This window comes from Vulpes vulpes, chromosome 14, assembly GCF_048418805.1.
Source record: "Vulpes vulpes isolate BD-2025 chromosome 14, VulVul3, whole genome shotgun sequence".
Classification (NCBI taxonomy): Eukaryota; Metazoa; Chordata; class Mammalia; order Carnivora; family Canidae; genus Vulpes; species Vulpes vulpes.
The window spans coordinates 116,118,178-116,262,356 of record NC_132793.1 but is presented as its reverse complement, the minus strand read 5'-3'; the positions used below and the strand labels follow the sequence as shown (position 1 = coordinate 116,262,356).

The 144,179-nt window shown below is 38.4% G+C and overlaps 1 long non-coding RNA gene across 1 annotated transcript; it reads left to right on the top strand.

Annotated features, from left to right (window-relative positions):
- Nucleotides 1-51,944: 51,944 nt before the first annotated feature.
- On the top strand, nucleotides 51,945-120,886 carry LOC140595313 (uncharacterized). The gene is made up of 3 exons (XR_011996807.1): nucleotides 51,945-52,079; nucleotides 52,605-52,784; nucleotides 119,488-120,886. It is a non-coding gene; the product is annotated as an uncharacterized lncRNA (long non-coding RNA).
- Nucleotides 120,887-144,179: the final 23,293 nt, after the last annotated feature.

The window sequence follows — 144,179 nt, the reverse complement described above, 5'->3', positions numbered from 1 at the left end:
AAAATATCACTCTAACTAGCTTGTCCATTGAGGAAGTGTATCATTTTGGAGAAGAAACCTAGATTTTTGGGAGACTTTAGGCTTGTAAGGCCACGAATCTATCATAATTCTTTAGGTTTTCTTCTTCTTATGTCAGCTTGGTCCTCAGGTTTGCTGTCTTCATGGATGTAAGATAGCGGCCATTTATGTTCTTCTCCAAGAAAAAGAGAAATCTTTCTGTATGTGTCTTAAAATTACCATAACAAAGTACTACAGACTAGGTGGCTTAAAACAATAACAACAACAACAACAACAACAACATCAACAACAACAACCAGAATTTATTTTCTCAGAATTCTGGAAGCTAGAAGTGTCAAATAAAGATGTCAGCAGAGTCATGCTCCTTCAAAATCCAAAGCCATGACTTGTGTTCCCAGTCCTGTTATGGTCTTTACCCTGTTCTATGGTGCCTAGGGATGCAGTAAAAGGGATTTTGAGCTTTCAGTGATCATGGAAGTCATTTTATACTTTTTATTATGGACCAATTTTACATCAATTATCTTTGGAAACTAAGAAATTCAAGTGTGGATGATGTCTACCTTTTCCTTTATTTGGGATAATCAGGGTGCAGAAGATGCTAAGAGTTCTGAAGGGTATGAGATTTTACAATTTTTGCACACTAGCAAGCTGGCCTGCCACAGTTTCATGGTAACATATGGAAAAAACAGAACTCATGGGTCAAAGCAAAAGATGGTGCATTGCTCACAGCAACAGCTGTAGTTAGAGTAATGTTTGTGCCCTGGCTTCCTGGGGCCCTGTCCCCAAGCAGTGATGCAATGAATAGAAGGCACTGCCTGCTTATGCAGTAGGCTGTGTTCAAGAAAGGAAACTCTGAGACTGGGAAACCCATTTTATGTAAGGAGGCTGCTAGAAAATAATCCTTGCCATGGAAAAGACATTGTCTTTATTACCCGGGCCTGTGCACAAATCTGTCCCAGATGGAGACACTATGTCTCTTCCAAGATTTTTTATACAAATGCCTTAGAAAGAATAGTCTGGAACAAAAATGCTGTTTCTGCTTTTGCTCAAAAGATGTTCAGAAATGGGAAACACCCAAAGACAACTGTCACTCGACAGGTTAGGTCTTTCTTCACCATGATATCTCTATCATAGGAATGTTTAATTTTAGAAGTCTAATAATCCAAAGGCATCTTTAGGTCCTCCAGACCTATATCATGCAGCCAATAGGTAGTGATGACCAAATTGTGCTTAGTGACCAGAGGAGTTTTCCTAGGGCCCTTGAGACATAGCTATTCGAATTAAAAATCAACACTTTTCTTCTTTTTATTTTTTCTATAAATGTGTTTATCAAGACACTGCAGCATGAATTTAAAGGATGGTGCCCTCAACACATTGTCTTCAGAGAGCCACAGAGTGACTCCAAAGAATTTATTGTTTTTTGTCTTGGCACATAATTGATGTCTACTGGATGAATGAATGAATGAGTGAGTGAGTGACTGAATGATGGCTAGATCTCAACTAAACCTAATTCAGTTTTGTTTCAGTTTGAGCTGTTTTGAGCCACCCCGAAATTTTATATGTTATACCACTTGTGTGGCGATTTGCTTTACAACACCTGAGTATAAACAATGTCATGTATACACCTACATGCAAATTGACTTTAGTCTATATTTAGCAGCAGTTAAATTGCTTTAAAAGCACTGGATCAGGAATGAACAGCCCAAAGCAGCAATTCACAAGTGCTTCAGATATCATTATCAAAATTTATATGAGGATCCATTAATTAGCATAAGACATGTTAGAAATCATTTTTCATTGGTGAAATGAGTAGCATTCAACATATAAGACTGACTAGAAAGGCATCAGAAGTGGAGCACTTTTGCAAATGTGAGGGATAAAAATCTGGCAAACTGCACCTTCATGGCCAGTCATCTTCAGAACATCTACGTGGAGAGCTACATGGGCCATTATGCATTTTGCAGGCCTTTATTGCTTGATCTGACCAGAGAGATGGTGAGACAGTTTAATCCTCTTTCAAATCACTAGTTAATTAATCTTGGAGCACTTTTTGTTTTTTGTTTTGTTTTGTTTTGTTTTCAAAGTGACTGTCAATGACCTTTGGAAGACTTTGGCCTGAAGTTGGTTTCTATTGTAACATGCCACACTGTTGTCAGGCTGTTAGGAATGGATGTATTACTCCTGCCTCTTTCCAACTACCAGTATTTAACAAATTAAAAAAAAATAGCAGTATTTACATTAAAAAAAAAAAACAGATCACTAAATGGACAGTTTGAAACAACACATCAGTTGGACATCTCTCTCAGCCATGAACCTTGCACTAGTCAGTCTTTTTTATGGAGCCTGCTCAGATTTACAGGCTCAAGGAATATTCGATTATGACAGTCCTCACAGACGTGTTTCTATGATATTTTCACATACGCGTCCTGTCTAGTAACAAGCAATTTAGTGAAGTTCTCTATTTGTATCTCAAGTTCCTACCTCTGGGTTATGGATATTTTTCTCTCTCTGACAGTTGTGAATTCACTAATTTATGACTTCTCTAAATATTTTTAATGTACTAAATAAAATAAAAACTTGTCAGAAAATGGATGGGCTAAGTGTTGAGTTTATAGTAATAAATAAGATATATTTGAGGCACTCAGGTACACACAAAGAGAAAGAAAAACAGAGGTAGAGATATTTATTTATTTATTATTTATTTATTTATTTATTTATTTATTTATTTATAGAAATGAACTGAGAGGGAAACCGTAATTGCTCAGCAGTTGGGTATCTTTATCTGTAAGAGATAGTTTCTGCCATTTTTTTTTCTAGTCAGGAAAGACTAATTTTCTGTTTCGAGGGAGTGGACTTCCTTTCCCCCACCCTCATCCTGAAATTTGTCTTGAAATTTGTTTGACAAGATGAAGATGACTCCTTAAGCCTCAACTGCCAGCCTATAATTTTAAATACATGTTTCTTTTAAAGATTCCAAATAATTCCCCAGTTTAAAACTTTAAGCTCAGTAGACTTATTTTTGAGAGGCATTTAGAGCACAGGTTTCAAAGTAGAGTCAGAGACCAGTTTGTCCACACCCTCACAGGACTCATACTTTCGTCAGCAAAGCCACACCACCTACATGTTACTGAGGCCCTGCAAATTACTTTGAAAACTGCAACGCTTCTTTTGTTCTCTCTAAAACCGTCATGTGCTTCTTGGAGACCTAATCTCTTTCATTTGTTCTGCTGAGCAGAGAAAGGAAGCAAACCTTTGGAGGTGGCTGGGATGAGGGGATTCCACTGAGGAATATGTATGCAGGAATCAGTTTCATTCAAGAGTCCCCTGAAATATGTTGGCAAATTGAACACCAATAAAAAAATAAATTTAAAAACCAAGTCCCCTGAAATATAAAAGGTTAAATAAGCAACTGGTATTTTCTGAAACAGATGCCAAATATACATATTTCACCCAGCTTCTGCTTTTGTGAAGTGATGAGGTTTTGTGCATTATTTCGTTCCACCAAAGTTTATTGAGCATTCAGAGGCCAGATCTTTCATTTTCTAGATTCAAGAACCATGTAACTTTGCATGAGAGGTAGACTTGAAGTGGTCATGCTTCTTCTGCTTTAAGGTGGGAGTTTGAAGGAATATTTACTACTTTCACCTCTTTCAAAATTGACTATCAACAAAACAAAAATTGAAAACTCTGACCTCAATAAAAGGAAATGAACACCACTCCAAACTAAATCTTGGGAAGAATATGTGCCCAATATGGAAACTTCTGGAAACAATATGGAGACATATTGCCAACTATATTAACCTCCTTAGGCTTTGGGGAGAGTGCTACTTTCTTTCAAAAAAAAAAAAAAAAGTGTCACATACTGAATGGCCCTTCCAATGCCCCTTTGATTAGATTAATGAGATCTGGAAATATTATAAAGACCAAGGGAGAAATGGGGACTATTGCAATTGAAACCCAATCTCATTGCAGAGATCTACAAGGAGGGATGCTTTCGAGAGAGAAGAACATACACACACACACACACACACACACATACACAGGTACCCTAATTTATTATTTTTTAATACCTCCAGGGGTGGACAACTATGGCCTATCAGGTTGACCCACATAGTTACATAGAACCCTTAAGCTAAGAACGGTTAAGTATTTTATTTATTTATTTATTTATTTATTTATTTATTTATTTATTTATAATCAGAATGTTGCCATAGCCTGAATATTTGTGACTTCCCCTCCCCCATTCATATGTGGAATCCTAATCCTCAATGTGGTGTTGTTAGGAAGGTGCTTAGGTCATGAGGGTGGAGTCCTCATGAGTGAGATGACCACTCTTAAGAAAGAGACCCCACAGAGCTCCCTAGCTCCATCTGCCTTATACAAGATACAAGAAATCTGGGACTTGGAAGCCAGCCCTCACCTGACCATGCTGGTACCCTGACCTCGGCTTCCAGCCTCCAGAACAATGAGAAATAAATTTCTGTTGTTTGTAAGTTACTCAGTTGATGATATTTTGTTATAGTACTCCAAACAGACTAAGACAAATATGAAATAGAAACCATATGTATCTCACAAAGCCTAAAATATTTGCTATCTCTACCTTTACAAAATAAGTTTCTAACTCCTAATATATTAGGGCACACTGACAGAGGTAAGTTTGAGTGAAATAGGAGGGTAAGGAGCAATAATCCTAGATCCCAACACAGAACTTCTAATTAGGGGATTTTTATTTGAAGAATGAACACAACTAGAAACATCCAGTAGGTTTAAGGAAATGCACAAATGAAATGGAAAAATAACAGTGTCAAATATTAGTATCAACTTAATAGAGAACTTAAGCAAAGATTGATGCATATTTATAATAATTAATATTATATAGTATGATTTTACATTTACTAATTCGTATAAGTCTCACAACCCTATGAAGTAGATAGCAATATAATCCTTATTTGACAGATATGAGAAACTGAGGTATAGGAGGTTAAGTGGTTTCTCAAGGCCGCATGTTGAGTAAATATCCTGGCTGTAGAACCTATTCTCTGAGTCACTACCTGATACTGGTTAAAACAACAAATATCCATCTATAGAACCTTAAAAAAAATTAAAGATGAAAATCTAGACTTGAAAAGGTTCTGTGCATCCCAGAGACAGAGTGAGATACAGAATGATCACGTAACCTACATGGTCACATCATCTGTCTGCTCTTAAACTCCTCAATAATTTAAAGCTAAAGGCTAATAGACTAGGTACACAAAATAAAGGAAAGAAATTTCAGCTCTGTAATTTTTTTTTGCTACTCTGTAATTTTTTTAAGTACAAAAGCAACAGACAATTTTAATCATAACAAACTGAGGGGCTATAGCACTTGTTATTCTTCTTTGAAAAATACTTGAAGACAAATCTGGTCAAGCAAGAAACATATGATCATGAAGAACTCTCAAAAGAAGACCACGTGGTCAGATGACTGATGGTGAAATCAAATTTACCTGCCCCTAAAACTTGACTTAAAGTGAGAATGGAACACATAAGTATGTGAATAGTTCAGACCTCAACAGGGTAAAAATAATATAATTAATAGAATTCAGGAGATTTTCTTGTCCTAAGAGGTAAGAGAAATTTGAAGTAAAGCAAAAAAATACCATATTAGTTTTCTAGGGCTTCCATAACCAAACAGAAATGTATTTTCTCATAGTTCTGGAGGCTGGATGTTCAATATGAAGGTGGTAGCAGGTTTGATTACTTCTGAGGCCTCTCCCCTTGGCCTGCAGATGGCTACTTCCTCACTGCGTGTTCACATGACCTTTCCTCTGGGCCTGCATATTCCTGGAATCTCTTTGTGGGTTGAAGTACCTGTTTCCTGTAAGGATATCAGTCATTTTGGATTAGGGTCCACTCTAAAGCTCTCATTTTAACGTAATCACCTCTTTAAAGGCCTATCTCCAAATACAGTCATGCTCTGAGGTGCTGTGGGTTAGGGGTTTCAGTGTCTGAATTTTGTAGTGACACAATTCAGCCCATAACAAATACTTCAATCTCTTAACTTTTATATATATATTTAAAAAAAAACTGTAAATGCTTATCACACAAAAATTTATGGAATTTAACATTCATTCAGTTTCATTGATTTCTTTATATTCTACTAAATATAGGCAAAGTTAAAGTAAGCTTTTTTTTTTAAGATTTTATTTATTTATTCATGAGAGACACAGAGAGAGAGAGAGAGAGATTGAGGCAGAGACACAGACACAGGCAGAGGGAGAAGCAGGCTCCATGCAGGGAGACCGATGTGGGACTCGATCCCGGGGTTCCAGGATCACGCGCTGGGCTGAAGGCAGGTGCTTAACCACTGAGCCCCCCAGAGATTTCCTAAAATAAACTTTTTATTAGAATATGATTAGGTCATAAATGTGCTTTTTTTTTTTTTTTTTTTTTTTTTTTTTTAGAGAGAGAGAGAGACTGAGAGGGCTGATGCAGGGCTCCACCTTATGACCTTGAGATCATGACCTGAGCCAAAATCAAGAATCAGAGGCTAACCTGATTGAGCCACCCAGGTGCCCCATAAATGTGCATTTTAAATAAAATCATCTCTATTTATCCTTGTTTCTATAAATATGCATAGAGGTATGGCTAAAATGATATTAACTAATTGTTGATAGAGATCATTTTTGAGATTATTATATTTGTGTTATTTGGGATGAGGTTTTGGGTTTCATCATTCTATATTTGCTTGTATTTTTTTATTCTAAGGAATGAAACATTATAACAAAAGCAATGAGGGCAGCACTGAGGGCAGCCCGGGTGGCTCAGTGGTTTAGCACCACCTTCGGCCCAGGGCCTGATCTGGAGTCCTGGGATTGAGTCCCACGTCGGGCTCCTTGTGTGGAGCCTGCTTCTCTCTCTGCCTGTGCCTGTGCCTCTGCCTCTTTTTCTGTGTGTCTCATGAATAAATAAAATCTTTTTTTTAAAAAAAGGCAATGAGATTATTTAGGTATAATTACAACATTCTAAGAGATATATTTGGAACATTAAGTGTTGAGAGAGCAAAATAAATCACAATTTTCCTTGGAAAGTTAGGAAGGGCTTCATTGAAGAAATTAGATTTTAAGGGCTGAGTAGGAATTGTCCACATAGAAAAGGAAGGAGAGAATCTTTGGCTAAAGTATGTCATTTCCCAGGCCAAAAATCTTGAAAAGTCATGTTTTTAAGGATATGGATGATGTGTTAGGTATATTCAGGAAGATGCTAGGGGATGCCTTTAGAAAGTTTACATGTGCCGTTTTATGAAGTTTGGGTTTCAGTTGATCAAAATGAGGACCCTAAAGGAAGGTTTTATAGGATAATAGTTTTAGTGTTAATGAGGAACCAAATAGCAAATATTTTAGGTTTTCCTGCTGTCTCTGTCCTAACTACTTATGAAAGCATGAAAGCATCCATAGACATTGCCTCAATGAGGGGATGCGCATGGCCCTGTTGCAGTTAAATTTCCAACAAAACTTTATTTACAAAATGCTAGAGCAGATGCTCTTTGTCTTGGGACCCTAGTTTGTCCTGTACTGGTGGAAAGAAAAGAAGTGCCCTGGTTAGAGCTGCATTTTAAGTTGTTCATTTTGGAAACTTGCGAGGAGGAGGAATTTGAGGGGACACTAGATGTTCTAAAGCTGGAAACTAGCAGGAGCATGTATGCATCGCCATTCAAGGTCTAAGCCTGGCGCATTACCATTTTAAACATGTACTTGTCTGCTCTCACCGACTCTGAAGCCTTCCAGGTCAGGGACTATTTCACATTCATTATGGCTAACCTGGTGTGCTCTTACTTGTTCTTAAAAGATGCTCATGAATATGTATACATTTAATGAATAAATAAATGAATACATTCATTACTGATTGGATAAGAGGTGTAAAGAAGCAAGATTTTTTTCTAGCCTGCTATTCTCTGCACTTCAGTTTTTTCTCATACCACCCTCATCCTGTTATCATTTCAAAGTACTCCTGTATTTACATATTTTCATTTAAATTATTCTCTTTTGAACAATTCTAGACTATTTATTTAAAGGAAATTTTAAGATACTACAATACCTTAGGAAACCAGCTTCACTTGCTGTATTTGGGAAATAAAACATGTATATAGATATAAAGGCAACTCATATCCACCTAAATTAATCTTTTGTATTGTCATTTCAACAATATTGATCTAGTAAGATACCCTTGCTTTATAGATTAAAAATGTTGATCCAAAGGAATCACATGGCTTACGCAAGGGCACAGAGCAGAGGAGCAATAGATTTGGACCTAGAAACCAGCTTTCTTGACTCTGATCATTGTACTTCTGAATTAATCAGGCTTCAGGGCAAGAAATAGAAATCACTCCAAGCAAAAAGGGATTTCGTGAGCAGAAATAGGTGGTTCCCGATTTGCTGGGTTATAGACTAAGTTTGCAGGAATTCCTCATTTTCTGTTGCAGATGTGGCTGTAGAGGTCTCTCATTGCTGCTATAACAAAGCACCACAAATTCTGTGCCATCAAACAATATGAACTTCCTACCTTTCAGTTATGGATGCCAGAGGCTCAACAGAGGTTTCACTGGACTAAAATCAAGGAGTGGTCAGGGCTGCATCCTTTCTGGAGATTAGAAGGGGGAATCTGTTTGCTTGCTTTTTCAAGCTTCTAGAAGCAGTTCACATCCCTTGCCTCATAGCTGTAAATGACTCTGACCTCTGCTTCCATCGCCACTGTCACAACTCCGTCTCTGACCCTGACTGTCCCTTTTCCCAGCTTTCACTTACAAGAACCCTTGTGTTTACATTGGGCCCATCCAGGTTATCCTGGATATCTCCTCATCTCAGAATGCTTCACTTTATCACATCTGCAAAATCCTTTGCTACATAAAGTAACATATTCACAAGTTCTAGGGCTTTCAATGTGGACCTCTTAGAATGGGAGCATTGTTCTGCTTGCTACAATGATTCATCAAGTTAGATTGTCCTCTTAAAATGAATTGAAAATGTTCCTTCCAAACATTAGTGTTTTTTCTTTCATGAATGCTTAATGAATTTGCGAGTGATGACCTCTGGGTATGGATTTTGCATTTCAATTTGGTTAACATATATAAAAGCATTTAGATTTTTTTAAATTTCTTTTTATAGTCATTTTAGGGGTTTGGGTACTTGAAGAAATAGATCTATTTCACTTAAGTTGTTGAATGTATAGATTTAAAGTTGGTCATAGTATTCTCTTATTATATGTTGGTATCTGTAAAATCTCCCCTATGATGTCTATGCTTTCATTCCTGCTATTGAGATTTGAGGGTTTTGTTCCTCTCTCCCTTTCCCCCCACCCCCCGGAGCAGTTTAACTATATGTTTAATGGTTTTATTGAACTTTGCAAAAAAACAGGTTTTGCTTTTGCTGGTTTTCTCAATTTGTTTCATCTCATATCTGAGTCATTTACTTCATTCTACATGCTTTAGTTTTACTTTACTCTTATTTTTCAACTTTGGCAGATGGAAAGTAAGATAATGGAGTGTAATTTTTTTCCCACCTGATACATTCATCTGAAGCTTAACCTCTCTTCTGGGTGCTATTGTCGCTGCCTCTCAGACATTTTATGTTGTGCATTTACTGTGACTCGATGCAATTAATTAAGTAATTTAGCAATTAATTGATTAACTTTTAAAGATATCTAACTATATCCAAGCACTGTTCTAAATGCGGAATACATCAATGAGCAAAGCAGAAAAAATAGTTTCTCTGATGGTACTTGCATCTAGTAAGTTAATTCAGAGAATTGATAACAAACAAACACCCAAAGCAAAACAAAACACAAAAGTACAAGATGGTAATTTAGAAGGTACCATGGGAAATAGTAGAGGGGTATAAGGGGAATTTAAGAGTTTCAGGGGCTAGGGTGGGGCTACAGATATTTATCAGGGGCTAGGGTGGGGCTACAGATATTTATCATCTATCTATCTATCTACCTATCTACCTATTATCTATCTATCTATCATCTATCTATCTTCATCATCATCATCATCTATTTATTTAATGAGAGAGAGCAGGGAAGGGCAGATGGAGAGGGAGAAAAAGAATTTTAAGCAGGCTCCAAGCTCAGCATGGAGCTCTGCTACCTTGAGATCATAACGTGAACTGAAATCAAGACTCAGAGTCAGATGCTTGATTGGGGGAGTCACCCAGACACCCCCACAGATTGTCCTTTTAGAACAGACATCAAAACTAGCTTAATTGGGGATGCCTGGGTGGCTTATCGATTGAGCATCTGCCTTTGGCTCAGGGCATGATCCTGGGGTCCTGGGATTGAGTCTCAACAGTGGGCTCCCTGAAGGGAGCCTGCTTCTCCCTCTGCCTGTGTCTCTGCCTCTCTCTGTGTGTCTCTCATGAATAAATAAATAAAATATTTATTTAAAAAAAAAAACAGGCTTAATTGGGAAAGTAACATTAAGCAACACTTGCAGGACATGAGGGAGTCAGCCTCACAGATGTCTTGGAAGGGGTTCCTAGGCAGAGGGAAAAATAAGCCTAAATTTCCTCAGGCAGGAGTGTTCCTCCTGCGTGAGAAGCAATGAAAGGAGTCTGGTAAGGCTGGGGTCAGATTACCACCTCCTCATTCCTCCTGTCTTAGCTCAGCTTAAACAAACTCCATTTCCCTGAACTCTCTGGTTGAGATCAAATTTCCTGGTTACACATTACTGTAGATTCTTTTATTCTCCCTTCACAGTACTGATTCCCCATTCCTAACTATATATTTGTATAATTATTTGATTAAATTCTTTATAATCGCCAGAATGTGTACACCATAAGAACAAACATTCTGTTGTTATACCATATATTCCTCAATACAAGAGTTTGGACTTCGTATAGACTCAATAAACATTTGTTTTCTGATTAATTTAATGGATGAATGGTTACAGGTGTTGACGGGTACATGTTTCAATAGATGAATCCCTCCTACAATGAATGGAGTTTTACATTTATGAACTCCATATCTACAAAATATTTTCTGGACCCTGACACCTTATGTATTGGAGTAAAAAAGAAATGAGATATTTTGATGACCAGCAATACAGCCTGATATGGTTCACCTGAATTTCAAGAGACATAAATAGATTCTAGGAAGAAAAAAAATCAGTGGTAGTATTTTTTTTCTTTTAAAATATATCCTTCAAAATAAATGTAAGAAAATAAATTAAATACATTAAGAGAGTAATTCTTATGCTATGTGACAATCTGCTTGAACCAAAGTTGGGCCAGATCTAAGAAATCTAAAAGGTCACATGAGGTCCCCTGATGCATGTGCACAAAGCCTCAGCATTACATCTGTCACTGATTACGGTATATTCCATCTAGGTAAGGGTCTCAGGTCTAAGTTCTGCATCTTAGCTTATTTATTTTATTTTATTTTTTTATTTATTTATGATAGTCACACAACGAGAGAGAGAGAGAGAGAGAGAGAGAGAGAGAGAGGCAGAGGGAGAGGCAGGCTCCATGCACCGGGAGCCCGACGTGGGATTCGATCCCGGGTCTCCAGGATCGCGCCCTGGGCCAAAGGCAGGCGCCAAACCGCTGCGCCACTCAGGGATCCCCATCTTAGCTTATATATTTTAACTTTGCATTTATATTATTCAATGCTGACTGCAGATCACATGTTAATACTAAAAAAATGTGTCCCTTCATAATTGTTCTAAAAGACAATTTCAATCAAAAGTATACCTGGTTTTGCATGAAATGCTTTTTTGTGTTCTATGAATGGAGTGTGATTTTAAAAGTCTGCCTGGAATCAAATGCCATTGGAAAATGCCAGTCATGTTTATGTTTTAGTTGAGGAAACTGAGGGCCAAAGAAGTTAACTCATTCTTTCATCTCTTATAACACCCTTTTCAGTAATTTCACACGTTGTCTTCTGAGCATTTGTATCGCAAATTCTCATTTAACAGATCTGTTCTGGGGTGCCTAGGTGTCTCAGTTTTTAGCCACCCAACTCTTGGTTTCAGCTTTAGTCATGATCTCCGGGTTGTGGGATGGAGCCCATTGTAGGGCTCCTCAGCTGCGCTCAGCAGGGAGACTGATTCAGATTCTCTTCCTCTGCCCCTCCCCCACGCATGCACTGCCTCATGTGCTCTCTCTCTAGCATAAAAAATAAATATTTAGAAAAAATAGAAGCTCTATCCCTTTCCTGTTCATCCCAGCATGGCAGTTTGTGGGCAAAGGAGTACCTTTGTCTTGTAAAGCATAGAACTGAGTCCTTAGGACTTTGCCAGGTAGATGTGTTCCAAACAGAGTCAAAACCAAGGCACTGTTTCTACTAAAACACATAGTTTTCTATCCCTCTGTTTTTATCATTTGAGCTTTAGCTTTTTGGAAACTTCTTTTCAGTATTTTTCTCATAGATCATAGTATGCTATGGATATCCTTGTCTATGTTTAGACATTTCTTAAAATTTATATTGTACATTCATGTAATATATATTATATAGTTATATATGTATACATATATCACTTAAATATGTATTAAACACATACACCTATATGCAATCAAAAGCTTTGAAATTACATGCTATTCAGTCATGACTATTTTGATAAGACAAATTTCTAGAAAAGGAAATGTTAAGTCCAGAGAGAAAAATAAAAAGAAAACAAAATGAGTCTTTGATATTATCTCCACAGTTATTAGAATACCTATTTCTCTGAACCTTTGTGAATATTGGATTGTATCATTCTTTTTCAAAAATCAATATAGTTTGCTAAGAAAAAAAAAATCTCACTTCTGTATTCTTTTGATTCACAAGGAAATTGTGCTCCCTCTGGGTCCATTGCCTTTCTTTGCTGTGCTCATGTCCTTTACCCATTTGGCTGTGGGGGGTTGAGGAGGGGAGATGTTTATCTATTTTAGTGAATTTTGATAATTCTTTATATTTCATCTTTATATTTTAAGGACCTCAATATTTTTATGCCATAAAGCTTTCAAATTTGTCTCCCATATTGGACATGCAGCATTGCAAAAGGAAATATGATCATAGAATGCTGCATGATGATTGGCAACAGATGGATTTTTGCCAGTAAGAGGAAGGAGCAATACTAAATAAAAATTAAATCACCGTAAGTGAAAGCAACAACAACAACAGAAACAAATTCCAAAACTCTGTTTACAGTTAAATAATGGTCTAGTTTGGCAATAGCATATTGGAAAGTCACCATGTTGCATTTGAAAATATGTTTTGACATTTGCTATGTCATTTTGGAAAAATCAGTTCCCTGTCCTAAGCGTCTATTTCTTCAATACTGTATAGAAGGTTTGGACTGAGCTATTCTTTTTTTTTTTTTCTTAAAGATTTATTTTTTTTATTTGAGAGAGAGAGAGCATGCACAAGCAGGGGGAGGGGCATGTGCAAGCAGGGAGAGGGAGAAGCAGACTCCCTGCCAAATGCAGAGCCTGACTAATGGTTCAATCCCAGGACCCTGAGATCATAACCTGAGCTTAAACCAAGAGTTGGAGGCTCAACTGACTGAGCCACCTAGGTGCCCCAAAACTGAGTTATTCTTAATGTCCCTCTCCGCTTTGACATTTTATTCATCTTTGTGATTCAGCTTCGTGTAGAATGATCTCCCTTGGTCAATCAGCTTAGTCTTTAGTCTGTACAATGCATTCCACAAATATCCATTGAATGCTGTGCTGTGTACTGTTCTCTGTGTTGGAGCTAGACCAGTAAACAGGTCAGAAAAAATATCTTTCCCTATGGTGCTTATGGAAGGAAGAATGACAAATAACAAGCAACTTGTAACTTTGTTATCAAGAGTAGGCTAGGGGCCGGAAGGACAGGGATGCTACTAGGAACAAGTAGACAATGAGTCTCTGATGAGTAGAATACCTATTTCTCTGAACATCTGTGAATATTGGATACTCTTCACTTCTGGCTGTCTTGAAAACCTAATAGTGGAGTCTGTTTGTAGTGGAAGTAGAGATTCTATATACGTTTTAGATGTTTTTTACTAGAATTACCTGTGGACTATCCAGTGACACTTCCTATATCGATCACATCTGTTAGGTCGAGCTCATTCTTAACTACTCTGTAAAGCATTTCCTTGATTATTCTTAGTTGCAAATCAATTATCTCCCACTTCATGTTCTGTCTTCCCTACGTGTAGGTCTCTTGGTTTGGTGGGAAGCAGTGGGCCATATATAAGAGAAATTTGACATGCCTGTGTCTACAATGGTGCTGAACTTCCTTAAGGTCTCCTATCCATGACAATATGCTGGTTGTCCACTCTCATTATCTTCTTCCTGTTTGCAGAGCCAGCCAAATCCTTCCACCTTCTTTGCTCTTAGGTGTGGCCATAAGGCCTTCACTCTAATAGAATGTAGGGGAAGCATCGTGGGCTGTATCCAGGCTGAGTTCATGAAAACTTTCCATGGATGCCCTTTAATGATCTTTGACAGTTTAGGCAAGCTTCCTGTTGGAGGTTGCAGAACTGACATCATCTTGGGTTCCTGAATCACTGTATGAAGTAAACTTGTATCCCAACTCTTCCACCCATAAACCCATCTGTGATCTAGAACTACCCTTGATTAATGTTATTCTGTGGACTTATTGCATTTTGTACATACTACATAGTTTAGTTGGTTACCTTAACTAAGATCACCCTGCGATAGCAAATAGTATGCCCTGTAGAAGGGGACACTCAATGATAATTTCATTTGAGGACTCAAAATTGGGAAGATCACATGGAGAATTAGAATTAGAATTCCATATATATTTTCCAGCTCCATGATCCTCATTCTCTTTGCACCAAAAATTTTCTGCTGAGAAGCCTACCAAAGATTGAGATAATTAAATACCAGTGCAGAAGATAAATTTGAAAAAAATCCACTTCCTAGTAGGCAAGTTGTATTATTTTTCAACTTCCCGATCATTTCTAATGTCAACTTTTATTACTTGTTCTCGGTGTTAATGTCCATCAGCATAGTTACTCAGATTTCTTCAACAATTTCTCATATTTACTCTCTTAGCTAAAGTGTGAGATTTCACCCAAATCTGTTCCTGATTCTGTCTTCACCTATTTTATCCTTTAACATCGTGATATCTTATCTGTGCAGTCTATCAACACCATCTCTGCCAACCTCTAGATATCAGCTAAAGAGAAATCATATGCGGTGACGTGAAATGCAGTCTAGACTTCTACAAAGCACAGTGTAAATAACTAGGAAAACTATCTTCATCCAATATATTTCACTATGAAAATAGATCTGCACTAAAATTATGTAAAATTGAGTGTTGGGAGCTGAAAGAAGCAATTGAGGTTATAAAATTTCTTCTTTCTGCTTTTTTTTTTTTTTTTCTTATTCAGCAAGGGAACCTGAGATCCAAAAGACCTTGATGACTTATCTAAGATCTCACAGTAATGATTAAGGAGGAAATCATGTTGGTGCCTGTTATAGAATGAATCAGATCCAGTAGATTTCTATTCTAGAAAAGACTTTGGCAATGGGGTTGCCAGTGGTTTCATACGAGGGACAGGGTGTATAAATATTTGTCAAATAGATACATTAACTATATTATCTCTAATCCTTATAACATTTCCACTAGGGAGGAATTATTATTTTCATAAAAATGAAGAAACTGAGGGTAGATACTAATTAATGTTAAGAAACTTGTAGAACATAGACATTTAACAAATGGCTTAGCTGGGACTCAACTCTAGCTCTTTCTGGACTCCAAAGCTTCTGCTTTTCTCTCTGACATTATGTCAGAAGCAGTTCTATAAAGACTCATATTCCAGATATCAGGAAAGAATGAGATTTGACAGTCTTTACAATAGTCTTAAAATACTGAACTTTTTCTTCATTCTAAATTAATTATCTGATTTATTCAACTAGTTGATCCTATGGTAAAGAACACTCCTTTTGAAAAAATGTATTTGTTTATTTGTTTAATTATCTGATATACAGAGAGAGGGAGCAGGAGCAGAGGGAGGGACAGAGGGAAAGGAAGAGAAAGAATCCATTAGCAGACTCCCCACCTAGCCTGGAGCCTGATGATCATGACCTGAGCAGAAACCAAGAGTTGGCCACTTAACAGACTGAGTCGCCCATGCACCCCAGTAGAATACCCTTTCACATCAAGATACGCATGGGCTAAATGAGGAGAAAGACACATAATAGTATCTACAATATTAAATGCTCAGCTCATGCTAACTCCAGATTCTGAATTCTGTCTTTTTGAAATTAAGTGTTTTCTTCCTCTTTATGTAAGTTCATTGGGATTTTGTCAGGTTGAGATAAGATGTGTGATTATTCTTTGTAATCAAGGAGAGTATTCAAGAGGTAGTTAGTAAATTCATTTTTATTTACCCATTTGTTTATTTATTGATTTGCTTATTTTTTTTCCCTAATAAGCTATAATGTCATGTACAGCATGGTCTTCACTATCCTAAATCCTGAGTAACAGCCTGCCTATCTTCACACTTAGGAGATGCATGGCCTTGAGCAAATAATTGAGGTACTTGGGGCCTTAGTTTCTGAAGTTAGAAATTCTGGCCCTCAATTTCCTCCTAAGCAAATTGTCTACCACTTGCTGGAGTCTAACACTATTGAGTGCATGGGGTGAAATAATGGATCTAAATGTAATTCTCAAACTCTACATTGCTAAGAAAAGCTTCACATTTTAATAAGCACTTCACATATTTATTTCAAAAGAGCATAGATATATTACAGGGCAAAGTCCTGATTACATCCCATGAGTTGTAGAAAATTGTAATGACAGGCTTGTGCCTTTTTACAAAAAAGGAATGTGGAAAATGTTAGCTAGCGCGGAACTTATCTAGATTTCGTTGTTGTCATTTGGGATGGTGGAATTGTAAGACACAAGAAATTGACAGTATATAGTCAAAATGTGTGTGATAGATGTGTATCTAACCAGAAATATTTGACAAGAGTGAAGAGGAAGCTGAATGTTGGATGGCAGAAGTTAAAATACACTTAGTGTCCTACATCCTTCCTGAGAGCCCTTACATTGTCAAGCAGCATGGTTGGTGTCTTTATTCTGGAAGTTTATGCTGCAGTATCAAAGGGAAATGACACACCTTCCTTTTGAACTGGTGGAAAGATTAATAAAGGAGTCAGGTTTTCTACGTTTTCCTGAAAGTGTAAATGAAATGTCCTTGAGCTTAGGCATCAGGAAAACCTGCTGGGAGGGCAGCCTTAAGTCCCTCTTGGCTCTCTTGACTTCTTTCAAGATCCTGCTCTCAGAAGCGGAGACGTGAAATCTGGTTCAGAGAGGCCTCAGAGGGAAAGAAAGAGGGTGTCCCAGTCTCTACTCAGTGGAGGAGAGCTTGACTTCTTAAGAAATTCTACAACCCATTCCAAGGATGGTCGTGCTTGAATTTTAAATGCCTTCCTCCTCATTTCCTTCTTTACAACTTCTATCTGCTTCCTAGTTTTTATTGCTAACATTATTCATTGGCCAAATATACCAATCTCTCTGGGGCTTAAGTTCCTGACCTCTTAAGATTGAGGCTGAGTCTGTTCCTGTTGCTGTTCTTCTTGGATGTGAAACATTTACCTATACCAGGGCGTTTCTTGGCCTAGAGGAATGACCTTTCTGACTCAACTAACCTGTATTTCCAGAAAATCAACAAGTCTACCAGACTCCATAAAATGCTATTAAAATTTCAGCGCTACTAGCTCATTGTTTGCTCTGGATGGATCTGTTAGCCTACCCTGAGTTCTCTTATCTGTAAAGTTATGGGATGCAAGTAGATGCTCCCCAACAGCCCTTTGGTTTTAAGAGCAACTTGGATTTGATGCCCACGGAGAAAGTTTCTTACATTACTCCTTCATTTCTTCATTCTTTTCTAACTCTGACTTCATTTCATCTTAGTACTTGAATAGAAGCTTCTAGCTCTGCCTTAATGTGTTTCCTAAGCAATCCATCTGTCCCTTTGATTATCATTCCTTTATGTCTTTTATTTGACTTGTTCCAAGCAGGTTTATCTCCATGGACTGATTAGGTGGTAGAAGTTCTAATATCAGGATCAATTAAGAGATGCAGTTTTTCCCCTTTATTTTTTAAATGTAGAAACTGAGACCTACAGAGGGATTGTGTTTTCTTCGAAGCACTTAATTTGATGTGGACTAATAGAATTATTAATATTTCCTTAATATCCATGAGGCTGTCAGGACACTGAGGGCAGTGTCATACTTGTTTTGTAATCAATGTCTCCATGCCTAGCCCTGGAATGTTCCTAGAATGTACTAATAAATAGTACATAGTCATTAAATTGGATTGGGTACTTCAATGTGGACTTGAGTCTTAAAATAAACAATGTCTTCAAAGTTAGACCTTGGTACTGTCTCCACAAGAACTTAAATATGCAGTAATATACAAACTTATAGAATTTTGGGGAAAAAAAGTTCTTTATAGAAATTTAAAGTAATCTCATTTTCTGGCTGCTACTGCTATAGTGACCTAATGAATTATTTTCATAAAACCTGATCTTAAGATAATTGTTATGGTGATATTTTCTTCTGTAAAATGAGTCAAATATTTTTGAGGGTTTCTTTGTTTATTTTTTAATACATCAGAGACATCAAAACACTGAAGTGCCTGGAGCATCTCTCAACCTTGGAGAGACACCGTAAATGAGTAAATGAAGTGACTTGGTCTCAGTCAGAGCTGGGCTTCAGACCTGGATCTCCCGACTCCTAGCCCAGATTCTGAATGTCTCAAATTGGCATATCCTCGTCTCTGAGCATGTGCAGGTAGCTTCTTCTGCATGGCTCACTCTTCTGCCCTTTGCAACTTGGAAAACTTCCCAATCGTTCTACAGGGCTCATCTGAGATGTAACCTTCTCCGGGAATTCCACCCTGATGCATCTTTCCTTCATTCTGGTTTATATGCTTCCTGAGGGCAGGGACCTAATTTTTGTTCCTTTATCCCAAAGCCTGACATGGCGAGCAGATGCAGTGAAAGTTCTCAAGTTGCTGAATAATTTAATTTTGTATGAGCTACATAAACATAGAGCTGGCCATGAAAAATACTTGTTGAAAATGGTTTACTTAGCAAATATTTCTCTACCTGAGGGTCTCTTGTGCTTCTCCAAGACTGTGGCGAGTATATAAAATGAGAAGCTGGATTATCATTCTCATCTCCTAGAACTTGTCTTTGCCTGATTCTGGCTTTTCTCATTAGCTCTTGAGAGCTGAGATCACTCAGACCAAGTGTATGGCGATGTGACATTGTCACTACTGCTTTCCAATACTGGTGCAGTAGAAGTGAACAAGACAAACAAAGACGCTTGCATTGGTGAAGCTCATATGCTGATGCTTGGTTTAACTTGTAATCCTTTGTAAAAATGTCTATAATTTATTATTTCAGCTAACGTAGCAGATATCATTTGTGCCCTTTTCTGTTCCTGTTTTCATTTTAATAGACAATTTCCCCAGTTTTCATCAAGTAGGAGATAGTTTTCTGTTTCAGGAGAAAGTGGATCCCTCTTCAGCCTCAGGGAGTGAATCAGGATCAAATTTAGTCTGAACTTGCTGGTCTTGACTCTACGGTAAGTGATCAGTTTGGAAAAGGGAAGGTTACATAACTCTGGCCAAATGGCACAATAAGGAGAGGTCTACTGGGAGGATCTGGAGGGGGGGTGTTGTCTGATTCTTAGATGGGGCACAGGATATAGGTACTTGTTTGTCTCCTCCTAGACACTGTCATTCCACGTAACAATGGAACTGGACCAGACATGCTGGGATGATGAGCACAGGGACCTGAACTTATCAGAACAGAAAGAAAGGAAGAATCTGTGCCCTTGTTGATGACATTTTGACTGCTAACTTTATTCACACTGGGGTTCCCATGCTGACTACTTCTTGTTATGTGGTAGTATATAATTTCCCTGTTGCTTACAGTACTAATTGGCCTCAATAAGGTAGTTGGCTAGGGAAGCCTCAGTGGTTTAGCTCCACCTTCGGCCCAGGGCCTGATCCTGGAGACCAGGGATCGAGTCCCACGTCAGGCTCCCTGCATGGAGCCTCCTTCTCCCTCTGCCTGTGTCTGTGCCTTTCTGTCTCTCATAAATAAATAAATTAATAATAATAATAATAATAATAATAATAATGTAGTTGACTATAGAGCTCTTTTTGTATTGTGCCCAATATGGTATAACACATGGTTCAGGAAACTTTTTTTGGAAAGGGCCACATAGCAAATACTTTTGGCTTTGTGGATCCTATGATCCCTCTTGTATCTACTCTGTTCTGATGTTGTAGCTGGAAAGCAACCATAGATAACATGAAAACAGGTGTGACTGTGTTCCAATAAACTTTATTTATAAAACTAAGACCTGGCCTGGATATGGTTTGCAGAAAATAGTTTCCCAACCCCTGGGGGAACAGAAGCCCATGGACTTTGGGAGTTAAAATTTACCTGAAATCCATTTCTTGCTGTGTATTAATACTTAAGCATATTAATTGGATATATTTAGTAGTTTATATTATCGATCTTTCCATTAGCATGTAATATCCAAAAGGGAAGGCCTTATTTCCCTTCTAAACTGCCATATACTGGTGCTTACAAGAGTGTTGAATGAATTATGTATGATTGAGATTCTTAATTACATAACTATTCCTGTAAGGGGAGAGGGACTGCATCTTATACATCTCACCATAGCACCCAATGGGACTTTTCACACAAAAATCCTTCATGCAAGTTAGCTGACTGCATAATTAATATAGTGTTCTTTAACTTATTTCCACAAATATCAAAATCTCGACCATCTACATGCAGGTAAATTCTAGTGGTGATTATGGAATCAACTGTACTAGTATATTATATACATTTGCATGTGTATGGTCTCTCTCTATATATAATATATGACATATCTACATAAGATATAATGTATGTATCATATATACCTTGAAGGACAGGGACAATTATGTGATTTCTGTATTACATATAGTAGAAACTGTCTGAAATTTATGAAATGCCTGTTAAACTTCCATTTATTCGATCAATTCAAGTTCTATGGTAAGTGTTTTATCAATACACTTAAAGTTCAAAAGATGAATTCAAGGGAAATAGACCTAAATGAGCCCCTGCTGAAGGTCCAGGCTACTACCTGTGGATATTTTAAACCGACCATTGCTTCCTTCAGATGGATGATTGTTAGTAGCATCTTGTGGAGAGATGGAATCTCAGAGAGGTCACATAATTGACATGCAGGTCCTAGGAGGGGGATGGATATGAGACACTGGCCATTTCTCTCTAAAGCATGAGCTCTTTGCAGAAGAGGATACTTAGTAATTGTCAAACTAACTTCTCAAGACCTGGGTTTTGAGGAAGGCCACTCATAAAAACTAGTTTCTTATGCTTCTCTCCTTGTTCTCCTCACCTAGGAGATTTTTAGAATTCCTCACTTAATCCCCGATAGTCATTTCACTGTGCTTCTCTGATAGACTCTAAATGAGAGGCGGGACTGATAAACTTCCATAATGTTTTTCAATGAGTACCCAAGCCTGCCAGGAAACTCACTAAAATGGAGTGTGATTGGCAAAGAAAAAGAACTCATGGAAAACTCTTTTGTAGAGCAAAGTGAGGTCAAGGACTTTCTAAGTACTAATTCTTAGGTTACAGAACAAGTTAGAGTCCTTGTTAGTATACAAAATTCTGCGAAAAGAGTCCCACACCCAGACAGTGAGAAGAAACCAACATACACAGGTGTCCTCTCTGGTCCAGGAGCTAGAGGAAGATTCAGCTCCCATGCAGTCAGCCCCATCTTCACACCCTATGCCTTCATCAGGGCATGGGCTGTCCCTGATCCTATATGAGGCCACGCCTATGACGGGTACACTGGGCTCCATTTGCTTTTGCTGTTCAGGCACATTTTTCACACTGAAATTGTCTCCTGTCTTCCTTCAACATGATTTATCCTTGTTCACTGAATTATTAATATGCCCTATATCTCCAATCTTAAAAAGCAAAATATTCCCTAAACAATCTTTGCATCTCACAACTTCCTCCAGCCACTGCCACATTTTTCTGCTTTGTCTTATAGCAAAGGTCTTCAAGAAATTTATTTGCTGAATTAATTTTCTCACTTCCTGTTCTCTCCTTATCTCGCCACCACTGTTGTCTGAAGCCGCTTTCATAAAGGTCATTAACAATCCCCATCTTGCCAAATCCAAAGGTCAGTTCTCCAGCTCCCCATGCAGTCAGCCTCTCAGCAGCACGGGACGCACTTAACTCGTCTTTGTTTAAAATATTCTTCACTTGCCTTCAGGATCCCACAGCTTCTCCTCCTCCTTCAGTGGCCTCTTCTCTGTCTCCTTCATCCTTACCCTCTCAAGACGTTAGCCACTACAGGGCACTTTGGCCAGTCCTTTCTTCTACCTGGACCTTCTCCCTGGGGTTCTTATCTGAATCCATAGCTTTACAGACTTACTATGTGCCAGTGACTTGAACTCTTTTCCTTGGCCTGTGGGTTCAATATTTCCTCTTGACCCCAAATAAGTTTGTCAGACTTGCCATGTACAAAATAAACCTCTTGATTGTTCTATTTCAATATTTCTCCTCCTCTAATTACCCTCTCATCTTGGTAAATACCAACGTGATTCACTCAGTTTCTCTTCTTTTGCTCATGTGATGCTATTGATCTCTTTGCAAGTTTCGTTGGTTCAAACTTCAAAATATAGAGTAAAACTGACCCCCTTCCACTTCCTCTTTTGCTAATATTTAGATCCCTCCAATATGTCAAGATTATTCCAGTCACAGGGTCTTTGACATTTCTTTTCGTTCTGTAAATTCTAATTATGCTGACCTCTATCGCGCTCACCCACTTGCCTCATTCAGAGATTCTACATCCTCAGAGACTGTCTTTGACAGTCATTTCTGAAACAGATTCCCGCAATGTGGCTCCCTGTCATTCACAGTGATGATGCTCTGGTTTATTTTTCTTGATAGCATTTACTGCCATCTGCAATTAGATGGTGTATATATTAATTTATCTGGTTTCTGTTGTCCACTTCTCCCAGCAGGAGCTAAGATCTGTAAGAGCAGGGAAAAATAGGGAGCTGTTTGTCTTGACTTATTTAGTCTTTCCACTTTCACAGCCCTTTTTTTAAAGATTGATTTCATTTATTTATTTAGAAAGCCCATGAGCTAGGGGGAGGGGCAAGGAGACAGGGAGAGAGAGAATCTCAGACAGACTCCACGCTGAGTGTGGAGCCCCAGGCGATGCCAGATTCCATCTCATGACCACGAATCATGACCTGAGCTGAAACCAAGAGTCAGATGCTCAACCACTTGAGCCACCCAGGCACTTCTTCACAACCCTTAAAAAACTGTGTGCATAGCTATTTTTCCAGTGCCCAGAAATGGAGCTGGCATACAATAGTCACCCAGGAAATATTAGTTGAACTAATGAATTTCTTTGCACTGAGCCCTTATATACCACATATTGCTTTTGAACTTTCTAAGGCGTTCTTTCATTTAGTTGCCATATAATGGTAATAGTTAACCATTATTACTCTATTATTCACTTGCAGTATGCCAGGCATTGTACTAAGGACTTTAGTCAGCATTAGCTGATATGTGAGGGAGGCTATTTTCCTCCAGAAAGAAATGACACTCACCCTAGTTAGAGGGAAAGGAAAGGCATGCTGTGTTACTTCTTCCACCTGGTGGTGTTGGCACAGGAAAGCCCTTGAGAGCCACTCCTGGTCAACCTTGTATTATAGACTCTGTACAGTACCTGAAGGAGCTGAGTGACTGGCGCACCTGCTTTGCTGATGCTGGGCTGTTGGTCTGCTGCCTTGGATTGCCTGTTGCCTGCCCCAAGCCAGGTGGTCAGCTCAGATGCTCTCTTTCTATGCTACTGGGACTCTGGGGATTCTTCCCAGGATCTCTCCCCGTGAGCAGAGGCAATTCAAAAAGCTGACTGAGGCATGCATGTGGCCCATTAACAGGTAATTCGGCAGCAAATGCAAGTGGCAGCATAGGAGAAACTTTAGGCTCTTTGCTTAATGTGTACCCTAAGTAGACAGGTACCCTCACATATATGACCATAGTAATTTTATTTATTTATTTATTTATTTATTTATTTATTTATTTATTTGTTTATTTATTTATTTATTTTTTAGTAATTTTATTTAAACCTCACATCATCCCAATGAATTTCTAATTCACAGATGAAAGATATTATGACATATTCAAAGCCATGAAGTGACAGTGGTGGAAATCTATCCTCATGTGTCCTTCCTGGCCTCAATCCTCCCTCCTCCAGCATGCATGCATGTGCACACACTCCTCGTAAATTTTGTCCTAGTCATAATGACGATTTTTAAGGTTCTTAAACTCTGCATGCCCTACCCTAGATCTAGATCTTCACTCTTTCCTCAATTCCTCTCCTGGAAAACTAGCCCTCCTCTTAAAAGTTACCTTCTCTGGTACCTTCCCAGACCCTCAGAAACTCTATGCTCCCATAAAACTTTGCATTTCCTTTATAATAGTTCTATCAATATGACCTCTTTTTGTTGTAAAAAAAATCAGAAAACCAATTCCAACTAGTGTAGGAGAAAGGTTTGGAGGTTCTCACGGCTTCAGGCATTGCTGGATTCAGGGACTCAAATGATGGTGTAAGCTTTCTTGCCTCTCTTCCCTCTGCTTCCCTCTGTGTATGAGCTCTATTATCACCTAGGGTCTGTGAGGAAGGAAAGAGGGTAACTGGCATTCCTAGGTCTTTCTTGTCTCCACAACTTATAATCCTGGAGAAATCTCAATAGATTCAGAAGAAAAATAATATATACATTCATAAGCCAAACATATTCTGGTTCATTCTGTTTACATATGAGCTTGGGGGCTGGGGTTCCATCCAAACTTTATGGAATGGTAAACGTTACAGGGAAAAAATGCTGAACAATGATATATACCCACAGTAAACATTTATCTCACATTTTGTTATTTATTTTTATGTCTGTCTTCCTACCATTTTCTATGCTCATTCTATGAGGGAAAGGACTGTTGTTCTTGCTCATTCCTGTATTGCAAATGCCTAGCACACTGCCTGAGACATATTGCAAACAATAAATACTTCAAAGTGAATAAATTAAACCAACTATGACAATATACCAAATTGATTGTTCTTAATTACAAGACTCCTGTGTTGTGTTGATGTAACATAAACTGGGTCCCTGACTCTTCATGATTCAACTGCCAAACCAGTCCTCAACCTCCTGCTTGCCAGGGAAGCTACCTGATGCCTAATATTAGACCCAGTTGTTGGGAATTGCTTGCATTACCTAATGCTGATTCTAATGTGCTTCACCTGCCTGCCCAGCTGGCTTTCCTCAGCCCATTTCTGAAAGCCATAGCCATCAAGTTCATTGACCCAATATGCCTGTCTTGCTCTCTGGGTATTAGGACAGAAGACGGGGAAAAAACTGATAGAAATAATGAAACAAAATGAAACAAACAAAACCACAAACATTCTTATGTCCCTAATGTTTACAAAGCAGTTTTCTACAACCAATATCATTTAATATTTATTGTGAATATTGTGATTTTATAACCATTTGAGAGATGAAGAAAGTGAGACGTAGGCTATTCAACCCAATCCATGTCTTGGCAGGTAATTCTTCTCTTCATAATCAGTTCATTATATTCCTAGAGCAGAAAGACTTGATAAGACTTTAATGATTACAAGGAATGAATCCCCCCTCTTTTATAACAATTATCTGGTGAGGCAAATATTCTTTCTTTATTTAAGATTTTAAAAATGGAGAGATCCAAGAAGATAAGGGAGTTAGCCTAGGGACTGCTCAGACCTCAGCCTTAGCTTTGGATTATGATTTGCCATCACCCTTGACTTTCTGTGGCCCCAGGCCTGCCTCCTCTAGGTTCAGACACATCACCCTCCATTAGACAGCCCCGCAGGTCCTGGTCACTACATTCAGCATATTTCATACCCTTCTCATTCAGGGGGTGCATCCTGATGACTTGGGAGTGACCTCAGATGTAGAGGAAGCATGACTGCCACTTTCTTCAGGTATCTCAAGATGACTTAGCCAGTGGTTCATCGAAAATGAAGCATGCTGATTAGATGTGTTAGGAAGGTTTGTGCCTATGCCAGCAAGCCTCAGCTTAGCAAGGGTGTCACCACAGGTGGCCTTGAGTATCCTAGGCCTGTGACTTTTGGTCAGGTGTGGGCTTCTATCTGTCAGAGTCCTAGGGAGACCACTGGAACTTCTTCACGATGAGCAATAGAAATATACTTTTCAGGACTGGAATGTCTGGGTAGAGACTAAAGACAAGGGATTGTGTCCTCTAGAATGGACCCTGATTATAGAAACTTGGAAAGTTTAGACATCCATAGTCTTATGCCTATAGAGTGACAGATGTGTGGTTGGCACCCAGAGCTTTCTAACAACTCCAAAATCTCTGCTTTTGTCCATACACAATGCACATTAACTTGAGAGCTTTGTGGAAATGAAACCCACACATAGAATACAGTCTGTTTCCACTTATTAAATATTCCTTACATCAACTGAAAACCTTTTGTTAGTTGCCTTTACCGTGGGAAGCCATATCTGTTTGGCAGAGTGGGGGATGGGTCTGGTAAGTGCTGCCATTGTTCCTCAGAACAGCCTTAGAATATGTGTAGATATTATTCCCCGTAGTCAGAACAATGTGAGCTATTTTTCTAAGAAGGGCCTGGTTGACCCTGCAGCCACTAATTTCCTGACTCTCAAACCCAGTGGGCCCGGGCCATTCAGGCAAGCCCCAGGTGGCCCTGGGATAGAGGACGGATGCCTGCCTGCTTGGATTCATGTCCTTCCAAGCAGGCATTGTGAAAGTGCAGGCGCCAAGAATCAAGGAAGAAGAGGAAAAAGTCCTCCTTCCGTGCACAGTGTGTTTTCCATAACGTGCGGGTCATTCAGTTGGTCGGAACGTGCTTTGGGCTGGACTATGTCCTCAGAGTGGGGCTGGGTGGGGGAAGTGCACCAAAGGCTTAAGAAACTGATCTCTTTTCAGGAGAGGCGGGTGGATTATGAAAGCATATCTGTCCTGGAATTAAAAAGGCAGTTTCATATGTTTGCCTCACCATGAAAACGTTCTCTGAGCTATTAAGTCCCAATGGGAATGACAAGGAGACATGGCATTGTCTTGGACAATGGAGATAAAAATACCAAGCTTTCGGGATCATTGGATGATTAATCTGAAAAACAAAGTGGTGATCCTTGTTACTTCTACTCATGAATAGAAAACTCAAAACCCTTTGGGAAAACAAGATGAGTACCCCTGACGTTAGAAAGAACAATTAAAGATGGTGTTTAATCTGGGCTAAGCTATGTGACGTAAATGCCTGGTCCTGGAGGATGGTAGAGGTAAAAGGTGGGGCTCAGAACAGCTAAAGAAAGCTTCAGGGCAACATGAAATGTAGGAAGAAGAGAATGATTCAGATGACTATCTTTTCAGCAATTTATGCTAATTTCTTCTGCACTTATACGTAAGCCATATAATCCTCATAAAACTTGTTCAGTGAGTTTCGCTATACTTAATGTTGCCGCTACAGGTTCAGAGAGGTAAAATCAAGGTTTCATACAGTGTGAGTCATGGATCTTTCATCAGAGTCACCCAGGTTGCTGGTTAACAGATCTTAAATTCCCCCTCCAGTGCTACTGATTCAGAATCTCTTGGGATAAAACCAGCAATTTGCATCTTCGTAAGTTCTCTGTGTGATTCTCATGCATAATATAGTTGGAGAGCCACTGTGTGAGTTATTACCTGCATGTTGGGAATCACCTGAAGACCTAGAAACACACTCATGCCTGTGTGCCTGTGGCCTAACCCCAGAAATAGTGATTAAATTATCACTAGATCACTGGGGCTGGGGACTGGGATTTATATAGGCTCTCCAGGATATTCCAATATTCAGCCAGGGTTGAAACCCCCCACTTAGGGTCCACTTATATCTGTGATAGTTATTTTTCCAGCACAGGTGAGTTTGCCAGACAAAATACAGGACATGGGACACTCAGCTAAATTTGAATTTCAGATAAAAAATTGATGTCTTTTTTTTTTTTTTCTGTTTGTTGCAATTATTGCATCATATACTCAAAAATTATTTGGCAGGTCTGGCAACTCTAAGACCAGAGTTAGTGTCTCTAACAGAAAAGCCTGTTGTCTTTTAACTACATTGTGGTGTTTCTCTTTCTCAATTTTGAAGCATCGGTGAAATTCAAATAGGGCAAAAACACGTGACTAAAAACTTCATTTACAAACACCTCCCAAAAAGGTAAATTGGTATAGATATACAAATACTGCTAGAAACATTACATGACATGAGAATCCCTTCATAAGTCAAAACCTGCCACCTGTATTAGTTTTCTATTTCCTGCTGTAACAAGCGATCACAAACTTAATGGCTTCAAACAACACAAATTTATCATCTTGCAGTTATGGGTCAAGAGTTCAGCACACATCTTACTGAGCTAAAATCATGATATCTGGAGATTCTAGGGGAGAATCTGTTGCCTTGCCCTATGTAGCTTCAAGAGGGCACCCATACTCCTAGGCTCATGGCTTCTTTTTCCATTTCCCAAGACAGCAATGTGGCACCCCTCTCCGACCATTCTTCTAGAGTCTTCCTCTGATGACAACTGGGAAAAATTTTTAAGGATTGATTTGCCTCACCTGGGTAATCCAGGCTACCCTCCTTAACTCAAGAGCCTAATTTATTCACATCTTCTGAGTCTTTCTGCCATGTAGTAAGCATATTCACTAGTCCTGGGCATTAGGGCATGAATATCTTTGGGGGCTTGGGGGACATCATTCTGTCTAACACACCTCCTAGTTTGTATATTTTATGAATAGGTTAAAAATTGGTTCTCCAAAAACAATACTATCTTATGTGTTATATTCTTATAGAGCACACTATATTTTTCCTAAAAGCTGAGGCTACTTTCTATTTTTCAGCAGAATAAGGGAAAGAAAGGTATAAAGTAAAAGTTCAAAAGATTGCAATTTGTTCTATTCAACAAATACTTGTATCATCCTTACTCTGTGCCAGGTGCTGTTCTAAGCTACTTCCAAGATGTCAACTTATTTAGTCCTCATGTGACAGAATGATAAACTAAGTGCTAGTATTATCATTCCCATTTTACAGATGAGAAATGAGGTTCAGACAAGTTTATAGATTACCTAAGTATACCAATGAGAAACTGGTAGGGCTGAGTCCCAAAACATATCAGACATTCTTCTCTTCTTTGAGCTTTCTTTCATGCTCACTGCATATGGTGGTAAACTAAACAGGACCCAACGAATACTCAGCTTAGAATAACTTTTATAAATCCTACAACCTTTAATTTGAAAAATACAAACTTGAGTAAATGACTATCAGCAAAAGCATTTCTTAGAAAGTAGTAAGGGGAATGTGAAACTGAAGAAATATTGGGTCTTAATTTACTTTAAACATTTGACTCAAGTTTAGGATTTGGTTTAGGCTGTCAGACTGTCATCAGGTAGGGCTGAATGAGTCTGAGCTCCAAATAAAGCAGGGCTTCAAAAGATTCATCTATGACGCCAAACCATAGACTCAGATAGTTAGGGACCAAAGTGTGGGCTGTAAGTTCCCAGGTGATTATGACCTCATAAAAATGCTTAGTGTTGTGAAACTCTTGTTTAGTGAGGTTGATATTGTCTAGGAAGACAGGAAAGCTACTGAATGCCAATGTTAACCCAATCTTTGTTCTTCAGAAATGCTCAGGAGTTCAAATGAGAACCTCCCTTTCCCTACATTTCTCCATGCAAGTGCAGCATAAATCTCCAATGCTCTGTATGTTTCTGCTTACTGCACTATATGCATTTAGCCAAACCATCAGAAATCCCTTTTGGAACAAGTGTTCAAAGTCAAATGCATTTTTTCCAATGCCATTCTTGTTGGAAAGAAATGAATGAAAAGAAAACGAAAGCAAGAAAACAGACACCTTGGATCAATATCTCCCTGCCAATTTCTCTTCATCATCACAGAAGCACCTGGAATTCATTCAGGTGAAGAAAACCCGATGAGTAATGAGTTCTTTAATGAAAATTAAGGTATTGCTTCTCTTTCTGTTGCACTGTCTACTCTCTGTTTGATATATTCCATTATTTATCCCTCCGGATTCACTTTTCACCCTTGTCCTTTCTGGTAGGTACCCTGGGAAACTAACTTGTGTGGACTGTGGGTTCCTATCCTTTGGCTTCTTATTATATTTGGTCAATGGGATGTACCAGCAAGAAAATGGATGTAAAAGGACAGAGAGGCGAGGTATTTATTCCTGTGGTTCTCTCTCTCTCTCTACCTAGCATCAACTTGACAATGACCACGTTCCTCTTTGAACAGAGCAGTTTCTGTGGGGAATTCTCTTATAGCTTCCCCAGGGGTCCCATAACTGCTCTCTCCTCTTCCCCATAGATGTGGCCTGAAGTATCTATTTTAAGTTTATTCCTGATGCAGGAGGTGGACTATAGAAGAAAAGTGGAGAAAGAATCCCCTGACCAGATTTATAATATAATGGGAAAGAGATAGAAGGTAAGCAAAGAAAAAATATATATGGCAAATGGTAACCAATGCTATGAATGAAAGCAAAAGCACGGAAGTGAGCTAATGAGCACTGGGACAGGGAAGGGTGTGTCCATTTCAAGAGGTGTTCAAGGAAGGCATGAATGACATTTGAGTAAAGACTTGAAGGAGATAAAGAAGCAGTAATGAAAATATAGAGAAAACAATAGTCCTTTTAGAAGGAAGAGTATACATAAAACCTTAAACAAGAGCATTCTTGGTGTGTCTATAAAGCAGATTTTATTTTGAATGATGAGAACATTTTGGTGGATTTGTGCTAAGAAATTATGTGAACTCATTTGCCTCTCTAATTAATTACTTTTGCTTTTATCTACAGAGCATTCTTGGTTCATGTGCCAGAGAGAGAGAGTGAGAGAGACAGAGAGAGAGTAGTTAGGAGTTATTGCCAATAATCCAGAGACAAACCACAGTAGCTTGGGTCAAGGAGTGGAGGTGCTAAATTAAGTGGTGAAAATCTAGATTTTCAAAGAATAAGGAATTAACGAGATTTTTTTATATTAATCAGGATTCTCCAGAGAAACAGACCAATAGGATCTGTCTGTCTCTATACATCACTAGAGATTTATTTTGAGGAATTGGTTCATGTGATTACAGACCCTGAGATGTCCCATGATACGCCTTTTGCAAGATGGAAGCCAAGGAAAACCAATGATATAGTTTCAATCTGAGTTCGAAGGCCTGAAAATCAGCAGAACTGATGGTGGAAGCTCCAGTCCACGTCCAAATGCTGAAGAACCAGAAGAACAACTGATGTAAGTTCCAATCTGAGTGTAGGAGAAGACTGATGCCCCAGTTCAAAAATAGACAGAGCGTCTCTGAAGATTGAGAGAAAAGAGTTAAGAATGTCTCTGAAGTTTTTGCCCTGGCCAACTAGAAACTAAAGTCACTGCTGATTGGAATGAAGAGGTTTTAGTAGGCATAGATGGAGTGGCAAGCAGGCAATAGCAGGAAGTTTTAGATATTTTGAATTAGAAATGTCTCTTCAGCTTCCAAGTGGACATGTCAAGTAGGCATTTGGACCAAACATCTAGATTCAAAGGAGAGGTCCTGGCTAGAGATGTGCATTTGGGATTTGCCAGAGCAGGAATAGTCTATGAAGCCATGCATCTAGATGCTGTCCCCTAGGAAACAAGTCCAGATAAAGAAAGTGCAGTTTCTGAGGCCTGGCTAGATGTCTTTAGAATGAAGAGGAACAAGCCAAGTCAACTTTGAAGAGGTTGCTCAGAAGGAAACAAGAGAGGGAGGTGTCTTGGAAGTCAAATGAAGAAAGTATGACCGGGCAGAAGGAGAGCATGCATTAAATACTATTAGGTCAAGGCATACCGACTGAATTGAATTGAGCATTAACTTAGCATTGCTGAGGGCTTTGGAGAATGGAATGACAGGAGTATCTGGGAGCACTGGGGTGACCAAAACGATGGCTTGAGCTCAAGAGGAAACAAAAGGAAAGGATTTGGAGAGAGTGAATGTCAACTGAACATTGAACAAAGTCATTGAATATGGGACAAAGAAATGGGCAGATAAGTAGAGGCAAAGATAGAAACTTAAGGGAGAGTTAATGAAGAAAAAAATCATATATAATTTTATTCAGACTGATAGACAATAAAGGGGGAAATTGATGCACAAAAGAGAGAACAATTGCTGGTTACGTTCTTGGAAGACACAATGAGGAGATATTAACATTGGACGGTGGAACACCTGGCTCGTTGAACTTGGCCCCAGGAAAAGCAGAGTTGAATTATTTAGAAACTTCTCGGCAGATTAATGGAGGTCACTGATAAAACATGATTCGTATCGACTTGTGATGTACATGCAGCTATTCAGGAATATTTTTGCTGAGTAAAGGGATGTCTGCCTTAATTTGCCTGAGAGTATACAAGAATGCAGATGCATGACTCCATAGTACGAGGGAGACTCTTGAGCCAGGAGGCCTTGTTCTGGGCTGACAAGGATCATTACATTGAAAACTCTTTTTACATTTTGACTTGTAGTCTGTTTTTCCTTATTATTATTATTACCCATTGCATCAAATTCTTCCTTTGGAATCCTCGTGGTGGCACTTCTTGTGATCGCCGACACCTTTTAGGGGCTCCCAAGTCTTGTGTGCCTCAGGTTAACCACCTGAGTTTTTTTTTTTTTTAAACATCCCTTATGCGTTTCATTACTAGATGCTCCACATTTTGGCTCTTCTCCTCTGACGCTGAGTCTGCTTGTCTGAGTCTACCTGAGACTACCCTGAATCAACCTTATTTTTTGCTTTGTGACTCCTGGAGGTGACACTGGGATCCCAGTTTGATCTGATCAGCTTGCATTAAGCATAACTCTCATTGTGTTTTCCCTGGTCACCTCATTTGCATTAATGTGGCCTGATATACCATTTGTTTTCTTGGTAGTCATTTGAAGCTGAAAGCTCTTCCACTCATCTCAGAGCCATTGCCCTATGTTTAGACAATGTTACCTAAGGGTTTGGCCCATGATATCTCATCTAAGCCTCCCAATCACCCTGTGGAGAATCTAGTTAATGTCATTTCCCAGAAGAGGAGACTAAGATTTAGCAAGCCTAAGCCATAGGCCCAAATCCTGAAACTGAAAATCAACATTAACCTGATAAAACCTAGCTTCTGCCATTGTTCCGGGCTGCTCCCAAACTGAATGACTGCAGCACGACTATGGGTGGGGCAGAAGAGATACAAATTGTGGTTATAGAACAAATGAGACAAAGCTCATCCAGCTTCACAGGATTATGCTTCTTCCAGAAACCTTCAAGGTGAGGGGCTCAACACAGCTACTTGGCGGGTGTAGCATTTTCTGCAAGGATGGAAGGATGGAATGAACCAGGAAGTGGCCTCATTATAGGGAAGTGTCTGGTTAGTTAGTCACGGCCCTCCTCCTCCAGCTCAAAGACAACACCCTGGTACCGATGAGCCACCTTCCTGCCTGAGGGTGTGTGTGAGAAAGGAACTCAAGAACTGTAAGTCACTCTTCATGGGAACAGTTTTGGGATCAGATTATCTGGCGAAAGTCAGACTTTAAAGTGGCGTTTTCAGGATGGAGTTTTCTAAATTGGTGGGTAAAATAGATATTACTGTAACCAGAGTACATGTGAAAAATAAGCTAATGGTCACAGGATTTCTAAACAGAGATAATGGGAACTGCATAGGATTTAATAATGCTATCATAATAGGAGAACATTATGATATAGTCTAAACTCAGACCATTAAATGTTGAGAATTTCAAAGATAAGACTGCTATAACCAATAGACATCCTGGCAGGCACTCTATCCACACCCCATTTTTTTTAAGCTTTTATTTATTAACTTGAGAGAGAGAGAGAGAGAGAGAGAGAGAAAGCAAGAAAGAGCATGAGCAGGAAGGGAAAGGAGAAGCAGACTGCCCACTGAGCAGGGAGCCCAACACAGGGCTCAATCCCAGGACCCTGGTATCATGACCTGAGCAGAAGGCAGACACTTAGCCAACTGAGCCACCCAGGTGCAACAACCCAACCCATATTTGACCCCAACCCAGGTCTAGTGGCTCTCCTCAGTTCCTCCCATCCGTGAGCCTCACCAGGGTGACATTATACAGATCACACCATCATTCCTTGCACCAAATGGCCTTGTCAAAATTATGGTAGGGCAACGTCCTGCTCTGAGAGAAAGGTACACCTCAATACAGATCTGTAGGTTGGAGCATTTGGAGTGGGTGAAGACCAGGCAGGAATTAAGTTACTAACTAAGGAAGCCTGAAAGCAAGTCACAGGGTGCAGGTCCCCAGATAAAGGCCAGAAGTATAAAGTCACTTGGCAGTGAAGGATAATCCTGGGTTTAAATCCTGCTCAACTTAATCATAAGACAGTGGCAAATGTAGATATGCAGGCAGAGAAGGTAGGGAAGAGAATCTTCACATTTTTAGCCATGTCCCTCCTATGACCCTTTCCCACCCCACTGTCCAAACAGTAGTTGCTAAATATTCCCTAGAAAACCCCTGCATGGCACTATCTCTGCTTTGGCTCACAGCAATGCCCTTTCCCTTTCCATACTAATCAAAGTGACTTCTACTGTAAGGACCAGCACCCAAGTCACATTCACCTTGAGTCCTCAGATTCCACAGGTAGAATTAGCCTGGGCCCCATGTGTCCTCCAGACACAGTGAGCTTCCCCTTTTACTGCACTGTAGGCACTCATGTGAAACTCTGCCACCATCCTGTGGTTCAGGGAAACCTGGAGTCATAGCCAAAACCAGGTTTCTGGATGGACCTGGGATGTTACCAAGTGTACATCACCTCCTACATGAAGGACATAAGTCACTTGCTCTTGCTGTGCCTGTTTCCTTTCCTTTAAAGTAAGAGCTTGATGAGATAATGCATGTTGAGGGCTTAGGATAACACGTGGCACAAATAGAGCAGATGTGACTTGCACAAAATGTGAGTCCTTTTACCCTCATCCTATCCCCAGCTGCTTTGTGCCCTTTCATCCCCCCATAGGTCAGGCACTTCAGTACACTTTTACCAGTTCCCTTGGTGCTCTCTCTGTCTGGGAGGGTTATATGCCCTTTAGTTGAAGTGAGCACAACATGCCACCAAAAGTTTCACATCTGGAACAGACTAACTCTGCTGGTAGAACGGATTTGATATAAGTATGCACAATCCAGGCTGCATTAGTTTGCTTGGACTGTCAAAACAAAATACCCACATATTGGGTGGATCACACAACAGAAATTTATTCTCACAGTTCTAGAGGCTAGAAGTTCAAGGTTAAAGCATGGTAGGCAAGTTGGTTTCTTCAGGGGTCTCTCTCCTTGTACAGGGATGTCTTTACCCTGTCTTCCCTCTGTGTGTGTCTGCGTCCTGATTCCCTCTTCTTACAAGGACATCAGTCTGATTGGGTTGGATCCCCTATAGCTTCACTGTAACATTATTACCTGATTCATTAATCAATTAATCAGTTGATCAATGAATCAATTAATAATGACCATATCTCCAGTCACGCTCTGAGGTACATCTGCTGAGATAAAAATATGAATGGGGGAGGGGCAGTTCAGCTCATGACACACACTGTTGTGAAAACAGGCGTAGCTGGAATTTCTCACTGGAGCAGCAGTAACAAGAGACCAGCAGCAATAACTCAAAATTCTCCTCGCCTCACAAACCTTGAAGATGGGGGTGGCTCTGCATGAGACCAGAAACGCCTGAGGAGCTCACTGGCTGAGGGAGCTGTGGGAAGAAGGAAACGCAGGAAATAGGGACAGCATTCCTCCCAACGCTGTGGACTGGAAAGCAGGCAGCCAAGTCATGGGAGGTGTTCCAATCTGACCTTGAGGGTTGGGCGGCACTGAGTATGGAGGGGAGACTAGGGCTCCAGACCCAGAAGAAAACAAATTCCTGCCCTGGCTCTGCCACCAACTGAAAATTGTGTCCATTCTTTAACCTTTGTAAGACTTTTCCTCCCTTCTTTAAAATGAGCTCATGATGACACTTGCCAAACAGAATTGCTGTGAAGGTTAAATCATGTGATGCGTAGAGTATCTTTTTCAGAGTGCAGTACACATTCTAAATGCTTCACAAATGCAAATTATGATTATGATTTTTAATAATAATTTGTTATCACAATATTATTACAATTAGTACAATTATTATTTTGCAGAGTAAGAATGAGGAGCTTGCTTTTCTCCCCCATTATACCAAACCTACATTTTACCATTGTAGTTCCTACTCTGCATTTAAGGCTCTTTTAGGAAACTGACATTGCCAGGAGTGGGGATACAAGCCAATGGGTAGAGTCAGATAGCCAGGGTGGAAAGCTTTACACCAGGATATTAGCAAATGCTGCATATCAGGGCTTTCCCCTGACTCCTCCCTGTTAAACATGTATCAGCATTTCACTTAGATGGGAGATAGATCTAGGAGACCTTATCTTATTCATTCCTGATGCCACAGGGATTTTTTTGAACTTTGTAGCAAGCACCATGTTGTCTTCCCAAACTTCCTCCAGGACCTAACTGACATCTCTTTCTCTTTCTCTGATCCTTCCTGACTTCTAGGTTTTCCCTGGATTCTGATTGTCTATAAGCTGTTTGAGATCAATGGTTTCAATGGTGATGAGACAGTCTTGGACCTTTGTTCTCACTTCAAGAAACTACTTTGTCACTTGCTCTTGGCACCCCTGTAATTCAAATACTGAAGACTTAACCTTCTAGTGTGATAAGATTGAGAAGTTATGCCTTTAGGAGGTAATCAGATACAGATGAGGTCATAAAGAGGAGAGCCATGATGGCACTAGTGTCCTTATAAGAAAAGGAAAGGAGACTCTCTCTCTCTCTCTTCACCATATGAGGACACGGTGAGAAGGCATTTGCCTGCAAGCCAGGGTAAGGATCCTCACCAAAAGCTCAACTATGATAGTGCCCTGGTCTTGAACTTTCCAGCCTCCAGAACTGAAAGAAAATAAACTTTTGTTGTTTAAACCCTCCAGTCAATGATATTTTGTTATAGTAGCCCAAACTGACTTTGACAGTTGTCCTCTGCCCCAATCTATGTTGAGGGAGCCAGGAATCCTGTTGTGTTGGCCAAGGAACTTAGTCACTTAGGAGACAGTTTAATCAGGAAATGAATGCTGAAGTCCATGGAAAAATAGTTTTGTGTCATTTAGAGTGGAGATGGTCAGCAATGGACAAATTTAGGATATATTTTGAGGTAGGAATGGATAATCTTTGCTAATGGATAGGATAGGGTCTGAGAAAGGCATGTGTCAAAGATGACTTCAAACTTTAGCCTAAATGCATTTATTAAAAATGGTGTTCCACTAACTGAACCAGGGAATGTGGGGGGAGATAACTGGATTTTAGAAGGAAAAGTCTAGAGATCTGTTTGAAGCATGTTACAGAGAGATGTTTATGAGACATTAAGAAGAGATGTCACATTGGTGGTTGGATGTCTGATTATGGAATGCAGTTCCCTCTCCAAATCCTCAAGTCCTGATGAAGGCACTGAAAAATCATGGGGAGCTCTACTCTTATCCTGGATGAGTTGATTAAAAAGAAGTCTTGAGGATGTGTTTGCTTCTCAAGGGAAGAAGAAAGGAAAAAGCTTCAGAGATGTGAAAAGGCAAGCACAGATTAAGAATTGATATTGGTGAGAAAGTTATAGGATGGAGTGTTTGGTCCTGAAGTTGGATTATCCTTACCTTTTCTTAAAATCACACCATTAATCAATTCAACAAAAATTTATTGAGTGTTTATTGTGTGCCAAATCCTAAGGATATAGTTTTTAAACTTGGCTATATTTTAGAACCCTCTTTACCATTTTAAGATTCTTCTGTGACAAAAGATTGTAATCTATATACTTTTTATATTTTTATCATACAATCTAAATTCAAGTATGTTCGTTACAAAGATTCATTACTCTATAGAACATAATCATGGCTGCCCAGCCTGAAGTTGAATACCTCCAGTGTTAAAGACAATACTATTTTTAAAGGCAGTTAGAGGATTTTTATTGAGGTCAGCTCAGTGTAGCCAATTGAACAACTAGTATTTTCCAAAATTCCATGAAATATTTTATACATGCTTGTGTCCCTATCACTTGTGCTTTAATATCTGTGTTATCTGTTGTTGGAGAAAATCAGGCTTACCTAGGCCAGATACCTTGTTGTAGGAGTCAATGTCCATAAGGAATAAAAATTGGGAATAGGAAATGACCCTTTGATTCTACAGTTAGAATTGGGCTGATGGTTTTGCCATTCATGAGATTGAAGTATGGGGTAGTCAAAGAAAGAATGGAGATGGTATGCTCACATAATGACATTTCAGGCTTGAAGTCCTTCATGGTAACCAAATGGAAAGGTCTAGTTCACAATCAGATACACAATTCTCAAACTCAAGGCTGAAGATAAGGAATACCAGAAAGGAATGGGATTGCTCAGTGGGAACATGTGAAAAGGAAATGAGGGGAAGGTGCAGAATTCCAGGAATTGTTAACCCTTCAAGAGTGAGGAGAATGGAAGCATCCTATAGAAGGTGACAGAGGCATTCAATGGCTTTTCCATACCTTATTTAGTTACGATATGATTTGAAATAAGTATTATGAATCAATTTACAGATGAGACATAAGGCCTCAGAAGTCTTAAGGGATTTTTCTGGGGTCATAAAGTTAGTAAACAGTAGACCTGGTATTTACCCTTGCCCTTGACAAAATAACAATCTATGGATTTCCATTAATCAAGCTTTTTAACTCTGCAACACCAGCTCTGACTGTCAGAAAGTTGTTTCTTGTATTGATCTGAAAGCTAAATTTCTCTCACTTCTAGGAAGTTGTTTTTCTTTTGCTTCCCCATCTCCCGACAGGAGATGATTTTTCAGAATGAGAGACCTCATTCTTAATGTGGGAGTGGAGATTTCCTGAAGGGACAAAATGGCCAATAATATAAACAAGGAGTTTGGCATATACATGGCACACATGCTAACCAGCCTCTCTCTCCTTGGGTCAGCCCTGCTATTACCTGGACCTGGGTATTGCATATGGTTAATGTCAGGTGGACACCATGCCCCTTCTAACAGAGAGCATCTGTCCCAAATATAGAGAAGAATGCCACGTACTTGGAAATCAAGAATTGCAAGTTGGACAGATGTGTTCAAATTTAGATCTACCACTAGCATCTGTGTCTACTTAGGAACATTTACAAACGTCATTTAAACTTATTTTCCTCATACCCAACATGGAGAAATAAATTATAACTGAATATTTATTATATGAACAATAATGTTTATAAAGCTTTCAACACACCTTTTTACACAGAGCAGGCACTCAGGAAATGCAATCTATATATTTTTAAAGACAATCATATAAATATGAAAATCAGCAATTTTAGAGGTGGAAGGATCCATTTTCAGTTTTCCTTCCTGGAACTTAAGCTAGAAACAGTCTAATGCTATGAAAACTCTGGATAGATGCTTTTTCCAAGTCTACTAGTCGGAGCTCTAAGATGTGCTGAGGCTCTGATGTAGGTAAGTGAGGGAAAGATTAGAGGAAATGAGAATGCACATTTTCTGGAAACCATGTGCTCAAAGAAGGAAAGATGGTTTTGTTTAAGTCAAAGATGGATTCCAAGGTTAATTATATGTTGTGTCATGAAAACCAGGGCACTGCAAAACAAAACAAAACAAAACAAAACAAAACAAAACAGACCTCTCTACACAAATTTACTGAGCACTTATTATTTCAATTAGCCTCTCACAAAATGTTAAAACTAGAACATCCTATGGAGATCATCTGAACATTGCTAAGGTAACCTTAGTTGGGACAATCCTGAAAATCTGGGAGAGATAATTCTTCATCCTCCAGGAGTATTCCATACATTGTAGGGTGTATAATGTCCTTAAACTCACCCACCTAGTGTCACTGTGACAATACAAAGCCTCTCCACTTTCTCCATGCCTCCCTGGGGCTCAGGAACACTACACTCTCTGACCTACACTCTCTGACCCTTATTTTTCAGATAAGGAATGATGATTCAGAAAAAGAAAGTGGCTTGCTCAAGTTCAAACAGATATTTCCTCTTGCTCTTAATTTTTGGACTGGGAAGCTTTTCAATTTCACGGCTACCTCAAGTACCTTGCAAGTACCTTGAATCGTTAATTCCTTTGATCAAACCCACTTTCTGATACCCAGATACCCCAGTGAAGCTGGTTGATTATAAAATGTTAATGTAGGAATTGACATTGAGGTTGGAGAAATAGAAGGTTCCGGGGGGGCCATATGATTCTGTGCTGGAGACAGGACTGACCATAGTGGTGTCATTTGTAATGTGGCTGAGGCGGTGGACATTTTGATACCAAACTGATATGCAAAGGCCAAAAGGATGAAGTTGAGCTCAGGGTCCCTGATATTCAAACATATAATCATTACTTAATATTAGCAATGGTAATTATGCTAGCTGTCGTGTATTGATGCCTTACTGTACGTCAGACCCAGTACCTTTACTGGTTTGTGGACTGCAGAATACATCAAGAAGACACGAGCCTCATGGTTGAATAGAGAGAGCCAGGGATCTAGGGTCAGATACTCTGGTTGTGAACCACCAGAGAGTTTTGCTTCCCTTGGTTCTTCAAATATCTGGGAGCTGTAGTATATCACAGAGAGGGTCAGAGGTGGGAGGCATCCCAAGTGGTGCATTACCTCCCTGCAGTTTATTTGGATCCTTTCTTATCTGGGAGTTTTCTGCCTCTTCTTCTGCTTTCTCTCATTTCCACCTTCTTCTGGCTGCCTTGTTTCCACTCTTGGGTTTCTCTGGGTTTCCATGCTTGTCCATTCTGTCTTCCCACCCGGGGTTAATTAAGCCCTGGATCTGCCAATTTCAGAGTATGTGATCCTGAGAAGTCACTTAACTTCTCCAGGCCTCAGTCTCCTTGAGTGTAAAGTGAGAAATCCCTCTCATGGAGAGTGGAGGGCCACATCTGAGATGTGCACGCTTTCTGTAAACTATAACAGGTCATGCAAACATCTTCCTTTATTAATATAGTAATCCTGAATTTATAGTTAAGGATAAGGACATATCTCAGAGTGGGTAAGTTTTGTGGCTTCCTATGTGTAACTGGGAAAAATACAGTTATTTGCATTTAAATACAAGTCTAAATCCCTCCCGTCCAAAAGCGGTAATAACTACCCCAAATGAATTATACATTTTCTAATTTTAAAAGGCCGTTTTATGGAAATGAGGTTATTTGTGCTGCATGGTATGTTCTTGTTGCATCAATGCAAATGCCAAAGGGTGTGATTTATCCAGACTACACCACCAATGGGAGGAAAATTTAGGGACTTGGTTTGTATCACATTTTAAATGCTCTGTAAATACATTACCTGCAAAGCCCCTCATGAGGAGGGAGGAGAAATAACCATCATGGGCATTTCATATTTTCTCAGCTGAGCTTGGTGACAACAATTTGCTCTAGTTATCCAGTGTGGAGTGTGTGGTAAATCCGGAAGAAATGTGGTCTCATTTTCAAAGATTGAATGCAAGCTGATTTGTATGTACAGTCCAGAATAATTTTGTGAATGCGAGTCTTACTCTGTGTTTATAGTCTCTGTTCCCCAAATCTGAGTGTGTAAATCCAATTTACGTGTTCAATTACATCCATTTGAAGAGCACTATTTAATAAAAGTTGCTATGTTAGTTTTCGGAGTCAATGACAACCACCATCTTTGGCAGCCATGATAGACAGGGATGGCTGTCCTTGTTGGGATGGCCTCCATCACACACTCTATGCATATGCAGTTTGGGGAAAGAGGGTAGGTTGAGAGCAAGACTGAAGAGAAAAATCTTTCCTGAAACCTTTCTCATTATTCATTAATGAATAATGCCTTTTCAGATGTAGAATAATCCCCAGGGAAGAAGAAAAGCTTACAAAAAATACAAAATGCTAATGATGTTTTTCCCATGAAGGATAACTAGGCAGTGATTTTTTTTCTCTCTCTCTAAGAAAGGGGGAAAGGGGAGGAAAACAAAAACAGCTTTCTCTGGGAACCAAGTTAAAATATACCTTGTGTGACACTATAACAGAGTTGCTTCAATTCTTGGGGTATTACGCTTTTTATAGTAAAATTAGGAGGCTGTACTAGTGATGTTCAGAGTATCAGGACAGAACCCCTTTCTTTTTTTAATGAGATGTAAGTAGAACCCCAATGGATAAAATGAAGAGAACTAGTATTTTGCTAGTAAGATTGACCTAATAAAATTCATGTTTACTTATTTTAGTATCAGTCATTGGGAATAATAAATCCACTTTAATAAATGCAGAAACTAGAAATTTGTACCACTTTGGACAAATTTTGGTAAAAACTGGAATGAATAACATGGCTCATTACTAAGGTCAGCATGTTGCTCCTAGCCCAAGCCCAAATACACATCTTTGGACCTGTGTACTCAAGTGACTTGAAAAGAAAGAGTTGCCCAGGTCTGTGGAGCAAATACCTACACTGATGTCATGGACTGTCTCTGGAACTCAGAGAAAAATCTGTAATCAAGAGATTGTCACAGTGGCCAGCCCTTCATCTGGGAGGCACACTGGACCCTGTCCTGTGTACTTACTGAGTAGAAGAAGGAGGTTCTTCCTGAACTGGTATAGAGTGAACAAAGGGATCAAGAGGCTGCCATGCTGGCCTTGAGAAGGCAGATCCTTCCTTAGTCTGTCTTCAGATATAGGGAAAAACACGCTCACTGATATTCCAGACAATGTGGTAACCCTTCCCACTTATCTAGTGTAACCTGAAGGATATCAAATACCTGTATTTCCTCCTCTTATGCAAGAAGCTAGTATGGCAGCGGTAGATACAAAGACTATGACCACTCCTTCCAACGTCCCATGAACTAGCAAAGTGGTTGTGATCCTTCCTCATGAGTCATATCTGATTGGAGGTGACACATTATTTATCCTCCAAATAAAAAGACTTTAAGAGTGAAATGGAACACCATTATTAATACAGTTGGGGAAAGGACAAAAACCACAACTGTTTCCTCCACTACAAAAAGACACTACCTTCTACCACTGAATGCTGTAGACCTTCATTTCCTTTTATGTCTAAATGACAACTGCATCATGTGTGCTATGATCAAAGGTCTGGTCCATTTTCCTGGTCCTGAAGTTGACTATATGACCGATGCTACTTCTCCTCCTACTCTTTCTTTTCTCCTTCTCTTTATCTGTATCATTTTCTTTCTTTTTTTTTAAAAAAAAGATTTATTTATTTATTTGAGAATGAGAGAGAGAAAGAGAGAGGGAGAGAGCTCGCATGAGTGCACTTGCACAAGTTGGGGCAGTAGCAGAGAGAGAGAAGCCCAATAGAACTCCCTGCTGAGCAAGGAGACTGACTCAGGGCTCTATCTCATGACTCTGAGATCATGACATGAACCAAAATCAAGAATCTGACACTTAACTGACTGAGCCCCTCAGGTGCTCCCTGTTTTTTTTATGCCTATCCTTATTCTAATATTTTGACAATTGAGTCAGATGATAAGGAATCTCATTTAGGTATTACAACCATGATCCAGAAATCTACAATATGTTTATAAAAATACTTATGATTTGGAATTGTGTGACCAGGAAATAATTTTTCAATCCCTACAAATTTCTTTCTAGAGTCCTTTCTTTTTGGATACTACACATCACTTTGATTACCGCTTTTATAATATTAAAGCATTAATATTATAAATATTGTAATATTAACACCCAAGCATTTTATTCCTGGCAGAGCCTGTCATCCTGATGTGGTCATAAATCAAATGGTTTCACTATCAAACAAGGGCTGATGCACAGGGTGCTAGCACAGATGAAAGAAAATTGCATTGGCCTTTCCTTGTCCAGTGGTCTCTTTCTAGAGGTTTTTATGATGACTGTATTGGTCAGGGTTCTTGGTTGCAGAAACCAGAATTCACTCCAGCTTGTTTGAACAGAAAGACTGTCTATGAAAGGGCCATAGGTAGCTCACTGAATTATGAAGGAGCTTCCAAGACTGTTTCCCAGAGCTACTCTGTACATCTGGCCCACCAAGGTAATGGTTGCACTTACCAAGCCCAAGAAGCTGCTAAGTCAGGAAGTTGCTACTCTAGCAATTGACCACAAAATGATACTACCTCTCTCCTAAGGGAGAGGAGGAAATGCAGAATTCAAAAGAAAACTGTACTTTATGAAAGTGGTGGGATTTACAGTATGAGGATCCAACTGTGAGAATGGCAAAACAATCTACTTGTCAGGTGCTCCATGACAGATGTCTTATCTTCTAACTCTTCTCACATTGCAGAGCTTCTTGAGGATCCTGCCCTATTTGTCTGTATGTTTCTTTTAGACATCCTTCTAACCCCAAATAATCTCAACCTTGCACCTAGTGCAACACCCTGCCTTTGTATGGTCTAGTCATCTCTACTGAAGTCTCTCTCTCTTTTTTCTTTGATGCCCAATTCCATTTTGCAGCCCCAGATACCTTTAGATAGAGCGACTGAATGGTCATAAACCTCTCCAGAGAAACCAAATCATAGTTTCTGCCTTATACCTAATGCTGCACCATTTGCCTAGCACATTACTCTATCAGGCATACCTATTCATTACTTTGGACCCTTTGGAGATGCCAACTTCCATCCATTGATTTGTCCCTCCTGTACTGCTACCATAGACAAATGAAAGATGGCCAGATATCTAAGGCATCTTGGGTTGCTTTTGCCACCAGTTAACCTCATTAGTTCACCTTTGCCCACCTAGCAATTTCTGAAAAAATCAGGCTCCTTGAACTCTGACTCATTATGCATTTTAATTCATGACCTGCCCCAGATTCTTTTGGCTTCTAATCTCAAGTCACTTGTTACTGTTTAAAACCGGTTGGTACTTTTGGTCTGATATTTGGTACTGCCTTTCCAGCTTTAACCTTTGGCTCCTTTCTCGACCACAACTAATTTTTCACCACTTGATTGCTCTTCTTTATACTTATAGAAATTGGTCACTCTGCCCAGTCAGGCAAGTCTGTTCAGCATATCTTAGATGAATTTTTCTCAACCTCCATCCCCAAACTCAGATGTCTGCCTGGTAGATTCAACCCAGTACACTCTAGCCTGTCTGAGAAACAAGCAATGTTTCCTCCAACCACGGTTCACTCAAATGAGCATCAACACATCAATAGCATCTACTCAGTGAGCTTACCCAAACTACCCTATTCAACACTGCTTTCAGCTTCAGCACTGTTGATCATCGTTATCCTGGTCTGTGTATACATTGCCTTCTAATAAATGATATAACTTTATGCATTGTTTATTTCAATGTTTATTCTCCATTCCGCCCTGCTGGAATCTAATGCCATGAAGGCAAATCTCACTGTTGTGCTCTCAGAACATAGAATAATGCCAACACACACCAGGCAGACAATAAACGTTTGTTCTGTGATTGAATGACATATCTAGAGTTCTAGTTCACCGCCTTCTTACCAAGCCAAATGGTGGCTTCTGTTTCTTCTTTGAAGTTGGGATCTTCTCTTGAAAACCGATGAGTAAAAGACATGTGATAGGGTACCTGGGTGGCTCAGTGGTTGAGAAACTGCCTTCAGCTCAGGTCATGATCCTGGGGTCCTGGGATCACGTCCTGCATCAGGCTCTGCAGGGACCCTGCTTCTGCCTCTGCCTATGTCTCTGCCTCTCTGTGTCTCTCATGAACAAATAAATAAAATCTTTATTTTTTATTTATTTATGATAGTCACACACACACACAGAGAGAGAGAGAGAGAGAGAGAGAGAGAGAGAGAGAGAGAGAGAGAAAGAGGCAGGGACATAGGGAGAGGGAGAAGCAGGATCCATGCACCGGGAGCCCGATGTGGGATTCGATCCCGGGTCTCCAGGATCGCGCCCTGGGCCAAAGGCAGGCACTAAACCGCTGTGCCACCCAGGGATCCCAATAAATAAAATCTTTAAAAAAAGGCATGTAATAGAATTTTATGGTGAACTTCTCTTGTGTACTGGTTGGAATAATGAATCCTACAATCCTTGAAAACCTATTGGAAGGACCTTAAATTAAATTGCATATGATTGATCAGATAGGACTTGTGTAGACTTGCCTAAGAATGAGTAGAAAATTCTACTCTGTACAAATAGTATCCTTTCACTCTGAGATTTGATTGGCAATAAAATAGTTTTTCTGGTTTAGAAAATTTCAGGTTCACCTTGATAAAGTTCTATCATAAAATATCACTCTTCTTCCCTCCCTTCTTTCAAGTTCTTTATTTAGTTTAGCTAAAGATTTCTTTAAACAATTTAGTGGAACATGAGCAAAATAAAGGTCTCAACAAATGTTAGCAAGAAGGTTAGCAAGTGATTACAGGAAGCTAGGTGAATGTGTATTAACTGTTGAGAATCTCCACTTTCCCATAATAGCAGAGTGGAAAGAACACAGAATTCTGTTCACTTCTGAATGATTGGGCAAATCATTAAACTAAGTGGGATAAGTGAGATTATATACATGAAATTTCTAGTATACCATCAGGTCAGTAATGACTAGTTAAAAATGCTGGTGAATATGGCTTCTGGGTATCAGTGTCTAATTCCTGTCACTCAATTTAACCTTTATGTGTTTCTCATGAATTTGACATATCTGCTCACTCTGCTGGGATGTCTCCCTCATGTTCTACAAAATTGTATCCACATTCAATACCCTACCTTGACTTTCTTTTTTTTTTTTTTAATTTAAATTCAATTTGCCAATATATAGTATATCCTTAGTTTCAGATGTAGTTTTCAATAATTCATTAGTTGTGTGTAACAATCAGTGCTCATCTCATCACTTGCCCTCCTTAATGCCCATCACCCAGTTACCCCATCCCCCCACCCACCTCCCCTTCATAATTGCCCAGTTTGTTTCCCAGAGTTAAGAGTGTCTCATGGTTTGTCTCCCTCTCTGATTTTTTTTTTCCCATTCAGTTCCCCCTCTTTCCCTTACGGTCCTCCTCACTATTTCTTATATTCCACATATGAGTAAAACCGTATGTTAATTGTCGTTCTCCAATTAACATTTCATTCATCATAATACCCTCCAGTTCCATCAACACTGATGTAAGTGGTAGGTATTCATCCTTTCTGATGGTTGAGTAATATTCCATTGCATATATATATACCACATTGTCTTTATCCATCCATCTGCTAAAGGACATTGTGGCTCCTTCCACAAATAGGCTATTGTGGACATTGCTGCTATGAACATGGGGTGCAGGTGACCCTTCATTTCACTTCATCTGTATCTTTGGGGTAAATACCCAGTAGTACAATTGCTGGGTCATAGGGTAGCTCTATTTTTAACTTCTTGAGGAACCTTCATACTGTCATCCCCACCATCCCTTCTCTTGTGTCTTTCTGTCAACTCAAAATCTTGCTTCTTTGGGGAGATGGGCGAGTGGGACAAAGCTGGAGAATTGTGTAAATGAAAAAACAAACCCCACGGCCACCCATCCACATTTAGCAGGAGAGAATGCTGTGATCCTTTGGTAACATTTGCCCCTGGCCTGGCACAGGCAGTGGTGAAAGAGTTTAAAAGATGGCCATTCTAAATTAGGATGAAGTGAGTGTAAAGGAAAGAAGGGAGAGAAGTCACAGGAAGCTTTCATTCGAGAACTTATACTGTGAAACTTTAGGCAAACATAATGCATCTGAAGTGTTGATAGATCTACAAACCAATTTGATTATAGAGTGGCTCTGGGCTTGGGAGCAATTGATTACACACTGGGAGGAGTGAGGAATGAGCAGATTTATGGGGCTTGTAAATCTTAGATAAAGAAGAAGATATTAGCTGAAAATAGAAAGGTCCATTCTTAAATCACTGTGTGAATGGAATAAGGAGCTGAAGAGAAGCTCATCTTTTACTTAAGACAGTCTATAAAAGCTGAGGGGAAAGGGATGGGTATTGACAGAATTAATGAGCTCTCTCTCCACTGGCCCCTCAGCTCTTTGGCTCAGACAAGGAACCTCGTGTGTCCCAGGGAACTGAGGCCTGAGGAATGAGAAGAGTGTCTCTGACCTTGTCAAAATGCATTTCTGTCTGAATCAGGGCATGGCGATTTATCTTGTGAGATAATCTCTGTTCAGGGTGTGAACATTTCTTTCTTTGTGGATGTTGGTGACTACATCCTTTCAAAGACAACTCCCCAAAGATGTCATTCTCTGAACTGAGAACGAATTGTTTTCACACACAGGACTGTGAGTTCTGAGACGGTCCAGAAGAGTTTAAATAAATCCTCTTGACAGAGTCTCAGAATCTTCTGTCAATTAAAATGGTGACCTGCTCTCTTAAATCCACAAGCCTGTAAACAGGGACCGGGTTTGTTGTAATCCAACAGAAGATTAGCTATATTTTCAGTGGAAAAGTCACGTCAATTCTAGCGTGCAATAATGATAATTGTTCTCTTCTGCTTTAGACAGTAGCTTCTTGTTAATTTTTATCAGCATACCAACAGACATCTGTTGAGATATTAGCATACTGCTTCAACAAACATTGTTTTAATGTTTAAAAAAACAAAGAATGAATAAAGCCAACCCCAGTGATATTAGAGTTAGCATCCCCATTTTACAGACTAAGACCAGGCCTTGGGGTTATTTTATTTCAATTTCCAGAAACAAATATAAAATCAATGTTACTTAATTCTAATCTTATTTTGTACATTTATAGCTTAGAAGAAATGTCTCTACTTTCTGTTTTCAGGACATCGTTGGGGATTGATTTCCTTTTCTCTTTGGCAAACAGTATTCTGACGCCTGTAATGTTCTTTACTTCTCCATATTACTATGTCTTGTCTTTGTCTTTTACTCCAAGAATAACGTTGGTGGCCAACGTACAAAAGCTGTCTTGGTCTAGCCGGGAGAATACTTTCTTCTTTACCTCAGGAGGCATCAAGACCCACCCACCGGCAAACTCTCATTTCCTGTCTTTTATGTGTGATCATTTAGATATGTGCATAGTTGTCTGCTTAAGTAGTTCATAAGCAACTCTCAAATAGGAACCAGGCAATACTTATGATTATGGGTTGAATGTGTCCCCCCACCTCCACATTCCTACTTTGAAGTCCTAACCTTCATTTCCTCAGAATGTACCTTTATTTGGAAATAGGGTCATTCAAGATGTATTTAGCTAAATTACGATGAAGTCATCCTGGAGTAGGATGAGCCCCTAGTCCAAAACAATTGGTGTCCTTATAAAAAGGGGAAATGTGGACAAAGACACCTACATAAGAAGGATATCTTTTGCAAATGAAGCCAGAGGTCAAGGTGATGACTCCATAACCCAAGCAACACCACAGATTGCCAGCAAATCAGCAGAAGCTAAGAGAGAGGAATAATACAGTTTCTCCCTCACAGTCCTCAGAAAGAATCAGTCCTGCCAGCACCTTGGTTTCAGATTTCTAATCTCCAGAACTGAGACACATAAATAAAATAAATTTCTATTGTTTAAGCCATTCTGCCTGTGGCTGCAGCCCTAAGCAAACTAATACACCTGCCATCAAGGTCTTGCAAATTATATCTTGGTAGGACATTGAGATTCAGGAAAAACTGAATATTCTAATAAAATCTGTGACACAAGCCAGCTACATGTCACCTCATCTCTAGAAATCTTAATATTATCAACTTAACATTATACCAGTAACAATGTCTATTTTGTTTTCTTTGCTTTCTGTGAGAATTGAATAAGATCACACATGCAAAGGCATTTTTTAAGTGGTAAAGCACCCAGCAAGTGTTAGCTGTGAGTGTTTTTGTATACAGCCAATGAATCTCTGTTGATGATTTGAAAAAGGGAAATTAAAGGTGCCCGGTGTGAAAATATATGTAGAACTACCATTGATCATGACCCCAGGAACACTGATCCTGAGAATAACCCGTACCTAGTTAGAGCTACCTTATGAAAATACTCACAAGTGTTATGTTGAAAGGGCATAAGGTCTTATTCCTTTAGATTGCATGTTCTAGGGGCACCTGGGTGGCTCAGTCCCTTAAGCATCTGTTGATTTATAAAGGCTCAGATTATAATATCAGGGTCATGAGATGGAGCCCCATGCTGAGCATAGAGCTTGCTTTAGATTCTCTTTCTCACTCTGTGCATGCCGCCACCACCGCCACCCCAGCTCACTCTCACCCTCTCCCTCTAAAAAGCAACTTCAAAAAAATTTTTTTAAAGGTTGTATACTTTAAACATTTATAATTCAAGTGTGGTCCTCTGATCAGCAGCATCCATTAGGGCACTTGCTAGAAACAGAGTCCAGGCTCCACCCTAGACTTGCTGAATCAAAGTTTGCACTTAACAAGATCTCCAGGTGGTCTGTATGCATGTTAAACTTTGAGAACTGTTCTAAAATATATTTCCTATGTATCCCACATAGCTAGAACATAAAAAGTATCTAGCAATTAATAAACATTCTATGCAATGGAATATTGATAGAATATTGGGATGGAATATTGGTATGAAATATTGGTAGCAGATTAAACTTTACAATTTGACAGATCTGAGTTTCCAGCCACGTCCACCATTCAGTAGTGCCATGAGGTCATGGCACTGAGATGTGACCTCAAACAAGATTATTTGCCTTGTAATACCTCAGCCTCCTAGTCTGTAAAGGGGCATAATAGTATTTAACTTGTATGACTCTGGAAGACTAGAGATGATGTACATAAACCAGTATGCACACATCAAGTACTAAAAATATGCCTGGAGTTCTGTATTGCTAACAAGTCCCTGTTCTGGCATTTAATTTTTAATCACTGTTGGGACACCTGGGTGGCTCAGCTGTTGGGTGTCTGCCTTTGGCTCAGGTCATCACCCCAGGGTCCTGGGATTGAGTCCCGCATCGGGCTCCTTGCATGGAGTCTGCTTCTCCCTCTGCCTGTATCTCTGTCTCTGTCTCTCTCTGTCTCTGTCTCTCTCTCTCTCTCTGTGTCTCTCATGAGTAAATAAATAAAATCTTAAAAAACAATCACTGTAGGGAAAGAAACCAGATTTTCTTGGGGATGGGGTTTTGCGGGTGGTAGTCAGGGATCTCAAAGGATGCCAGGCGCCTTTTATTTGTCATCTGCACTGGGAAGAGGCGCTTTATGACTTGAAGAACTAGAGGGATTTGATGCTCACAGCGATGGTGCAGGTATCCTCAAGAGGGAGTCTTTGGGTTTTCCTGAACCACCAGCCTTCCTTTGGAGAAATGTAGCCATCCCAGAGATATGGCATATGTTGCACCAACACCTCCTCTGTCTCAGATGCTGTGACACTCCCGGCAAAAGGCAAGCCTTGAACAGAGTTCTCCATGGGAAATACCTCTTCTTGATGCAACCAGTTCAGGCAGTATTGAGCAGAAGCATTCCATTCCTGCTGAGACTGTTGTCACTTGATTTTATTATTTTGATCTTTTGAGCATCTTTTCAATGCCAACAAAAGTCAATACATCCTTCTGGGAGAAGCCATCAGAGCATTGGTAATGAGCTGTGCAAGAGGCTCTGTCATCGGCATAAACTCTGGGGAAATAGAGGCACTTTGTTCCTGAAACTCACATGGTGTGACCCGCTCTTTGTGTGAAATGTTAATATTTTGCTTCGTGCTTGGCTCCTGGTGCCACTGCCAACACTAAGAAAGCTTTTGGGGAGTTTGCTGTACATTTTGTGAAAACTGCATGGAACTGGGCCAGATGTCAATGTGTGAATCAGAGCACTTCTCTAGAATTCGTGACTGTTCACTTTATTCTTTAGCAACTCCATAGAAGCTAAAATATCTGTGTTTGGAGAGAATGACGTCTGCTTTCTCATCCTCAGTTAGATGATAATATCATGTAGCATGTGGATGATGATAGCAGACAGTGATTACTTTCTCTTATAACTGCAGTGAAACTCTTACCTCATGCCAATTATGTCCTCAAAGTCCAGTAGCTTCTGCAACCTTCCTGATGTAAGTAGTTTACATTTTTCAGTAAATCCAGAGACATTAGTTTGTTCTGTTCTGCTGTATTCAAGATATGGCAGTTCCTCTTATTGCTCCTTCTTTCCTTTATTTAACCTTTTTTATTTTTCAACCTTTTACTGAAATAAAGGTAATCTCTGGATTTTATGGACCATTCACATATTTATTTATATATAAATTAATGTTAAAGAGGTAATTTATATTTATTATCCACATAATATATCACATGTATTCTATAGTGTGCAATTATTATGTACAATATTTACATTTTATAATACAGATAGCCTATATAAGAATAATGAGTGGATAAAATTATATAATTATATAATTATATATATAATTGTAGATATTCTACAATATCTAAGTAATAATTACAAATACTACACATCATATGTAAATAAGATATATTTGAATGCATTTTGTACTTATATATTACGGGATTAAATATAAAAAAACCTGACACAGTGCATGGCAAATGCTTGCTTCTCTTCCTTTTCTACTCACATTTTATAGGAATATTTTAATAAAGTCTCCACATGGAGCACCGACTATTCTCACCATATTTGAGGAAATGGTCAGATACTGAAAAAGTAACTGGATGAAGGACGCAGACTGGACTAGGGGAACTGAGAATAAGAAGTTGGTGTGTCCTACAGAGAGAGATGGTCCCTGAGCAGGCCAAGAGGAAGCAGAGTGAGTTCTATTTTTTTTTTAACTGTTAGGAAGTGCTGTTCAATAACAAAGAATAATAGACAAATACAAAAACTGGAAATAGGCATGTGATAGAAGTAATGGGAAGAAATTATTATAATAAGAAGGATAATTGTAATAATGATGATCCATGCTTTTATAACGATTTTGACTCCTGAAAACCAACTTCAGATACATAAGAAAGTATACTGATGTCCGCAAATTAGTTATAAATTCATCCAAAAATAAGATGGACTGGTGAATAGAGTGGTATAGAGAGACAGAAATGCAATATAAGCAAATGTAGCAACATGCTAATCATAGACTTTCACTCTACCGCTATCTAGGTGTTTACTGCAAAGTTCTTTTAGCTTTGCTGTATGCTTGACAATTTCAAAATAAAATGTTAGAAAACAGTGACTTCACTCACTTGACCCCACACGATTACCTCTGCAATCTTGGGAGCTACTTATTGTTTTCCTCATTCCCTCCCTGAGGAAATTCAGGCTCACAGAAGTGTTGTGTGTGGTTATAGATGTGGCGAGTGCACTGGGACATGGCAGTAAGGTACAAGGGCTGAAATTCTAGCTCTGCTTTCAGCTGAGGTCCAAAGCAGTTGGATTGCTGGTGTGCAACCAATTCAGGCTTTGGAACCTGTTTATGCCCAAATCTCATCTTTCTATTTTCCGTATGATCTTGAGAAGTGTCACCTTCAGTACTTTGAGCATGTTTCTCACCTGTCAAAAGGTCCAATAATGCCTATCTCACAGGGTTACTATGAACTTATCGATAAACAAGAGGATCTATATAGACAGATAAACTGTATATTCTATTAGAACCCAGATGTGCATCTGATCCTTCCATTCTCAAGGTCAGAGTAGCCCAAGGCAAGGAAAGAAGAAATGAAAGTAAGTATGAGGAAGTAAACTAAGATGCTAATCTTAGATTTTGTATTTCCAAGGAAAATACCAATTTTTCCTTATTTGTAAGGCCATTCATTCCTTAGATACAGGAACTTTTTGATGTTTCCTGTTGGATGGAGTGACTAGGGATGACATTTTTTTACATCTTAATTTTTTTTGTCACATTTGCATTATTTCTACTCCCCTAACCTGCATGTTTAGCAACTTTACAATTAAGGGTCAACAGTAGGTATCTCTTCCTCTGTTTAAATTATTTAATCTCCATGATTTTTAGTAAAGAAATGTGAATGAAGGTCCAACCCAGAGCTGATCTCATGTTGCTTTATTAGGAAGGATTGTTTATTCCTCCCCACACTGCTCCAAGCCCCATGCCTGCAGCTAAATATGATGGAGCTTCCAGTTTTGATCAAGGCTCTTGTTTAACTTTATTAAAAGATTTTATTTATTTTAGAGAGAGCATGGTTAGCAGGAGGAGCAAGGGGGGAGGGAGAGGGAAAGAACCTCAAGTAGACTCCCGAGCCGAGCATCGAGCCCATGAGGAGGAGGGGAAATCGATCTCACAACCCTGAAACCAAGAGTTGGACACTTAACCAACTGAACCACCAAGATGCCCCTCTTGTTTAACCTTAAATTTCACTTGTGATCAATGCGAAAAGAAATCTCTCCTGAGCTTGCAGTGTGGGCTCATATTGCTCACTTAAATTATCGAAAACAAGTTAAATTGCTTTCACTGCTAAACCCAGAGCTTGGTTATATTCTCTGCACAATGTTTTCTCCTAGTCTCATCAGCCATTATCACCTCCACCTCTACTATGCATCCTTCTTTTTCCCTTCTTACCTTTGGGTCAGGAGCAAAGATTTTCAACGTGGCTGGGAACCATCTGGGAAGGGGCGCTAGGGTGGCTTAGGGTGAGCAGCTGCCTTTGGCTTAGGTCATGATCCCAGCATCCTGGGATCGAGTCCCACATCAGGCTCCCCATAGGGTGTCTGCTGCTCCTTTTGCCTATGTCTCTGCCTGTCTCTGTGTCTCTCATGAATCAAAAACATAAAATCTTAAAAAAAAAAAAAGGAACCATATGGGTAGCTAAATGAACAGATTGACATCAGGGATTCTTCATTAGGACTGCACAGTAAATTACTCTGGGGACATCTGTTAACTAGGACCACCCAACTAGATATCCCAATTGAATTTATCTGGGTGGTGGTCATGCCTCAGTAATTAGAAAAGCTTTCCAGGTGATTCTATTGAGTAGGCAAGGTGGATTACCACAGAGTTAGTGAATCAAATTTCTCAGAAGTGGGGGCAGTCAATGTAACAGCATTCCTTTCTAGCAGTTCCCACCCCCCTATATTTCATAGATCTAAAAAAATGAGATCTTGATTATTCCAAAAATGGGAAAAATGAGAGTATCTGCATGATTGTGTTATTTTAAGGATTAAGTGGTTTATTTTTTAAAAATATTTTATTTATTTATTCATGAGAGACACAGAGAGAGAGAGGCAGAGACATAGGCAGAGGGAGAAGCAGGCTCCCTGCAGGGAGCCTGATGTGGAACTCAATCCTGGGACTCCAGGATCACTCCCTGAGCCAAAGGCAGATGCTCAACCACTGAGCCATCCAGGTGTCCCAGAATTAAGTAGCTTAAAAAGCACATCCCACACACTTAACACATGCTTTAGTAATTCTTGTTATTATTACTACTGCTTATGATTTAAAACTTATTTATTGGGGTGCCTGGGTGGCTCATGGGTTGGGCATCTGACTCTTGATTTCAGCTCAGGTCATGATCTCAGGGTCATGGATCGAGCACCATGTGGGGGCCCTGAGCTTGGAAGGGAGACTGCTGGAGACTCTCTCTTTCCCTCTCTCTCTGCCCCTCCTCCACATTTGTGCACACACTCTATTTTTTTTTTTTTATTTTTTTAAGATTATTTATTTATTTATTTATTTATTTATTTATTTATTTATTTATTTATTTATTTATTTATTTATTCATGAGAGACACAAAGATAGAGAGAGGCAGAGACACAGGCAGAGGGAGAAGCAGGCTCCATGCAGGGAGCCGGACGTGGGACTCCATCCCAGGCCTCTAGGATCACGCCCTGGGCTGAAGGCGGCGCTAAAACATCTGGGAAGGGGCACTAGGGTGGCTCAGCGGTTTAGCGCTGCCTTTGGCCCAGGGCCTGATCCTGTAGACCCGGGATTGAGTCCCACGTCCGGCTCCCTGCATGGAGCCTGCTTCTCCCTCTGCCTGTGTCTCTGCCTCTCTCTCTCTCTCTCTGTGTCTCTCATGAATAAATAAATAAATAATCTTAGAAAAATAAAATAACATAAAATTATGTTGCTAGAGTAAATCAGTGTTCTTCAAATTGTAATACAGTAAAAATTTGCAATTTAATGAGATAAAGTTTGTCACCGAAAAAATAGAAAAGTCATGGACTTTCTCAACCCTTGAAAAAATGCTAATGCATGCATTTTAAAACTTGAGTTTCCTTTTCTTCTCCTAGAAAGAGAAGGGAAAAGAGTTTTGGAAAGAAGTGAACAGGTTCTAAAGTGTTTGTGTTTCTCCCCTCTGCCATCAATAACCCTGGTGAAGTCAGACAATAAAGGGACTGGTGGACCAAAAGCTTCTAGAAGATCTGCTTACAGACCTGTTGGCTGGTATAGTGTAATGCTGCAAGTCCATGGTGGCAGCATCAATGTGAGGTATTTGGGCAGTGAGCAGGTCGCAGCATCCCTGTTTCCCAGTGGTCTGCAGGAGACCTCGGTACTATCAGACCTGATGTTTCTGAGAGCAGGGAATCAGACTAATGGGACCCCAAGAATGGGGTCCTTAGGATCATGGACTTGTAAAGGTGCTCTAACGGTGGTCAGGGACAGTGCACCTCAGTGGACACTAATCCACAGAAGACATTGATGCTACCATTGCTGTCATGGATCTCCAAGCATCCAGAGGATGTGCTGTGTGCATGAGAGCTTTCCTCAACACATAGTTTCTGTGAGGATGCCGTAAGCTCCTCCCTACACTGCTAGGGCATCTTGGAAAGGAGAGATGGGGTGTGAAGCAGGAAGATAGGAAATAAGACTGAGCATTACCGACGGGGACACTTATATTATTGCTTCAGTGAAAGATTACTAGATCATCCTTGATGTAGATGGCACCCTTCCCCCAGACTAGGTGATATTTGAAAGAGGATTCTAGTGAAAGATTAATCACTTATGGGCAAAATAAAGGCCTTAACATGTTCTCTGCCAAAAGACACACACACACACACACACACACACACACACACATCTTAAGCAATTGGCATATGCTACTACTTGTCTATGTGTGATTGACAAGCAGTTATTTTAGGTTTCATGTTTGATAGTGTTCTGAGGAAAACATCTTAAATCCCAGATGTTCTGGTGCCTGGCCAAATTAAAAAAAAAAAAAGTCTCACTGAGGTCTAATCTGTGAAGCCCCCTCAAGCATCAACTGTGATTTGAGTAATTTTAGTTTAGCCTTAAATAAACTCTTCTGGTTTTCATTAGGCATTCCTATTTTTATCATTTGAAAATTGTATTGCATCTTCTATAACTTTGGCAGAGATACTAGTACTAATATTAGACTCTTCAGATTTTTTTAAATGTAGCTTTGGTTCCCAATGCAACAGGTAAAAGGGTTAAGACTCAACTCAGAGTATGTGTATTAAATACACTGGGATCCCCCATCCAGGCTGGGGAAGGGGGCCCAATAGCCATGCCCATCTATGGTTCATATCTGAAATCTTAGGTGTAATTCCACTTTTATCATTATTGTGGCTGTTTGATACTAGACAGTGGACTCTGGCTTGTGTATGTCATCTAAATTCATACATAACTTATCTATAACTCTAATTCATTGGGCTTTCCTAAGGAAAAAAAATGAAGGAAAGGATATAACATCCATAGAACACTGTGAACATTATATTCTCCACTGTCTCTTGTCCCTAGAATAACACAGACCCTCATATAATACAAATCAGGAAGGTGGATGCCCAGAGAAATGCCTGAAGAGATACTTTAATTCTTTTCTTCTGCTGCTTCCATATGTTTAGTTATTTGATTTTTTTCAAGCTGTTTAATATGACTAATTGGTCATTCTTTCATTCAGCTCTTCATTCTCCACACATTTCTTTTAGCACCTACTATGTATTAAGCATGGAGCTTGGTATTATGAATATGTGGATAAAAAGTTTATATTTGGTGGGGCGCCTGGGTGACTCAGTTGGTTAAATGTTCAACTCTTGATTTCTGCTAAGGTCATGATCTCAGGGTCATTGGATTGAGCCCTGTAGCAGGCTCAAGAGTCTGCTTAAAATCCTTTCCCTCTCTCTCTGCCCCTCCCCACTCCACACACACATATGTACGTCTCTCTCTTAAAAAAATTAAAATTAAAATTAAAAATAATGTTTATTTTCGATCTTTGGCAGAATGGAAGGAAATATTCTCAAAGCACTTGGTAAGCAAATAAATAAGCTATGCTGTGGGTAGCTCAGTCACAGAGAAGGAGCACTTAAGAAGGTCAATTAAACACAATTTAAGGAGATTCACAGAGGTTTCCCAGAGAAGGTGCTGGTGAAACTCATCTCCAAAGATGAGTATGCAAAATTAAACAAATGAAGAAGCATTTGTTTCTTGAGAAAAAAAAAAAAAAAACAAATGTTGAAAGACAAAGTGATAGATTCTGTTGATGGTATTGGAATGTAGAGGACGAGGTGGTTTGTGATAAAGAAGAGGTAGTCTGAGTTGGATTTCTAAAGACCGTTGCATTCTCTATGTTTATAGAGAACCTATAATGTACCAGGTGCTCCTCAAGAAATTCAGGATCCAGCACTGACTGTAGCAGATGAGATTTCTTTTGGAGACCCTTTTGGGATGGGAGGAAACAGAGCAAAGGGCAGGTCCGAGCTTTGAAGATACTTTGAGACCACAATTGGTTTGTCAGGAAAGTAACTAGGGCAATGCCAAGACAGTGATAGATGCTAGGAAAAGAGTATAGAGGGCAGGTGAGGACAGTTTTTCTGGAGAGGTGACATGAAACTGGGAGGGTGAAGAGGAGTCTTCCATGTGAAGAACAGAGGGAAGGGCTTGCCTAGAAGGGGGAACAGATGGTCCAAAGGCAATAATGGGGGTTAGAAAAGAACCTGGCACCTGTGAGAAATGGAAAGAAGGTGAGCAAGCCTGGAACTTGAAGGTGGAGGGAGTGGCAGGAGGTGAGGTTAGAAAGGCAGGTGGTGGCAAGGGTCTGCAGAGCCTTGTGAACTCAGCAGGACTTCAGGTTTTCGACGGGTGTGTGCTGGGAAGCTTTGGGGGTATTTTAAGCAGGTGAGTAACATGACCTCATTTTAAAAGATTTTAAAAGATCACTGTGATAGCTCCACAGAGAATGCACTGTTGGGAACAAGTGTGGGCCAGGGGAGCCCAAGTGGGAGGCTCTGCTGTGGTCCAGGTAAGAGGTGATGACAGCTTAGACAGTGTTATTTTCCTGGGCTGCTTTGTGAAAGGTGAAAAGTGGCTGTGAGGTGACACCGCTGTCTCCCTCCAGGCTACATGAAGGGTAAGATCGAGATGAGAATAAGCACATTGCTAAGAAGAGGTAAGAAACGAATCCCTAGTATCTGGATTTCTTTCCACGTGTTGACAGTTTGCAACAACGTCACTCCAATACACAGACCCAGTCAATTGAACAGTTGATACCACAATTCCAATAGATAAACCAGAATGCCAGGGACTCAGGTACATTTTGTCACATTCATTCATCTAGGGTGTAGCGAATTCAAACTGGAACCCAGTCTGGACTCCCTGCAGCACTTTTTCCACGACCTCACGGTTTCTCTAGCATGACATGACACATCACAGGCTGCTGTCTGAAAGGCCGAGTCAAGCTGTCCAAGTGTGGTTGGTAAGCTAGTTTTCTGAAAACCCCTAAACTTTAATTCCACTCAGTGATTCCTCCAAAGGCCAACAGTTAGTAGCTCTAAGGGTCTGTGACCAGAGCAGCTGAATTCATGTGTGACACATGGAGCCTGTCCACCGTAACTCTTCTTGTAGCCACAGCACAATGTAAATTTTTGTAACTAGGGAAGAGACAGAATGACCAGGGAATAATGGTACTCAATTTGGAAGAAGAAAAATGGTGAAATTCCAAAGTTCTGGCTATCTGTGTCTCTACAAATGATAATACAGACAGAAAAGCTGCTGCATTTGGCAAGATCTTATCACCAACTTATTAGGCCAGTTGGCTGACGTACTGTAAGGTAGACCGTGTTTGCACTCAGAGGTCCTAGGGCATCAAGAACTTGGGTCGGGGAGAAGGCATAGCAGCATTCCTGCTTTGGGAAGCATTGTAAAAGTGCACATAGAGTCCAAAGTAGCTATTTTCTGAGACTATTAATGATCACTGTACAATTCTCAATACTTAGAATGGCTAGATCCAGATGTGCTAGAGCTTGTGAAGGCCCAATCTTTCATGTAGACTCGTGTGTTCATTTGATGTACCTACTAACATCCTGAAAACTTAACATTTTTAAATTATTTTTGAAAACATAACATTTTGGAATGCTACATCATAATTTTATTTAAGATTTTCTTTTTTTAAAAAAAAATATTGTTTCTGTTTGCCATGGTTGTACTGAAGTAGAAAATAAATAGAAAATATGTGGGGTGCCTGGGTGGCTCAGTTGGTTAAACATCTGCCTTCAACTCAGTTCATGATCCCAGTGTCCTGGAATCGAGACCCATGTTGGGCTCCCTGCTCAGCAGGGAGTCTGTTTCTCTCTCTGCTCCTCCCCTCGCTTGTGTTCTCTCCCTCTCGCTCAAATCAATCAATCAATAAAATCTTTAAAAAAATTTAAGAAAATAAAAATAAAATAAAATAAAATATTCATTTAAGCCTCTTAAATTACTGAATGTTAGATGAAGAATTCTCACACAGAGATGAATGGCCATACTGACCTTATCCAGGTTAGCAAGATGACCTACGAGACTTTTCAAGCTTAATACAAGTAATGCACATGTACAGATAATTCCACTTTAAGGATAAAAAGAAAAAAAATGGAACACTACAACAATTATTTCATTATTCAATATATATATGCACACATATATGCTATTTTTATATAACTTTTTTTATATCTTACTCTGTCGTGACAGCACCTGCACCTGTTCTCGAATAAAGCACAATAGGTGGTGGGGGAAATATTGTTACAAAGCAAGTTGAAATACAAGTAAGGGCTTTCTTGTTCCTTAAATGACCTGCCATACACCCAAGTAATAAAGCTGAATAAATATCTCATAAACTTCTTTTTTTTTAATTTCATAAACTTCTTAAACCTAAAGAGAGTTTGACAAGTTATCAGTCAACTACCAGGACCCACTGAAGGAAAAATGGGAATTTGGTGAGGCAAGATAGCTTTGAGACCACTCTGCTCTGATACTTCTGCAGTCCTCGAGCAGAGAGACCATCCCGCTCCATGGCCTGTGTCGTGTGAGGAGTGTCCCCCTTCCCTCACCCAGTCTAACTGCCCCCTCACTTCTCCTTCCCAGAGAAAGTAAACTTCCCAAATAAAACACCCATACCACATCCTTATCTCAGTCTCTGCTTTACTGGGGACCCAAAGACACCTGAGCACCAGCAAACACATACAAGAATGTCAGTGTCAGCGTGGCTTATAACTAATCGAAACTGGAAATGAAATGAGTGTCTGTCAACAGTGGAATGCATATATAACCTGGAGTTCATTTATTTAATACAATGTTATATAGCAAATAAAAAGGAATGTTCAGACAACCAGAATCTCACGTACATTATTTTGAAAAGGCAAGATAGAGGGGGGAAAAGGGCTGAGTGGCTCAGTCATTTAAGTGTCTGACTCTTGATTTCAGCTCAGCTTATGGTCTCAGGGTCATGAGCTTGAGCCCTGCTGTAGGCTGCACACTCAGTGAGGAGTCTGCTAGACTCTCTCTCTCTCTCTCTCTCTTTCTCCATCTTCCTCTGCTCCTTCCCCCAGTACTACCTCTCTCTCTGATAAATAAATACATCTTTTAAGCAAGAAGATAAAGAAAAAAGGAATATATAGATTGCTATTTCACGTATATAAAGTAAGAAAACAGACAAAACTAAACTATTTTTAGGGATGCATATAGCAGCAAAACTCTAAAGACAATCATAAAGCAATCATCATGGACATTAGAATGATGTTCATTTCTAGAGAGAGGAAGATAATGGGGAAGAAGGGAATTTGGGGCTTGGGGATACCGGCCACAGTCTACTGGGTCATGAGTGCACGGTTATATGGGAGTTCACTTTACAATTACTGATCAAATTGCAGCATTATTTTATAATATTTTTCTACACGCTTCATATCTGACCATGTAGTGGATTAACAGTTACAAGAAGAGTGGGGAAATGAAGGCCACCGAAAAGGAGGTATTAAATACTGTTAGCTGCTTTAGGTAAGAATCATATTTGGAATTATTTTGCTCAGCTGAGCAAACATCGGTTTCATGTTTCCTACAGTGGTTTTAAATCTTTTCGACTGGAATCTGCATAAGCTTCCCTATAATCTTGGCCATGATGCTATTGGGTGGGTATAATGAGTCCCATTTAATGAATGAGGAAACTAGTCATCAAGAAGTTATCTAACTGCCCAAAGACAACGAGCTAGCAAGTGGAAGAAAAGGAGTTAGAACCTCATTTTCTGGTACTTCAAGCCTACCTGAGTGGTACTGAATCTGTGTCTGAATGTAAGGTTTTCACCGTCTGTGTAAGTTCCCACCACCTTTCCCTCCAAACCTAGAAGGCGATGTGGGATTACAAAATAAGACCTGCCTGTGAGTATCAACATGGAAAAAAAACCCTAAAAAGTCACAGCTAGCAGATAGGATGGCAACCCTCACTTCTCTGTAAACCTAGCAATTTGGGTTTTTCCTTAGGATTTACCCTGGCAGTGCCAGCTCTACAGTCATTTACTGTCTAGAACCATCTCTAGCTTCCTTTTTGCTGGAGCCTTCTAAGAATGAACAAAATCAGCTGTTTAGTCATGAAGGTTTCCAGATGGAAACTTCCACATGTGTTCGGATACATGATTTTAGGATTGGATATTTGCACCGATTCTTTACAGTTTAATGAATTTGTCTATAACATACAAACAATTTAAACTGTTTAATGAACTTTTCTATAGCTAAAAACATGTGTACAAGGGAAGGGAAAAGGAGGGGTAGCCAGAAAGCAAAAGATAAATATATTAGCTCCTTAAAAACTGAAGGTAGGGATCCCTGGGTGGCGCAGTGGTTTGGCGCCTGCCTGTGGCCCAAGGCACGATCCTGCAGACCCAGGATTGAATCCCACATCAGGCTCCCGGTGCATGGAGCCTGCTTCTCCCTCTGCCTGTGTCTCTGCCTCTTTCTCTCTCTCTGTGACTATCATAAATAAATAAAAATTAAAAAAAAAAAGAACTGAAGGTAAAAAATTTTTAAAAGATCACATGATTTATGAGAATTCTATTTGTAATTACTTTCTTCAACCCACCCCCATACACTTGAGGAATGTATTCTCTTTTTTTAAAAATATTTTATTTATTTATTCAGGAGAGACACAGAAAGAGAGGGAGAGACACAGGCAGAGGGAGAAGCAGTCTCCATGCAGGGAGCCTGATGTGGGACTCGATCCCGGGTCTCCAGGATCAGGCCCTGAGCCAAAGGCAGACGCTCAACTGCTGAACCACCCAGGTGTCCCTACTCGAGTAATTCTACCTAGAAATGTGCCCACATTGTTTGTATTTTATCCTCATAATAACTCTAAGAGCTATGCAGTGCTATTTTTGAATTCCCCGATAAGAGATTATATTGTAGAGTTTTGGGGAGCTGCCATGTTCATATAGCTTCCTTTCCTTCTTTCCTTTCTTTCTTTCTTTCTTTCTTTCTTTCTTTCTTTCTTTCTTTCTTTCCTTCTTTCTTTCTTCTTTCTTTTTTTCATTCTTTCTTTCAGAGAGAGAGAGAGAATGTGAGCAGGAGGGGCAGAAGGAGAGAGAGAATCCTAAACAGGCTCCATTTTCATTGCAGAGCCCATGGTGGGGCTTAATCTCAAGACCCTAAAACCATGACCTGAGCCAAAAAACAAGAGTCAGACACTTAACCAACTGAGCCATGTGGACACCCCCTTCCACTTTTGTTCTTTCTAGTGTTGTTCTTTTTATACCTTTCTGCCAACATCTTTCTCTTCAGTTTTCCCAATTAGGATCCTCACTGTTGAATAAAGGGGAAAGGAGAAAAAATGAGTGGGAAATATCAGAAAGGGATACAGAACATGAAAGACTCCTAACTCTGGGAAACAAACTAGGGGTGGTGGAAGGGGAAGTGGGTGGGGGTAGGGGTGACTGGGTGATGGGCACTGAGGTGGGCACTTGACGGGATGGGCATTGGGTGTTATTCTATATGTTGGCAAATTGAACACCAATAAAGAATAAATTTATAATTAAAAAAAAGAATTTACTGAAGGTAAAAAAAAAAATAAAAAAAAATTTAAAAAAAGGATCCCTACTGTTTTTCTCTTGCTAAGTCATTGCGCTTAAGAAAAGATCATTTTCCCCTGGTTTCTATAGAAATTTCCTTGTAACACCTAGGCATTGAGGCTCTGTTCAGTCATTAGCTCTTCCTGTCTCTAGCCTGATCTAACCATAGAACCTACTGCTAGTTGTCTTTAATCCACATTGGTAGGACCCCTTCCTAGTCTGTCCATGGCCTGTCAGAAGAGGAAATTCTATTTTTCTGGAAGAAATCTTGTTAGGAAGTAGACAATCTATACTTCTGTTAGTTTGAACAAAAGTACAACAATCTACTTCGGGGAGGGTGGGCAACAATTATTGGATCCCACACAGAATGTAGGAATTGTTTCACCTAGTGTTCAGCCTGTCCAGTCTGAAAGCTGGACGATTTCCATAATATTTGGCAGATAAAATATAAAATATCTGTCTATCCTTAATTATTCAGGTTCACAAGGAGGCCATAGAGATTTCTTTTCACAATGAATATAAGCAGGGGTGACATTAAAAATATGTCACCATTGGAATGGCACACATTGTGGCTCAGCTGAACAGACCCTGGGATTAGCATCAATCATGGCTATTGGACATTAGTCCTCAATATAAATACTTCGTCCAAATAGGCAGTCATAAAATGTGGAACCATTTATGTAAATGTAAAAAAAATCATGTAGCATTCCAAGAATTGACATTATTAGTTTTCCTTTCTTTTAGTCATTATCTTTATCCAGTTATAATATTACCTAAATGAAATTTCTGCCTGGCTTTTGAGATTGGAGGGTGTTCCTCTGTTGATTGATCATGTGCCTTGAGATTAGAGGTCAAAAAGTATACAAATTATTTATTCTATTGAATAAATATAATAAATTTTTACAAGTTATTTATTCTATTGATTTGCAAATCAATTTGTCTATTTTTATTTTGAAATTAATTTCATTGATTCATAGGTATCTCAATTATCAGTACTGAAAGGGCCTTATTTTTAAAAACGAAGGGTTGGGGTAGAGAAAGGAAGGGCCCAGGCTCCCAGTTAATCCACTAAATAGTGGAGTAACAAATCCCAGAAGCCTGATCTGCTGACTTGTCACAATTTGTTGCTGGTTTAACAAAGAGATCATGTCTTTTTTTTTTTTTTTTTTTCCCTTCAGCCTAGTCATTAATTTTCAAACTAATCGAGAGCATTTTCCCATCACATTTTCTAGACAATGGCAATTTAAAATGTTTGGTTTTTTTATGTTCCCTCGGTAAGAATCTTTCTGCATCAGAAATGTGCATGCTGAAAAAAAATAACATAATTAGTTATCTCTGCATTATTCAGATCTTCAACTGCTGAAAAAATCTGCTCACCAAGGGAAATAATCAAACGATTCATTAATAGAAAATAAATAATGAATATAGCATAAAGCAAATTCACATACATTAGAGAAGTATTTGGAAGAGAAATATTTTTTAAGTTCCAAATACTATTTTACATGGGTGAAGTGACAAATAGGCCTTCTAGGCAGACCCATGCCTTTTCTAAAGAGATGTTGTCTGTAGAGACTGCCCCGGAGTCTAATAAAACCAGTAGTGGCAGCAGTGAGTGTAAAGACCACCCCCATCAGTTAACAAAGACTGCCCAAATTCTAAAGTTCCTCCATTAGGGAGCTCCAACAGATATGCCCTTCAGCTCTCCCTGCCTCCAGAGTCTGAGTGAGGGACTCATACCCCTCCCTATGTGTTATTTCCAATGCTATAATGTGATGCTCTTACACTCTTCTCTGTATCCCACAATAGACTTGAATCTTTGTGACAGAGTGCCTGATACATAGTAGGTCCTCAGTAAATGTGTGTTGAATGAAGAAATAACAAAATAAATATTCAATAAATTGTTAACTTGGAGATATTTGGATCCATTTTCAAATGGACCATCCATTTAAAAGTTCCCATCCTATCTCTGCGCTGGCAACTACTGAAACAGGTGTTTTCTTTCCTGATTGTTCCTTGTAACAATAACATAAGCCTGGAGCTGCAGAATTATCATATAGATAATGCTATCAGAAGTTGCATGAGAGCAAAGCCAAAACAAACAAATAAAAAAGTTCTTTAAGAGCCTAAGTCCAAATAAAGGGAGAAGTGACTGCTCCCATTGGCGTCATTTAAGCATCTGGATTCAGCCACCACTGAGCCATAGATACCACCGGGTTTTTCAATTACGTGTGGCAAAAATTTCCTTTGAGCTTAAAGCAGTTAGAGTTGTGTTTCTGTCCTGTCACTTACAACCAAAAGAATCTTGACTCACAGAGAGAAATACCAGGGATGGGAACTTGGCCAGCAGTTGAGTATTTTTCTCCTTCCAGAGTTGAGCTTTGCCCAATACAGAAATCACTGTGAATGTGCCTGGGATAGAGAGCAACAAGGGACTCCCTGTGCCTTGGGGCTCATTGCCTAGCAAGGGATGCCTCTCTGAGTGTGACTATAATGAGACAGTGCTCCACAAACTGAAGTTATAATATTCCATTCTGGAGATTTTTTGTTTATGATCACCAATCTCATTATTATTTGCTTGTGAAACATTTACATCAATTTGATCATAAGAAATCTGTGAATGATACATCCTATTATTCATTGGACAAATGATGTTATTTCTATTGCATTAAAATAAATACATGTAAGTAGTGAAATAGAGTCTATCCATGTGTTAAAATCTTGTCACCTAAGACAGTGGTAGGCATCTTAAACTCATTGAAAGATCAGTATCAAAGATGCACAGATAAAGCTCCATAGGAGCACAAAGAGGAAGGGAGGGAGATCCATCCTGAGCACATCTGCACTTTGAAACAGTCCCTCTGGCAGAAGTGTGACAGACAATTTGCCAGAGTGAGTCTGAGCCTGTGATTCCTCTTAAGAAGCTACTAAAAATATCTCTGAGTATTGATCAGTGACTCCTCTAAAATGGTGTCAGTGGGGATGGTTCCAGAAGGGACAGGTATGAGAGATATTTCAGGGAAAGATTATGAAGATTTGGTGTCTACTTGGCATAAAATGAACACACAACAGAGTTTGGTTGACTAGGTTAATGCTTATGTATCATTAACCAAGGAAGGGAATCAGAGGAGAGAAAAGTGCAGGGATGGAGCAAAGAAGATAAAAAATTGCTTCTGGGGACAAAGATCTTGACTGACTCACAGTACAGCATGTTGGAAAGCCTTTTAGACAGTAGGAAATGTAGTTGGGATTCCTGAAAACACTATTCACAAGACAAGAACCTCAATGTCAATATGCACATTGTAAGACAGGCTTAACTATACATTCATTTTTTTTAAATACAAATTAAAATAAAGTGTCACTTTTTAATCAGCAATTTTAAAATTAGAATTCTCTAGTCGAGCCAAAATGAGAGAAAATGGGCACAACTGCAAACATCTGAGAGTAGTTTAAGTTGGTTTAACCTTTCAGCAATGCATTTTGGCAAGGCATACTCAAGGCAGCACAGATGAGAACACTTTTTGACCTACTGCATATACATCTAGGGACTTATTCCAGGGAAATTGCAACCTGTATATGCAAAAATGTATTAATAAGGATACATTTCACAATTTGCAATTATAAGTAATTTAACATTTCAAATTGATAAAAAAACAATTCTGCCAACTATGGTACATTCCTCTAATGAAATAATATTAATATTAACATAATGTTAACTGATGTGAGAAAATGTAAAAATTATTTTGCTAAATGAAAACAAAGTTCATGCTCTAGAATGTATAGAAATTATGATCTGAATTTTTCTAAAAGATAAGGTTCCGCTGAAATCTTGATAGACTTTGTCTATGGGGAATAAACAATGCCCCTGGTTTATAATCACAAGAATATGAAAATAGCAAATACATATACACGTAGTTAGGATAACAAAGTGCTCCTGGGACTACAGTGGAACTCGGCTCCATCTGATCCTACACTGGTTGAGGCCAACTCTTATTCGTGGAGATGATGTTATCAAGATGATAACATGGCAGACCAGGAAGGAGCACAAGTCCCCCCCCATTGGGGGTTGGAATTTTGCCAGTGACAAAATACTGAATTTAAATTCTAAAAAATCACTTGTTTTCACCTTGCTCTCATTCCTTAGCCTAGTTATCATCCTCATCCTAGATAAGATGTAATAATAATTATATGGTAACTATTTATAATAACTCTGTAATCAGTATATTATTAAAATAACTATAATTAATAATTGCTTGCTCTCTCATCTTTCTGATTTTAAGGTTCTGGGTAGTTTATAAAGTAATATTATGTGAAACATCTCATTTAGTTTATACAGGAATAATGCAAATAACGTTTATGCGGTCAAAATTTTTGATCAGCACTCTGAGAAGTGAATACTTCTTTCAAGACATCTGCTGATAATCGGCACAGTATCTTCCACATGGCCTTTGGCATGGTTTCTGGAGCTGTTCTTTTTATCAGCTGTGTGATCCCAAGAAAGTTCCTTCACCTCTCTGCCTCAAGTTTTTCATTTGTGCAATGGATGTCCTACTTCCCATGTTGTAGGTTTGTTGTGAGGAAAAAGAAACAGGCCTACATTGAGAGGTGGAGACCCATACTCAATGCAGGTGGATCTTATTAGGATTCTGCTGGTATTTGAGAAGTAAGCAGGTCTCCCTTTGGGAAGTCTTCTAGATCAGCCTTCAAACCCAGTACTCTGATTCTGAAACAGACTGCTCCAGCACATGGGAGCACAGGGCTGCAGGCACATCGTAGGCTCCAGCTTGACAGCTCTTGAATGAGATCTTGCTGAGTAGACACAGATTTGCTGTAGGCAGTGGAGAAGCCAGCAAGGCGACCATATGAGAAAGGCCAGCCAGCTCAGGGATTCTCCTCAGAAAAGCCTAAAGGAATTAGACATAGATACAGATATACAGATAATTATTTTGATATATTTATGCATTCGGAAATTTGGTACATGAAGGAAAAAAAACTGTTTCCCAGATGCATCATTCATCATCATACCTAACATTTATTAATTATATATAATATATAATATATATAGTAAATTGCATATAAAATGTATATAATAAAATTATATGTCTCTGTGTGTATATATATATGTATATAACAGGTCCTATTCTAAATATCATCTGTATATTAAATTATTTAATCCTTACCATTCTTGTTATGGTTCTATTGTTATTCCCATTTTACAAATGAAGCACAGAGAGGCTAAATTTCTGTTGCTTAAGGCCACAGAGCACTTTGCTTTTATTGTGTGTGCATATGAAACAAGCAAGGTGAGCATGGATTTTCTTTAAAGTATATATGTTCATGCATTTACTCAACATTTCTTAAAAGTAGCCACAGTGCACCAAACACTGTTCTAAGTGGTGTGATACAGAGAATAAAGTAAGAAAGAACACAAAGCATGGATTTTTTTTTCCCACATGGAGGTGTCTACAGGATGTGGAGGGGAAGCATGTGCATCCTGGAGCCAGCCTGTCCATGCTCATGTCATGCACCTGGTGTTTACTGACTGTGGGCTCTTCTGCAGGTAACTCAGTCTCCCTATGCCTCAACTCCCTCATCTGTCTAATGGGAATAATTGTAGCACCTACCTTTAAGAGCTGTGCTGAGTAATTAATGAGTAGACACACTTGGAGTTCTTAAACAGAGCCTATCACATGGTAAGGTTTACATTGTGTGATTTTATTTTCTGGAGGGAAAAAGAGAGAGAGAGACAATAAGTATTTGCACAAATCAGTGTAACAGTGGTTACATGCTCTGGGATAACCCAAGTGTAGCGAAATGATACCCCAGAGATTTGGGTGGCTAACTCCCACGGCTGCCCAGTAGGCCTGCAGAGGTGACCCACGCTCTGGAATAAAGAACAGGATGTGACACTCGTGGATCTCAGGAGAAAGAAGTCTAGTACTTACAGATTGAGAGGGAAGAATGCTTCTAGTGTCAAGGGCAGAAAGAGCCCCCATGGATTTGGCATGTGGGGAGATGTGAGCCAGATCCTACAGAGCTTGATACGCTGGAATTTGGATATTATTTCTAAGAGCAATGTGATCCTGTAGGGGAGGCTAAATTTGACCCCTATGCTCTTAGGGTTTTTGGCTGGGCTTGAGAATTATGTTGACATAAAACATATTAACAGGAGAGAAACATACAAATTTATATAATGTAGGTTTTGGAAGGGCATGAGAGCCCTCATAAGGACATGAAGTCTCAAAGAAGCACTTCAGGTTGACAGTTAATTGACACAACTGGACAAAAAGTAATAAACTATGAAAATGTGACAAGGCAAAGTCACTTACGTGAGGGTAGTCAGTGGGTGGAGAAGTTGTCCATGAATGTCCATGAATATTTGTACAGATTTCTCTCAGGTGCCCACACTCAGTGATAAGAATGCTACTTTGCCTCTGGTTTCAGGAAGACCTCTTCCATGGGGGATTCATCTCCTGCTTTTTGGAAGAAGTGGGAGTGTCAGAGTACCCTTTAGGTGCTCATTGTTGTTTACATGCCTTTAGCTCAAAATGAACCTGATGTCCAAGGGGCACACTTGGGGGTGACATTTTCTACCATGTTTCAATGTCATCAAAGAGTTTACATCATGAAGTGACATCATATGGTTTACCTTTAAAATAGTCTCTTGGATTGCCTTCAGAAGAGTGGCCTGCAGGCGGGCAATAGTGCTGGCAGGGAGAGTGAGCAGGGGCTACTGCTCTGGTCCAGATGTGAGTTGGTGGGGACTTTATTTACGGTGGTAAGAGTGGAGACTGAGAAGTGGATGGATTTGAGGTATATTTTGGGACTCACCTTAGCAGGACTGCTGATGACATGGGCCAGATCAGAGTACAGAGAGGGAACCAGACTATAAATTATCTATGACTCCTAGATATGTGAATGGCAATTGACCAGATGGAGGTGTCTATCACGAAATGTGGAATACTGGTTACTGAGCCCTTTCGGGGGAAACAGTCATGTGTTCTCCTCTGGGTGTCTTAAAATTGCCATGACTATTAGAAATTCAAGGGGAAGGGGGTGGCTGGCTCAATGATCTGTTCAGAAACATTGATCTGATCTCAGGGTTGTGAGTTCAAGCCTCACATTGGGTGTAGAGATTACTTAAAAATAGAATCTTAAAAAAAAAAAAAAAAGAAAGAAATCCAAGGGGAAATGATGAATAAATAAGCAGTCGATGCAAAGGCTAGAAATCCAGGAATGTGCTAGGCGAGGGGTATAGTTTGCAATTCATCATCATATAGATGGCATTTAAGGCACCGATATAGACAAAACCACTTAGAGAAGGTGTGTGGATGAGAGGCGGCAGGGCTGAACATTAAGGCTTTACATTTAAGGGACATCAAAAAATACATTCCTTGTTCCCCTCCTCAGGGGTAATGACTAGTATGAATCTGGTACAACTAGTGCAAATCTTTCAAAGTCATGTTAAAATAATTGCAATTGCAATACTTCATAAATATGGAAACTTTATGGAGAATATTATTAAGTATATCAAAGATCATATATATTAAGAAATAAAACTTTTCTTCCCAGGAAGGCATAACCCTAAGGCTCAAAGTGAGCTGTCATTCCCTATTGTGTTTGAAGCAATGTATTGAGGTTTACATTGTTTTGAATATCATTTAAGTACCATCCTGCATTTTACTTATAGTCTGTCTTTTTCACTCTTCATGTCTGTCTGTGAGATGAATTTCCATTGAGGTCTAGAGATGTAATGAATCCTTTTTTTTTTTTTGCTGTATAATATTCCCCTTTCTCTCCCACTACTTTTGCTCCATTTTCATATTAATAGATATTTGAGTTTATATCAAACAATATGGATGGGGGCATCCTATTCTGACACATTAAGCAAAGTTTATCTAGGAATAAAATTGCAGGCTCACTATATATTTGTACCTTATACTTTTACAGATAATGCTAAATCGCTCTCCAAATCAAACATACCAATTTATGCTCATACCATTTGTGTCTGGGAGTTCACACGGCTTCCCATCTCTACCAGACCTTCTAATTGTCAGACTTTTACATTGCTTGCCAATTTAGGAGGTGTAAAATGGTATCTTGTTGTGATTTTTAGCTTGCTTTTCTCACATTACTAATGAGGTTGATCATCTTTGCTCTATTTTTTTTTTTTTTTTTTTTTTTTTGGCTGATGTGTTCATTTTTTAGCAAAATAGCTCTTGATGTTTTGGGCCATTTTTCTGTTAGGTAACTTTTGTTTTTTTCACTGATTCCAGGAATTCTTTATAAAGGTCACATGTGTGGTGAATAACTGTTCGAAGTTTTTTTTTTTCTCCCTGCTACTATCTTTGTTAATGGTTTATTTTAATAAAATAAACAAAGCTTTTGTATTTTATGTAATTTATCAGTCTTTTTCTTACTGCTTCGTGTTCAGAAACATTAAATGCAGTCCTTATTTATGAGCTCTTACTGGCATAATAATAATGATATTTTCTTCCAAAAGTTAGAAGAATTTTCCTTCATAAGGGCTGGGAAGAATCCTTTTCCTCTTCTTTCTGCTCAGCTGCAAGACAAGTCACATTGACATTGAGGTTGGATTTTTTTTTTTTCTTGTCTGAGCTGTTCACTGAGAATGTGGCCCTCTAAAGTTTTGGGTTTCTGCACCCATTCTTTTTCAGCTGGTCACTTACAGCAGACAAAAAGTCTTGCCTCTGTCACCTGTGGGCATCATATTCAATAGGAGGCTCACAACTACCAGGGATTGGACAACAACTGTACAGCTATCAGCTTTACTGACAACTCATCACTCGAGATTCAGGATCCTACTCTATCCTGAACCCAGAGTGTCTGTCACCAGCTAGACTCCAAGACCTGATCTTTATTGCTCACCTGCGTGTACCCACTGACCTTTGTCCCAGATTTTCCTTAAGCTCTTGTTTCTAGTTTATTTCTTAACTTAAGCAAAGGACTCTACACACCTGACATCCCATTATGGAAAACAAAACCACCCCTCCAGCAACAACAAGTGCCCAGATGAAAGGCTCTAGTGGCCCAGACCACTGAGACCAGTTTTAGCTAAAGGCCCCACCTCATGTCTGAGCAAATAGACCATGGAGTGACTTCTAGAATGATCAGCCTCTACCTTCACTTCATGATAATACTAAAAGCTCTACAAGGAGGAGCACAAGCACACATATATAGTGTGTATAGGCATATTTCCTATGGCATATGCACAGTCTTATGTCCACCTCTACATACAATCACAAGGCATCCCTATCAAAATATCTACCCTACATAAAAGCAACCCATGACCCTTGCTAGAAGAGTCACAGCTTTGGAAGTCATTCACTGTGATCTCCTTATTTGCTACAAATAAAGTTTTCTTTGTGCAACAACCCTACCTGGTGTATCTTTAACTCACCAAGGAGAGAATTCATGTTGGTTCAGTTACAAGAAAAATTCTAGTATTTTCTGGCAATCTCAATTATTCATTTAAATAGATTAAGATATATACTTCCCCCATAAGTTTTGTTTTTTAGCAAGAAACTACACCTTTGTTTCTTTCAAAGGATCTCTAGATCATCATTTTGATAGAAACGAATGTCTCATGACTATTTTTATAATCTGTGTGGTAGAAAATACACGGTTTACTTATTTACTTGCTTACGTAACTTTTTAAAAATATTTATTTATTTATTTATTTGAGAGAGAGAAAGAGAGAGCTGGCAGCAAAGAGGGGCAGAGGGAGAGGGAGAGAATCTCAAGCAGACCTGGTGCTGAGCACAAAGCCCAACCCAGGGCTTGATCTCAGGACCCTGAGATCCTGACCTCAGTGGAAATCAAGAGTCAGAAACTCAACTAACTGAGCCACCAAGGCAGCCCCTTGCTTATATAACTTTTAAAGGATGCTTTTTCACTAAAAATATGTTTTTAGGATCTATCCATTCATGACTGTGGTTCATTACTTTAGCTGCTGAATATTCATTATATTAAATTAATCCCCAAATGTGCGGAATCTTAGTGGAAAATTTTAATGGAAAACAAGAGAGTCCTTTGAAAATACATAAAAAGACATATTAGAATAAATGAGTTTCAGTGTCTCTGCTTCTAGATTGGTCTATATACCTACGTAGAGTAAACTTACCACATTGTGAAAAAAACATTGTTTTATTGCATTGCTGGTGTTAATCATAAGCCCCTCACACTCATTAAATCATCAATCTTGTTTCCTTGTTTTGTTTCTTCATGATTCCCAATTTTCTACTCCATATTCCTATAGTCCTTGTCCTTGTTAAACTCTATCTGAGCAGAAAGTCAAAGGTGAGCCATGTGTCCTATGGTGACCTTTGACCCAACACTTCATGGGAGGATGCTCTGGATGGGGGTAGGGAGGTAGGGAAGGATTCCTACCTGAATTATTATGATCACCAAAACTAAGACAGCTATCACTTTACTGAGCACCTACAACATGTCAGATGATGTACAGAGTAATTGATACTATAAGAAAAAAGGTTCTAATTCCATGTTATTGATAAGAAAAGTGAAACTCAGTAAAGTTAGAGAGTTCATCCATACTACAAGTATAGGTTGTATGCAGTGCTTTCTGACATTTTACACAAAATTGCCCCACAATAGGAGTAAATCTATAGGACCCAGTTACTACTGAGTATTCTTTTCAAACACAAAATTTTCTCAGTCACTCTGCCTGAAATATCTTTGAGGTTTTTTTTTAAAGGACTAGGAAATTTTCCTTTACTGGCTCAGTCTTCATGGATTGTATTTTCTGTGTGTGTCAGCCAATGATGCATATCAACCACTCCCAAACTAGAGGTGTAAAACCACGTAATATTGATCTTAACGATACTGTTGGCTGGAGAGATGTTTCTTCTGGTCTGATTTCTGCTGGACTCTCTAATGCATTGGTGGTTAGCTATGTGACAAGCTGCTGTCTGGAGCTAAGATGGTCATATTTGTATTTCTGGCAGTGGTTGGCTGGCAGCAGGGATGCCTTGGTTCTCCTCCATACAGTTTCTCTTGCTCCAGCAGGATGACTTAGGTTCCTTCATATGGCAATTTCAGGATTCCAAGAACAGAAAGTGGGCAAGCCCTAAAACACAAATGCTTTTAAAGTTATTCTTGAGGCATTTTGCTTGTGCTCCAATGATCAAAGCAAGTCACATGACCGATTCAATTTCAAGGGATGGAGAAACACATGCCACTCCATCACAAAGCAAAGCAGAGCCATTCAGGCTCAGGGAGATCTTTGTGGCCAGTTTTGCAGTCTATCACAATTATGATCTGCTATTTTTGTTTTATTCATTATTTCACACATTCTGGAAATAATAAAGCTGTGGCATTGTTACACATGAAGAACATTCTTTCTGCAAAAAAAAATGGAGACTGGTTTCTTCGAAATATCTTCTGTGGGGGTGTTACAGAAGAATAAGCCCTGTGGTTTTGATTACAAAAAGAATACTCCCAGGGTTTAGTGCTGGTGGGAACTCTCTCCCTCATTACCCATAAACCATTTGTTTCCTATGTCACCTCAAATGTCCCCACCTCTTGATCCCATCCCCTGCTGCATATCAAGTTGGGATCATGGTCAGTCTGCTGGCTGTCTCACTTGATTTTGTGGTTCTACTGACTTTCACTCAACTTAGATGGGCACTGTCTTGGAACTGGAGTTAATGCCTCCAATTCTCTGATAAAACAGTTAAAATAACAGCCCCTAAAGAGGGTTTATAGATATTCTTCCATTGCATTTTTTTTTTGAGTTTTTATTTTAACTCCAGTTAACATATAGTGTTATCATAGTTTCAGGTGGACACTATAGTGATTCAGCACTTCCATACATCATGCAGTGCTCATCACTACAAGTGCACTACTTAATCTCCATCATCTATTTAACAGGGGTTGTGTTTCTTATTAAGATGTTTTCTAGATTATTCTGGATTGCGTGTGTAACTTTTTATTAACCAGAACTCCATACTGCATTGTTACAAGAAAACAAAACAATCCAGAAAACAAATAAACAAAAAAATCCATTATAAATGTTCTAAGTGCCAGGAAATTTATACATAATGTATTTCATCTTTGTTATGCCAATTACTCACAAGAAAGCCACTTCTAAGATGTTATATAATTGAATTAAACCCAGAAATAGTGGTTTTAGATTCAGCCTTACCAAATAATGGCTAAGAAACCTATCTGAGCTTCAAATATTCCATCTATAAAATAATGCTGTTGATATGCACTTCAAAATGTTACTGTAAATATAAAATTAGATCATATATGCGGGGAAACTGTGTAAAATCAGGAGTAAGACATGTATAATCCTGAGAGTCAGTGTGGTTCAGTGGAAAATGATAGAGACCTGGGTTTATAATCAGTTTAGCTGCTTTCTAATTAGAGTGGAAGAGGAGAAGGAAAGAGGAGGAAAAAAGGTATGTGTCCCTAATTTTTAACTCCAAGTTCAACTTTAGGGCACTATAGTCCTCCAGGTAGAAGGTGAATTGAGGATTAATGAGACTTTAAAAAAGTGGCTTTTTCAAAGAAATTAAATACCTAGTTTCCATTCCTTGGACTAAAGTACTTTCAAATTATCTCCAAATTAGGATAAATTCCTAATCCTGCTTTAAAGGAAATACAAAAGCGTTCATTTTTAGTCTTGTGCTGTCTGCCTTACTAACAGACCCAGGACTGTGAGCAGAGAGGGCGGCCTCACCGATGGAGCATACTCCTTTGGTTACATGGATATCAGAGGTATCACTGGATGCTAGCCTGTGAGTGCACGGATGACTCCTCACCTTATCTTTCAGATTTACCTAACAGATATTTTCTTGTTCATTAACCATTCATGAACATTTTTCAAAAGGCACATTGCATCATTCGTACACAAATAGGTGTTCAGGAACTCTGTAACTGTCAATGTTTAGCATGATCTGATGTGGAATATACTCTGGCTATTCAAGAATTCAAGAATCAAGGTTAAAACATATTTCCCAACTAAAAGAATGATTTGTGGAAGACGAAAAGTTTAGCTTTCTTCTATCAATGTCAGTGTAAGGAAATCTTTGTTTCAGGTTGAAAAATATAAAACATGCTATTTCTGGTAGTAGCTCACACACACACATAATACGTATATACATACCTGTATAATTTTATGAAGTGTAATAACTTTGGCCGGTTAATATCTTCTATTTACCTTTCATTAAAGCAAGCAACAAAGAAATCTATCCCTTATTGTCAAAGTGTCATCTCTATATTTTTTTACGAAGATTCTGGGAGCAAAGATGGTAAAACTAGGAATAGCCAGAGGGGGAAAAAAACTGCCTATACTCACTACCACTCAGTCTTCCTTTTGCCAAAAGCAGTCATGTAATAACTTCAATTAAACTTTCAATGAACTTCAACTGAGAGCCTTCCTGAAGGCCTTCTCCTATAGGAACAATGCACGGTACCATAAAACAGCTTTTCTTTTACTTTTTTCTTTTTTAAAAAAAATTTCTTTTTTTTTCTCTCTCTCTCTCTTTCTCTCTCTCTCCCTCTCTTCTCTCTCCCACTCTTTAGAGTAAAAGAGCAAATCAAGTGATTGGCATTCAGTGAGAGAGGAACCACCTTACCTGCAACAGGCAACTGGCAACTTCATTTCTCAATACAATTATTTTTGTAATTACTTTTTTTTTTGAGGGGGGGAACCTATATTCTCAGCAACAACAATTGCATTGGAAAACTCATTATAGATCCTCATTCTTTCAGTAATTTAGGCTGTGAGTTGTATTCATAAAATTATTTTCTGCCAGAAAAAAAAAGTGCTCCTAGCTTCATGCTTCATTTTCAGAGCAATAACTATAGAGAGATTGACTTCTCCTAATTTCTCCCAGAATGCAATGAATTCAGATGCTCTAAGGAATTGGACTGGATTCATTCTTATTGAAATTAGGGAACATAATCAGGAATTTTACCAGCTACCTGGTGTTGACACAAGACTCAAAAGAAGTGGCTAGAGAAAAAGAATGTCATTGATGCCTTCATTTGAGAAATGTGCAGGAAGTGCTGGGCCAAGTCTGCAGAGGGATGGGATGATCCTCCCCCGCTACCGCCCAGCAGAGTGTTCTAGCAGGACATCATGCACTTCCTCAGGCATCTCCACTGCCTCCATCTGCAAACTGCAGGTTTCTTCCTCTTGTAATCTCCTTCTTATAAATCTGTGGCACTACAGGCAAACTCAGGTCCCTGTTCCCACCCATTGCTAAGATATACTTAATCAAATCATTCAATTTTTTTGAATGAGACTTATTTCCCTGAACTGAGCCTTCTGCTTTTATGCCAGAATAAACCCTGTCTACAATGATGAGCTCCCTGGGAGAAGAATGTTTTGTCTAATGAAGTTAACTGTATGCATTAATAAATTCTGAGTGAAACAATGACTGCCTTTACATTCTAGGCTTTTTAAAAGCAATGACTTAGGATATTCTGTGTGTAAGCCAGAAAACTGATCAACTTGCTAAATCAATTTATTTAAAAAGATTTTCTTTTCTTCTGCTAGAATTGTTATTGTGTATGATGAGGAGGAAACTATTGTCTACAATTTTCCATGAATTTGATATACATCTCATTTTAAACAAATTTACTTCATTTATGGAGCAGTTTTAGGTTTCCAATGAATTGAGAGGAAGTTGTAGAGATTTCCCGTATGCCCTCTGTCTCTGCAGGTGCAGAGCCTCCCCTTTATTAATGTCTCTCACCAGAGTGATACATTCATCACCAAGGATAGATGGACAGACACATCATAATCACTTGGCATCCAACCGGGGCCCACTCTTGGTGGTGCACATTCTATGAGTTTTTTGACAAATGCCTAATGACATATATCCACCATTATGACATCATGTAGACTATTTTCACTGCCTTACAAATCCTCTGTTCTCTGCCTATTCATCTCTTCCCTTCCACTGCTGGGAACCAGTGATCTTTTACTGTCTTCATAGTTTTGTCTATTCCAAACAGTCATAGAATTGGAGCCATACAGTAGGTAGCCTTCTCAGATTGGCTTCTTTTTCTTAGTAATATGCACTTAAGGTTCCTCCTTTTCATGGCTTGAAAGTTAATTTCTTTTGATTTCTCAATAACATTCCACTATCTGGATATAGTGCATTTTATCCGTTCACCTACTGAAGGGCATCTTGGTTGCTTTCAAGTTTTGGTGATTATGAATAAAGCTTCTATAAACATCTGTGTGCAGGCTTTTGTGTGAGGTAAGTTTTCAACTCCTTTGAATATATACCAAAGAGCACAGTTGTTTGGCAGATTCCTATAAAACTAAGTACACTGTTTAGTTTTGTAGGAAGCTGCCAAAATATCTTCTAAAATGTCTGTATCATTTTCATTCTCACCAGCAGCATATGAGAGTTCTTGTTGCTCCACATCCTCGTCAGCATTTGGTGTTGTCAGTGCTCTGGATTTGGGCCATTCTAATAGAAGTATAGTAGTACACCATTATTGTTTTAATTTGTATTTCTCTGATGATAGAGAATGGAAAATATATTTTATGTGCTTATTTACTATATGTATATACACATAAACTATACTATAGATACTATACTACATATATGCACTGAACTGTATATTATATTATATATATTATACATGTGTGTGTGTATATATATATATATATAATATTTATAAGCACACACCTCAGGCATCTCCACTTAATTATTTTTTTCCTTTGATGAAGTGTCTGTTATGGTCTTTGGTACATTTTTTAAATCAGGTTGTCCAAAATCTCATTTTAATTCCCATAACAGATACAGCACATACTAAGGTCCTCATTTTATAGCCTAGGAAATTCAAGTGGAGAGAGGTTAAGAAATATCTCCTGGTGACTCAAAATCAGAATTCAAATTCCTTCCTGAGAAGGCTTGATACTCATATTCTGTGGCTTTAATCAGATTGTCTTCTAGAAGAGATACTGAGAATTGTCAGAGACAATTAACCCTAGTACCTCTGTATTGCCCCACTCATGTCAGCTCATGTCACTGCTGCTTGTTGATTATCTCATAGATTCTCTCCTTGGCCCCTTTATCCCACTATTACTGAATTAATTCTGTCTGAGGTGGGAAGTACTCATACTGCTTCTATTACTCCCTCATGGATGCAATTACTAATATTATTATCATTAGGCTGACTAGGTTCAGAGATTTATTTTCAAATTGCTGCCCTTGAAAGTTAAGTCCCTACCTTTTACCCCAACCTGGACACAAGGCTCTTGTTATTTATAGACAGATTTGTCACACTCACTGCCAACCTAAATTTCTAGGTATTACTATTTGTCTAGGTTAAGATGGTAGCTGATTTGCCACGAGTGATTGATTGACCCCCTTTCACCCTCCAATAAATATTTCCCTCAGAGACACTCAAATAACACTATTATTGAAAGTGTGTAACTGTGGATAATAGAATCTACATGCCAAATTCCAGGGGATGGTAGTTTCTTAGGACACCATTATCTGTAAAGATTCATTGAGAAGAGCATTCTTGGATCTCTGCCGATGCTCCCAGCTTTGAACCAAAGCATGATAAAGGCATGGTGATGAATCCAGCACCCCTATGGTCCCTGCCACTTGAGTTTTTCCTTGGTGGGTCTATTCTATCAGTTCAGTGTGATGCAGGGTCCTGGCCTAGAAACACCTTGAGCTTTTAGCTCTAATTCTTGATCTTAGCCCTGCGAAAAACATTTTTTCAAATATTCTATTTCCTTTGATGCATATGAGACAAGCTGCGGTGTTTTTAGAATTACACTTATCCCAAGGAAAGACAATGAGAAATAAAAGCACAGGACAATGTGAGAAGCTCACCTATAAAGACAGGTTCCCCTATAATTTCAAAGATCTTTCACATTGCCTCTTCTCCTATTTCTTATTTCCTAAGTAAAAGGTGGGTTTTTAATTGGTTTCACCCAGGAGTGGCTCCAGAGACTAGACTTTGAGTGAAAGGTTTTGTTTGGAAAGTTGGGACATGATTCCAGGAACCATAGTAGGGAAATGAAAAGGTTAGACAAGGCAGGGAAGGAAGCAAATAAAAGATATGTTCTCCATCAAATTATCCTGTGGACAAGCTCAGCTCAGCCTTGCCAGGAAACCTTGGGACACAGTGTAGAACATACCCCTAAGTCATCCTGCCCAGGGTAGAAGAGGTTGGACTTCTCATCCTTCAGTTGCCACTTGTCAATGGTGGAGACACACTGACAGGGACATACCTGTCAGTACTGCTGGCCTACAGTGGAGGTCTTTAAAAAAGCCCACAGGTAGAGAGTCCTTAATGTCTTTAGTAGGAGACTGTTGGCAGATACTGGAATGACGAGAGCCAGGAGGAGGTGGGCAGGATACCAACAAAATCTGTTATAATTGTTGTGTTACAAACTAAACTGAAACCTCAATTCTGGATGTCTTGCCACTTTTGGGAGGTAGTTTGAGAAGCAAATGGACAAAAAGCTTGACACCATAGAAGACAGACCTAAGTCTGAAACCCAGCTCTGCCAAATAAAGGACCCTATAGCCCTGGGGGAATTACTTAATGTCCTTGAGCCTTTGTGAGGGATAACAATAGCTATAACTTTATGTGATTATTCCTTCTGTCTGATGGTGAGGTTGTAAAGCATATGCTCCAGACACTGTGCCTAAGCTTTTCCAGCAGTTCCCATTTCCAATTGGAAAACCACTCTTTTCCCCCAGGTGATCAATTACAGCATAGCCTTGCGGTAATTGTTGATTTGGACATGACGTCTCATCCCATCATTTCCTAGAAAGGAAGTATTTGTAACCTTCAACACCAACAGAAAAGCCACAGAATAAAAGGACCTTATTCTGTCAGTGGCATTTGTACAACACAGATGTTATATCCTGACTCAAATTTCCCACTCTAGGGGGAGGACAGGAACCTCAATGTTTAGCATTTCATGGTGCTAAGAATGGAAGAGAATATTTCAGAAGTTCTTGAATCAGAAGACTGAATTAAGAGCAGAGTGGTGAAGGAGTGGATAGGGATGGGAGATGGTCTAAAGAAAGGTTTAGGTCAGTAAACAAGAGAAGAAAACTTGAATTTCTCATTGAGACCAATAACAGGACACAAACATTTAGAGTATGTAATGTGATGGTTGGAGGCAAATGGCTGTCAAGGAGAGCAGAAAAATGTGCCTTGGGGGAGGACCTTATTCTGTCTGGTTCGTACCTGTATGTACCAACATCTAGAATAGTACCCAGAATACAATTTAGTTCTCATAATTATTGGATGAATTTAAATCTTTGAGTCCTCTGAGGCTTTACTCTATTGAGATATTTTTGGAAGGACAAATATTGCAAAAATGTGCCAGGAATAGAGCTACTGCTTGCAAAAGCAGCAGATGTTCCCTCAGACTTTTTTTTTTTTTTTTTTTACCTCACCTACAATTGTGTTCCTAGACAATAGCAAATTGATCTTCTTATCAGTACTTAAACAAATCTGACACTTCATTAACTCTGTCCATGCACTCTGTGTTCCCATTGCTGGAGACTTTCCTTTCTTTAGATTATTTCAATCCTTTCAAGAAAAGTCTAATGTCTGACCAATAACCACTGTCCCTAAGTATTTTCATGTCTCCAGAATGCCTTTGAATTGTATGAATATATTGAATTTATTTATTTTCAGCCTCTTATCCTGAACACACACACACACACACACACACACATGCACGCGCATGCGCGCGCTCACACACACACCTGGTCTGGTCTAAAAAAGTCTTCTATTACTTCTCTGGTTGATGAGCTACTCATCCATCATTATCTTGGAGAAGATGTTTTCTTCATCAATTCCTCACAGAATTAATCTTGTCTGACTTTGCACCCTGTGGCTTTTTATGTACATCTCTGTTAGTAGCACTTATTATTTTGTTGTGTCTTTACTTTTGCTTTTTAAAAGTTATAACAAGAATTATATATATATATATATATATGTATATATATATATATATATACACACACACACACACACACACATGTACTGCAAATGTAAAATGTAATCTATAGAAGCAACATCTACCTTTAGGTCTGGAAATGAATCATGTCAAGAAAGAGCTAAATAAATGGAGAGACATTCCATGTACGTGGATAGCAACACTCAATATTGTCAAGATTTTCCAAACTTGATCTATAGATTCAACATCCCAATATAAAGATCAGTAACTTACTTTGTGGATCGATATCAACAAACTGATTCTAAAGTTTATATGGTGAGAAAAAGACCCAGAATAGCCAACCCAGTATTGAAGGAGAAAAACAAAGTGAGAAGACACACTACCCAGCTTCAAGACTTCTGTAAAACTACAGTAATCAAAACAGTGTGATATTGGCAAAAAATGGAGAGATCAATGATACAGGATAGACAGCTCAGAATAAACTCAGACAAATATAGGGAATTCTACAGAGAAAAGACTGTCTTTTGAACAAAGTTCAAAGTTGCTAGCACAACTAGACATCTACATTAAAAAAAATAAGAAGAAAAGAAAATACCTAGACACAGAGTTTATATTCTTCACAAAAAATTAGGTCATAGACCTAAATATAACAGGTGAAAATAAAATTCCCAGAAAATAATAGAAGAAAATGTAGATTATCTTTGGGTTGGAGATGATATTTTAGGTACAATACCAAAGGTATGATTAATGAAAGAAAAAAATGAGTTGGACTTCATTAAAATTAAAATATTCTATTCTGCCAATGACACTGTTAAGAGAATGAAAAGAGAAGCTAGGACTTGGGAACAAACCTTTGAAATACATATTTTGTAAAGGAGTATTATCTAAACAAAGAATCATATCCATACAAAGAGCTCCCAAAACTCAACAGTAAATAAGAACCAGACAACCCAAATAAAAATAGGTTAAAGATTTGGACATCTCACTGAAGAAGACATACAGATGACAAACAAGCATATGAAAATATATTCAACATCATATGTTCTCAGGGAATTTCTAATTAAAATAACAATGACATGCCACTACAATACCTATTAAAAAGGCTAAAATCCAAAATATTGGCAACACCAAATATTGGCAAGGAACTCTCATTCATTGTCAGTGGGAATTCAAAATAAGTTTGGCAGCTATTACAAAACTTATCATACAATAAGCATACTTTTACCAGACAATTCAGTAATTATGTTGCATGGTACTTACCCACATTAACTGAGAGCTTATGTTTGCACCAAAATCTGCGCACAAATGTTTATAGCAGCCTAAGTCATAACTGTCAAACCTGGAAGCAATCAAGATGCCCTCTAATAAGTTAGTGCACAAAGTGTGGCACATCCAGACAATGGATAATTATTCGAGATAAAAAGAAATGATTTATGGGGCCACAAACAGACGTGAAGGAATCTTACATGCTTATCGTTGAGTGAAAGAAACCAACCTGAAAAAGGCTTCATTCTTTGATTCCCACTATATGACATTCTAGAAAAGGCAAAAGCTATAATGACTAAAAAACTTAGTCTTTGCCAGGGGTTGAGAGGAGGGTTGGAAGGATAAATAGGTAGAACACAGGGAATTTTTAGGGCAGTGAAATTATTCCATATGACACTGCAATCGTAAATATATGTTAGTATGTATTTATCAAAACCCATAGAACATAAGAGTGCACTCTAATGTAAATGATGGACTTTAGTTAATAATAATATTTCCATACTGTCTCACTGAGTGTAATAAATGTACTACACTATTGCAAAATGTTAAGATAAGAAAAACAGGGTAGCAGTGGTGAAGGGTATATAAGTACTCTCTATACTTTCTGTTCATTTGTTCTGTAAATGTAAAACTGCCCAAAGAAAATAAATTCTATTAATAAAACCTACCAAATAATTCACCAAAATAAGTATATTAAACAAACAAATCAGGCATGCCTTTATGGTCTGAAGCTTGAATAAATGAGTCCTTGGAAAATTGACATTGTATATATCATATCATTTGTAAAAGTCTTACATGTTTAGGAAAGCAAAAAAGAAATTAAAATTCTTATAAAACACCACTACCCAAACATAAGTGCCATTGCATTTGGTGAATATTTAAGAAATGAGTATTATGTATTTCTTGGGCCACTGTTCCTTTATGATGTTTAATTGGATGTGATCATATCTTGTTGGAGAGTGGGTATCCTGAAATCCAGGGTGTCTTTGATTCTTCTAACATTCATTTCATAGTACCCTGTGTGTAGTCCTTGCCAAACCTGTTATTTTAGTTAATCCATTCATTAATCAGTGGGTCAGCCTTCCATGCGGACAATGAAGTCGAAAGAATGAGTCAAGTCTGATCCCAGCCACTGCCCTCTCGGTGTGGCTATGAACTGGACAGTTGACTCCTCTAAGCCTCCATCTCCTCTTCTGTAAAATGGGTAGTTATTAAAGCAGACACATCAACCTGTTCACAGCACATAGGATGACTCTCAAATTTTGTCTCCATACCATTCTCTTAGCTGAATCAAGGGCTAAATCGTGCAGCTGGACTCTTGCCAACCCAGTAAAATAGGTTTATTTTGACTCTGCATTTTAGTTTAAGCTGCTCTTTCCGACCGAACAAGCCCCAGAGTTGAAGACTTGCTATTTATAAACAACGTGACTCTTTTTTTATTTTTGCAGAGACTATTTTTAGCTTTAGCTAAATCACGAAGATTTAGTGTTTGTTAAAATAAATTCATGCAGCAGAGATTTTTAACTCCAAAGTGGGATGCAAAATCATTTCCCAAAGAATAAAATCTTGCATTTTTAATTTTTCCTTAAGTGATTAAAAAAAACATAGATAACTAGGTTATCTACTAAAATGTTAGAACTGTGAAGGACTTAAAAACTTATTTGGTCCACCTCCTCTGTTTAAGGATGTGGAAATTGAGTACCAGAGGGAAGCAATGTTCAAGGTCACATGGCTCTCTAATGTCAGAACTGAGATCTACACCACAGCGCCTTAGTTGGTTTAATCAAAAATAATAAAATAAATAAATAAATAAATACTCCAATATAACAATTCATAAGGTATCATTGATAAATCATGTGCAAATGCACAAATTCTTGGTCCCAGTGAAGGAAGATTTCTTAAAATTAAAACCTCTGAATTAGCATCGTTTTCTTAAACATATAGCTCTAAAGTAGGTATAAGTTGAAATATATATACGTATGGTGTTTCCTTGAAATTTTGTTTCCACACAGAGAAGTAAGGGTACAAGTGTTCTAGCCATGTTGGGCATTTCCTTCTGCATAGACATTCTCTGTTCTTCTAAGTGAATGCTGGACTCAGGCTTCCGCTTGTATTGTGGGAGGCATAGACCAGTCTGGATCTAGACACTGTCACAAATGCACTCTCTTATGCTTGTCTCTCTCTGTATTCATTGTTCCACATCCCTGGTCAGAGAAACTTTTTACCACAGTGTGAATGGTGAGTGCAAAGATGTAAGTTTGATGTTATGTGGAGAGAAAGCTACTCTAGTCTTAAACCAGATGAGACTGAGTGTCCACATGGTTCATCTGAGCTCACTCAAATCTACCTGTTGCTTGAGACAAAGATCCAGCTGTTAGTAAAGTGTTACCTTGCCTTTTACTTGCCTTCCTATTCTCTCCAATGGCCTGCAGGGAGCAGAGGTGGCTGATAAAAGCAGGATATTGGTATTCCTGGGTCCCCTCGACTACCTCTGGGACTACCTCAGACCCCCCTGGGACTACCTCTTCCATCATAACAGCATCTCCTACCTACATTGCATCTGTTAGATCTTTGATAAGGGGCACCTTTCATATACCACCTTCTACTTGAGCTGTGTTGTACACATTCTTTCTAATATTCAACAATACTGTAAAAAATAAAATCTGAGATTAAATAATGAAATTCTACCTCTCTAGACTGTTAAATCTTCCTAATATTAATGGATGGAAACAAAAGGTGGCATGAAAGTAGGTGATAAATTGCATTTATCATTCAACCAGTACCGCTGACAATCCTAACAACACATCTTAAAGAGGACATTACAACAGCCCCCCTTCATTTGTGATTTCACTTCCCATGATTTCACTTCCTCTTGGTCAACCATGTTCTAGAAACAGATGATCCTCCTTCTGAGATACTATTAGAAGGTCAATAGTAGCCTAATGCTACATCACAATCCCTACATCATTCACATCCCTTCATATCATATGTAGACATCTTATCATCTCACATCATAACTATAAGAGGAGTATAGTAAAATAAAGTATTTTGAGAGAAAGAGAGAGAGCACATTCATATAACCTTTATTATTATATTTTGTTGTAACTGTTCAATTTTATTATTCATTGTTGTTAATCTCTTACTGTGCTTAATTTATAAATTAAACTTTATCATAGGTATTTATATATAGGAAAAACACTACTATGTATATATAGAAAGATATAAACATTATCTCTCTCTATATATATGTATATCTGTGGAGATATAGATAGATGGATAGGTAGATAGAGTTTGATATTATCCATGGTTTCAGGTGTCCTCTGGGGTCTTAGAATATATCCCCCATAGATAAAGGGGGACAATCATACTTATTTCACAGCTGTGGAAATTGAGGTTCATGGAAATTAAATGAGATGCTCAGAGTCCAACAGTTTAGTTGTGACATAATAGAATCTAAAACTCAAGGACTGCAATTTCAGATATAACTCTTCCCATAACAGCAAGACTATATTTGGCTTGAGAAATGATTGATGTTCCCTTTGAGAAAATGCTTTTTAAAGATACACACATTTGTTCATGGGCGTGCCTGAAGTTCTGGGAATGTCCTACAAATAGAGTAATCAAGTGGGGCCACAAAGAGCCAACTCAGGGGTAACAAGGAAGTTATTAAGATTCTCCATCCTGACCTTGCCATGGCTAGAAATAAATAGCAGCTTTCCTGAGAGACCTCAGAAAAAAGTCAGAAGGAGGGGCTGTGAAGTGTCACGAATTCCAAAGCTTTCCTGACTAGATGGAAAGTTCATGAACAGGATAAATAGAGGAAGTGTGGTGGAAATCAAGGTATGTAATTTAAGAAGTTACCAGCCACTGTCAATAGGAGTGTTTTTTTTTTTTCAAAACCAGTCCCTCTAAAATCAGTAGAATCAATACTGTTTGTTCTACATTGAGTGTCATTACCATTTCTTCTATGTGTGATAAAATCTCTATTAATTAAAGGATCCAGGTAAAATGTTACTCCTGTGAAAACTGTATGTGTTCCCTAGTTACACTTTTACATATCTGTGCATGATAATGCATATTATTACATATCATCAGGATAATAATTAGCTTATTCATTTGTATTCTATCAAGAAAGCATTGCCAATTATGAATAATATGGAAAAAAAGGATTTCTTATAAGGATAAGCCATCACTAACTGGAGGAGATGAGACTCTTACCTCAGCATCTGGCAATAGATCAAAAGTCACTCATTGAAGATTTAACAAGGACAGCAGTCAGGAAAAAAGCTGGAAGTAAAATTGAGGACAGGTAGGACAAACTGGAACCCACATCTGGCACTGCTTCCCACCTCAACAATACAAGACATCCAGACAAGCTGATGTCCTTCACCACAAGGCTGCAGACACCCACTTGGTCCAAGACTTGGAGAAACCAATGGAGGGAACAAACCATAAGATCTAGGAACTAGAATCTAGGAGCATGTGCCTTCCTGGATTTCTGAGTCGCTATGGATGAGTGACATCCATGTGCACTTTGTTTTCCTTCTTGTTCTAAAGGAGCATAAGTAGATGTTACTCTGTAACTCTGTGACATTACTCTGTAATGCTCCACCATTGTGTGTTGAGTTGTTGTGGGGTCAGATAAGTTGTCTCTTTAGTTTATAAGTCTTTAGATTGGAAGTATAAAGAAACCAAGGATCTGTTCTTAAGGCACCATTCTCGAGGAGCCACCTAAAATTAAAAGATTTGGATCTGGAGGCTGAGCCCGATGCTATGATGTAATAATATTCTTGTGGGATTTTTGAAGTGAGTGAATGTATTTTAAATTCGGGTGCGAATTCCACAATAGAGGTTGGATACTAGATTGCAGAGGTTTGTTGTTGTTGTTGTTGTTGTTGTTGTTGTTGTTGTTGTTTTGTTTATTTGTTTTTAAGACGCTGACATTCATCGATGCTTTGCCCATAGACCCTCCCCCTTGCACTGGGCTCTGTGACTGCTTTTCTGATAGATTATAGGAAAATGAACACTTTGCCAGTTTTCAGGTCCAGGCTATAGGAAGTTGGCCCTTCCACTTCCTACTTCGGGGATGGATGCTATTGGAATGCAGGCACCTTGCTGTGAGGAAGCCCAGGCTACATAGCAAGGCCATGGCTGGGTACTCTAGCAGATGGACACAGCTGGACTCCTAGCCAATGGCCATCACCAACCAGCACGCATGTGAGTGAGGAAGTCTTTGGCATAACTGCTATCCTACCTATGGTCTGATTGTAACCACATGAGAAGCTAGAACCACCAAGCTCAACCTACTCATACCCCTAGAATTCTGTGAGATAATAGAATATGATTGTTATCTTAAGCCTTAAGTTTTGGAGAAATTTGTTGTATAACAGTAGATATCTAGAAAAGCAGCTAATAAGGATTGATGAATGAATGCAATAATTAATGCTGAACTCATGAATATTTTCATTATTAATCATATATTGTGGAATGTTTAGCTATTTGAAGTAATTTCCTAGGGAAGAAATTGGGTGCCCTAGGACACAGAGTTAAGCTCCCTTCCTTAATTTCCCATTGCAGCCTTCTTTTTACTGTGTCATTAACAGTACTTATGATGAAATGAAACACTGATTAAGACTTTTATCTGTCATTATAACTGTAGACATATAGATTAGTCCTCCCGTTTCAGTGTTGATAACATAATTGGATGCAGTAGGAAATAATATGAGTGAATAGCTGGAATTATAGGAATCAATATTAGGTTGATACATAAATAATTTCTATTTCTTATTCTCATTTTTTGGTTTTTGTTTTAGTTTAAATCAAGGCAAGACAATGAATGTCTATTCATTGAAAGTCCCAGGATGGAGTTCTTAAAATAGCATCCCTCCCTTAAGGACTCAGTCTTTTACCCAAGGGTCAAGAGGAACAATCATGAACGAGGCTCATAGAAGTACCATCTACAGGAAGGGGAATTGGACTCAGGAATTAGGAAATCTGTTTAGATCATGGGTTGGCTTTTTAAAATTTTTCTCTTCTATCTGTAATAAGTCAGAGAGGAAACAATTTAGGCTTTACAGCCCATTCAATGTCTATGGCAAGTATTCAGCTTCGCCGTTGTAGCGTGCAAGTAGCCATCAATGATGTTAATGAACAAGCAGGCTGTGTTAAAACTTTATGAGCAAAAGTAGGTGGCCAGCTGGCATCAGCCCATAGGTTCTCATTTGCTGACTCCTGTTCTAGATCTTTCCTTGCCACTGGTTGGTCATGGGGGTTAAATCAGCTGGCAACTCTGAGTTCTTTATTTATAAAATGAGGATCATGGCTGCAGTCTTTCTGACATTACTGGTAGGAGGAGAAGCTAATGAAATTCTTGTTTGACTCCCTCCGAAATCTCTCTTGTTCTATAGAACTGCTTGGTTGCCATTTCTGTTTTTTTCCAAGACATCAGCTTTGTTCTCTTAGCTATCTTTTATACCTTTCTGGGGAAATGCTAGTTCCTCTTTTTCACTTGGGGCTGGAGAGGAGTTGGCTGGGACCTCAGGCCCCCTTGGCTTTGGTAAGCACGCAGTCCTCTTCACTCAGCCACTCATATATTTCATATATGTCCTTCCTCCCTCCTATGATCTCAATGAGCCATCACTGCCCTTTTCGATATACTCTGTTTCCTTTTCATTATAGTACTTATCACTATCTGAAATCACCTTGTTCCCTTATCATTGTCTCTTAATTACCTGTCAGCCCCTTTATGGTATCAATTTGTTTATTTTCTGATTTGTTTAGCAGTATCTCCTCAGCATTTAGGAATGTGCTTGTCAAATATTATAAATTCAATATGCATGTGTAGAATGAATTGAATGGATGAAATGCGACCTATACGCAAAGGTAGAAGTGCTGCTGTCTGCCTCAGCTGATCACTAAAGTGTTCAGAATCTGGACCAGAAATGTTACTTTTATATCATTTAGCAAAGTAGAGACATGAATTAAAATATGTAAGACTATATGAAGACATTAAAAGTGATTGAGATGGCCTGAACTATGGAGTGGGAACCACATACTGTGCACTTAACTCCAGCATAGTTCTACACAGCCTGTTTTATATAATTATTTCTACAATTTCAATATTCACTTGTATATTCTTCCTCAGCTCACCATGGCTTGGGAATTGCATTCGCTCTGCCCTGAATAAGCAATTCTCCTTTCTTTCTTCCAGGTATGTTTATCCCTTTCCACATACCCTGGGCTTCTCTATACTTGATATTGGCACCTGCTTATTCCAGAGCCATTGATTATACTGTTTACAAAAAAATGCCCCATTCTACTTATTTAGTTATTATAGTTCACTTGACAAGAGCATGCTTTGTCAGCGGAGTATCTGTGGAGTTAGCCCACCCATGTGGTCTTTGCCAACGGCTCGATACATAGTAGTGTCAATCCCCTCTGAGCCTTTCTTGCTTTCTGTGCTTTGATTCTCTTTGGGAATGGGAATGAGGTTCAAGGGTCACTCTTTTTTTATTGGTCATGCACTTGCCAGATTGAGTTTAAGGTGAAAGCAGATTGCCTTTTGCAGAGAAACATAGATACCGTAGCACCATGTAACACTCTCAAACACTCATCCTGGTTAAAAAAGACCAGGTTTGGGATCCCTGGGTGGCGCAGCGGTTTAGCGCCTGCCTTTGGCCCAGGGCGCGATCCTGGAGACCCGGGATCGAATCCCACATCGGGCTCCCGGTGCATGGAGCCTGCTTCTCCCTCTGCCTGTGTCTCTGCCTCTCTCTCTCTCTCTCTGTGACTATCATAAATAATAATTAAAAAAAAAAAAAAAAGACCAGGTTTTTACTCAGAATCCCTCTTGGCACCAGTACAATGGAGGCACAAAAGTCCCAACATTCACTACAGGCACACTGAAGGTGATACTTTTTCCTGAAGGATACAGAAGGACAGTGACGCTGGGGAGTGTTAGGGCCATCTTTAACTGAGTTTTTTTTTTTTTTTTTTTTTAAGATTTTATTTATTTACTCATGAGAAACACAGAGAGAGGCAGAGACACAGACAGAGGGAGAAGCAGGCTCCAGGCAGAGAACCCGACATGGGACTCCATCCTGGGTCTCCAGGATCAGGCCCTGGGCTGAAGGTGGTGCTAAACCACTGGGCCACTGGGGCTACCTCTGAGCTTTTTTTTTTTTTTTTTTTTTTTTAAGCTGGATTCCTAAAGGCTGAGTAGGGGCTGCACTTCACAAAATGTGGAGAAAATCCCCTCAACGTCTTTCCCATTATGTCGATGATCTAGTACCAAGTCGAACATTTCGGGTTTTCTTATTTAATGGAGCTGAGTTGGAGAGGCAATGAGTTAAAGAGATTATACAGGAGTTCCACAGATTCTGAGAATTTAAAGAACATTGTTTTGCATATTTTCTATGCGCCTTTTTCCCTCTCCTCTGTCCCTAATTTAATCTGGCAGCACTCTGTGAAGGTGTGGTAGGAGATAAAGCGTGAGAGTTTGTTTGGGCTGGCTTGCCAAGTGATTTGAAAGCCTTCTTAAGGACTGTGAATGCTGCCTTGAAGGGTAACTGGTAGATGCTGACAGGTTTAGGCAGTAAATTACTTTGTCAAATTTACAAGTTAAAAGCTACCTCTGGCTGTAGTGTGGGGGCTGAATTGGAGTATGCTGAGACTATGAGCAAGCGGAAGATTCCAGAGCATGCTGCCACTGTCTCTAAGAACCAGAATAAGTGAAACAGGGGATAGGGATCCAGTGGAGAGGGCAAGGAGAGAGATCAGGTTCTGGGGAAACCTCTCCTTGGTAGTGGCTTTTGAGCAGGGCCTGGTGCCTCAGTAGGTCTGGCCTCCAATTAGTATGTTCCCTGGTCCTGCCTCAAACTACCCAAGCTCTAATAGCCAAAGTGGGGAGAAGGATGGAAAGAGTCAACCTGATCCAACCTAACTCTGATATCATCAAAAGGAAAATCACCTTGAGTCTTCCCATGGCCAGAAGAACCCAGTTCACACGTCTGCTGACTCTTTACCTTCAGATGACTAGTGAAACACAGTATATAAGGGAAGCGCACACTCTCACACACGTCATGTCAACCCTCAAGTCCTTGTGCATTGTAAGCTGATTATGGAACCTGTTAGTGAGACAGCTGGAGCCAAGTTTGGCTCCGGCCACTCCTGCCAATTTCTAGATTCAACTCCTCCCTCCTGGGATCCTGCATCTCCTTTTCCCTAATTATTACTGGGAGTCTGCAGCAGAATGGGACAAGGGCAAGGCAGGAACTGAGTCAGGTTTCTTAGGGAAGCTGAAATATGGATGGCATTTACAGACCCGGAATTCTGCTCAGAGATAGGGTTGGGCTGGGTAATCCAAAGTGGCAAGTGCTGAGTCACAGGATTCTGAATAATGATTGGAGGGTGCAACCCATCACAGTGGGTGAATTTAGTTACAGAGAAGGGCTTTTGAATCTCTGACTTCTAACCACCACAGTCTTGCATAATACACATATTTGATTTACCCGTTTCATTTATGCACACTGGCAAATCACGGTTGTAATCATGATGATGTTGGTAATAATGGTAATAAAAGAAGGAGGGTGGCAGAAAATGTAACAAAGAAGGGGAGATATGGAATCATAATGAACAGAGAGCAGGTGATTCTACCCCCATTTTTCCACTCTGAATATTTCCATGATTGCGGGTGACACTGGAGACAGGAATGTGCTATTGGAGTCTGAATCTTATATTAAATATTCATATTTTTCCTACCACATGTTCCGTAGAAGCAAGTCAGCAATGTCTTCTGTGCGCAAGGAAGGAAGAAGCAATCTGTCTGTACACTGGAGGGAAAGCAGGATGTGTTAGATGAATGAGAAATTCTTAGTCTTCAACTTAAGACTTTTCCAAAGGATTTTGGAGGATGATTTGGATTTAATTTTAATCTTGAGCATTGACTTCAGAACTGACTGTAATTATGACCAGATGAAGGGCCTTTTATATGTCTGCTACAAACTTGGGGTGGCCTTCATGTCTGTATTACAACAGATTGTCAAAAGCTCAACATTAGAGCAGATATTATCTTCAATTTGTAGATGAGAATGATGAAACTCAGGGAATTACCAACCAATTAGTAATCAGGCCCGTGTCTAAAATTTCATGGAGGCATTTCTCATCTCCTGTTTGGTGCTATGTTCTAGAATTCCCCTTCTTAGTTCTATAGAGTTTATCCTCAACTTGTATGGATTATGGTCAGGTTACTGTCTTCCAATGGTATGTTGTCCCTAGGAAAACCAGTCCATAAAGCCCATGCTTGCTGACTCTTCACAAAATATCTATCAAATAGTCCTCAGGCAGAAACCTAAGACTTTATTTCAGAAACCAATTCCATGAAGTCAGACTGGCAAGATTTAATAAGAAGAGCGAACACCAGGCCATCTAACTGTGATCTCATTCCAAGTCTCCGATTAGCTTACATGATCCTGGGAAATTTATCTGCCTCAGTTTCCTCCTTGGTAGATAGGAAAATAAAGTCTCTCTGGCCTGGCTTATAAATTGCTGTGATATCTAAGTGAGAATGCACCTATGATCCTGTTGTGTAGTGTGAAGTGTTATAAAGGGAAAGATCTAGACACAAGTAATGGGCAAGCCACATATGGGCTCTTCTGTTTCATCTGGCCAGAATCTTTCCCACGTTGGAGGCGGGGGTTCTTTCCCCACTTCTCTTTCTCAGAGTCTGAGGTCCCAGCATTGGGAAGAAGCCACAAGTATGACCCCACTGACACCAAGGAGAAAGGACAGAACACTCTCCTAGAACTTTCTTAATCTGACTTAAAGCCTTGCCATCCATCCTCCGTCCATCCATCCATCCAATATTTAATGAAAACCTATTTTGTGAAGAAACGGGGAGATACGGAATTGACAAACAAAGCTTCTCCCTCAAAAGATCTAGTCTAGTAGGCTCCGCACGTAAGCTACTTCAGAACAATCCAATTATGTGTGGGTGTTGGCACAGGTACTTGTGCTTCTTAAGAACAAGTTTTGATGATATAGTAAGACAAACTAACCAGACTAGCAAGACTTTTCCGAGAAGGCCACCATTCTGTGGCATGTGCAGGAAAAATAGAATTGTCCAGAGAGCACAAGGGAACTTTCTCCCAAGGGAGCAAATCCCTGCTTCTACCTTAGCAGTAGGGACCATGGCTCAGCTGCAGATAGGAATTTTCTGTGCCCTGTGACACTGAATTCTCACAGGCTGCAGAGGAAGGAGTACTATACCCTCTGCTTATAGTACGCAGAACCGAGGTGCAATCAGATAAAGTAACATTACAAGATCAATCAGCTGGTGAATGGCCAGGAATTTGCAACCGAGTCTATCTGAAGTCCAGGGCCATGTTATTTAATGACGATTCAAAGCACTCAGGTAGAGGCTCCAAAATGACTTGTTTAGAATCACAGTTAGAAAGTGGTCAAGGTGGAAATCATGGCAAATTCTCTCTGGTTCCAAACCTTGCACCCTTAATTCCTCTACTATTTTGGAAATACATGTGCAAACCCAAGGATAGTCTTTAGATACTATTCCATTCTTCTGCTAGGACTGTCATACAAAGTACCACAGACCAGAGGCTTTAATAACAAAAATATATCGTCTTGCAGTTCTGGAGACTGGGAGTCTGAGATTAAGGTGTCAGCAGGGTAGATTCCTTCAGAAATCTATATGGAAGGGGTGCCATGCCACTCCCCTAGCTTCTGGGGGCCTGCTGGCAATCTTTGGCATTCCGTGCATCATTCTAATTTTTGCCTTTGTCTTCACATGGCCTTCGCCCTGGATGTGTGTGATTCTGTGTCTAAATTTCCTTTTTGTTTCGTTTTGTTTTGTTTCTAGGATACCAGTCATATTGGATTGGGAATCCAGCTTACCCTAGTATGACTCTGTCCTAATCAATCACACTTGTAACGTCCTTATTTCCAAACATCCAAACACAGCCACCATGTTCTCAGGTACTGGGGGAGAGGACTTCAACATATGAATTTTGTGGGGGAACAATTCAACCCATAACAGTCTTTCTGCATTGTTGAGGCACGCATTGCATGTGGATGGGTTGTAGGAAATCCCTTCTGAGAGACAGACAAGGGCAAATCATGGAGCGTATTGTAACCTCACTAAGGAATTTGTTCTTTGCAGACAAGGAGCAGGCTACCAGCCCTGCGCTGTTGCTGCTGCTTCCATCAGAGCCCACATGCTGCCCTTAAGCTGCAAACAGCCTTGTTTATTCCTCCTCCATGGCTTCCAGGAGGACACAAGGAGGAGCACTTGACTGACAAGCCATTATGCATAATTGACTAAGCAAGAATCTGGCTGCTGGCGGGCTCTCACTCTGTATATAGGATCCTCACGGGGGCGCCGTTCCAGGAATCCGCCTGCCAGGCCCAGCCCTGGGCCACCTGTGTGTCTTGAATCATTCATTAGCAGGTGTCCTCATCTCAACTTACAAAACACAAGTGTCTTAAGGAGGGAAGAGCACACCATAGAGAAGTGGCACAGAGCCTCCAGTAAAGCTGCCCGTGAGGGAGGCATCCATCAAGCATAGACTTTGGGGCAAAGGGAATTAATGAGCTTCAGCTGGAGTGACACCCTGGCTCTCTGCTGCCAGGACAGCACCCCACATTACTCGCCAGCTTCTGTCTCTACAGAAGGCCTCCCTTCCACGCCGGGCTTGAGTCATTATCATTATCTTCGGAACAGACTCTCGGTTCTCTTTCACAGACGCTTACAAACTGGAGCTAATTTTACATGTTACCAACTTGGAGTTTATTTCGGGTTCCAGAAGTTTACATTTAGGTCTGTTAAAAAGCACAACCTGCAGGGTTGTGTGTGTGTGTGCGCGCGCGTGTGTGTGTGTGTGTGTGAATGTGTGTGAAACTCATCAAGCTCCTTTAATAACTCTGAATGTGAGTTATTTCAGACTATTTTCAATGGGTTGCTAATTTAGTGCCGGAATTAAAATGGGACTTTAAACCAAAGGATCTTACAGATGAATGACTGATTTCGTTTGTTTTTCACCCCGTTCCTTCTGTTGACGACTTTTTGATGGTTATTTTTGATCCTATATATTTTTGTTTTGCCAAATTTTGATCTCTAAGACTTTCTTTGCAATTATAAGAGATGGTGTTGATTGAGCATGCTATGTTCTAATTTTTGTAGCAATTCTACAGGGTAGCCCAATTTTATAGAAATTAGAAAACTGAGGTTCATAGAAGTGACTTATTTTACCAGAGGCCGTGTGGCAGGAGAATGGTAGAGCAGACGTCAGGACCCACCCTTCTTTGTTTCCAGGCTGGTGGTGCTTTCTTGGGGGCTGCACAGTTATACATACTCTGTATTAAGGCGCTTCCTGATAGAGGCTGGCAAGTGACTGTGATGTGCCAAGATGCAGAGTGGAATAAACCTTGTAATGAGTGGCACCTCCAAGGCAGCCCAGGTGGGTAAAATAGACTCCTCAGCCCCACTTGAGCAAATCAGAATTTGTTGAGGAGAGGCCTGGCAATAGGAATTTTCTGTGCATGCCCCACAGGACTGTGATGATTCGTAACACTGTGGTATACTGACATAGCAGAATGATCAATAGACTGGGTGTCAAAAAAGCCTGGATTTTGCTTGGACTTTGCCGTTTGCTGCGTGTTTTTGAGCAAACAGTTAAATCTCTCTGGGTCTTGGGTCTGCATTTATAGAATGAGGACAAAAGTCATTTATTTGTAAGGATAACATGAGATCAAATTTCTGAAAGCATTTTACAACCTGTAATAAAGTACAAATGATAGTTATTAGTATTCCTGAGAAATCACACTTAGAGTCAACTTTGGCTTATTGAATCACATCCCCCCCCCCCCCCCCCATAAGTTCTGCCATTTCAAGGAAGTGTTCCAAGAAAGAAAAACAAAATCTTGGCTTAAATAGGGAATAAAAATAATATTTAAGAATGGCTTGATTCTGGGTTCAAAAAGGATTTATTTGTCCTGATCCATAGTTTATGTGTTTGCTATTCTCCCCTACTACTTTAGCAAAGAATTCATCACATTTCAAATCAATCCACTTGCACTTTGCACATATTTTACATATCCATCAAAACAAATAGAACCAAGTCAATGACTATTTTTTTCTTATGCTGCTCTGACCACATTTAACCTTCAAACCTTAGGCCCAGTGTCTCCTGATTTCTGAGTCAATCTTAGCAAAGCCTGGAGTCATAGTAGGAGCCTTGGCTAGGGGGGGTTTGGAATTATGTGTTCTAAACCCAGAGATGTGGTTAATTGCCATGATTATGGCTCCAAATGCCCAGGGATCCATCCTAACTCTCTGAGCACATCATCCCACTCCTGTCCAAATGACCTTTCCCTGTCCCTTGGGTTTCTTAATCAAACTTGCTTTTCTTCCCTCAACTTAGTGCAATATAATTCACATATGACATTGTAATAGTTTAAGGTACACAATATAATGATTTGATATACGTATATATTATGAAGTGTTTATTATATAGAGTTTAGTTAACATCTAGCATCTCACATAATTACAAATATTTTTCTTGTGATGAGGACTTTTAAGATCTACTCTCTTAGCAACTTTCAAATATACAATATGGTGTTTTTAACTTTGTTCCCCACGCTGAACATTACATCCCAGAACGCACAGCTGGAAGTTTGTACCTTTTGACTACCTTTACCCATTTCCCCAGTACCCACACTCCATCTCTGGCAACAACCAATCTCTTTCCTGTTTCTTTTTTTTTTTTTTTAATATTTTACTTATTTATTTATTTATTTATTTATTTATTTATTTATTTTGTTGTTCTCTGTTTCTATATAAGATTGCTTCTTTTAAAAATTGGACATATAAGTGAGATCATACAGCACTTGCCTTTTTCTGTTTTGACTTATTTCACTTAGAATAGTTCCATTGAGTTCCATCTATATTGTTGAAAATCATGGGATGTCTTTTTTTGTGTGTTTTTTGTTTTGTTTCGTTTTACAGCTGAATAATATTCCATTGTATGTATGCCACATCTGCTTTTCCCATTCATCCATTGACAAACCCTTAGATTGTTTCCATATCTTGGCCACTGTAAATAATGCCACAATGAATGTGAAGGTAAAGATATTTCTTCAAGATGGTGATTTTGTTCTCTTTGGGTAAATACCCGGAAGTGGACTTGCTGGATTGTATGGTACTTGCATTTTTATTAGTTCATAATAGTTCTGATTTACCTTTTAAGTTTTGCCTGAATGAAGACTTGGCTGTGACTCAGACCTCCAATTTAGGACTCATTATCCCCCTTCTCTAGGGCTCCATGCCCCTTGGTGTAACCCCTGGCATCTCCTTAGATAAGGAACCAGCATCCAAATTAGACATGCCACTTGGAGAAGGAAAGAGCCTTGTCTCAATCACCAGGCTCTCCAGGTACATTCCCTGATGGGAACTTCTGACTCTGCACTGGACCGTCTTCCCTCACTTACTCAAGCACATGGCCTCAGAGATCTCTCCCCTTCCTGCATCATCACTTTTTTTTTTTTTTTCCTCCTCTCATCATGTCATTCAAATCAGCATGCAAGCTGCAGTAACCACCCTAAAGTAACCAGACACAATTTTGATACTGTAGGACTCCGGCTATTCTCTCACTTCATCATGTGTGATTACAATAAAACTCTTTAAAAATGTTGTCTTTACTTTCTACTCATCTCTCTCTCTCTCTTTAAGATTTTATTTATTCATTCATGAGAAACACACAAGGAGAGAGGGAGAGAGGGAGAGACACAAGCAGAGGGAGAAGCAGGCTTCACATAGGGAGCCCAATGTGGGACTCGATCTGGGATCACACCCTGGGCTGAAGGCAGCACTAAACTGCTGAGCCACCTGGGCTGCCCCCTTTCTCTTTTATCTTGAACCTACTGTTATCCCATCACATCATGAAAACACTCTTGTCAGACTCTATCAAATGACCTCTCTATTGCTAAATCTACCAGTAACATCCACTCCTTTAGCCACATGCCCTATAGCAGCCTAATGCAGTGGTCCACCTCACCTTAGACTCTTTTCTTTCCTTGGCTTTCAAGATTATACTCTTCTCTGATCTCACTCACTTCCCCTCGTCTCTCTCCTTTTTCAGATAGTCTCTAAAGATCTAGAGAGTTAGACCTGCCACCTCTGTCTCTGTCTCCCCTTAAGTCAAATTTACGGTGAAATCATTTGCATACAAACTCATACAAATTCATACAAAACTCATTCCTTCCTTGGTGCTCAGTTCTGTGAAATATGGCATATATGTATATCTGTGTAACCACTGCAATAGAAATAATAGCACATTTCCATCATCCAGAAAAGTCCCTAGTGCCATTTTATAATCGTTTCTCTTCATCTCCCCAAGCCCATAGCAGGAACTAAGAGATAGATAGAGATTTTTTTTTTTTTGTCTGTGCCTATTCCTTTTCCATGATGTCATGTAAACAGAATCATATAATCTGCAGCCTTTTAAGTCTGGCTTCTTCTATTAGCATAGTGATGTTTGAGGTACATTCATGTTGCATGTATCTATACTATTACTCAGTTATTTTAGATTGTATGGATTTACCACAGTTGTTCTTTTATCTATTCACCAGTTGCCAGATGTTTGGATTATTTCCAGTTTGAGACAATTATGAATAAATATCCTCATACAGATTGTTGTCTAAATATATATTTTCATGTATCCTAGGTATAATAACTATAAATGAGATTATCATCAGATTGTAGGGGTATGTTTAGCTTTATAAGAAAATTGCAGACTATTTTTTAGAGTTGCTGTACCATTTTTCTTTCCCATCACCTATGAATTACAATTTAACTTGCTCTATATTTTTGTCAGTACTTGGTATTACCAATTTATTTCATCTTCTAGTTGAGGTGTGGTGGCAACCTAAGGTTATAGAGATTTTCTGTTTTCTTCAAAGAGTTTTATAGTTTAACATTATATATTTATATCTCTGATCAATTTTGATTTGGTCTTGAATATGGTGTGAGGTTTGGGTAGATCATTATTTTCTTATTACTATACAGTTGCTCCATCACTATTGAAAGGATTAACAATTCCCCAACTGAGTTGCCTTATATTTGTTGAAATTAAATTGACCCTAAATAAATGGGTGTATTTCAATTTTATTGAAATAAAATTTTATGTGCATTCATTAACCCAGGGCCCAGCAAACTCTGACCTATTGCCTCTTTCTGTATAACCCATAAATTAAGAATAATTTTTACATTTTTGTATGGTAAAAAAATAAAATAATATTTCATGACACCTGAAAATCATATGAAATTCAAATTTTAGTTTCTGTTGTCTTATAGGACCATACTTGTATTCAATTTTTAAACATTATTTGTAGCTGCTTTCACACTATAATGAGTGAAGTAGTTGCATCAGAGAACCTATGACCTGCCTGCCTAAAATATTTACCCTCTAGCTCTTTAAAGAGACACTTTGCTAACTGTTGTTTTAACTGATACCACATTCTTTTGATTACTGCAGCTTCACAGAAGTCTTGAAATCAGGTAATGTGAGTTCTCCAACTTTCTTCTTTTTTTTTTTTTAATTAAAGATTTGTTTATTCATGATAGGCACAGAAAGACTCAGAGACATAGGCAGAGGGAGAAGCAGGCTCCCTGCAAGGAGCCTGAGGTAGGACTTGATCCCAGCACCCCAGGATCACTCAAGCACTGAGCTACCCAGGCAACCCTCTTCCTCTTTTTCAAAATTGTTTTGACTACTTTGCTTCCTTTTTTTTATTTAAGATTTTATTTATTTATTTGAGAGAGACAGAGACAAAGCATGACCAGTGCAGAGAAGGCAGAAGGGGAAGGAGAAGCAGGCTTCCTGTTGATCAGGGATGTGGGGCTCGATCCCAGGACACCATGATTATGATCTGAACTGAAGGCAGATGTTTAACTGACTGAGCCACCCAGGTGCCCCTTACTTGTCTTTTCTACATAAATTTTAAAATTAGTTTGTTGATTGTTTTAAATGCTCACTGGTATTTTGATTTAGATTATGTTGAATCTGTAGATCAATTTGGGTAGAACTGATATTTTAATGACATTGAGTCTTCTAACCCATGATCAAGGTATATTTCTCTGTTTTCCTAGATCTACCTTGGTTACTCTGATTAATATTTGTAGTTTTCAGCATATAACTCTTGCAAATAGTTTAATAAATTTCCACAAAATAATTTCTTAGGCTTCAATGCTCTTTAAGTGGGATAGGTTGGTGAATTTCAAATTCTATATGTTCATTCCTAGTATAGAGAAATAAAATTAATTTTTTCTATATTTATCGAATGTCTTATAATCTTGGTAAAATGGTTCAATAGCTTTTTTGGAGAGTTTTGTGTATTCAATGTAGATGATCATTTATTTGAAAAGAGTATAGGCTTTTTTATTTTCCACTTAGTATGAATTTTATTTCATTTTATTTCATTTTTTAAAAATCTATTGCATTGGTAGGAATACCAGTAAGATGTTAAATAGGAATTGAGACAGCAGACATTCTTACTGTGTTTCAATTTTGAGAAGAAAATATTCAGTATTTTCACATTAAAAATAATGTTAGCTATAGGTTTTTGTAGGTGACCTTTATCAGATTGACAAAATTTACTTTACCTTCTAGTCTGTTTAAAGTTTTTAACATAAATTGGTGTTGAAATTTATAAAACGACTTATCTACATCTTTAGAGATAATCATATTTTTTCTTATTTAGTCTATTAATATGACTGATCCTGGAGACCCGAGATTGAGTCCCATGTCACGCTCCTGAATGGAGCCTACTTCTCCCTCTGCCTGTGTCACTGCCTCTCTCTCTCTCTGTGTCTCTCATGAATAAATAAATAAAAATCTTAAAAAAATAAATAATTTTTTTATTGGAGTTCAATTTGCCAACATATAGCAAAACACCCTGTGCTCATCCCACCAAGTGCCCCCCTTGTCTGGTTTTGTTTATAGGGTAATTCAATTTCCTCAAGTTGGAAATTGTTAACTCTTTTACTTTCTAGAAAAATTTGTATAGGACTAGTAATATTAATTCCTTAAATGCTTGGTAGATTTTCCAGTGAAGTCACCTAGAAAATGGAAATGGGAAAAATATTTGAAAAGAGTAAGTCTATGTGCCATAGAGCTCAAAAAAAAAAAAAAAACTATATTCAGAATTGAAAGACTTCACTGTGATTGACTTTGCTTAGGCTGTTTGCCCAATAGAGAAATCATTGCCATGTGTAGGTGAATACACTGATTGGCTTAAGCACAGGAAACATGTCCTCTCTGTAATGGAGCCAATCTCATTTAAAAGACTAAGACTGGGAAAAGAAATTTCCTTTGGTGGAAAATAGGGCATAGTTCCCAGAAGAAGGGAGAGTGGATGCTGAATGGCACTAACAGAAGTTTCTGTAAATTACCAGCCTTGATTGCTGCCAAATCTGCAGAACTGGGGACCAATATGTGGAATTCACAGGAAGACATGGAGGGCTACTCTTCTAAGTATAGGAAGAACTTTAAGCAATCAGAATGCTCCAGTGATAGGATAGATATAACTTTAAAAAGTGGTGAGGTCTTCATCCATAATGGCATTGATATAAAAAATGATAATGGCAAAGATATAAAAAATCAATCATTGATTGATTAATGCCTTCAGAGATATAGTAGATTAAATCAGGGGAAAGCATATTTTCATTTCAACCAGACTCCACCACCAACTATCATCTATGACTCCATGAAACAAAGATATCCCAAATCAATGTAAAATTACTCAGTAAAGGATTTGTCTGGTCAAGAGCTTTTGTTGATATTCAGAGACAAGTCCATTTTAGAGCAAGGTGGGCAGAGAATGATGTTGGAAATGAGATTTAATCTGGGTCTGGAAGCAAACATAGACCCTGAAAGTAGGAGCAAACAGGCTGAGGGAAGGACATTCAACATGTATTGAAAAGTTGACCAAAATCTCTGTACTTAGCACATTGTCTAACACTTTGTAGTTACTAGAATAATTAATAATTTAAAGAATATCAAAGTGGGTAAATGAACATATGTTTGGAGGTGATAAATAAAACAATTTGGCTAAAGTTGGTAGCTTTATATAAGAACCAATTTATTGGAAGCAAAAAATATGTTGATACTAAATTGGAGAGGTCCTTGAATGGCATACTAAGTAATATCTAAATGTTTTAATTCTCTATGGAGAAGGAAAAAGGAAAGGACATTCATGGACATTGTATCAATGAAGGAATATTTTGACTTTCCCGTATTTATCCATTTTTTTAAGCCATTATTCTACCATTATTTTGTGTTTATTTCATTTAAAGTTCTTTCTTTTTTTTTTTAAGATTTTATTTATTTGGGAGAAAGAGAAAGAGAGAGATGGGGCACTTGTGTGGCTCAGTTAGTTAAGTGTGTCTACCTTTAGCTCAGGTCATGATCACAGGTTCCTGGGACTGGGTCCCAAGTTGGGCTCAGTAAGGAGTCTGCTTCTCCCTCTGCCCACCCTCCTACTTGTGCTCTCTCTCTCTCTTGTTCTCTCAAATTAATAAATAAGATCTTTAGAGAGAGAGAGAGCACGCATAAGTGGGTGGAGGAGCAGAGGGAGAGACACAGACTCCACACTTAGCTCAGAGTTCAACATGGGGCTTAATCTCAGGAATCTGAGCTTAAACCAAGAATCAGATGCTTAAATGACTGAGCCACCCAGGCACTCCCACATTTAAACTTCTGACCCAACTCTTTCTTCTCCAATAATATGAAAGGCATTTTGAAATGAGAAGTATGGACATTTCATTTCATTTCATCTTATTCTATTTTTTAAGTTTCAGTAGACTGTTTTTGAGTATTACTGACACACATGTTATATCAGTTTTACATGTACAACATAGTGACTTGACATGTCTATATCTTATGCTGTGCTCATCACAATTGTAGCTGCCATCTGTCACCATACAATACTATTAAAAAATCATTTACTATATTTTCTATGCTGTGCCTTTTATTCCTGTGACTTATTCGTTCCATAGCTGGAAGCCTGGATTTCCCACTCCCCTTCACCCATTTTGCACCCCCACCTCCCCTTTGGAAACCATCACTTTGTTCTCTGTATTTATAGGTCTAATTCTACTTTTTGTTTATTCACTTGTTTTCTGGGTTCCACATATAAGTGAAATCATATGGCATATTTTTAAAGTCTACACATATTGGTAATTCTCTTTTACTGTGTGATTTTTAACTTTTCTCTTCTCAAAATCATCTTTGAGATTTTTGCGTGTTTCTTGTCACTTCTGGTGATTAAATTTGGGGAAAAATTCTAAGGGGATATAGTATTTAGTCTTTGAATTTCTTGTTAATGAAACCCTATTCTTTTGTGGGCTCTATTATTCTTTGTAGCAAATATGCATTGTTGTAATCCATGAAGCCAAATGTTTTTATCTTGATAACAAATTTTCATTTTTTTCTTTCTAATGTCCACACACACTTTTTACAGAAATTCTGACAAAGAAACTCAGTTTCTATAGCTCTATGAGATATTTAAAGTGTGTTTTCATAATCTTTCTGAATTTGCAATAAATTTCAAATAGTATATCAACAAAGTTAATTAATTTTAAGTTACCTTAAGTTATTTGCCAAAAGGGGATTTTGGAAGGAAAATATTGGATTAGTAATTAAACAGGTTGGTCTTGGACATTGCCAATAACTAGCTGGACAACTTTGGGAAGATCTCAACTCCTGTATGCAATTCAGTTGCCTATTTTGCAACATAAAATGGGTTATAATAAACAACATTAAGTACTCAATTTTATGGTCATTTTGCCTCAGGATGTTCACTGTAGTAAGAGTTATAATGGGGCAAAAATATTTAGGGTAAAAATACTGCAGTTAACTTCAGATGGATTGAATTTTAGACACATATTGTATGTGTCTCTACATGTTTCTCTTTCTCTGTGTCTCCCATGAATAAATAAATATATTTTTTTAAGATTTTATTTATTTATTCAGATAGAGAGAGAGAGAGGCGGAGACACAGGCAGAGGGAGAAGCAGGCTCCATGCCGGGAGCCCGACGCAGGACTCGATCCCGGGACTCCAGGATCACGCCCTGGGCCGAAGGCAGGAGCCAAACCACTGAGCCACCCAGGGATCCCCAAAATCTTTAAAAAAATAACCTTAAAAGGGAGGTTTGGGAAGAAAACAAAGAAATAATACAAAAAATGGTGAATATCTTTCTTCATTGTCTTCTGGCATAAAGTATTAGTGTCAAAAATTTTGATGGATACCTAATATTCTTTCCTGTATAAGTGAGTAGGTCTTTTTACTTGGATGCCAAAAGGATTTTCCTTTCTTTTATATAGTCTTTGCATGCATCTTATATTAAGACTGCACAGGGTTAAATTCACTATGTGGTGAGTGTATTTATGTAGTTCTAAGTCAATTTTTTTTTATTTCAAGAAACCTTAAATTATAGTCTCAGAATTTATGTGTTTTTGTTAATTTTCTTCCAAATAAAACCCCTATGAAATGTTTATTAGATTTTCTTTGTTTATTTTCCACAGTTGTCATGTTCTCCTTGAGTCCTATTTGTCTCTAACTTTTTGGGAGGGGGCTTTAGGTTTTTTGTCATGCCCCCCTTCATTTTTAAAAGATATTATTTGCATTTAACCTAATTTTGTGTTTTTTCTAGGTAAGTGTTCATTTATGAAATGATTTTTAAATTTATTTTGTGAGTTGTCACCTCTTTTTCCAAATCTTCCTTACCTCAAATCACATAATTGATAAAATTTATCTCCTTTTGATATATGGTTTCTTTTATAACTTCTATCATTTTCTCAATATCTTCAAGGTTTTTAGAAATATTAGTTTACAGATATTTTTTATCTGCTTCATAGGCATGCATTCTGGCAGGATTTCATTATCTGTACCAATTTTATTCTGCTCCTTATACTATTTTTTCTTATAATAACATCATACATAATTCTCTTCTGTTCCTTGTTTTTACATGATATGAGTTTCCTCTACTTTTAGAAGGATGGTGGTGAAGGACAGTTTTTGTTAAGCTTCACCTTTCTAGAACTCCCTCTGTATTGTTGTTACATTTGTTTTTGTTTTGAAATGTTAAAACATATAGCTTCAAGCTTTCTGATAACTACACTCAAAAATGATTTTGGGTATTCTTTTTTCTTTGTTTCTAGTTTGCCTGTTTTACTCAATTCATAGTTCCCTAGAACAGTTAGTCCTCTGTGTGGGCTTCAGTCTACAACAGAGGTTTGGATTGTTTGCTGAGGAAGTTGGCAGGCTCAGAGGGCTCCAGCACTTCGCTGCAGTTCCCTTACTTTTGTATGTAAGCTGGAGTCTAGAGAACCACTCTCAATTTGGGATCCTACTCTTACACTTTCCAGTAAGTACCTTTGGTGGACTCAGTGAGGTACTACCCATATTCCCTTTCAGACACTGGAGGCTGATTTTCCTGTCTGCTAGGAGTATTGCCAGAGATGACCCTTAACTGTTAGCCCTCTGGGGATTGCCACGGTCAGAAAAAATCTGTTTCACCAAAAATCATACTGTCTTATAGGACTCACCTAGTCCGTGACTGATCAATGTGAATTTATAACAACGCCCAGGCACCCTGATCTTGGGACACAGCTGAAGGTCCATTCTAGTGCCAGAGCCTCCCAGGAGATGGGCTGAAGTTGTCTTTAGAGCTGTATCGCAGCTGGACTTCTACCCCTGCCCAGTACTGCTGCCAGTGTCTCTCTCTTCCACAGGCATTGACCTTAAGATCACCCACTAGTAAATGTCTATTCAGTAAATGTTTCCCCTCACTGTATCATTTTGGGTGAGTATAAACTACAATATTATGATGATTTTGTAGCTTCTGTGCCCTTGGGACTTCCAGATGCCCCATTTTTCTTCCTTCTGCTTTCCACTTCACATGTGCTGATGTCACAGGGGTCTCACAGCTGTTGGCGATTTGTCTCTACCTGCTTATATTTTTGAGATTTGAGGACATACTAACCACCTGGTTCTTTGTAGGAATTGTCCATTGGTTTTCATTGTAATATCCCTGTTTTATCCTTGTTTTATCTGGGGATGGTCAGCATTAAGTTCTAAAGATTCAAAGACTTCATTGTTTCCACCACTGTATTTTCCCCAGTACTATCTCCCACTGCACACTTTTGAAAATATTATCACAAACAGAAGGATGGAACTGAGGTTGTGGCTTGAGGAGGACACAGTGTCAGAAGGGACATTTTTAGGTTAAGAGCTTACCATTAACAATATCCCCTAACTTAACAGTTAATTGGATGCTAAGGAAATAAAGTGGGAAGTTCACTGGATATGCAATCACAAAACCTGAGTTCAAGTCCCGGTTTTGCCAGGTACTTTGTAATCTGAGTAAATCACTTACCTCAATTAAATATAAATTTCAGTATCTGAAAAATGCAAATGCAGATGCCTTCTCTGACCATATCATAGGAGCACTGTGAGGCTAAAAAGGCAATATTTCAAGTGGAAGTTCCAAATAAACATGAAGCAAGTCAAGAGTAGCTTTCTATCCAAAAGTCATGTAGGATGGGCACAATTTGACAAATTCAGCTACTGAAGAAATTGACACAAAGCAATAAGCCAAAAAGAGACTAACTGGTATGTGTTAACTCTAGCAACACAATTTCTCAAGTAATTCCAAGTGGGATAAAGGAACATCCCTCGGATTTTTCAGTTATAGCATCAAAGCCTCCAAAGGGTTCAAAGACAGGTTTTACAGGGGTTATATGGCAAACACAATTGACTGAAGCTGTTGATTTCAGAATGCAAATGTGTTTGCTTTGGCAAAGGGAAATAAGATGAATGAAGGGCAAAAACAAAAGAACCCATTTCTTCTGTAAATCTTTCAGTGAACTTGCAACAATGAGGACTTTCTCTCCTGGGGAGACAAGGTTCCTAGGAGGGAATATGAAAAGAAAAATTAAAGGAAAGGAGAAAATAACACAAAACAAAATAACCTTAGGGCTTTGAGCTATGTCCTCATTCTTGGCTCGGTTTTATATCTTAATTGTTGTTGTTTTTATTTCTATTTTTTTCAGAATAAGTTTTCTGGGAAAAGACACAGTGTTTTACAATGTAGGCACTCAATCAATATTCACTACAGAGCATTTGGCTTGAAGCATTTTTGCATAGTAATTTTGCAAATTATTTTTTTAAAAATAAGCTATTGTCATGTAACCAAAGGCAGGAATTGGGAGCAAAACAGATAATTTTACCAGGGGATATTGGCAAAAATAATACAGAAAGAACTTCAGATCATGGGGTTTCGCATTATAGTAATACATATGATTTCTGGTCATTTTTTGGACTTATGCAAGATTGAATGATCCAATGATTTTGAAGATTCATATAGATAATCTCATCTCTAAACATTTTTGTGATGCTATAGTCTTCTATCCTAACATGGCCATCAGTGTAAACTACAACAGATCTGAAATAACAAGTTGCCATAGGTAGCTAAGACAACCTTAACTAGGACTAAGACCTAAGGGTTGAGATACAGAAAGAACATCCATGGCTTGTTAGAAATACTGTGTCCACATGACATAACAAACTTTTTCCCTAAAAAGTCAGAGTGGAGCACAATGTGACTGACAATGAGGAAGATAGAAATGTGACATACCAAAAGGGCTATGTTTTTCTTCCCTTTTCTCATTTCCAAGAATACCAAATGTTGAGCATGGGTTACAGAGTAAAAGAAACAACTTAGAACACAGAACTGAGGACATATGACAGAAGGAATCTAAGTAGGTCATAGAGGGGCTCAAAGAACCAGTAGATGGTCCTCCATGGAGAAAGCATGAGAAAAACAAGGTCCCAAGTAAGAGAAACTCATCAGGAAGGAATTAAAAATGGAGACTTGCTTTAGATGATCCTGAAGTTGTCTGGACTGAGACTATGCCAGAAAAAATACATATCTGATACTGACAAGAAAAAATTTAAAAGTCTTGAATTTGATTCCAGAGAAACATTATCAGTGTATTAGCTTGGAATTCTGGGGAAACAGATAGATCCTTGAAGACTGGAGTCAGGTAACTATTGTTTAATTTGTAAAAAAGAAGACCAAGGATAGATACAAAATATTAAAAGTTAGAGACTTGACACAAGTATTTAGCATAATATTTATCACAGAGAATTCATCAGAAAAAAAATAATTTGTTGAGTGACTAAATGAACTGGTTCCTAGGTAAAAGGCAAGAATCAAAAACAAACCAACCAACCAACCAGCAAATAGCATTGGTTCACTGAAAATGAGTTCATGCAAACCAAACATGTTTCACAAGGGTGTTAGACTCAGAAATAGATAGATATATTTTGCCTGGATTTTAGAAGGCATTTGGGAAAACTCTCACGGTCCCACCATGTCCAGCAAATAGAAATGTGGGCTACATGATAGTACAATAATTTAATTCATAGGTGATTGCATAAAGCACAAAGACATAATAAATCAATGTCAAACTTGACAGAGGTCCCTACTGATGTCTCTGAGGATCTTGTCAAACCTGTTACAGTTAACATTTTAATTAAACAATGATCTGATTACAGATACATGGAAGTTGTAGATAACCTATGATAGGAAGTGTTAACTATTATGAGTGCTAGAATCAAGTTTCTTGAAGATCCTGACAGTGTCTGTGATTGTTTGGTTTACACGAATGATTTCTCTTTTATGGAACATGGAATAATCCCCTTCTTTTTCTTTTGACTGAATGTCAAAAGTGAGATAAGCTTAAGAAGCCAGCTATTTGCTATATTTTATTTGGCTTCACCTTCTTTCTTTGAAATTTTAATATTTGAATTTAATATTCCAATCAGTGGCATCTTGTCTCGAAACTGCCATCCTAAAATATAGATTTCCTATTGGATCATATCATATACTTACATTTTGTTAATTTGTTCATTCATCCTTTCACTAATTCATTTAACATTAACCAAGTGCCAACTTGATGCTGGAAAAAGTGAAATTAATAAGGTAGTTCTTGTCCTTCAGGAGATTGTAACTGATAAGGATGAGCACCCAGAAACATTAATAAGTAATTATAACATAATATGATGAATTAAATGAGAGAGGTAAACATGGAAGTTACAGGAAACAAGGAACATAGAGTGGGAGATACTGGGGGGAAAGCCACAAATGGAGGAGCAAAAGTTTCTGATAGATGTTAAAATTAGATTAAAAAAAAACTAAAAAACAAAACAATTAGCAAAAATTAAAGGCAGAAGTGGGAGTTAGGATTTTATGGTTGTATAAAAAGTCATCTCATTCTCTTAGAGAAAAAAAGAAAGCAAATTCCCCTTTTCTTCCTTATTCACAACTTGCAGGCTATAGACCCAAAATCTTGGCCAGCACTCTCTCTAGTGGTGGACCTATGAACTACCCCTCTGCCTTATCCTAGATTGTAAGAACAGGAGTAAGATGTTGAAGATACCCAGGACATATAAAGTAGCTAATTGTTGAATCTGGGTAAGAATAAATACATTTACACTATAGAAATATATCCTCCAAGTAATTCCAATGAATAAAAATTTGTATTAGTGAGATTTCACCTAGGGAGAAGCAACACCAACCAAAAAAAAAAAAAAAAAAAAAAAAAAAAAAACTTGTACAGATATTCTGGGACCTGGAAATTTACAGAAATGTAAAGGATCTGGCACAGGAGAAGTCTGATTTGATTCCCAGCTAATTTACTGGTTCTCAGTGCTGATAATTTATTTCAACAATCTGTATCTGAGTTTCCTTAACTGATGTCTTTGCATTGACCATATGTTCCAGTTGACCTGGGACTGTTTTGGTTTATGTCAATTGTCCTAGATAATTGTTAATAACGTCTTGTTTCATTCCCTAAAGTGCCCCATTTAGGTTATAAATTACATAGTCATCTGTATTACATGATCTAAGGGTAATGTTCTTTTACCTTCATGGGAAGAATGCAATGAACATGGGGGAATAGAAGTGTAGTCATGACTTCAGTTCTTGCTTAGTGTGATTTTACCCTGAAACTGTCCCTTTGGGGCTAATTTCACCAATAACTCTGATTAATGTTTCTTCCTGTCTTCACTATGTCATGTCAGGAATGAATGGAGATAGTGTGGGCTGTGGGTCTTCTTATAAAATTAATGAAGTTAGCTTTACCCAGGAAATAGGAAAACCCTTCTGAATCACATATTTCTTTGTAAACTATGGCTTCTTGAAGTTTTTTTTTTTTTTTTAAATCTGCAGTTTCACAAATAATTGTTAAACATGGACATTTCCACTAAAATCTGAAAAGGCATAGAAAAAGGAAACAAAACCAAGATAATAAATGCTCTGTATTTTAGGTTTGTGCTAAGCTGGGCATCCCCACAGCTGCACATTCAGTTCCTCTAAAAACACAAATATGAAACAACCTTAATATTCTAATAATAAGTAACTAGTAGACTAAATTATAGAGCATCCATACAATGGGACACACTGCAGTCACTCAAAATGATGGTATGGAGCTATATTTATTGACATGGAAAATTGCTCATAGCATATTATCAAGTGAAAAATATAGTTGCTGAGAAGCAGGTGCAATACTATTGTAAAATTATATAATATGTAGTTTAGGTGTTTATGTGGATACAGAAATGTCTGAAATGCTCATCAAAACATTAATCATGGTTACCTGAGGGTGGGGTGATTTAAGAGGGCCTTTACTTTTTTAGTTTGTAAAGCAGTAAGTATATTCCCTCTTGGTAAAAACAAAATATATGGTTTACATGAAATTATGAAAGGAATATCTCTTAGATTATAATCTCAGAGATTGGAATGACCAGTATGCAGATAACGAAAATAAGTGTTGGCCTAAAGTACCTAAAATAGGTAAGCCTACACACAACTACAACTCTCTCTTCCATAAGCACTGAGAACTTCTTGTAGTTCCAGTTCTTATAGCCACGCCTACCCCTAACAAGAAGCAAACAGGACATCCTAAATACTAACATCACAGCTTCTGAGGATGCCAGCTTCAGGGATCCCCAAGACCCCTTGCCCCTTGGCAGTAATGTCCTTATGTAAACCTGTCCAATTGAGTGTGGGCTAGACTTTATGATGTACTTCTAATGAATAAGATAGGGCCAAAGTGATGTGCGTGATGCAGAGATGAGGTCATAAAGAGAATTATGGCATTGTCTTCTTTCTCTCTCTATCATTCACTTCATGGGAAGCCAGCTGCCATGTCATGAAAACACTTAGTAGACTAGGGAGAGGTTGAGGGGTGAGGAACTGAAGTCTCCGGCCACCAGCCAGAGGTGTGCCAAAAACTAGGTAACTGTAGCATTAATCAACAGCCTGATACAATCTCCTGATTGAACCTCAGCCAGAACCATCCAGCTAAAACCACTTCTGGATTCTTGACCCACAGAAACAAAGAGGAATAACAAATGTTTGCTATCATAAGCTGGTACTTTTTTTTTTGCATAGTTTGTTACAAAGTGATGAATAATGAATACCAAACACGCTAGAAAAGATTTCTGCTTTGGAAGGATGTAACTCAGGAACCCTAATCTCAGCCAGCTTTTGCTTCCATGCCAGCCTCACTCCCTCCTCCACTGATAAAAGATTCTTTGAATTTGCTGTTACATGTTTTCTCAATATCAATTAAATTTCTTTTTCCCGGCACTGGGTATCTAAGTCAGGTAGCTCAAAGACATGTGACAGTTGATTTTAGGTTGAAAGCTTGCCTAGAATTGGGATTCCAGATGCATTGCTTGTTCTGACCTCTGACCCAGTTTCCCTCAGCACCCCTTCCTCCAGAGCCAGTCCATAACCCAGGGGTTCTTTTCCACATGTACTCCTACAGCTGATAACTCAGAATGTAAAGCACATCTCTTCCTGGGATAAGAGCCCAAAGATCATAGGGTACTTTGTCATTGGAAATGTTGATGATTTACTATTAAATTTCAAAACAAATAGGAAAGCACTTCCATTTTGGTTATGATGGATAATGGATATTGAAGTTATTCTTTGTCTGTAAAAGCAACAACAATGAGAAAAACTGGATGAAGTATATGAAAATGTTTTTAGGCCTTGGCAACAGAGATCACAGGCTGTGGTTCATAAGCGAAGCAAAACATAACAAAGAAACAAAAATATGAGACAAATAATAAGCAAGTAGAAACATGAAAGACTAAATCCAGTTATGTTAATATTTATATTTTATATAAATGGATTAAACATTCCTAGGAAAAGGCAAATTAGTAGACTAGATAGATAAACAAAACCTAATATTGTGCTGTTATGTCAAATATACTTTAAATAGACACAAATAGGTGAAAAGTAAAATGATGGGAAAAGATGTATTTTGTAAAAATTAATCATAAGAAACTGAGTGGCTATAGTAATGTTAGACAATATAGACTTTAAAACAAGGAGTTTTCCAGAGATAAAAGGGGGAGTTTTATGATTATAAAAGTGTCAGTTTTTCAGGGAGATATAATAAACTTAAAATGCATCTAATACAAGAGCTTTAAAACTCTTGATTAAAAACTGATAGGACTAAAGTAAAAAGTTTTTTTAAAAATTAGCAATTACAGTTTGAGATTGTAATATCTCTCAAAAATTGATAGAGTAGATGAAATACCATTAGAGATATAGAACTGAAAAAATATGATTAACTCACTTGATCTAATTGATATTTATAGAATAACTGAAAGTGTGTAAAGCACATTGTTTTCAACTGTTACAAAAATTTACCTAGATAGTTCATATAATGGATCATAAAACAACTCAGTACCTTTTTAAGAAATTACATTGTAAAGAGTCTGTTCATAATAAAATTGTATGAAAAACAATTTAAAATGTCTGAAAATAGTCAAATATTTGGTAATTAGATGGGAAATCTTTAAATAAGTCATGGATAGAAGAAATACCTTTTGATGTTTAGTACTACTTAATACTAAATAATACTGAAGATAAAATAATACATGCTAAGTATAATTTTAAAATAATAAATATAAAATAGTTTATATTATACAATGAATATTTATAATATTAAGACACAACATGTGGGATGCAACTAAGAATTAGTTAAAGGAAAATCTGTAGCTTCAAATAATTATATTATAAATGAATGTTAGTCTAAAATTAATGATCTCAGCTTAACCACTAAGAAGTTAGAAAAATAAGAGTAAATCCAAGTGCAAATTAAGTTGAAGGAAGGAAATAATACAAATAAGAGCAGAAATACATAAAAAAGGATAAATAAAAAGTGAACAAAAGCCAAAATTGATAATCTGAAAGATGAGTAGTAAGATCAATAGCCTAAAAACTAGACTGATCAAGAAAGAAAAGAGATAGGGGATCCCTGGGTGGCGCAGCAGTTTGGCGCCTGCCTTTGGCCCAGGGCGCGATCCTGGAGACCCGGGATCGAGTCCCACGTCGGGCTCCTGGTGCATGGAGCCTGCTTCTCCCTCTGCCTGTGTCTCTGCCTCTCTCTCTCTCTGTGTGACTATCAAAAATAAATAAAAAATTATAAAAAAAAAAAAGAAAGAAAAGAGATAAAACACAAATCAGCACAATCAGGAATGAAAATGAGGACATCACTAAGAATCCAACCAATAATAAAACAGACCTAAAAGATGATTGAGAAACCCTCTATGCCAACAAACTTCCCTATTTAAATAAAATAAAAAAAAAATTCACTGAAGGTCCATTCTGTCAGAACCTCAGGAAGAAATAGAAGATCTGAATAGCCCTACATCCATTAGAAAAAGTTAATTTGTATTTAAGTGTCTTTCCACAAATGAAACTCAAAGCATAAATGACTTCTCTGGTGAACACAAGCAAATCCTTAAAGTAATATACAAATTATTTCAGAAAATAAAGAAGCACTTCCTAACTGATTTTATGAGGCATCATTAACTAAGACATCACAACTGGACATACATTATACAAACAAAATCTCAAAACTGATATTTCTCATGCATGGACACAAAAACCTTTAGAAAGTAATTGCTAACATAATTTCTGACTATATATAAATGATAATACAGTATCATCAAGTCAGATTAGTCCAAAGCATGAAAGATTGGTTTAATATTACAAAATAAATCAGTATACTTCACTATAATTGACAAAGAAAAAGAAAAAAACTACATAATCATCTCAATAAATGAAAAAAATTATACAAACTCTCAGCAAACATAGAATATTCCATTAAAAGAACAATGGATAAATAAATTGTGATATGTGATACATTTACACAGAGAGATACCAGTCAAGTGTGTGTGTGTGTGTGTGTGTGTATATATCAAGTATATATATAGTATATATAAATTGTATATATCAAGTATATATAAATTATATATATCAAGAATATATATTTGTATATACAATTTATTTCTGCATGGTATTTTACTATATAACTATATAATTATATATATTTATGTATATATGACAAACTACTGATACATGAAATAACATGGATGAATCTTAACAAAATTATGTTGAGCTAATGAATTCAGACCAAAAAGAATACATATTGTAAGATTTCATTCTATTATAGGCACAACTTAATGTATGATGATGGAAATCAGACCAGAGGTTGCCTCTGGGTAGGAGATACAGGTCAGATTTTCTTAAAAAGTGGTAGCTGAGAATTTTCTGGGTTGTTGAAAACATGCTCTGTCCTGATTAGGGAGGGATTACATGAGAATATGGATATGTTAAAAAATGTTGCAATGCCCCTTTAAGGCTGTATATGTCCCTGTATTAATCAGCTCAGGCTGCCGTAACAGAACACCACAGAACGTGGGGCTTAAACAACAGAAATGTTTTTTCTTATATTTCTGGAGGCTAGAAGTTCAAGATCAAGGTGCCTTCAGAGTTGATTTCTGGTGAAATCTCTCTTCCTGTTTATAGATAGCTGCCTTCTCCACATGTCCTCACATGGCCTTTGCTCTGTGACCATGAGGAGAGAGACAGAGTGTGTGAGCGAGCTCCAGCATCTCTTTCTCATAAGGACACAAGTCCTATTGGATTAGGACCCCACTCATCACCTCATTTCACCTTCATGACTTCCTCAAAGGGCCTATCTCCAAATGTAGTCACACAGGAGGTAATGGCTTGAATATATGTGTTTGAAGGTAGTTGTCACAATTCAGTACACAACAGTAACTTAGAGCCTTAAAAAAAAAAAAAAACAAGAAAACAAAACAAAAAAGATTGGGGAAAAATGTATTTATATTCTTTGGGGATTTTTATTTCTAGAGATATAAAGACTTTGTAATATTCAGAGTCATTTTTTTTCTAAATGAGTATAGTTTAAAAATGTTCTGAAGTACTAATCAAAGGAAGCAGATGTAAGGCCTGAAATTCAACACAATTGAGCTATTTGACTACACTGGCCCCACTAGTAATAATATTTAGTTAGGGAAGGAATCAGGTATGAGGTAACTTCCCTTTACATAAGGCTTTGATTTGGCCGTGTTAATGCAAAGCCACCTTTACCACTATAAATAATAATTCTCATTAATCCATTTGTCCTTTTGACATGCTAGAGTAATTTTCTAAGATATTACATCAATCACCCACCTCCACGTATTGCACATGTGAAAAATTATGATTTGATAAAATCACACTCAATTCTGTAGAGTCAAAGTGGCACAGGAAATAAGCTCTTGAGGGCTGGGCAAATTTGTGAAGTTCAAAATATTAGTACTTTGTTGTTGTTGTTGATTTTCCACCCTCTATAGGGATCATTATGTAAAGGTCCTTGGGAAATGCCACCAAGAGTATCTATGGTGTTCAACTGGAGTGGGCAAGATCTTGTCTTCTGTTCTTGCACTGAACATACCCTGAGCAGGTCCTCTGTTTCTAAGCACCATGGTGGGTGCTGGAGGTAAGAGAGAAGTATGTTTCCTGCCATGAGAATGCTCACACGTAAACAGATCACACCACTAGGTGGGAATCCGCCTGGGACTGATAAGGAGAATGGATGTGTGAGCTCCCACTGTTAGTATAAACAGTGGTTTGCTTGGTAAGGATAGACTTAAGAGAGGTAAGAGAATTCCAGGCATGAGGAAGAACATGAGATGCTGCAAGGCTTGGAAAGCGCATGGCACAGGTTCTAGAACACAGCAGCTCAGTATGCCTTTGTGGAAGACAAGAGGAAGTAAGGAGAGGAAATGTAGGGAGAAGACAAACTATGTTATCAGTGTTGAATATCATGCTAAGGAATTTGAGCTTCTCTCTCTCTCTCTCTCTCTCTCTTTTTAGACTTGAGGGAGTTCAAGGGAATTTTAAACAGCATCATGTAATGAGATTTCTCTCCCAAGCTGGGGTGTCACCTATGTAGAGGGTAAGCTGAAAAAGATCTAGCTATGAAATCATTGTCATTGTACAATTGGGTTATAAAAAGGTCACCACTAGAGTTGTTTGCAATTATTCCATTAATTGATTCAATACTTCACAGAACACAGGGACTATCTAATGAGCAAGGTGCAAAAGTTGTGTCAGAGAATGTGTTAATATCGCTATCCTTTAAGAATTTATAATCCACTAAAGGAGGCAGACAGATGATGAGCACTTGAAAAACATCAGAGACCCCCCTGGCATTTTTATGGTTACTCAATCTTCAATATCTTTAATGAGCAGAATAACCAAAATAATAACAACTTCTTATCTTCATTAAGCATTTTGTAATTTCCAACTATGAACATCCTTGTATGTTTTCTCATGTGAAAACAAAACAAAACAAAACAAAACAAAAAAAAAGCCTCTGTAAAGGAGGAAGACATCCTAGCAAGAAACTGGAATTTTTTTTTTTTTTTTTTTTTTTTTTTTTTTAAGAAACTGGAATTTAGCCAGAGAAAATGACTTGCATGAAAGCCTAATAGTAGCCAGGAACATAACTAAAGACAGTTTTGTAATTTCCAGTTTAGTCTTTATTCCAGTTCACTGCACAGCTTCTCTTATTAACTGTTTTTCAGCATCTCTGTTTCCTGTGAATCTTCAAATCCTGATTATTTACCCAGCACGAGGCCCGTCTGACCTCTCCTTTCCCGTGGGTGTACCGGGAACTACCAGCCTTCTGGTTGTTAAGCGGCTGCCTGGCTCTGCTCGGTGTCATCTGTGGCATCCTGATTCCTGTTTGTCTCACTCGTCTCTGACCCACAGTATGTGTATCCTGGATCCTGGGGGCCCTCTTTTGCCCCTTTTGACCATCTTCCTGTTACAACTGCACTTGAACTAATTGAAGAGGACTATGACAGATTGGAAGATTTCTTCTCAAAACCCATATTCTATTTAATTCTGAGCTTAGGTCCTTAGGTCTTTTGTTTCCTTTTATTTTTTGATGGGCCTCAGGTCCAATTGTGTTGTTTCTAAACCTTGGCCATGGACTGTATCATTGCTCCATAGATTAATCTCTTCTAAAACTTTTAAAAATAATTAATTATCCTGAAATAATGTCATAAGCGTCTTTGAATTAATTATCTTGAAATAATGTGATAGGCGTCTTTGAAAGTCGAGGCAAGACCTTCACAAAAACTGTGAGGAATCTTTTTGAATCTTTTTCTTAATTTATCCCATGCAGAGTCACCCACCATCCCAAAGTCTTTGGGTATCATTCCTTTTCTTTCTCATTTCTTTTTTTTATACATTCAAGAAATGACTTATTTTTAAATGAATTATTTTCACTTTTTCTAAAAAAAAGAATTTATGTTGTACATAATATTTAGCAACTTAGTTTTTCATTTAGACATATTGCTATGGTTCATTTATATTGTTATTTATTGCTGTACCTCATTTATTTTTAGGGATATAGTACAATTAAATATGCAACACTTTATTTTTCTGTTATCCTTTCTCTGGGCACTGGGTTGTTTTCAGGTTTTTGTTAATTTCAAAGATGCTGCTGTGAATAATATTGGACTTATGTCTGGTGAACATGTTTAAAAAGTTCCCTTGGTTCTGCATGTAGAAATAAAATTGCTATTTTTCATGATTTTAAAATGTCCAACTTTAAAATAATTTCCAACTATTTTTGAGTGATTCAACCAGTTTACACATGCATCAGCAATATACCAGATATGCTGTGATTTGGTTGTTTTTTTGTTTTGTTTTGTGTTTTTACTTTCCAAAACTTGGTATTGTCACACTTTTTAATTGTTGCTAATCAAATGAGCATAAAATAATAATATATTTTGAACTTATGCTAATGGGATTGAATATTTCCTTGAATTCTCTAAACCATTTGAGTTTTCTATTTTATGACAGATCTCTTTAAATTGTTTGCTCATATTTCTGTTGGGTGGTTGTACTTTTCTTATTAGCTTGTACAAGTTCCTATGTATTTTTTTGCTGCATATATTAAACGTATCTTTTCTCAGCTTGTGGCTGATCTTAAGGAGTCAGCATGATATAGCGTAACACGTGTGAGTTGGACATATACTGACCTGGTAAATTCTAGTGTCATCACTTATTCAACGTGTGACACAGCTAGCCTGTGGTTAATCAGCCCCTCTTAGGTGCATATCATATACAAAGTGTTTATATCCTAAACAAAGCCTTTCTTATCATATACAAAGTGGTTATGACGTCATGATGATAATGACAACTAGGAATCAGAGCAAATAAGTGAGCTCTTATTATATATCAGATACTGTGCCTGGCCCTTGAGAGAAGAGATGACACATCCTGACCTCATAGTGTGAGGAAGAGAAGTTAACAATTATTAGTAGGTCTAACAGTAATTGATAAGCCTGGGTGCTCAGGTGCTCTTACATGGGCCAACCTAAAATGGACTTTGCCAGGGAAGGCTGGCATTCTAATCCTTCATTTTTTCAACCTTATGTTCATTCATTCATTCATCAATTATATAACAAATAATACTAATATTAGTATTTTGCTAAGTATTATATTATTTGTGTTATAGATGGAATTAACCTGGGATTTAGTAAGTGATTCACTTTGGGGAAGAGATAAAATAAAGAGTTAAAGAACTCTAAGGTTTACAACTATATCAACTGGCTTTACCAGGAGGATTGCCACTGGCTAGGCTTCATTCTCATCTTCTTTAATTCAGAGTGCCTAGCCCTAATAAGTTGTCTGTGCTTTAATAAAATGTCTATGACAGATTAAATTTGTATTCCCAATTCTTCTCTGTCTTCATACAATAGGATAATATGTCTCATTGACTGTCACATGACTTGCCATATGACAGGAGTATATATCCATGTCTTTCTAACATGGGTTTGTCCATGTGACATACTTCGGTCAATGAGATGTGAATGAACTTGATGTTTTCTATGTCTGAGTAAACACTATAGGTACCATCTTTCATTTGTCAATGAAGTCCTTCTTGCCTCTCTGCCCACAGGCCAGGTAGGGAATGCTCCCACAGTGTGGGTGTCAGAAGGAGCAGATGCATGCAGAAGAGCTGAGCAGAGCTGCTGCCAACCTTCAGCCAACTGGCAGCAGACCCAGAAACCCTGATGTACTCTTGCTTCTTCTTCGTGGTAGCTCAAACATCACCTCCTCCAGAAAGTCTTTGCCACATTTTTTTTTTTTTTGTATCTCTCACCTCTCCCATCTGAATGTGTTCTTAATGTTAGAAACCTATCACTTTCATTTTTCTACCCTTGTCACCAGCATGATGTTTGTTATGGAGAAAGCACTTAGCAAAAGGTTGCTAATGAATGGATGGATGGATGAATGACAGATGGACAAAAGAATGAATGAATGAGAGACAGGGAGTACCCAGAAGACAGGACTTGGATTCTCAGGGACAAATTTTCCAGTGTAGTTTTTTATGCACATTCAATTCCGAGTATTGACTTTTGTAAATGACTCAGTGATCTACAGGAGAAAAATAAACAGGGACTGGGCTGACCTAGGGAATGTAAGTATTTACATAACAGAGTTTGTTCTGAAAAAAATGCACACTCCAAAGCATTTTGCCATAACAAGTACATCTTGGCAGTGATGGTTTCTTTTACTTTAGGGTCATTCATTTGGTCAGTTAACAAATATTCATGGACTGACTCATGTATGGTAACCCTAGTTCCTCTTAGACCTGAGGTAACCAAGTGCCTGAAAGGAGGAAAGTCTGGTCTTGTTTAAAATTAATGACCCATGACTGGCAAATCAATAACCTCAGGGGGATAGAGACTTCCTGGAAATAAAGTAAGTTGTGGATTGTCTAGAGGGTCCTGGTTTTTATTCTTTTAGTTTCAACATTGACGAAAGAGAGAGACTTTTGTACTGAGAACAATCAGAATTGTTCTAGAGTGTTTGGACACATGTGTGAATGTATATGTGTGCAGCTATGTGTGTCTGTGTCTGAGTGTGGTGTGTGTGAGGGAGAGAGACCCCAGACCCAGGAATTCCACCTGGCAGAGCAAAGGTACACTTCACCAGTGTCTATTCACACACACCAGTGTTATCTGAACTGTCTTTTGAAGTTGACAAAGTGTTTTAAAATGTATCATTTGAGGCTGCCACATCTTACTCATTTTCTGAAGATGTAACAGAAATAAATATAATGACTAACATAGATTAAGAAATTTCAGTGTGCCAGCCTTTGATCAAAGTGCTTTATAGGTCTTTAACTTGTTTATTCCTATGTCAACTACTTAGCATAGACTCTGTAAGTACCTATTAAAATTAATTTGTCAATCTTATAATCAATTAATATCATCGGGATGAAAGAGGTGAAGAAATTGAACCAAAGGCCACACACATCTGGCAAATTGTGGCCTTAGAATTTGAACCTAGGTATTTTAGCTCTAGAGCCAACCCCTTAACTACTCCAAGATGCTGATGCCGTCTTCTCGATTATCATCCAACCTGTAAATGCAAAATAGAATTTTAACTTCTGAGTCAAAATCTGGCACTTTTATCCTTCCTCTTTTTAAGACTCATAACCCTGGTAGCAATTGTAATTTATAAAGGTGCATTTATCGTTCTTTATTTGTAGCCCAACAGTTGGGTCAAAGAGATAAAATTACCCTCTTCCACTTCACAGATGGAAAGCTGGGGCTCAGGCTCAGCGTGTTCCAGAGATTCACCCGGGGTCATTCAATGGATAGCAGCAGACCTGAGACTAGAAACCAGGACGCAAGACTCCTAAGCCACTGTGCAATCTATGGGCCATGAGTTCATGCTATTCTCAGCAAGCTCTATCTATGGACATAATATCATTTCTAACCTCACCCTAATAACAAGGTAAATCAGGTAAACCAAGGTGACCCAGAGTTCCTCTATAAACAAGCCAAGATCACAGCCCCACTTACAGTGTTGGGAGCAGACCGCTTGGAAATGGGCAATGTAGGTGACAGCAAAGTGTAGAGATATGCAGGTCAGAATGGCACCTGAGGCCCCAGTGGGCTGATACGTTGGTATCTCAAAGTAAATAGAAACAATGGAGTGTTCACAGTGCTAAGAGCCAGGGAGATTAAACCTCTCAGAGGGAAATGTGCAGTCCCTGTTGGAATTAAATGCGAAAAACATTGATAGGTGCCATTTAATTTAAAATGCTATATCAACCTTACGGTTGTTAACTCTTTCATAAGTTAGCTTCACTTCTGAGTCTGGTTAAATATAGCCCTCCTTTGCACTGAGATCACAGGCTGATCCATTTCACATGCAAATTATATACAGTTAACTTTCACTGTGCTGAGCTATGCTATTGCTGAGTTATCTCAAGTTCAAGGCCTATTATATAGCCTTGCTGAAGTTGCACAGACAATTTAGGGCTAACTTCAATAGCTAATGAGTTCAGTTGCTGCTTTTCTTTTCAGTCAGTTTTCTCTTACACTATTAGCTCTGCAATTATTCCAACTACAAATTCCAAACCTAGATCTGCTAGTTGCCTGACATTTTCTAGAGTTCACCCACAGACATTTTCCCCCTGGTTCCCTGTAGAAGTAATAGAATTAGTATCACTGTTTCTGTTTTAGGGAGGAAGATACAAAGGCTGGGAGAATTTTAGATACTCCTGTGAGGTCATACAGTGAATGTGTAACCCACTCCAATGAGTGCAGGAGTTTGAGGTTTTTTTCTTCTTCATGACACTGGATCCTGATTATAAAGAGGCAGATAATTCTGCCAAACAGTGGTAACAAACCTGAATTTACAAGGGTCTGAAATAGTTTGGATTCTATACTATCATGCTCATGTTAGTTCAGAGTCAACTCCCTTAATGCCATCACTTCAGAGTGACCAAGGGTAAAATTAAGCTAACTCTCTTCAACAAGACTTTCTCTTGAGCTTTTGCCTACTCTAGCAATCTCATCTCCCACCCTCTCCCTGTTTGTACTGAACCTTCTGTCACACAGAAAGACTTGTATTTCCAAACCACAACCCTGTTCTCTCCTGCCTCTGCATCCATTGTTCCTTCTGACTGCCCTGCCATCTCTAATGTGCTATGCCTGATGAAAATCTACTGTTTGTGGTTATTCAGGTCTTATGTCAATCAATCAGATATGCCCTTTGGTTGTATTCTCGCTGTCCAGGTATATCCGTAGGCTCTTAAAGGTCTAGATGGGGTGACCAGTTGACCCAGTTTGCCAGGGATTGAGGAGTTTCCCAGGTTTTAAGACATTCAAATGCTAAAAATGGGATGTTCCTGGGCAAAGAGTTGTCCATCCAAGATCTAGAGGAATAAGTTGACTCCACAGTGACAAGCTCTTATCCCTGGGCATTTAAACATCACCTCCTCTGGGTTTCTTGGTTCTTATCTCCATATTTATCTCATTGCTTTCAAATTATTGGTCCATCTCCTAAAAAGTCTGTGAAACCTCACTGGAAGGGCTGAGGGTGTGGACACTGTTTTACTCCATCAAGTTCCTGACTCTCAGTCTGGTACATATTGACTTTTAAAAAAAGAAAAAAAAATATCTATTCATGAGAGACACAGAGAGGCAGAGACATAGGCAGAGGGAGAAGCAAGTTCCCTGAGGGGAACCTGATGTGGGACTCGATCCCAGGACCCAGGATCACAACCTGAGCCAAAGGCAGACGTTCAACCACTGAGCCACCCAGGTGCCCCATGATTGTTCTTTAAATGCTTACAAATGATTTTGTAGGAGAGACCATACATTCCTCAAAGGGACTCATGAGTTGGATAGTGTGTGTTTTAATAAAACGGGAACATTTGGAGCCCTGTGAATATTGAAGAACCATTTACTGAACCCTGATACACTCCATTCTCCAGGGTTCTAGAGATTTCTTTATAAATCAAATTAAGACAGAATGAGATCAGACAGTAATATAAAAAAGATAACACCTGAAAGGGGCACAAAGAGGAAAGATAGTCAAAAGAATAATTAGAAGAATAGAGAAAGTGTGTGTGTGTGTGTGTGTGTGTGTGTGTGTGTGTGTAGAATAATGAATGGTCTCATTCATGTATTTTTAAATTTTAAAATACATAACTATTACAGAGGGATACAGTGATTTTCAGGAAAGAAATGGCTACTTCTAGCCATCAAAAAGAAAAAAAAAAGTCCCCTTGCTCAGATTTCACAAGGCAAGTTTTGACAAAAAATTAAAAATTGATTCCAAGCTTACTCAAACTGTTCCAGAAAACTAGTACACAGGTAATCCCCCTAATTCATTTTATGAGGCTGAGATAATCTTGGTATCAATCAGGCAGAGACAAATGGTAAATAAAAATTATGTGGCAATTTCACTTATGAATGTAGATATAAAAAAATTTACACAAAATACTAGAAAATTGATTTCAATTATTTATGAATAAAATTAAGATTGATTTGAGTGTATTCCAGGAATGCTGGTATGGCTTAATATTAGTGAATATTTTAAAGTAATTCACTTCATTAACTCACTAAAGGAGATACATCATAAAATCACTTCAACAGATTTGGGGAAACATTTGCTAAATTAATTAGTTTAAAAAGCTAATAGAAAATGTAAAATTATGAGAAAAAATATTTTTAGGTTAGAATTTAATAATCTCGGATTTCAGGAAGAGATATTTTACACATGATACAGAAGCACAAATATAATGAACTCTATAACAAAGACATTGTAAAAAAAAAGTGAAAAGGAAGGTCATAAACTGGATTTGTAATACATATAGCCAACAAAAGATTAGGGTTCGCTACTTATAACAATTCTGGCCATTACCTCTGCCTCAATACTAGCCGGTGAATATAAACATTTGCTTATCTGCCTCCCCCACCCCCTGGACATGGTGAGCAACATGTTATGAATTGAGTCTGAGTCATTTTTGCCTCCACAGCACTCAGCACAGTACCTGGCATATATTGGTGCACAGTTAGCATTTACGGAAGGATTAGAAGGTACAAGGCCATATGCTGAATCCCCTTCAGGGGTTTGCTAATCCCCAACTATGCACATCACTCCAGGCTTTAGGTGGAAACAATACAAACTATGTTAGGTAAGTCCAAGCTACTGTAGTGGAATACCATACATGGGAGGACTTAAATAACAAACATTTATTTCTCACAATTCTGGAGGCTGGGAAGTCCAAGATCAAAGCATGGGCAAATCCAGTACCAAGTGAACCAGTGAGGGTTCTCTTCTTGTTCTGCACTTTTGGTGGTCTTCTAGTTACACTCTCACATGGCCAAGAACATAAAGGGAGGAAGCACTTTGGTGTCTTCTTATAAGGACACTAATCCCATGATGAGGTCTCTACTCTCATGACCTAACTGCCTCTCAAAAACTCCACCCCCTAATACCATCCTTTGGAGGTTAGAGTTTCAATATGTAAATTTTGTGAAAACACAAACTTGCAGTTCGCAATACAAGCCAACTAGAACTACTTTAAGTGGAAAACATATTTACTAAAAATATAGAGAACAATTCCTAGATTTCCAGGAAAACTGGAGAACTAGACTCAGAAAATGGCAGGAGGGAGGGCAAGCTTATTAGCCAGAACCACAGTGTGAAGAGAGCTAGAGAGCAAGTCTAAGGAGAACCTAAAGGCAGTAGCACCTGCTGCCAGCATTGCAAGTAGGACCATCACTGTGTTGTGGACTAACCCTGGCCCTTTGATGTTCTTGCTCAGCCTGCTGCCCACCAGGAAACAAATTTTTCACTCTGATCACTGATCCTAGATACACACTTCTGGGATGTTCAGGGAATTTGCAGAGCTTCACCCTCTTTTCCCTGGGACCTTGGAAAATCAAATCTATACTGACAAGTAGGGATCATGTAAACATAAGCAAAGTATTTAGATTCTGGGAAATCAATAAAATACCAGGTGTGTACTACTACATAGCCCTTCATCTTTTGACCATTGCAACTTTATGTATCTTCTAGATCTAAGGGTAGAGTTAGTTCAGAGAAGAGAAGTTCTCAGATTCCTCTTAAGAATCTATCCTCAACAACAATACACTCAAAGCCCAGAGGTTTTCAAGATGGTGTTAATTCCTCTGTGGGAAGCATTTGGAAACATATGAATACTTTTTTCAATTTATTGTGAGATCTTACTAGAATTTGACTGGGAAAAGGTGAAGTGAAAGGATCCACAGTGAACATGGACAGGACACTCCATGTGGCAAAGAATTGTCCCACTTCATGTATTCATCCTGACTTAAGGAATTGTTGGGCCTTACCATCCGTGAGGGAACAGCTGTCACTGCAGCCAGTAGCATGCTCAACAATGCCATACTCAAGAGCCAGGTAACTAGGCCCTTGGCGGGTGTCAGGGACACACTTTATCTGCACTGGCAAGGTGAAGGGAGAATAGATGTATCTGAAAATATCCTTATTACAGAGGCAAATGTAGATCTGGAATCTGGACTGTTGCAGTTAAATTCCTCCTGAATTAAGGGAACCCTTAGAAGGTAGACTAGTTCTCTAAACCTAAGAGGGCCCCTGGCTCCCTAGTGTTTGACCAAATCCCCTGTACTGGGAGGAAATCTTACCCTTAGCTGAACTCATTAGCCACTACATTTCCTGGTTTTTTTTTTTTTTTTTGATGCTATTTCCTGTGTTTGTGTGTGTTAACACAATACTCTCCGGATATTATGTAGCTGGGAAGATTGTATTACATATCATTCCTTTACATGTTGAGCTTATGTGTGCTTTATAACACTAATAATCACTGTGTTTACAACTGTGGCCAACTTTAGTGACCATATTATTGGCTCTGAAAAAGAATCTTATTATATACATGTGTATATATACCGAAAACATAAATATAAACTCTCCTGAATATGTATGATCCTTATTCTTAGCTTTTAAGGCTTTTCGTGATATTGTTTATAGGATTGTAAAGTAACTTGAATTCTTATAACTTGCAGCACTCTTTTCCCTATAGAAGTAATAAAAAAAAGTCATAACAATAATAACTAATGTTTGCATTGTGCTTGATGGTTTATGGAACATTTTCACATCTTACACACCAATGAAGCAGACATTACTAATAGTGCCACGGCAGTTCATACAGCTCAAATCATTTGAGCAAAGCAATGTGGCTTATACAGGTTGGAGCCAAGGTGTGAGGTAAGGTCTCACATCTTCCAAATGTGGGCTTGATACTGCATGCAGCTTCTTCTAGTGAACGTTGTTTGGAAAACCCAGTATTTCCCTCCTCTTCGGGGAAAGGAACCCACAGGAGTGTTTATTCTCTATTCATTGAATTCTCTATTCATTGGAAGTGAAAACACAATAAAAGCACCATGTAGTTAGATTAGAAAAATTGTTCTCTCTCTCTCCTCCCTGTTTACACAGTTACTTCTTGTAAGACAGGCATCCAATGAGAGATGAGAACATCGCACTCAAAACAGCATTAGTAGGTACAAAACCATCGAAGGGCAGGAGCAGACACATTAGTGTGTGCAGTAAGCATTTTCCGATGTTTGATGATTTTCTGAGATGCTGGCAATTTGAACAGCACATAGGAGGAAGGTGCTGCAAGCAAACACAACAGCTATGTTGACCTAACTTCCAAATAAAGGGATTTTCAGACTCCTTAAAGGAAAGGCTGCAGTATACAATGGGCATAAAATTAAATATTGTTCTGATGAAGGCAATACATGAGCTGTGACTTTTCCATACTCAAGGGGCATTTCTGGAATCTTTTAATGCTTAAATCTGGTCTAGTTTACATTACCAGTTGTTGACATCCTCAAGGTGGGTTTATCATGTATTTAAGTGCTGGCCTTCTCTATAGAATTTCTTTGTGTAAAACATTAGTGTAAAACAAAACAAAACGAGGTCAACTATATGATACAAATAATCACTATTTTTCCTACACTTATTCATGTCAACATTTTTTTGATACCAAGCAATTTTTATATTTTTGATCCTAAAAAAATCACTGAGGCAATTTAATACATAAAATATTATTTTATACATATAATATTATATACAGGTATATATACATAGCAGTTATATGGCTAGTTCCTCAATTCCTCATAGTATAACATATATACGTGTATATATATATATATATATAATTGTGTATATATATATTATATACATATGTAATTCTCACTTACACATATAACACTGAGCCTGGTGACAGTAAATTGTCTGCCTCATATACCTCAGCTTGTAAGGAGCAGAGCTAGGATCAGTGTTACCTCTCTGGATATCACATCCAAATCGTTCAGAATTATTGATGTTGCCTCTTTTCAACATATCAAGATTTTACCACAGTACAAGGTAATCCATTGGTGACCTTTCTCATCATTTTTCCTTTTCACACTAAATATACTACTTCCAGAAATGCAGAGCCTTTCCCTGACAAACCCTCCCATAATCTTGGTCATGCTGTCCTGTGCCATGATTTAACTCATTCTATTTCTAACACTGACCTATGTGATTGGCTGGTATTGTCCATCTTTGTGGCTAGGTGATATTGCTGTTATTTATTTTCAGAAAGTCTTTAAGTGTCATCTGTCTGGTCTTTTCGAGTTTGGAGAAAACAAAACAAAGTAAAGAATGTTGAGCTAACTATGACATAAGACTCAATCCTGGGTTCCTTTATGTATGTTTATCATGAAATGAATCTTACTTTAAAAAATTTACTCATCTTTTAAAATACAGATTTTTATCCAAACAAACATTACATATTATTCCTGGGGAATATAGGAGAAAGGTATTTGGTCATATAAATATTTTCAAAATGTACAGAGAGAACTAAGTTAACTTTTATTTTTAAAATTATTTTATTTTTATTATTTTTTATTGGAGTTCGATTTGACAACATATAGTTTAACACCCAGTGCTCATCCCATCAAGTGCCCTCCTCAGTGCCCATCACCCAGTCATCCCATCCCCCCACCCACCTCCCCTTCCACTACTCCTTGTTCCTTTCCCAGAGTTAGGAGTCTCTCATGTTCTGTCTCCCTCACTGGTATTTCCCACTCATTTTCTCTCCTTTCCCCTTTAATCCCTTTCACTATTTTTTTTTATATTCCCCGAATGAATGAAATCATTTAATGTTTGTCCTTCTCCGATTGACTTACTTCACTCAGCATAATACCCTCCAGTTCCATCCACATCAAAGCAAATGGTGGGTATTTGTCGTTTCTAATGGCTGAGTAATATTCCATTGTATACATAGACCACATCTTCTTTATCCATTCATCTTTCGATGGACACTGAGGCTCCTTCCACAGTTTGGCTATTGTGGACACTGCTGCTATAAACATCGGGGTGCAGGTGTCCTGGCATTTCACTGCATCTGTATCTTCGGGGTAAATCCCCAGTAGTGCAATTGCTGGGTCGCAGGGCAGGTCTATTTTAACTCTTGGAGGAACCTCCACACAGTTTTCCAGAGTGGCTGCACCAGTTCACATTCCCACCAACAGTGCAAGAGGGTTCCCCTCTCTCCACAACCTCTCTGACATTTGTTGTTTCCTGTCTTGTTAATTTTCCTCATTCTCACTGGTGTGAGGTGGTAGCTCATTGTGGTTTTTTAAAAAATATTTTATTTATTTATTCAGGAGAGAGAGAGAGAGAGAGAGAGTGAAGAGAGGGAGAAACAGGCTCCATGCCGGGAGCCTGATGTGAGACTCGATCCTGGGATCCCAGGATTGGGCCCTGGGCCAAAGGCAGGAGCCAAACCGCTGAGCCACCCAGGGATCCCCTCTCAGTGTGGTTTTGATTTGTATTTCCCTGATGGCAAGGGATACAGAGCATTGTCTCATGTGCTTGTTGGCCATGTCTATGTCTTCTATGGTGAAGTTTCTGTTCATGTCTTTTGCCCATTTCATGATTGAATGGTTTGTTTCTTTGTTATTGAGTTTAATAAGTTCTTTATAGATAAATGATACCAGCCCTTTATCTGATATGTCATTTGCAAATATTTTCTCTCATTCTCCAGGTTGTCTTTTAGTTTTGTTGACTATCTCTTTTGCTATGCAGAAGCTTTTTATCTTGACTAAGTCCCAATAATTCATTTTTGCTTTTGTTTCCCTTGCCTTCATAGATGTATCTTGCAAGAAGTTGCTGTGGCCAAGTTCAAGAAGGGTGTTGCCTGTGTTCTCCTCTAGGACTCTGATAGATTCTTGTCTCACATAGATCTTTCATCCATTTTGAGTTTATCTTTGTGTATGGTGTAAGAGAATGGTCTAGTTTCATTCTTCTGCATGTGGCTGTGAAATTTTCCCAGCACCATTTATTGAAGAGACTGTCCTTTTTCCAGTGGATAGTCTTTCCTGATTTGTCAAATGTTAGTTGACCATAGAGATGAGGGCCCATTTCTAGGTTCTCTATTCTGTTCCTTTGATCTATGTGTCTGTTTTTGTGGCAGTACCACACTGTCTTGATGATCACAGCTTTGTAGAACAACTTGAAATCTGGCATTGTGAGGTCTCCGGCTCTGGTTTTCTTTTTCAATATTCCCCTGGCTATTCAGGATCTTTCCTGATTTCATACAAATCTTAAGATGCTTTGTTCCAACTCTCTGAAGAAAGTCCATGGTATTTTGATAGGGATTGCAGTGAATGTGTAAATTTCCCTGTGTAGCATTGACATTTTCACAATATTAATTCATCCAATCTATGAACATGGAATATTTTCACATCTCTTTGTGTATTCCTCAATTTCTTTCAGAAGTGTTCTGTAGTTTTTAGGGGATAGATCATTTACCTCTTTGGTTAGGTTTATTCCTAGGTATCTTATGGTTTTGGGTGCAGTTATAAATGGGATTGATTCCTTAATTTCTTTTTCTTCAGTCTCATTGTTAGTGTATAGAAATGCCACTGATTTCTGGGCATTGATTTTGTATCCTGCCACACTGCCTAATTGCTGTTTGAGTTCTAGCAATCTTGGAGTGGAGTCTTTTGGGTTTTCTATGTAGAGTATCATGTCATCTGCGAAAAGGGAGAGTTTGACTTCTTCTTTGCCAATTTGAATGCCTTTTATTTCTTTTTGTTGTCTGATTGCTGAGGCTAGGACTTCTAGTACTATGTTTTGAATAGCAGTGGTCAGAGTGGACATCCCTGTCATGTTTGCGATCTTAGGGGAAAGACTCCCAGTGTCTCCCCATTGAGAATGCTATTCACTGTGGACTTTTTGTAGATGGCTTTTAAGATGCTGAGGAATGTTCCCTCTATCCCTACACTCTGAAGAGTTTTGATCAATAATGGATCCTGTATTTTGTCAAGTGATTTCTCTGCATCTATTGAGAGGATCATACAGTTCTTGAGATTTTCTAGTGATAGATCTTGACATGATCTATCACTTTGATTCTTTTATGAGTATTGAACCAGCCTTGCATACTGGGGATAAATCCCACTTGGTCATGGTGAATAATCTTCTAAGTGAATTGTTGGATCCTACTGGGTAGTATCTTGTTGAGAATTTTTGCATCTGTGTTCATCAGGGATATTGGCCTATAATTCTCCTTTTTGGTGGGGTCTTTGTCTGGTTTTGGAATTAAGGTGATGCTGGCCTCATAAAATGAGTTTGGAAGTATTCTATCCCTTTCTATCTTTTGGAACAGCTTTAGTAGAATAGGTATTGTTTCTTCTTTAAATGTTTGATAGAATTCCCCTGGGAAGCCATTTGGCCTTGGACTTTTGTGTCTTGGGAGGTTTTTGATGACCACTTCAATTTCCTCACTGGTTATTGGCCTGTTCAGGTTTTCTATTTCCTCCTGTTCCAGTTTTGGTAGTTTGTGGTTTTCCAGAAATACATCCATTTCTTCTAGTTTGCCTAATTTATTGGCCAATAGCTGCTCATAACATTTTTTTAAAATTGTTTGTATTTTCTTGGTATTGGTTGTGATCTCTCCTTTTTCTCTCCTTTTCTCTCCTTTTCATTTGATTTTATTAATTTGAGTCTTTTCTCTTTTGTTTTTAGTAAGGCTGGCTAATGGTTTATCTATCTTATTAATTCTTTCAAGGAATCAACTTCTGGTTTTGTTGACCTGTTCTACAGTTCTTCTGGTCTCTATTTCATTGAGTTCTGCTTGAATCTTTAAAAACTCTATTCTGCTTGCTGTAGGTTTCATTTGCTGTTCTTTCTCCAGTTCTTTTAGGTACGAGTTTAGCTTGTGTATTTGAGTTTTTTCCAATTTTTTGAGGGATGCTTGTATTGCTATGTATTGTCCTCTTAGGACTGCTTTTGCTGTATCCCAAAGATTTTGAGCAGTTGTATCTACATTTTCATTAGTTTCCATGAATCTTTTTAATTCTTCTCTAATTTACTGGTTGACCCATTCATCTTTTAGCAGGATGCTCTTTAACCTCCACGTGTTTTAGTTTCTTCCAACTTTCTTCTTGTGCTTGAGTTCTAGTTTCAAAGCATTGTGGTCTGAAAATATGCAGGGGACAATCCCAATCTTTTTGTATTGGTTGAGACTTGATTTGTGACCCAATATGTGGTCTATTCTGGAGAAAGGTCCATGTGCACTTGAGAAGAATGTGTATTCAGTTAAGTTTAAATGCAAAGTTCTGTATATATCTGTGAAATCCATCTAGTCCAGTGTATGATTTAAAGCTCTTGTTTCTTTGGAGATGTTGTGCTTCGAAGATCTGTCATTTGCAGAAAGTGCCATGTTGAAGTCCTACTATTAGTGCATTATTATTTAAGTATGCCTTTACTTTGGTTATTAATTGATTGGTATACTTGGCAGCTCCCACATTAGGGCCATAAATATTCATGATTCTTAGGTCCTCTTGTTGGATAGACCCTTCAAGTATGATATAGTGTCCCTCTCCAGCTCTTACTATAGTCTTTGGGATAAACTTTATCTGATATGAGGATTGCCACCCCTGCATTCTTTTGATGACCATTTGAATGGTAAATGGTTCTCCAACCTCTCATTTTCAAGCTGTCAGTGTCCTTACGTCTAAAATGAGTCTCTTATAGACAAAAAATAGATGGGTCTTGCTTTTTTATCCAATCTGAAACCCTGCATCTTTTGATGGGATCATTTAGCCCATTCATGTTCAGAGTTACTATTGAAATATATTAATTTAGTGTCATCGTAATACCTATTCAGTCCCTGTTTTTGTGGATTATGTCTTTGGGCTTCTTTCTTTTCCAGAGTCCTCCTTAATATTTCTTGTAGAGGAAGTTTGGTGGTCACATATTCTTTCAGTTTCCACCTATCTTGGTGGCTCTTTATCTCTCTTTCTATGCTGAATGAGAGTCTTGCTGGATAAATTATTCTTGGTTGCATGTTCTTCTCATTTTAAATCCTGAATATATCCTGCCAGCCCTTTCAGGCCTGCCAGGTCTCTGTGGAGAGGTCTGCTGTTAATCTCATATTTCTTCCCATATAAGCTAGGGATCTCTTTTTTTCTTGCTGCTTTAAGGGTTTTCACTTTATCTTTGGAATTTGCAGGTTTCACTATTAAATGTCGAGGTGTTGCATGGTTTTTATTGATTTTTTTTGGTGGGGAGACCTTTCTATATCCTGGATCTAAATGCCTGTTTCCCTCCTGAAATTAGGGAAGTTCTCAGCTATGATTTGTTTGAATATGCTTTCTGGCTCTTTGGCCCTTTTGGCATTCTCTGGAACCCCAACTAGATGTAGACTTTTCCTTCTGAGGCTATCATTTATTTCCCTTAACCTTTCCTCATGGTCTTGTTTTTCTCTTTTTTCTTCAGCTTCCTTCCTTGCCGTTAACTTGTCTTCTATGTCACTCACTCTTTCTTCTACCTCATTAACCCTTGTTGTTAGGACCTCCAGTTTGGATTGCATCTCATTTAATTGATTTTTAATTTTGGCCTGATTAGGTCTAAATTCTGCAGTCATGAAGTCTCTTGATTCCTTTATGCTTTTGTTGTTGTTGTTTTTTTTTTTTTCCAGAGCCACCAGTAGCTTTATAATTGTGCTTCTGAATTGGCTTTCTGACATCAAATTGTAATCCAAATTCTGTAACTCTGTGGTAGAGAGTACAGTCTCTGATTCCTTCTTTTGCAGTGAGCCCTTATTCTAGTCATTTTGCTCAGTGCAGAGTGGCTTTATGAGTGGGCTGAGTCAAGAATATCAACCACGACCTATTTACATTTCACCCTAGATGATTTTGCCAAGGTCAGAGACCAGAAATAGAGAACAAAGATCAGAATGAAATAAAACAAAAGGACCACTAAAGTGAAAAAGAAATTTTAAAACAAAGTAGTAAAATAAAAGGCCAAGAATCCCAAAGAAGAAGAAAAAAAAAAAAGGAGAAGAAAAAAAAGGGAGAGGGACTGAGAGATGGAGGTGGTGATGAAGTTGTAGTGGAGGGAGAATATAGTCTACCTGAGGGGTTCTAGAGGGTGATTCTCTTGTTTCTGAGTATATTAAATTCTGTGTGTTAGAAGATAGTCCCAAATTTATATAAGCCAGAAATATTTGTAGAAGGCCTCAACATTGACCACCAAAACATAAATGAGATAAAAGAGGGGGGCTCAAGAGTGATTTACAGAGTCTGTGTTCTGTGTCACACAATGTGCAATTCACAGTATGAATCCTGAGGAATTTCTGTGGTCTGGGGTTGTACTTTCCTGTGCAATACACATTCGGTTAGGATGCACTATGAGGCAGTAAACACCTGTTACTCCATCCTGTGCAAGTACTGAAGAGAACATGGCAGGGAATCATAAGCTCAAAGCTCTAAGGGAAGTGAAGGAGATGGAGAAGTCAGGGTAGATGAAAGAGTGGGTATGAGAACCAGAGAAGCCAGATAAAGCCTATTGTAACAGTGAAGGTGAGATATAAGTGTCTGAACAGTCAGTGGAAGTGGGTTTGAAAATGTGGGAGCAGATCTCAATGAGTTTTGGATGATAAAGTAACATATTTTCTGCCAGATAAAACATGGGGCAATAAAAAAAATTAAAAATGGGGTAATTAATGGAAACATGTACTTCAGTAAAACTTCAAAAGTAAGAAAGAGGTATTTTAAAGATGAGTTTGTGGGTAAGGGAAGTCGGGTTTGAGTACCTTGACTGGAGGCACCTGAAGGACATACCAGCTAGAGCTCAGAACTCAGTGGGCAGAAGTGACTTTCCATAGGAGGGTGCTGGTGAGAGACTTTGAGATCCCTCCTCCCTGCACTCCCCTTCCACTCTCTTTCCAAGTCAGGATTTTGTTGTAGTAGCCATGTCCCTGGCAAAGGATATAAAATCTCCCTCTCCCACCCTAGACTGAGATAGAATGGTTGGAAATTAAACATGCTTTGAAATGGAATGATTAAGGACGGCAATAGTTGTATCTTCAGTCTGTGTGGAGGCATCCTGGTTTAAAGCCTGTCTTAGTTTAATTATTAATAGCACCTTCTTTCTCTTTCAAAAATGTCCTGACTTGGTCATCTGTACCATTATCATTTAAATGATCCTGGTGATTTTTACCATGCTTGGCCTCTAATAGTTTAAGAGCATGTTCACATGCATCATCTACTTTGATTCTTACACAACCTATGGGCAGTAGGGGCAGAATTTGTCCCCATTTTCAAATAAAGATGGGGGTTCATTTGGGATTTCAGTAGCTGGCCATCACATTGGATCTTTGGTTTGGAAGCAAGGCTTGAGTCTCTGTTTCTGAGTGAATTTTTCCAAGTAGATCATGTTATTTTCTTAACTTGGTAATCTCATGATTTTTGGACTTTATGATGGATGGAGTAAAAATCCAAAACACCTAAACCAATGGGATATTACCTGTCAATGCAAGGCAAATACTAACAGGAACATTTTAAGAGATCTGCCCTTGATTCACAAATCATAGGTCTATGCCCAGATGTTTCCTCTTGTTTGCCCTGCCCTCTTCCTCCTTATCGGCCTGAAGGCTGAAGTCAGCAAACTTTGTTCCCCCCTTCTGCCTGGGAAGGGCAATAGGAAATTTTTCTAAAAAGAATTCAAAGAGATGTCAAAAATTAAAGGAAATCCTATGACAGGGAGCAGGGAAAGAAAACTTTGACTTGGCACTGAACGACATTATTAGCATAAACCTGTTTCTTGCCTAGTTTGCACAACATAATTGCTGCCATTCCCTCATTTAAGTTTTATGCCATAGGATAGGGTCACTAACAAGTATAAGGGAACCTGCTCTTCTCATTAATTCTTCAGATTCTGAACTACAAACTTTCTCCATGTGAGCACCCATGTTCTCTGAGATAAAATTATGTTCCTAATTAGTACCTTTTAAATAGCAGTCCATCTTCCTTGCCCCAGAGAAGTTTCTGGGGTTCATTTCATGTTGAACTGGGAAAACTCAAGATCACTCTCTACCTTCACAAGGCCAAGAGCTATCTGACCTTGAACATAATATTCATTCTCACCGAGTCTCAGTTTCCCTATCCAGCGCATGGCAATCTTACTGTGTTCAGTTTTACTGTCCACATCTTCTCTTTTGTAGCTTTTAGGCCATTGTAGCTAAAAAGCAACGAGAGATCAGATTTAAGTCATTGAAGGTGACTGTGTTCAAATAAAACTTTATAAAAACAGAGGCAGACACGATTTGGTCTGTGGATCATCATATGCCAACAGCCTCTTTCAAGGGAAAATATTTCCTGCTTCACAAGGTTGTTTAAAGTATTGCATTGATTAGGATATGTGAACGCTTGATAAAGGGTCTGATGTTAAAAACGTCTGTCTTCTTCCCTTCCAACTCATACCAATTGTTTTTGCATGAGCACAGTAGGGAAGGGGAGGGCTTACTCTTGGCTGGCACTTCATATCTGTAGCAAGTCTTTTGGTTTCCTTTTGATATTGATTATTTGCTAGAAAAAGGTAGGGAACTGAAGATATTGAGTCATTAATCCAAGAAACTTATGTACAAATTTGAGTTCTATTCAGTGCCATTTCCCCTCACATTTATTCCTTTAAAAAATGTTACTTAAGAACAGCCCTTTTAGTGAAATTCACAATGAACATATAAAGAAGCCCATGGTTTGGGCCTAGGTCCAGGTAACAGCTGTGGGTCTTTGTTTGAATAGCAATAATAATGAAGACTCAGCCTCACAGGCATCTATTATTTTAAGCTTGACCTCTTGTGCCTCCATTTCATGTCCTTCCTTGCCAGCCTCCAAAGCAGTCACTAGATCTGACCCTTCATTTTTCTGAATGGGTGTATTGTTCTTTAGTGATCATCCTCTTGACCTCAGTTTTTCAATTACTTTTTAAATATTCTTATATATCTCATTTATGTGCAAATGTTTTCTTTTTTCCCTCAAGTACCTTTAGGTTATTAATGCAAAAGACAAATGACTTGAATGCATTACAATACAGTAAATTGGAATAAAAACACCCTAAGTTGCAGTCGAATGTCCCCAGTTCAAAGTCTGACTATATTGTAGATTACTTAAATGAACATTAAACAGACTCCTTCCACAAGATAAGTCTCAGACTGTGAATGGGGATAGAGGCTGTTATTCTTCCCACTTCTCTAGATTTCCTGTGTGAATAAACGCACACTAGCTATGAAAACAAGATACCATGAAATTGCTGGTAACTTTGTTCTCAATAATAACCATTAATCACATCATAATAATAGCTGTAATTTAAATAGCACTTACTGGGAGCTAGAAAGTATACTAAGCATTGTTCATAAATTAACTTATTAATCATTAATCTTCATAATATGTGTGAGGTAATTATCTTGCTTTGCATATTACAGATGAAAACAAAAAAACAAAACAAAACAAAATAAAAACTAAGAAGTCTGGTGATGAGGTGACACGTCTAAGTCTCAGAGTAAGTCAATTAGCTGGGGTTGAAACTGGAATATTGGAACCACAAGTTCTTCCTCTGAACCACAATGGAACTTTAGGAGAATACAAAACTTTATCTTCTTTATCTTCTTTATCAAACTGAGTAAGTGACAGGTGAGGCTAGGTAGGGGGCTACAGAATCAAGCTCATAGGAATTCCCAAAATACTGAGGTGTAAGGAAACAAGAGATAAGGGAACAAACCAGACCTCCCTGCCCTAGGTATGGGTGGGGAGGGTGTCTTTTTTATGACAGTCTTCTGTGATTGATAAAGAATAATCAGACCCTAAAAAGAAGCCATTGAAGATATTATCACCAGTCCTTACTTAAACTAAAGCATCACAAACCACCACAAGCTCCCTGGTCAGTTCTAAATAAAAGAATATCAGTGGAGGCTCCCGTTGGCAACCTTGTCAGGGTTCTGAGAGCTTTTTTTATGTCCTTGCTTAATAAACTTTTTATCATTTTACTCACTCTCATTTGTCCATGAGATTCATTCTTCGACTCCGTAAGGCAAGAACTTAGCTCTCCCACTCCAAAATGAGAGACCTAAGCATTCTGTGTTTGCCTCACACATCTTAAAGTTTAAATCTAAAAATAATGCCCCAAAGGACATTTTTCCCTTTTTTGTTACATTTTATTCTTAGAAAAAAATTAAATATGCACATATACAGACAATTTATAAGAAGATATTTTCAAAGATCACTGGGATATGATCCAGATCACAATTTCTAAATACAACTTTATCAGAAATAGTTAGATCAAGCAGGGAAAAAAAAAAAGGTAAGAATATGGAAAAATAAAATCCAAGGGCTGGAGCTAATGTTAACGGAGAAAGACAAAGAAGGAGATAGAGAAAAAAGAAAACCTTTCACACAAAGAATGAAGAATATTTGTTTTTTAGGGATATATACAAATTTTAGTCACAGACTGAACTATTAAGTAAGCCTCTTTTATTTTCTAAAAATAAAAACCAATGAATCGTGTCCAATAAGTGCAATGAAAATTGAATTAGGAAAGAAAAGGAACTAAAACATATTATTTAAAAATCTAATGAGATAAAGACAAAGTCACAATGGAAATGACAAACTATATTGATCAGAATCATAATAAGACAGCATACCAAATCTGTAGTGTGCAGTTAAAATTGTATCAAAGAACAAGTGTGGGTCCTTAAATGTACTAAACAAGAAGGGGGAGGAAGAAGGGGAGGAGAAGGAGGAGAAAGAGTATATGGAGAGGAGTGGAGGAAAGGGAGAAAGGGGTGGGGGAAGGGAGGGTGGAGGGGGAGAAAGAGGAGGAGAGGGGTAGAAGGGGATGAGGGGCAGGGAGAGGAGGAGGAGGAGAAGCAGGAGAAGGAGGAGGAGGAGGAGGAGGAGGAAGAGAGAGCAGAACAGAGACAGAGAGGAGGAAGAAGGGCAGATGGGAGAGGAAGAAGAGAACAGAGGGAAGGGGAGATGAAATACAGCTAGGATTCAGAGTTCCTCCAAAGTATGGAAAAACAACCCTTCCATAGACACAGAAAAAAATAGGAAAGAATCTAAGGCATGAGGACCACATTTTATGTTTGGTTGATCAATGAGGGAGCTCCCTAATGTTCCAAGGAGTAGTATGGCCTTAATTCAGGACACACTATTGATAGTTTCTGGAAGGCAGGACTAGGTGGGAGTGAATTTATAGAGTGTAACCTTCAGAGGAATTAACTGACTTTTTTAAAAGTATGTGGCTCTTATCAGGGTTAACATTTAGATATGACCTTCTGACCTCTCAATGAATTTTAACATACATTAATGCTTCCCTCAAAAAGGATAAATATTTAAGTGAAAATATGCATATATACATTATTTTGGTAATGCATCCCTTAAAAATGTCCATTAGCAAATATCCCATATACCCAGATAATCCAGTTAGGTGTTTGTTTTTCATTTTCTTTAAAAATGAATGTGACTATTTTTCTGTAGCCTTCACTTGACTCATTGTAGTAGTACTCATAAAGAATTTAGGAGTTGAATTGAAGCATAGGAGAAAATTGAAATTGGCATGAAACTAAATGAATATATATTAGCTTCTAAGATGTCCTTATTAGAAATGTGCCTTTCTGACTCCTCAATTGCTTAATGAGTTGTACTTACTGCTATTGTAAAAAGGGACCAAGGTAATGAGTTACAGGGAAAAGCACCCCAGGAAATGAAGAAAGTTGACACTTTAAATTGCTGTTACACTTTTTTAAAAATTTAAAGATGCAGGGTTTGGTGACACATTCTTCTGAGTTGTCTGGTCTCTATTCTTCTGTAAAGTGAAGGCACATTATAAACATCATCGTGTAATGATTGTCTTATTTCCCAAACAGGCTGTCTCCTCACTCTCAAGGCAAAAGTCTGAATATTTGAAGAAGCATGACAAAATAAAGGTCTTGCTCAGTCTATGACTTCAATTGTATTTTCTGAAGTTTAATTTAGTCCATTTTTAGCTTTGGAAAACTGGAGGAGGGATATTATTTTGCCTACTTTTAAAAAATCGTTTTGAGGTATAAGTGTATAAAGATGTTTATAAAGACAAAATGACACTTGAAAAAGTGGAAGGTAAAAGAACATGGGAAGAGTCCACAGAGAAAATGAACTAAATTTGGGTGGTTGCTGGTTTGAGGACCATCTGTTTTGCCAAGATCTTAGTTCAGCCATAAATAAACTAGAGCACATTCAGAAGAGAAGCAAGAACCCATAAGTTAAGACCTGGTGGAAATCCCATACTTTTATACACTTTCATCTCCATATAAGTGTTTCAAGGTTCTTAGGAAAGCTTTTGCTTGTACCCTGGGGGCCTTGTCTATACTAGTTGGTGGCTTGTAAAGGCTTTGGAATTAGAAACACAGAAAGAACTGCCAATCATGGATTCTGCCAACCAGTGAATTAGGGATCACCCTGAAAGACTAGTATTCTGAATCTTATCCAAAGAAGTGCACTTCTGAAGGCAGCAAAGCTAAGTGAGCTGATGTATATCACCAGCTATAGTACAAAGAGAACTGTCCAAAGTGGGGAGAAGTGGTAATATCCTACTTCCAGTCTCCATCGAGAAGAAAGAAAATCTGAGTAAACACATATTTTAAGAGTATACATATTCTTATTATGGCTATCTCTTTACTGTGAAATAAGATTCCTAGTTGCTCCTTCTCTCTTGACAGGCAGCCTCTCATTTAACTATTCTGGCATCTGATTTACTTATGGAGTCTTCACATGCTAAGGAGAAACTGTGTTTGGGAAATAAGGTCTACCTAATGAAGGCATTTAGCAATAAAAATGTAATTACCAGGGCACCCAGGTGGCTCAGCGGTTGAGCACCTGCCTCTGGCTCAGGGCATGATCCTGGGGACTTGGGACTGAGTCCCACATAAGGCTTCCCATGGGGAGCCTGCTTCTCCCTTGCCTGTGTCTCTGCCTCTCTCTGTGTGTGTCTCTCATGAATAAATAAATAAAATCTTTAAAAAAATGTAATTATCTTTTGTCTGGCTTCACTTATCTACATTATGGTAGAAACATCTATAACAAACATATACAAGGTGTAGGTAATATTGTATGTGGTGACTCTATGTGTATAAAATAAGTGTCTTCAAATTTGTTCTTTTTCTTGAGTATTGTGTCCTCATCTCACTCACTGCATTGACAAGAGTCTAGAATTCCATCTTATCTTTAGCAGTAGCTCAAAAGTGGTATTCTCTTCTCTATGTCCACCTCTCTTAAAAACTGCATAATTGATTTCCAGATGAGCATCACGGATTCAGAGGAAGACCAAATTGGTTTAATAACAGAAAAGTAATTCAAGCACAGCACTTGACAGGAGCAGTTGTCGGGATAATTCTTTTCTATACCACTCTGAGACTGTCCCTGACAGCTGTGTTGTCTGAGAATCTTTGGAGTTCTTAATTCTAATTCCTGGACACTTTGAATCCTCACTTCAGCAATATTCATTTCAATTTTTGATGACCTGCAAAAATCCTTTGATTTCTAGACCTGTCTAAATACTTTTTGTTGTAATGGTATCATCTGAAAACTACATTGTAAGTGCTTAACACTTCCATCCATCACAGCATGCATTGCTGGACACAAATTCTGAGTCATTAAGCAAGTAATTGTCCTGCTAGACTTATGTTACACTTAACGTTTGTTCTGGGTCTTTTAGGCACATCTCAACTTAATATGTTAAATTTCCAATGATCTCCCATCCTCTTAAAGGATGAAAAATATTCAAATATATATGAGCAGATCTGCAAGGGGAAATGTGGACAGCTACAAAAAAGCCTGGTTTAGAGCAGAGGCCTTGTTTCTGCAGTTGATGTAGATTTCTGAAATGTACCGATTGTCGAAAGAGATCAGCAGTTTTTGTTGATAATGTCCATGTGAAAATTTGGCATCTGCATTTTTTCCAGTTAAAGAAATAATCCCAGAACACTAATTTACTATAACAATATAGGCATCATTTGACTTCACAGAAAGAAAGAAAAGAAAGAAAGAAAGAAAGAAAGAAAGAAAGAAAGAAAGAA